At 48.1% G+C, this 140,450-nt stretch overlaps 4 protein-coding genes across 11 annotated transcripts in view; 2 read left to right on the top strand and 2 right to left on the bottom strand.

Annotated features, from left to right (window-relative positions):
* SHROOM3 (shroom family member 3) overlaps nt 1-37,812 on the top strand; it is a 52,177-nt gene extending 14,365 nt beyond the window's left edge. For 3 of the 4 annotated variants that reach the window (XM_055797000.1, XM_055796998.1, XM_055797002.1), the window contains exons 2-10: nt 4,472-4,600; nt 15,133-15,264; nt 18,091-21,349; nt 24,425-24,501; nt 28,199-29,110; nt 30,173-30,691; nt 31,532-31,682; nt 35,921-36,193; nt 36,825-37,812. In XM_055797000.1, the coding sequence (XP_055652975.1) occupies nt 15,206-15,264; nt 18,091-21,349; nt 24,425-24,501; nt 28,199-29,110; nt 30,173-30,691; nt 31,532-31,682; nt 35,921-36,193; nt 36,825-37,184 (5,610 nt within the window). In that variant the 5' untranslated portion in view covers nt 4,472-4,600; nt 15,133-15,205 and the 3' untranslated portion in view covers nt 37,185-37,812. The remainder of the gene's footprint in view (nt 1-4,471; nt 4,601-15,132; nt 15,265-18,090; nt 21,350-24,424; nt 24,502-28,198; nt 29,111-30,172; nt 30,692-31,531; nt 31,683-35,920; nt 36,194-36,824) is intronic. The other variant, XM_055797001.1, reaches the window with a different exon arrangement.
* Nucleotides 37,813-47,708: 9,896 nt separating this feature from the next.
* LOC101919442 (16 kDa beta-galactoside-binding lectin) lies at nt 47,709-50,618 on the bottom strand. Its single transcript, XM_005243149.4, has 4 exons — nt 50,495-50,618; nt 48,942-49,021; nt 48,403-48,574; nt 47,709-47,920 (listed from the first exon to the last, which is right to left on the bottom strand). Exons 1-4 carry the CDS (start codon nt 50,501-50,503, stop codon nt 47,768-47,770), a joined length of 414 nt encoding a protein of 137 aa, XP_005243206.3. The 5' UTR covers nt 50,504-50,618; the 3' UTR covers nt 47,709-47,767.
* Nucleotides 50,619-67,200: 16,582 nt separating this feature from the next.
* Nucleotides 67,201-69,419, bottom strand: SOWAHB (sosondowah ankyrin repeat domain family member B). The gene has a single exon (XM_027794963.2). The coding sequence runs from the start codon at nt 69,417-69,419 to the stop codon at nt 67,242-67,244; it is 2,178 nt and encodes a 725-aa protein (XP_027650764.2). The 3' UTR covers nt 67,201-67,241.
* A 4,889-nt stretch (nt 69,420-74,308) lies between these two features.
* On the top strand, nt 74,309-137,407 carry SEPTIN11 (septin 11). Of its 5 annotated transcripts, none has more exons than XM_055797003.1 (10): nt 74,309-74,500; nt 104,728-104,842; nt 108,584-108,779; nt 113,100-113,286; nt 115,562-115,723; nt 117,493-117,589; nt 119,387-119,555; nt 124,300-124,432; nt 125,467-125,654; nt 137,158-137,407. In XM_055797003.1, exons 1-10 carry the CDS (start codon nt 74,324-74,326, stop codon nt 137,390-137,392), a joined length of 1,659 nt encoding a protein of 552 aa, XP_055652978.1. In that variant the 5' UTR covers nt 74,309-74,323; the 3' UTR covers nt 137,393-137,407. The 5 variants fall into 5 exon arrangements, with proteins under 5 accessions (XP_055652978.1, XP_027650731.2, XP_005243165.3 ...); XM_027794930.2 differs by lacking the exon at nt 137,158-137,407 and adding an exon at nt 134,172-136,140; XM_005243108.4 differs by lacking the exon at nt 137,158-137,407 and adding an exon at nt 129,753-133,778.
* The last annotated feature ends 3,043 nt before the right edge of the window (nt 137,408-140,450 follow it).

Below are 140,450 nucleotides of genomic sequence, written 5' to 3'. Positions count from 1 at the left end.
TGGTTCAAGTATGCAGGTAACAGGAGGTCAGTGGAGGAGGCAGATAAAGCAGCCAGAGGAGGTCAGAGTCATCTATGGTCAGAAGCAGAGGATCTCCCTAAAGCAGCGAGTGAGTTCTTCAGGGATTGTGGCGGCTTGGGATGGACATGAGACATTGGATAGTAGCAACAGCAAACCAGTCTTGTAGGGAGTTGATTCATATAAGGCCACCCATGTTTTCTTGAAGAGCTGTGAAAAGGGTGGTAAAAAAATAGGGAACTCTTTTGCAGATGCCTGCTTCAGAAAAGGCAGAGCTGAACGCGCGGAGGAGGGAGTGCTGCAGGGCCAAGAGGCCACTGCCTTTTGCTTCTGGCGGCTGGTGCTCCCTGCACGAGGCAGGGGCAACCAAGCTGTGGGGCAATGAAACTTCCGAGGAGCAGGCTTTTCTTCAAAAAAGGCTTAAATCTGTCGTACTGTATTATTTCGCTGTTTGTCAAGCAAGCATCAGGAAAAAAATCCTGACAGGCCATATTTTTAGACGATGGAAAAGCTGAGCAGAGTGTCTTTGTATGGCTACTCATTAACATGTGTGGTATTAAATACCAAAGGCGCGATGGAAGCAGCAAGTATAAATAACAATTCATAATTTAACATGAACTTTGCAGAAAAGATTTCAGAGGCAGCTGCCTGCCTCAGGTGGGAGGTAAAGGAGTTTTAAATAGACTGTGCTAGGTTTCCTGTCTCCCACTTGGAGCTTCAGAAACAACATGGTAACAAAAAGACCAACTGCAGGCCACTCCTTGTTAGCTGTGCAATTGTAAGGCACTTTGCAACATCCTGAAGTAAAACGCAGCCCCGACCTTACAGAGCATCCCAGCAGGCTGGGTGCTGTTGCAGAGCCATCACGCCGTGCGGTGCTGGGGGCAGCTGGAGCTTTAGGAGAACGGTCGCTCTAAGGAGAAGATGTGAGTGGTGACAGTCAAGATGCAAGGTAGGCCCTCAATGTCTTTGCCCTAGGGTGGCTGTTCCCATGTTACGGTTGGAGAAGTATCTTTATAGACATCAGCACACTCTTGATCATTAGACTGAGGTGCCTTAGAAAACGCTTTAGAAATGTCTTAGAAAAATCTTACGGAATAAGTAGTCAGGTCACTTGGCTGAGTGTGAGGCAGAAAGCTGCAAGGGGAGGAATGGTCCTGGGTTTGTGAGTCCTGTTTGGGGAAGGTCCCCACCTCTGCAGGTGCAGCCGTGATGCTGGCCTCAGGTGTTTTCCATGCTCAGCCAGCTGGGCTTTGGCTGGCAGCAGCCCCGCATGGGTATCATTTTCTCTGGCAAAGCACCCGGTGGTGGCCGTTGCTGCAGAGCTGCTGTGCTCCATCCCTGACGTGTGTGTACTTCACTGGTGGAAGGATCCTCATCTCTTGTGTTCCCCACAGGGCTTGATTAGTGCTGTTATTTATAGACTGGCTGATTAGTTTTCAATGTCTTATTGAGCCCGATGCTCCACACAGAGCTCAGTAATTATAGTTTTTTAAGAGGCTTGGGAAAAACTCCATTGCATTTCCTTCTTACCCTCAAACAACAACCCCAGAGCCCATGCAGACACTAATTAACGTTTTTTTGTCTCTGTGAGGTAAACCCCAAAGTAATGCGTGCTGGCAAGCACAGGTTTCTCACTGGGCGAGGGGGAACACCCAAGCTGCTTACCCTCCTGCTGCTGGTAGCTGCTGATTGTGAGGGTCAGATCTGTGTGGATCCATATGGGAATGCCTGGAAGTGACTTACTTGGAAAGCTTTGCTCACAGCAGAGTTTGGGGTCTGTGTTGTCTCTTGCTTTCTTCACATGTTTTGAAAGCTTTTTTTTAAAAAAAAAAGAAAGAAAAAGGACCCTAAGCGCTGAAAGATCACTAGGCTGTGGTGACTGAGAAGCTGTAGGCACTTATTTATATCAGTTTCTCAGGCTGCTGAAAACTCTTTTTAATGTATTTGGCACAGAGGCAGTTTCCTAGTCCTAAAGATTGTTACTGGCTACTTCGGAGGTAGCTGACCAGAGAGGAGACAGGAGCAGCTTTACTTACTGCAGGAGTACAGCTGTTGTGTAGCCTGGGAGAGCCAAAGTCCACTCTTTAGGAAACAGGAAAGAAGACTGAGCCCTGCCAGAGTTGTGGTAGGAAAATTTCATTGCTTGTGTGAGGTGTCTCCTGTGAACGTGGCAAAGATCTTCTCCTGTGTCAGTATTTGCTTTCAAACAGGTTGAAACAGCACTCTGAGAATTGTCTCAAAGAAATCACCTTGACTTGCTGTTTTGGAGTTGTGATGAGGGTTATACACCGTGGCAGTTGGCAGCCCTTTGGGGGACATCCACATGCTGTTTCTGAAAGGCTCAGCACCTACATTGCCTCTCAAGATCAGCAGGAGCCACAGGCTTCGGCGCTTCTGCAGATATGGCCAGCCCCTGGTAGTGACCGACCAGTTCTGACGCGTGCAAGGGTTACCCCGAATCCATGAGGTATGGTCACAGCCAAGTGCCTGCTGTCCCCCTTAAACTAAGGTAGCATCACCCCAACATGGTACTGCCTGTGAAGGATCCTCGGGTAAACTGTATCATCCCTTCACAGCCCCATTAGCAAACCAGGGAGGTGAGGGATGGTAGTTCCCTGTGTGGGAAATGAGGCCTGATAGGGAGGTCAGGACTGGCCCCAGAGTTAAGACAAGTGCCTCTGCTGAGATCCTTTCTCCTCTAATGGGATCCTGCCACAGTGCTGTCAGTGAGACACCTCATCAGGCTTCAGCATGACACACGGCAGCCTTGCCACCAATTTCAGCTGTGCGTAAATGCTCCCAGGGGCTTCGTGGGGCCCCTTGCCACAGAGTCTCAGGGGCAGTGCTGCAGGGCAGAAGCGCAGTTCTTTGTGGCTGGGACCATCTCTCCAGTGTGTCCATACAAAGCCTTAAACAGAGGACTTTGTCCTCTAAACACTACGGCTGAGTATGTTTTGCTTACAAAATTGTATACCTATTTGTATATATATATATATATTGTTTAGGTGCAGGCCTTTAAGCCCTCATCTGTAGCAGGCCTTCTGTCCTTTTGCTATCTTGCAGTGAAATCTCTAAAAATTAGTAATTTTTCATGGTAAACTTGGTAAGCAAAGAGCACTGAAGCAGTTAACGGTACTGGTGCTTCAGAGGGCTGCAGTAAAGGGGGTTGTGCTCCTGGTGTATAGCAAGGCTGGTCCGAGGGCAGGGAGGGGAATCTTTCTGTTTGATGAGAGGCTTGACATCATCTCAGAGGAGAGGGGTGGCAGAGACAAAGCGGAATGGGATTTGGCACGCGGAAAGAAAAGGCAGCTAAGGCAGGAGTTGGGGTAAAATTTGGGTGATGATAAGCAGAGCGAGCAAAAAGGCCGTTCCAGATCAGTCACTTCCCCTAATCTGGGTGAAAGTGCTGCTGCGCTTCCCTGGTATATCTCATCTGCAATGTGAGGCTTAACATTCCTGCCTGGCACGTGGGGGCTTGGGGAGGGAGCGTGGGGGAGGACCAAGCCGGACACAAAGACGGCTGGCCTCTCACCGGAATGGCATCCAAGCCATCTCAGCTATCCAAAGCCCCAGATGCCGGCATGTGCGCTCAGCCTGCAGCCCGCTAAGCACACAACAAGAGGCAATTACAGCGGACCTCGGGCCACCAGGGCCTGCGGCAGCCGAGGAACGCATGGAGGGGGTCCTTTCAGGCGCACTTTTATTCAGCGTGGGGGTTCCTTGAGCAAGCAGAAATTTCCAATCTCTCCTGCGTTTCAGTGCTAAAAATGGGAGCGAGTGGGAATACTGGATCGTTTCAGGCTCTCCCGTGCCTGGGGGAAGGAAGGAGCTGACGTGGTGGTTATGCGATGTTTGTGTGACTTCTGCACGCGTGTGATGAAGCAGGGTAAATATTTGTTTGCTAACTTTGTGGAAATATCAGTAGAGGCAGGGAGAGGCTTTTTTTTCTTGCTGTCACTGTGTGGACCTTTCTCTTGGCTTTTGTCTTGGGTGTTCAGTGTTCCCTGAGCTTTCATAAGGTGGTTAAGTGTGGAAAGGGCATATCCCACAGTGGAACCCCTGAACTCCACACTTGGGGATTTAGAGTCCCAAAATGCAGATGTAGGGTAATGAGTTTTGTACCACGTACCGAGAAGCAGTGCCGTGGTATTGTGCAGCTTCTCCAAAATGGTTGTGAGGGGCACTCACAGGGGCTGAGTACTGCCTAGGTATAAAGGAGAGCAAAATTTCACTCTTGTAGCCTGCCTGGGCAATGACATAGAGAACAAAAGGGATACACGTGGCTTTCTGTGATATTTTCTTTGCATTTTTTAAAAACTAGACTGATACACCTGCCTTGCCGCCTGGGTCTGTGTATTGCCTTCTTCCCTAAAATCCTTATAGCATGTAGGATACAAGGGCTCAGCTTTTTGTGTGTCGATGTGTACATGGCCTTGGTTTCTTTTGACAGGGACACACATGCAGCAAAGGGATGCACTGACCTGTCTCCCAACCCACTCAGTCCGGACTGTGTGACCACTGACTTTCAGCCCAGCAAAACCACGTGGTCGGGAGGAGTTAAGTTACGGCTGAAGACCAGGTGAGGATGCATGTGTCTGTGTCCCTATCTGGTGTGTGTGTTTTGTGGATGCTGTTCTTGGAGAGCAGCTGGCAAACTCCACTTCCCTCTGCGGGAGTGAGGGCAGCAGTAATGCTGGAGTGAAGCAGAGCAAATCCCCAACATCTGCAGCATTAGGCAGTGGAAGAGGTTCAGAACGGTTTCTTAAACTCAAGCCCACATTCTCCCAAGGCTTCCTTGCCCTCAGCACAGCAGCAGGGAAATGAATTCACCTTTTGGGCCTTGAGTCAAGCATCACCATTGCTGGATGTCAGTAACATCTACACAGGGCTGGGTGTAAAATCATTACTGCTTTGGCTGCCAGTATGCCTGAGAGTGATTCACTGAGGAGTGCTGGAAGATGTTTCCTTTCTCCTCAAACAGTTCTGTTAATGGTGGTAAAGGTCATCAGAGATGCTGAACCATATTTATGCTGGAGATACTTATCTCCACAAAAGTGGTGTAAGCCTGCTGTGGCTCCCCAGCTTTAAGGGCCTGGCTTTCCAAAACCACCTGGCTTCTTCCGAGTCTGTGAGTTTCAGTGGCAGTTTAGCATTCATGACAAGACTCCTGAGTGCCTAGCTGCATTTTAAAATGATTAAATGTCTTCAGAAGTCAGTTTCCTGAGTTGCTCTGGATCAGCCAGTGTTGTGGCAGAGCCTGGTTTCCTTCCTTTATCCATGCAGTTTAGGACCAAACGCTACAGCATTTACTCAGGCAAAGCTTTTGCTGGCATCAAAGAGCCTCTTGTGTCAGTCAGATGGTAGTCTGGATGACCTCATAGATTTTTGTGTCTCAGTCTCCTGAGATTTGCACTGTGAAGTCAAAGCAGTGACTTTTATTGGCAACATTGCGTTCAGGCCAGACCTTGACTTACTCAAAGTCAAGAAGCTACGCCGATTTCCTATAGCTGGAGGAAATGTGGCCCAGTGCCTGTTAGTGAGAAGCTGAGAAGGGAATGCCACATGTGAAGTCACGTTCTGATCTTATCAGCAAGGATGCACTTTGGAGCAAACTCACTGACCTTAGTGAAGTTGCTCCAGCTTTTAGCCACTGCAAACAGTTATGGATGCTGGCCCTGCACAGCTTGGGTGGCTGCAAAAGAAGGAGGAAAGTCTCAGCTCATCCAGCGGTGTTTGTGTGTATAACCTCACCACATTTGTTTTGCTTTCCTCAAGATGAGGATTTGCACCGTAAGTTATATCTCTCTCAGATAGAGCAGACTTTAGAGGCTGAAAAAGCTCTCCTCAAGCTAGTTTTACCAGGGAGAGATTTATCTCTGACTGGGGTGTGGGATTCTGCAGTTCCTGAGATATGTGACCCACAACAAACTTGGGAAAGGAGCCCCCATAGACCTACCACCTCCCTATAGCAATGAGTTATTCAGCAAATGCCCTCTGTAAATCTTGCTTGCCTGTCGATCTGGTAGCAGATCTTCGCAGAAGCGCCAAAGTTTAGCATTTCACTTCGATTGATTTGTCTTTGGATACAGAGCCAATGTCTTGCTTTACTTTTCCGGCAGTGTTGGAGGCTGTGTCTGCATACCTTGGTGTAACTCAGGCTGAAGCTTTGGTTACAAACAGGAAGTTGCTTTAATGTATAAGAATTTGAGTGTGGGAGGGTATTTCAGATTCAGCAACCTTTGCTTTGGTCCTAACACCGGATGCAATTCCCCTGCATATTTGCTTTCTGCAGACTCTACCCTGGGCGATGAAGACGACAGGCTGTCAGCAGTCCTGAGCGGTTTTGGAAATTTTGGGTGATTAATTAATGTCCTTAGTCAAAGGGGAAATCCAGAGCTCAGGACTGGTTTCTCAGATGTTGCAGTTGAGCATCTATGGAAAGGAGCAGCACAGCACCTGTCTGCAGTTCACCCTCCAGACTGCACACTCAACAATTGCTCACTGAGGCTTGCCTCATTTCCTCCGATGTGCAAAGTAAACAAGGCCAGTGTGGTATTGCAGCCAGTGCAGCCACATTACTGCAGCTCTACCGATCGATCGGTAAAATGCAATCTGAGATGAGAAGGAGGGAAGAATTACATCTAGAAATCCAAATGCAGGGGTGTCTTTCACCAAAAAAATTTGTATTATCAAAGTGATTAAAATTTTCCCTGGTGTCTCCCTCAGGGACAAGTCCGTTAGCTGTTCTGTGGCTTGAACTGTGTTAGATCACTACAGATCTGCTATTTCGCTCACCCCACTGGTGTAAGTCCCAGTGGCCAGCTATCCCACCCACTCCCTGGGGGAACAGTGGGAAGGTGAATTCCCAGCTAGGACTAAATCACCAGTTCACCTGACTAGCTAAAAGTTTAAACTCCCCTTGGTACTCTTTGTCTTTTTTTTTTCTTGCAAGCAGTCTGTTGTGAACAGACACATACACATACACACACACACAAATGTATGCAGATACGTACATTTATTCAGTGCACACACCTAAAGGTGTTCTTCTTCTTTGCCATTTATCATTTCTGTGTTAGCACTTTGGTGTTGAATTTATTGGCATTGCCTGTGATTTGTAGCCCTGTAACTCAGAGGAGAACCCAGCTACTGTCTGAGACGCTTACCCTGAAAATCCCCTTGGTTACCTGCCGTGACTCATTGTCCACGTTACATTTGGATAATCAGGCTCACAGGGCAGCATTTCTGCTGCCAGCCACAGAGTTCCTCCTAAGCACTGAACGAGACTAGGAAAACACATTCCTTCCATTGTTTCTAAGTCTCTCCTGTTGCAAGTTGCTGTGTGTTTGATATCAGGGTGCGAAAGAATCTAAGCTATGCTTGGTTTTCTGTCTTTTTAACTAATTTACTGACTGGGGAAGAATGAGGAAAAATTATTTGAATTAAGCCTGTTGGGCCAATTCATCAATATGGATAAATCAATGCAGCTTTCTGACTTCTGCAAAGCTGCAGGCAGGGAAAGTTGCTGCAGGGTCTGGCGGCTGAGATTTTCTGCTTGTGCTCTGAGAGATGATGGGAATGCCTGGAGAAGACAGGAAATAATAGGGTTCCTCTCAAAGACTCTAAGTCATTCAGCTCTCTTTTCCACATCTGTTCTTTCTTCCTCTTCTTCCAGCAAAGAAAACGGAGTAAAATTGTAGCAGGAAGAGGAAAGTGGCAGAGGATCTTTAATCCAGTGCTCACCAGCTCCTCATTCTAGCTTACACTTGCTCTAAGTACCAGGTAGGAGGCTGTCTTGGCTTCCACGTGTCTAAACTGGAGTCCTGTGTGAACGGTGCAGATGGGCTATCCTGGTGGCAAGTACCTTCTCAAAATAGAGATCTGAAATGCTCTTTATTTTGTAATTTAAATCATACTTATGATGTCAATTGGTAATGCTTTCTTTAAAAAAGAAAGCTGTCAGAAGATCCCAGTAAGACAAAGTCCTTGAATCCAGTAATCAACAAGAATGAAGCTTGTATACATCCCCTCTCACACAACAACCAAAGCTGCACCATTCCTGTTCAAGCCTGTTGTTTGGTTGGTGTCAGGGAATGGCAGTGGGACCCTTTCTTTGTGTAGGGCGAAGTCCTCAATCTAAATATTGCCTGTCAGACATATGCTGGGGCAGAGGGAAGGCGAGGCAGCAGCGCAGGGCCCGGTGCGTAGCACTCTGCGGTAGGCCCGGTGGGTGATTCCCTGTAAGTCACTTCACCTCTCAGGGCCTTTGTTTCCTTTTCTAGAAAATGGATACATTCCCCTTTCTTAGATAAGACAGCCTGGGGGTTACCAAAGAATTGTGATAACACAGAGGTGTGACGTGCAAGACCAATAATCATTAATTACAGTGTTTGACTGTTCCTAAGTTCAACTAAGGAGTGACCGTTGCTCACAGCTGCCATCACCTCCAAGCAATCCCAGCGCTTCCTTCTGCAGCCTGGGGTGGAAAGTTTCTTTCAAGAAAAGCCATCTCTGGTCCTCTACAAACTGGCAAATTTTTCTGCAGCACTGGACGCTTTCATGTATCCTCAGTCGTCCGCACCTTGTCCCTTACTAGAGGCAGCATGATGGCCATTGTTGTGCCCTTGGTCATTCCTATCCGCAGAATAATCTTTCTGCGCTGTTTTCCTCTGCCTACTTTTGCTGCCAGAGAGAGAAGAGGGAGAAGAGGGACAGGCTATTTCCTGCAGGTGGAGTTGAGAAGAATGGTAGAAAAAAATCTGTATGTACATCCACACACGTGGCTGTCATCTCTGCTTTCACACAGGGCTTTTCTTTCCAGTGGTGTGGTGGGGAGTTTTCCCCAAAGAGTCGGTGATGGTAGTGGTAGGAAATCTGAACAGAAACCTCTTATTCTCTGCTTCCTCAGCCCAGAGAGACTTTAGGGAGCTCAATACCTGCCTCCCAGTTCTGACATGGTACTTGGGGCCTGGTCTGATGCAACCCAGACATCCCAAGTGATGCTCATCAAAGGGAAAAACCGAATAGCATCCGACATGTCAACTGGAAACAACATACAGACACAACATCTCCCTGTGCCACTGGGAGAGGGGCTGGAGGGAGAACTGAGGCCAGACTGGCCTGGGGGAGAGCCCTGAACTCAGCTGGGGTGTTTGTCTTACGGTGTTTCCTTTTATTGTTTTGATTTAAGACTGAGACTGTTAAAAAACTGTGAGATACTCTGAAGAGATTCTCTGGGTGGGGAGTTGCTCTTTAGAAGTTGTGAAGATGAACATATTGTAGAAAAGAGGGTTGTGAGAATATTCACACATTTCACCTAAGCGTTTTGAAGTGAGGGTTTTTTCAGTGTGATTTTTACTTAGGGAAGGTTTTAACCTGAGTGTCAAGAGGGGTGCGGGGTGTGACTCTGTTTCCTTTGTAGGTGAGCAGACACTCTTGCCCAAGATCCATGACATAAAATATCAGTTCATATACTTCAGGTCTTTCTCAGGAGTCCTCCTTCTTTTTACTCAAAATTGCGAAGGGACAGAGCTCACTCTGGACCTCTCCTGCCCTAGAATTTACCAGAAGGGCTCTGTGAGCCTAAAAAGACAGATTCAGTGAAAGACACATCAAGCTGATGCCATTATGGTCCGACTTGGCCTCATCTGTTATGCTTATTTTTAGAACCATGACTGAACCTTAATTAAGAGCGACGTTGCTTTGAGTAGATTGTGGCCTCGCTCTGTCAAAATCCTAATAGGCTTCTGAGTGCTTTAGTTTTTCCTTCATCTCCTGCTTAATAGCTAGGCATAGGGACTGCAGCAGTGCCTTAGGATGTCTGCAGAATGTGTCCTCGTTCTGCTAGCACTCCTTTTAGATGTGACCATCTTACAGACAGGACCATACCAGTGAAAATTCAGATTGCAGGTTATGCTTTCTGTCGATGCCGGTACACAGTTGCCCTGGGAGGGTGCACATGAATTGCTGTGATCATGATCTCTCCATATAGAAAGAGCATACTGCACCCTGCAGTGGCGTATGGCTCAGGACATGCTACCTCTGCCAGATACTTTTTGTTAGTTTAGAAATATCACTAGCCTGAATCTTAACCCCTGCAAGGGTGACGTGGTAAGGATGGGCAGCTGCCTTCCTGGCTTTCTCTTTTGTGTCTCAGTGCCTGGGATGGGATCTGAGAGGCACAAGCTTTGCATTTTGTGTTCGAAACTTTCTTCTCTCCTACAGGAGGAGGATCTCTGCTGCACAGCCCTCGTCCCTTCCCACCTCCCAGATGAACAGGCCAAGCTATGGCTATCCCTTCCAGCTCCACCAACCTCCCACACCTGGGCCACATGGCTGCTTGGGAAGAGCACATCCACAGGGACTGTGTTTGCCTGCAATAGCACAGAGCGACCCTCTTGGCCTTAGTTCTCTTCTCTATCTCTTCCCATTTTTCTTTGGCTCATTAACACCAGCAGCTAGTCAAAACCATCCCTGCAGGTCACAGGGAATGTGTCCCAGTGACCACTGCTCCTGCCTGCATCTGCAGGTGGATTCTGCACCTTGGGGAGAGATGCTCTTCTTGAAAGGTTTTGCTGCCTTTACCTTCAGAGTTCCCCATCTCAGCTAAGGAGGATTTTGAAGCTTGCTGGGACAGAGAAAAAATGAGCGCGAGGTCAGTGGTAGAAGAATTGTTCACAAATGGTCTCTATTCAGCCATCTTGGGTGATGTGTTTGACAGATGTGAGACATGAAACTTAACTCCCTGCAAGCTCTGTGGGCGTGTTGCAGTAGGGATAGATCAGTTTAGCGGGGCACTGATGACTCTAGTTGCTAATTGATCAACCACAACATCCCCTCCCTGGCTTTCACTCATGAGCTTTCTAAAAGGCTGAGTTACATCCTGTTACTGTCTGCAAGGATAAAATCCAGCCTGTTTCCTAAGAGAAGGTGCTTTCCTTGTGAAATCCTTCTCTTCTAGCTTCATCAGCTTGCTTTGATACTCTCCCACTAGGTCTAATCTGCACAGCAAGTATGTCCCATGATGTGCCCCAGGATCCTGCTCTGTGAAAGACCAGGATATGGCATGTGAGGGGAGGGAACTGCTTCCTTCCCACTCCTCATCCCAACACAGAAACCGGTCCCATAAACTGGGTATAATGACAGTCCCACTTGCAGTTCTTGTTACGGCAGCAGCACTTGGTATTGCTGTATTGCTGTGCTCCTCGGCGTCAGCCAAAGTGTGCTGCTGGCTGCTGGCAACCTGGAAGCTGCTGTCAGAAAGCTGGCACAGAGTAATCTGCAGGGATTTTTTGAACATCTTTTTCTTTCCCTCTTTTCTCTCCCCCTGAGGGGTGGGGGGGAAGTGCTCTACTTGGAGCTTTAGGGAAAGGAAAACTTTTCTAGGCAAACAGAAAAAATGAAAATGGCAATTTGAAGAACGTAGGTTGTTTGCTTTGGTTAGAGATGGTCCTGTGAGCTCTTGGAGGACACTGGGCTGGAGTACATTTGAATTGCAGAGCGCTCAGGTTCTACATATACTCTGGCATCGGTGAGGAACAGTATGTAAAGATTGGAAATAAGAATGAATACATTGTTCTGGATAGTTTGAGATTGTAACCTTGGAAAAAAGATAAATCAACCTTTCAGTTACACTGTGAATATAGCTTCAGATGGCTCTTCTATAGATGCTGATTCATTTGTAGAGTATAGAGTTATAGAGATAGTTATAAAGATATCTTTATAAAGTTCCATTACTGTTTTGCATACAATCCACAAAAATAATCTACAGAGATTACAGAGAACGCACTCACCTCTTCCTAATAACAGAGAACTACAGATCTAAATGGTAGAGAGCCTCAGAAATGTTAGTATGGTACTTGCAGCCCAGACTGCATCAAGCCTTTGCCAGACTGCATTAGAGGAGGCTGCTAATGGCCAGTCACATTTTTGTCTGAAAATGCTGTGACTAGTATGCCAACAAGGAGCACCCAGATAACAGCAGCTGGACAAGATTAAAGACTATTCTTTTCCTTTTGGTTTTCCAGTTTACAGTGTGAATTTGGCAGTATCTGGTACGTAATCAGTGTTACAGCTGCCATGGAGCCTATTTAAATGCCAATATTGCATCAAGGTCCACTGACTTCTCCAGGTATCTTCGCCCCAAGGCATTTGTCATGATGCCAACCTGACCTGGATGCCCAGGTTATCTGATCACTGGAGGTGTCCACGAGGAACCAGGAGTCTCTTTTCCAGCCTTGGCATTTACAACAGAGGGATCACTTTCTCTGTTATCTGAAGTGGAGAGTTTTTTAGTAATAAGATTGTGCAGATGCTTTCACAAGTATGGTACAGGTGCAGTCCTTGAGGAACTAGTATAGGGATAAGGTGATGAGGTTGTTTTGTTGTTGTTGTTATTACATTTTTAAATCCTACAACCTCCTAGAGCAAAGTGTCAGCTCTTGGTCCTAGTTTTGCTAAACACAACTGAGCTACACCAAATTTATACCAGTTATAGATCTAATAATTTATTTGTCTTCACTCAAGTCAGAATTAGCTGCTGCATTTGCAAGTTTTATCACTTAGCCAATCTGTCTGAGATAATTCAGGTCCTGACATTGTGGACTTTACAAAAGCAGTTCTGCCCCACTTCCCAAAAATAGTTTAATCTTGCGCTGGTTCTTATTGCTTCCTGAAAGTTATGCTCTGCTGTAAAGCAAGTGTAACCAAAAGCTGTTGCAAGATGGGCAACTGTGTTCAGCTCCCTCTCCATCTGTAACGGGAGATAGCTGTTCTCCTTTAAATGCTCTGGTGCTCGCTGTCATATTGCACTGCAGTTCCAGTCCTTTTCCCTAATTAGGCAATAATAATTATAAAATAAGCTTAAGGAAGTAGGGTGAAGCAAGGTGCTATTTTCAGGTGTTACAGAAGGCTGAAGGTAGGAACTTCTTGGTGTTCCCTGAATGCCCACACACAGGCACCGGCAGCACTGGCTGTGCCTTTCTTTACAGCCTCAGAGCGCTGTTTCAAGGAATCTTTCAACTGATTCAGTGGAGACTGGATTGGGCCCCCTGTTCTCTGCCTTTTGGTGCACGTGTGCACAGAGACCCTCCGTACTTCCATCTTGCCACCTCCTTGGAGATCACCTGTGTGAGTCTGCAACATGAGCTGGAGATCATGTGTACTGCAGCGCTTCCTCTCTTGGCTTAAGCTTGGCTAAGATTCAGTTACCCTTAATCCACATTTCCAGGATCAGGTAGGTGTGGAAACAATGCAAGGTTATCCCTCACTGAGCTGGTATGGCATGTCTTCTGACTTAAATTCACAGCTTTGCTGTCCATGTGTTGTATTATTACAAGGATATCCACCAAAAGGGTTTTAAATACCTGTGGCTCAGAAGATGGGCTATGCAGCTCCCTTGCAGCTTTTTACTGGTCAAATCAAGGGGTAACGTGCTTTGCTTGTGTCATTCAGCGTGCTTTCCCAAGCAAAAAAAGATAATACTGGAGGCTCATACTACTTGGTAGTACAAAGAGAATTTTTAAATCTCTGCAACAGAGAAGGCAAGAAAGCGGGTTATTCTTAAGAAACAGTTCTGTCAACTTCCCATCCGGCAGTGTTTAGCCTCCTTGTTTCTCTAGGCAAGGAGCTTAACAAAAGCGCGCTGTTTTAAACGCACCTACACATGTAATGGTAAAGCAGTGCTCAATTCAGCTCACCCTCTGTAAACCTCCAGTTCAGCTTTCCTTAAGACAATTCTGTCACAACAAATGCTAAAAGGAAGGAATACCCCTTTTCTTTCTTCTTTTAGCTGATGATGAGAGAATGACCTGTGCTTCTGCAATCTAAATGGAAAAACTACTGGTGAAATGGCTCTACCTCTCATTTTCTGCATATGCTTTTCCATGTCGTGGAACGTTGGCTGTTGCCAATGTTAACTTGTGCTAGTAGAGGATCTGACCCTAGCAATCTTTTTTTGCCTTGTACATTTCTCTGTATCATTTCTTTTCACAATCTTAGGCCATCCTAGGAGAGTCCTCTTTTGGTGTCTGGTTTACATCTGCATAGGGCATTTTTATCTATTTACTTACTCATTCAGGACACGCTGTACTGTGAGATTTTCAGTGAGACAAACACTTTTAAAGACGTGTCATATCCTTCTCTTGCATTTATGCTTTATAGGTAGTCAAGGTTGTCCCGCAGGCTGTCTTATTTGGGACTTCAGTGGTACACAGGTCCGGTGCTGCTCCTCATTCTCACAGGAAGAGTTAGAAACTGTGGAGATGAGTACTACAGCAGGGGGAGAGATCCCCCATGGAAAGCAGGGGGAGGATGTGGCATGTTGAGGGTACTTGATTGCTAATCTCCTGCTTTGACTTTCCATTGCACCGTTATGTGCTTTAAATAAGGTTGTCGTTTGGTTTTTTTCTCCCAAAAGCTGATGGAGGCAGGTCTTAGCGTAGGTGACTGAAGCAGCCGAAGGGCAGCCGTGCTGTGCTGGGGCTACCGCACCCAAGCTCACAGGGGGGACAGCTGGCAGCCTGCAAGGCCCTGGGAGATGTGCAGGGTGCACATTGCTGGCACTTGGTTGTCATATCTCTCCTGCATTTTTGTCAGCGCTGAGGAGAGATCTAAACAGCATTGTGCGGGCTTCCACCCCCTCATGGTATTTGGTTCTTTAAATGACTTTGCCAGCCGTCACTTTAAAATGAAGGGAAGCTTTTGAGAAAAGTCCATCCGTAAGAATTACATGCAGCTGCCCTGCTTGGTGCATCCTGTGGGAGTCTGCATGCAGCCCAGCCTGTAAATTGATCCCTGGGAATGGGCCCCCAGGCTCGTCCCAGAGGGGTAAGGCTTCTGCTAGGAGGTAGAGGGGAAGACCCCCGCATTCAATGATAACCCGCTTGTCTGCCTGTGCCTGTTGCCTTGCAAAAATGAGGGGGAGCGTGTTGTGTGAATATGTCAGGAACAGTGTGTGATTAGTGCTTGATTCGCTTGGAAGAGACAAGAATGTAGCAGTGAAACAGAAGTGAACACCAGCAATTTTAAATGTGGCCGTCGGTGTTACTTCCCGTTCATCATCCTTGGAAGAGCTGGCCTGTTGCTAATGTGCAAAATCCTTCTGCTTTTACCTAGGCGGAGTGAAACTCCAGGCCGTCCTCACTCCTGGCATTCAACCAAACTTGCAGAGAACCAACCCGATCCCAGCATGATGCAAATATCTCAGGGTATGCTTGGAACCCCTTGGTATCAGTCCTACCACTCCAGGTAAGCACTATACAGCGGTGTTCCTGTGCCGCAAAGGCAGAGATGTAAAGCAGTGTGCATTTTTAATTTAGCATCATTTGCCCTGTTTTCACATATCTCCCACAGGTGTAGAAATCTGGCTCCCAAGCTAGCGTGCCTCTAAACTAGTCCCCCAGTCCTATGTACTTCCTTGTTTCCAGTGTCATGCTGGCTTCAGGGAGGCTCTGCCGCATGTCCAAGGATGTACCCTGATGGTACTGACTACAAGATCAGGGCCTAAATCTAGAGCACAGGAGTGAAAGAAGGGGACAAAACATGTGGTGGAAAAATGTTACCAGTTGCCTCCATACAGCTGGACGGGTTTATAGACAGCCAGGGTTAGGATTAGAGTTAGGAAGGCTTCGGTTCCTGTTTGGTTAGCCAGATAAAGTACATGTGCTTTCCTCCATTAAGTGCTCTCTGAAGTGGCTAACAGCTAGGAAATGAATTGCTTTAAAAATCCCCCTTCCCACCAAGATGGGAGCTCACACTGTCAGGATGTTAGTGCAGCTTTCTGCGGATCTGGATGCAGGAGCTGGAGCCCTGCTCTACATCCTGCGCACTGGCCCCATGTAGAAATGCAGTATGATTGTTTCCCCAGCAAAGAAAAAGAAATCCAAAGTCAAAATTAGCCTATTCAAAAAAAAGGGGGAGGGGAAGAAAAGGGTGTAGGTAGCAGGGCAATGGTGCCCATCAGCATAACTGAGCCACTCTCAGGAGCAGCCGACAGAAGTGCATCACCAGTGATACTCCCAGGGTGAGAAGTTCAGTGAGGGATTTCCTGGGTTTGGCAATCACTTTCTGCAGGGGTCAGCTTTATCATAACTGTATGTGCATGGCTGTTTCTCTTAGAAGTTAGTGCAGTCGTTTATCAGTCCCCAAAAGGCTAAATTAGTAACCTTACTGCTGTTATAAGAAGGTCATATGAGGCACAGCTGGTTTTGGCTGCGTTTTGTAAACTCTCCTTATAGTAAACTATAAGCACCATGTGAGTTTTGTAAACTCTCCTTATAGCCACTGGGATTTAAACATTTCTTCTACAGGCGAGACTGAGCCTCGACAGAGGGGAGAAAACAGAACGTTAAGAAAAGTGAGGAGATGGTTGCAGAAAAAAAACACATTTGTCTCTGGCCTGTAGCACAGATGATGCTGTAGCATATTCAATTTCCACCGAGGGGCTTTGCTTCCCCGCTGCAGCTCCTGGCAGAGCCTTTGGCAGCTCGGCTCTGTCTCCTGGGTGCTTGAAGGGGAGCACGGGGAACATCTAGTGGCCAGCTGGCCAGGGCTGTGCTGGGCATTGCCAGGGAGATATTTATTTGAAACTAAAATAGAGTGGTTCATTTAAATGAGTAAACCAGCTCTATCCTGAGATTTGCCATATCTCTTTCTGCCTGTGTCTGTTCCTCTGCATCTCTCTGCAGAGCTGCTGCTTTTTCCCCTTGCAGGCAGGCTTCCTTCTGCCCTTCCTCATTCGTAGCACCCTCCTTCCACCCTGTCTGTCCCTTGGGCTTGTGGGTGTGAATCCAGCAGGGTGGAAGTGACCACGGCTGGGATACGATCCCAGCAAGCTTTAAGCTCTTCAGCAGGCACTTGTTAGGGAGGGGGTTACCCACAACACCTGCTGCCTCCTTGATTCCCAGGGCTGCCGTGCATCCCCAGCTCCCTCACTGCATGGAGCAGGTTTGGTTTTGTTACCCGGGTGGAGCACAGCATGCAGAAACAGAGTTTGCCTCTCCTTGTGCCAGCTGAGGCTGCAGCTTGCACTCTGGCAAACCCGGGCTCCTCTCTAGTCCTGCTTCCAGCTCTGAGCCTTGCACTGCTGCCCTTCGCGTGGGACAGCAGGCTTTCCTTTCCTGGTGCTTTCCTGTGGCTCTGCCAGGATGGTCCATGTAGTTGCACAAGCAACTAGAGAAAGCGGTATCTAAGGGAGGGGAGCTGGGAACAAAGGGAAGGAAAGTGAAATCCTCAGGCTATGCTCCCCCATCCTCAGTGTACCTGCTTGAATCTGGGAGGAGAGATTAGCCAGGGGAAACTCCACATACATTTGTGATATCCCCTTGTGAGGTGTAAAAAGAACTGTGGGCAGCACAAGGAGCTCCCTTTACGCTGATAAATGTCTGAATATCCTTCATTTTGAGCACATCTCTGGTGGCCACGAGTCCTCTTGACACACATGTATCTCAGAGCAGGTGCCAAGGTGTACCTGCAGCTGCTGTGCTGCATGAGGAGGTGGCTGTGAAGACTTTTTGGGGCATTCTCAATCTGTTTCTGTTGTTGCACCCCCACTTGCCTCCACACACAAACACATGCATCTCTTCTCTGTCTTGTCAGTTTAGTTTTCTCGCAGCAAACAAACTATCCTTGGGGCAGCTGAATGTCCAGGAAGCCTGCCAGGGCATAGCCTTCATCTCCATAAAAAGAAATGAAATGGGGAAAAAAGAAAGAGATTAGATTCCCCCCCCTCCCCAGAATGCCTCTTGTGCTCCTCTCCTCCTCCTCAGTGGCGTCAGCACTCATTCAGCTTTCCAAGTGCTTTGGATAGGTTTGATGGGTGGGATTGATCCTCTCTGGCTCCAGGGATGCACTGTCTTTCCCTCCCACCCTTCTGTGGTAAATAAGAGCCATGTGTTGCAATGTCAAGCAGTTCCTCTTTGTGAACTGGGATGACTGCAAACAGGGGATGGAGCAAGGCCCAAATATGGGTTTTCATCTCAAAACTAAACAACTTCCTTCTGAGCTCACTTTATAAGTTGTTGTGCCTCTCCTCTGCTGACAGTGGGTTTTTACTCTTCTCTCGCTCTTCCCCAGCTCCTCGACCAGTGATCTCTCTGGCTTTGAGCATGGCTACCTGAGGAGAAGTCCTGATCAGTACAGTTCCCGGGGCAGCATGGAGAGCTTGGACCACTCCTCTGCTGGCTACCAGCCTTGTCACTTGTCCCCTGCCAAATCCAGCAACAGCATTGACCAGCTCTCGCACCTCCACAGCAAGAGAGACTCTGCCTACAGCTCCTTCTCCACCAACTCCAGCATCCCTGAGTATCCCACTCCGTTGTTCAGCAAGGAGCACTCCTGCTCCACAGACAGCATGCAGTCCCGAGGTGGCCTGCAAGATGGGATGAGGCAAGCTGACATCAGGTATGTCAAGACAGTCTATGATGCCCAGCAAGGGATCTCCGAGGAGTATGAGGTGAAGTCCTCCGCCTTGCTTCCAAGCTGCGAGGGCCGGGCCTCGCTGGACGGTCGCAGCCATGGCAGACTCCACGGCTTCAGCCGGCACAACGCAGCTCCGTCCTGGGCACAGCCTGGCCAGGGCTCCTTGGACAGCAAGAGCCAGCTGCCCAAGGGACCTCCCTTGCCTCCCACTCGCAGCGACAGCTACGCAGCCATCAGACATCACGAGAGGCCCAGCTCATGCACTGGCCTTGATCTGAACAAGCCTGGTCGCACCCAGCCAAAAGGGACCTGGCCACAGCTTGTCAGCACCCTACCCCAGGGGCCGCTGCTGAAAACCCCCTTTGGAGAAGGACATCTGCACACTGTGGTGGAGAAGAGTCCGGAGAGCAGCCCCACCATGAAGCCCAAACAGAGCTACTCCCAGCCAGCTCAACCAGGGCAGCCCCTGCTGCCTACTGGTGTCTACCCAGTACCTTCCCCAGAGCCGCACTACGCCCAGGTGCCCCAGCCTTCTGCAAGCAATAATGGGACGCTTTATCCAGCTCTGGCCAAAGAAAGTGGGTACCCTCCGCCTCTTCCAGTCTCTTACGACAAGGCCATAACCAGCAGCACCCCCCTGGGCTTTGATGAGAATGGAAACCAAAGCACTACAAACAGAGCAACCATCTTCTACCAGCCCCCAGCAGCTGAGAGAAAGCACGATGCTGCAGCAAAACTTCTCCCACAAAAACCTCCTAGCCTGGCAGGCCCAGAAGTCTGCCTGACCACCTCGAGAAAGGAGGAGTTGTTACCCCCTTACAAGGTAGCACACAGCAACCGAGAGACCGCAAGTACTGTACAGGCCTCCAAACACATTTTTCAAGCTCCGCAGCCCCAGCTGAGGGATGCTAGTGAGAGAAAAACCCATTACCAGCCCAAAGAGGACTGGGCGGCTGAATCCCAGGAGGACAAAAATGGCAATGCACAGATAAATGAGAGAGACACTGCTGCTCACCACCAGTGGGGTCACAGCAAGCCCAAGCAGTATGGCTTCTCTTCCTTGCAGAACATCCCAGAGAGCTCGAGGAGGCAAAGCAGCTCCGAGCTAAAAGAGATGCAACCAGGTGAGGGTTATTCCAGCACCAAACTGTCCTTCTTGAGCAGCAGCAGTAAAGAGAAGGACCACAGGGGACAGGAGCACAAACAGTGGAGTGATGTGGACCCACAGGCCTTTGCGAGGCAGGAGGAGGAGGACACAAGCATCACTCCATTCCATGCTGCCGAGCCAAAGTGTGAAGAGCCCCCTTCTCCGCAGCAGCCAAAGACCTCTGATTTTGGGAGGAGTCGGCTTAGCTCTAGCAGCGCCCAAAGCTTTCCCTACGGCAAACCAGATGCCAGCAAGCCCCGCTGCTCGGTGCTGGAGAAGGTCAGCAAGTTTGAGCAGCGAGAACAAAGCAGTCACCGGCCCCAGAGTGCTGGGATTCCCAGCTTCGGTCAGCACTACGGGCCGAGCAGGACGAGCCAGCCCTCCAGCACAAGGTGCTCTCTGCACAGCCTGGAGGACATGCGGAGCAAGCTCCACGAGCCTGGCCAGCTGCCCAGTGAGCCAGGCAGGGTCTCCAGCCCCTCCATCAGGAATGGGAAGCTGGAAGAGGCTGACTGGCGCCCTGTAGAGCTGCGGATGGCAGCTTCAGTGAAGCAGGCAAGACCTAGCGAATACTACAGCCTGTGTCCTGAAAATGAGGTGCAAATAAAGGCGGCTCAGCTACCGAGAAGTAAAAGCACATTCCAGCTGGGAGGTGAGCCTGAGAAAGAGATCCTCTGGAAGGATAACGTCCAGGATGCCCACGGGTCGCAGCTGGACACACCATTTAACAGGGCCTACAGGAACAGCATTAAAGATGCTCAGTCCAGGGTGCTGAGGGCCACTTCCTTCCGTCGCATCAGCCCCCCGTTCGGGAGTGCACACAAGAGGATGACCCAGAGGCCTGCCTCGGCCCACGTGGGCACGAGGAGCATGGCAGCATCTCCCCACACCCCGAAGGAGAGGCACAGTATCACACCAACAGAAAGCAGCCTCTCTGCTCTGGACTACGCCAAGACACAGCACATCTTGCGCATCGGGGGCCGAAAGCGGCTGACAGCAGAGCAGAAGAAGCGGTCTTACTCAGAGCCAGAGAAGATGAATGAAGTGGGCATCTCTGATGGGGAGCCATCGCCCTTCTCCTTCCAGAAGAAAAGCATCCATTTTGTCTTCCCGGAGAATACAGTGGCTGACCGGCGTAAGATCTTTGAAAGGGACAGCAAAGCTTCTTCTACCGCCAGCCTCTCCAAGCCGGAGCTCAAGCAACTCCAGCAGAATGCCCTCGCCGACTACATCGAGCGCAAGACAGGGAGACGGCCATCCTCACAAGATATTGGACTGCTGAGGGAGCGCTCCCACAGCTCCTACCTACAGGCAGGTGGCCCAGACAGCCAGAGCCTTTCATCTGCCTCCAGCATGAATTCCCTCCAGGACCAGAACCTTTACCGCCGGAGGGAGTCCATAGAGCGGATATCCAGGACGGCGCGGATATCTTCTACCCTTCCTCCTGGGCTGATGGGCTGCTTCGATATGAGTGGAGATGAGAAGACAGGGCACCAGGACAGCTCGGTCATAAGCCGACCAAAACCAGAGAGGTGCCGGGATTACAGAGCCAAAGTGGAGCTCACCAGAGGCACACAGACAGACCCGCTGAGCATGCAGGGCCAGCCTCGCTACAGGAAGCAGGAGCAGGTCTTCGAAACACCCTCCACTGCCAGGAAATCTGGGAAATCAGTGTCTGTAGAAGACTTGCTTGATAGGTACGACAATCAGACAGTCCCTGTGCATGTACGTTCCAGATCATCTCCCACGGCAGATAAGAAACACCAGGTATGTGGAAGCCGGATTGTGTGTGCAGGCCAGCAGGGCTCTCTGAACCAGGGAATGAGGGGGGATGTCGGAGGACAGGCTGATGTTCAGTCACGGCAATTACTCCATTGGTTAGAATGAGGTTAAATGCATGTTGAGATAGAGACAGTTTATTGCATTTAAATTACCAACATGCTGTTTTAAATGCTTGCTGGCAGGGTACCGCTTCTGTTCAGCTTTTTTACTGCTGGGGCTATTTCAGCGATTTCAGTGCATATGCTGGTAGATGTGTGTGTGTTCTTGCTGCTGTGGACATCCCATCTGAGGTGTCCTGTTCTTACCTGTCAGCATCACCTGAGAAGCGCTGAGCACCTTTCTGGTGGGGTGTACCGTTAAGGTAGTGATAAGCTGTAGCTGCTGTTCTGCCTTGGCCCACTTCCCTGGTGCAAAGTAGAGAAGATTAAAGGGTGCTTGAAATTGCCTTGGCTCCCACTGTGACTGACAGTGCCGGGAGATGCTCAGCAGAGGCGCGGCTAAGTAACTGTTACGTTTTGCCTCCGGCCCTGGAAGGAAACATTGCAGGGAAAACTTTGTGGAGACCCTGGCCGCTTTTTCCATGTCCCCTGCTTGGTGGTTGGGAACATTGCACTGATGTCACAAGTGGGGAATTCAACTGACTCTGATGATGGTAAATAGCAGAAACAGGCTAACTTCTTAAAGAACAACTGCCCAGATCAGCTTTTCAGCTGGCTGAAATCTGTTCAGACCTATTTAGGTAACTGCAGCTAATCGAGCTGCACAGATTTACAGCGGCGATGGGTCTGCTGCTGCATCGCTGTTTCCATGCCAGGCTCTATTCGTCACAGGGAGAGAGAGGAAACAACCAAAATGTGTGGACAGGCTCCTCACTGCAAATAGTCTGAGTGTTTGGACAGTCTCACATATTTACAGGGCAGCTGAGATCCAGGACATCTGCTACTCTTGCACTTGCTACCAGCCCAGAACAGATTATCTAGGTGCAACAAAGTGGTACTAAGTACTGTAAAGGAGGGTCTGGGCAACATCTCAGAAACAAGCCCAACTGAGATGTGGGGGAAGGAGCCATCCTCCCAGACTTATTGTGTGCTTCATTCTAAATGTCCTCCCTCAACAGACCTCGGATCCCACGCTACATTTTTAAATAGAGAGAATTAAAAAAGCAGCTTGTGAATATCAAGTGACCAGAATGCATTTCCATAACCACTCCCATCTCATCCCATCATCAGTATTTTTCCACACCAGGCAGGCATCAGACTCATCTGTGCAATTTTTCACACTTGCTGATCATGAAGCCTTGCATTCAGCAAGAGGACAGTCCTTAGAAAGAGTTAGGGTGAGGGCCAAGCTGCGACTCTCTCTGCCTCCTGAAACAGTCAAGGGGCAACAAAACCAGGCATCCAGAAAGAGAAAAATCACCAAAATGTGCTTCTTAGTGACAGGTTGGACGACGAGCAGCCCTAATTCATTTTTACCCAGCCTACTCTCTCGGGCAGGGGACAGATAGGGGACAGCTCTTGAGATCCTAATTTCCCTCTTGCTGGCTCATTTTTAATCTTGCATATGTTCAGCAGCCAAACCAGGGTTTCTGTGTGTTGGAAGCTAACTCGAGGAAGATGATGAACAGCACTGCAGACCCGCTCACAGGGTCTTAGCTCAAGTGCAGAAGAGGGGAGAGAGCCCTTACTGCTGTTTCCCAGAGCAATTTGGCTGTATCCACTTCTGGAATGAGGATTTAGGCCCATAGGCATCAAGGGACTTGTGAAAATCCTGTTCTTACATCCTAATTCAAGAAAGCATGTTTGACTTCCAACATGTACATCAATCCATAAGTGTCTATTTGAAAGGGAAGTATATGTTTAAGAGCTCTTTTAATTACGTTTGTTTCTGATCTGTCTCCAATACAAAACCACAGCTATGAAAGTGTGGGACAAAGCCAAAGCAAAAAGGTGATTTTTAATTTTGTAAAAGTTTTTATTTTTGGCCTTTTTCCCATTTTTTGTAGGTAATGTTTATTTCCAGTTTAGCAGCAAACTTCTCTGCCTCACTGTATGTTTTTCAGGGCCTGGTGTACCGTGTCTAATGTTTCTTTCAGGCTGCATATAAATCACATTGCACTGTCACTGTAGGGATTTGTTCAAAGATATAAAGAATTTGATAGCCATATGGAATTATTAGCGCTCAGTCTTCAGAACACATTCTCAGCCTTCCTTCCTCTCTGCTTTTTAGTCTGTCTTAGCCTGCATATCTCCCAGCTCCCAGGCTCCTAAATCAAGATCTGTGCTTCTCTCCCTCTGCAGCAGCACTGACCAAAAAAGCAAATTACTAAGGGTGTGGGGAAGGGGGCAGTGAAATGCTTTCTGCTGGAGAGATCGTACGGGAGAAAATACCAGCCTCTTCAAAAGCAGGCTGAGCATTTGCTTTCATGTCTCATAATAGCCTGGTGTCCGATGGTGGGAGCTCTAGGGCAAAGAGAGTCAGATTCACAGAGGCATTTCAGCTGCAAAATTTATCTGGTATTAGATGACAGAAATGCCTAAAGAAGAGGTAGTTCCTGCCCTTTGGTTTTCAAAAGAACCAAGTGCCAGACTTTGTGATGGTTTTCAGCACCTCTGCCTGTGGCTGGAGTGTCCAGCTTTTGTGGCATTCAGTATCTCTGCAGCGCTTCAGTCCTGTTTTGGCACAGATTGTTCACTGTTTAGCTTCCCCGGTTAAGGCTGCTTCAGTGATGTCTCAGCTTCTTCTTGCATGTAGAACAGAGGTGAACACCCAGATCCCACTGATAATGTTCAGCATGTTTTTAGAAGAGTCAAGGACTTGCTGAGAGGTTTTAAAAAAACATTTTTCTGAATAAGTCTGCCTGTTGGTCCGCAGTCCATCAGAAAAAGGCAGACAGGTCCTCTAAGCAAGAGGAGGGTGCTGGAGAGCAGTAAGCCATGCTGGAGTATTCCACCCATGTGTATATGGCACAAGCTGTGCTCTCTTCTTTCTAGGAAGCATCAGTGCTTTGTTATTTTGTTTCGCTTTCTGCTCACTGCTAATACTGTCTTTGCCCTCCAGGACCTGCTGAGAAGGGAAAGCAGTGAATTTGGCCCCATGGTGAGAGATCCTTTCTATGTGATCAGCGCAGGAGCCAGGTGGGTATATGTTAATGTCCCCTTTGTCACTGCAGGATCGGCTCTTGCCATCCTGCTGCCAGCAGCAGTTGTCCTGTGTTGTCTATATAAACAGATGGATCATGACAAACTAAAGAAAACATCTGCATGGACACAGTTGTGGGTGTGCTGTGACTGGCAGAGTCAGGAGGAGTAAGTTGCTGTGAACCCTTTTTTTCACGATAGACGTTAATTCACTATCAAGTCCTCCTCGTGTCACTTGGACCATGTTTCTGCAGCAGATTTCCAGTTACTTAACTTCCAAAATGTGTTTGATCTGCTGTTAGAACTCACATCCAGATGCTGTCATAACTGAAGGATTCTAAAGGAAAAATACCTTGATGTCCCGCTCTGGTATTCTCCAGTCCAGGATGCTGCATCCCCAAAAGCAAGCGAACATTTGTGTGGATTAAAACCAGGAGATTTCATTTACCTTGCTGAACTAGGAGCTTGCTTTGAGGCTGTTTTCCTTTAGGTAGACAGGATATTTTGTTCAGCAGCAGGGGAGAGAGGAATGTTTCTTAAAAATAGAAAAGTGTAATCATAAAACTATATTATTAGAACTTATGTAACTATCCACTTAGCAGTGGATTGTTTTGAAGTTAGCTAGAACTGAAGTTGATCTTGCTGTATTTACATCGAAATAATAAATAGATGTTTGCCCTGAGCTCTGAGTGCCCAAACAGCTAACTCATATTACAGTAAAAACCATCAAGAAGGACCGAAAGAATTATTCACAAAGGAGCTCCGTTTCTCACAAACTTGCAGTAGATGTCAGCCCACTCTGTTGTCATAGTGGGAGTTAACAACGCTGTCTCCAAAGGTCTCACCCCTCAGCTCTGGGTCAGGTACTCAGCTAGGAGTAGAGGAAGGCTCCTAGTCTAGCTGGATCTTGGTTCTGGGTGGCTGGCCATTTTTGCCCCTAAGAAGACATAAATGTTGTTTTAGAGAGACTCAGTCTGCCTTCACGCACATCCCTTAATGATTATTTAAAACACACCCGTTTACTTTGATTTGGAATAACTTTTTCCATTTTTTTCCCTAAGAGAACAATACAGCTGGTTTAGTTCATTCTGCCTCCCCATTTCTTCTAGAGATGGCATTTCACCATTCTTCTCAATAACTACTTGAGGCTTTCTTCCCGCCACACACACCACACACACACCCCGGCCCCAACCTATTTTCCAAGTAACAGGATTGAACACCCAAACTGAAGTTTACTGGGGCACGAAATGTAGGTTTCTCATTTTCATGCTTCGAAGATTATTGGTGTTAACAGTTTTATGATGTTTCTGCTGCATACACATCCTGCATGCTCTGTAAACACATTTCTTCTGGGAACGTGAGGTTGCTTTCTTGATCAGAATTGGATTGCCCCAAAAGATAAAACAAAAGGATGGGAGAAGACAGGAAAAAGCCCTGGGCTCTGAGGACACAGGGTCCCACTATACAGACTGCAAATCCTTCCCTACGAGCCTTAGCTGCCAAGTCATTTTTCTTATGTTAGTGTACCTGAAATGACCTGAAAGAGAACAAGTATGGGTTTTGGAAGCTAGAGGGCTATGGTCGTGCGCTGCTGAAGCTGGTAGAAGTTTTACATTTAACTCTCACTGAGAACGGGATCTGAATCTTTCACAGACCGAAAGGGACAGGTAGACCTGGAGCTTACCCATGTGTCAATGAGTCACAGAAGGAGTTCCCCTATTCAGGCACTGTTGAATGTTCCTGGGCCTCAGTGCGAGTATTTCACAGTCTGGTTCATAAGGGATTATTGTCAGGTCTTTAATCCATCCCTTAAGAAATGCAGTCTTTGCTGCCTCCTGTGATTGTCAGCCCAACACAGCTGATTTCTAGCCAGTCCTCTCGCATCTGACCATCACCATCCTCTCGCTGTCTGCAGCGTGCTCCGTGCACAGGCCCTTCAGGGAAGGCAGTAGCAGGCAGTAGGAATTGTGCTTCTAGGCTTCCTTGGGACCCAGCTGCTTAATGTGCTGGAGAGGAGATGGGACCACCCCTGCCACTTCTCTTGCTCAAGGAGGAAAAACGTCAAACGGTGAAGTTACAGAAACCCTGGTCAGCAATCACTTGGTCTGGTTGCATGTGCTCCATGACTTACGCTCTGTGCTCGTGCGCTGCTCCCCAGGTGTCATACAACAGCTGTCTCGTAAGCACTGTTGGGAACGGTTCTTGCTCCACCAGTTTTAGAATCCACAATTCCTTCCACAGTAGGAGAGATCTTTCAATTAGAGAATTACCATCTGGTGTTTCTGACAAACACTGAGCATCTGAAAAGAACACACATTGCTACTGTCCAGGAACCACAGACCATACCAAGAGCAGTCTGTCTGGGAAGTTTCCCCACCCCCAGGCAAAGGCTGCCAAATTCTATTCTCGGTTACACCAGAATAAAGCTGGAACGACCCATGTCTTTGACAGAGTTATACTTACTTTGTACCAGTACATCTGAGAGCAAATTTGCAGCCCAAGTCGCAAACATCACAGATTGGCAGTGTTGGATTATTTGAACAGTGCATCTCAAGAACAGAAAATATATTGGCAGGAGAGCTTTATTGTATTTTATTGTTTTGTGGTATGGGTTCATGTTTTTGGCCATCTTCTCTCACATCTGCTAGTGGTATTATTACTGCTCATTTTGTTTTCCAGCTGAATAGCCATACAGGCAAGTGGGTTTGACTGTATTCTGAGCAGGATCCTCACTTCAAAGGCCAGACACTGTTTCTCAGACTCAATTGAGATGATCTTAGAAGACCTGGAAGGAATAATTTAATCTGCTGGCTTTGCAGCCTTAACATCCATTTGCAGTTGAAGAGTATGGGCTTTGGGTTTTGTAACATCTGCCAATCCAAGAAGAGCTCTTTTTTTCTAACAGGATACCAAGGCTCTAAGAGCTTTTTTAAATTATTTTTCTTCACGGTCAAAATAGTGCATTTTTTTGGCCTTGCTTTGTTCTCAGGGACAGTTGAATCATTTTAATGGCACCTTTCTGAAAGGAGAAGGTAATGTTATGGGAAATTCCAGCCCATTAAACTTTTTTATTAATTCTAAATTTGGCTCTAAGCTTTCAGAGGTCTGAATAAGTTTGTTAAATTTCCTTTACTGAAATCAATTCTCCTTTATTTGGCATCGTTGTGTGATCAGTGGATGGAGGTGTATTGGGATTTAGTGGTGTACAGATACATTCATTAAGCAAAGTGAAGCTAAAATTCTTAAAATTTCCTGCAGTTGAGAATGGACTGATGGTGGATAATGTTAAGTCGTCTATCTTAACAGCAGTTGCTACTAGCCCCATCTGTACAAAAAAAGAAAAATCAAAGCAAGGCTGGAAAGGAAGCCAGGCACTTAGGTTTTCCTAATTTTTTTTCTATTCAGTTATTACTGGGATGCTTGCTATGTGTGTGCACATGTGTGTGTGGTCTAGCACGCACTGAAAATTATGAGAGATGGTGAGGGGGAATGGATCTGGCTCTGTGTCCCTAGCATTAGTAGATGGGATTTTACTACCAGTTTCAAAGCACAATTGCACCTCACCTGGATCAGCAGGCACTGACCCAGGCCTCTGATACGGTTGCATAATTTGCTAATTAAGGAGGTGCACAATAGCTTTTCTTGCTCATTGATTAACTATTAATCTTATCGTGGTCTGTCTCTTGGTATTTAGGTCTTTCAGCAAGAAAGAAAGAAGCCACTCAGAAAAATGGGCGTTCACAAGTTATTATCCCCACCCTCACCACAGCAGCGAGGTTGTCACCGGGTCCGCCACACTGACAGAGAACCACAAGCTCTCAGAACTTTCCAGGCCAGATAGCAGGACTTCTGCGTTTGTCCCATCCCCAACAGAGGCAAGGAGTCACTATCCTGAGCAAAAGCAAGGCTTTAAACCCTTATTCCTTAACCTTACTGCTGGATCTGGCCAGTCCTCCCCTAATACGCCCACCCAGACTCCCTCAGACTTCCAGAGTGTGGGTGATGGCCAGGCTCTGAGACAGCACCATGCCAAACGAGATGCCGCTCCCCCTGAGGGCAATGGTAATATTCAGGCACAGTCTCTGGATGCTGTCCAGGATAGATCCCCTGAGATTCCCGCAGAAGAAATGATGTGGAGAAGGAAAGCTGGGCTACTTCACAGATCCCTCCCACCTAAAGTGATGTGGGCTCATTCAGTCAAGGACAGCTACCCAAGGGCTACGGTGTCTCCTCCAGCAGCTGGGCCAAAGTTCTCCCACAGGTGGCAGTCCCTGCCAACACAGAGCAGCACTTCTTCTGACCCAGAGACTCCTTCTCCCCAGGGAACAACCCATCTCCGCATCTCGGAGTCGGCCCTGCAGCTCACACCCCCGCCATTGCTGCAGGACGATGAAGATGACGAGGTGTTTGTCATGCCTTCCCAGCCGGGTGTAGTTGCTCCACCTTTCTCTCCCCCACTGCCATCCCGTCCTTTTCCTGAGCTGAGCTCTTGCACTTCTGCAAACAGCACGGAGGAATTCCCACCTCCCCCTCCACCGGCGGCGCTTGAGGGGAATGGGACAGCTGGAGACAAATCCACCAGGCTCACAGAGGAGGCCAGAGTGAGGTAAGGGAGGGCTGTAACACAGCATCTCAGGCGCTGTAGGGCCATATACAGTAAGATATGCGGGGCTCCAGACAAATGTGACTGATGGCAGCTCTGCGTGCCATGACGACCTACCCACAGCTGCTAGCTGTGCAGGAAGCTTGCAGAGGAGTGCATGCGTTGTAAGGGGAGAGGGACAGACAGACTCACTGCCACTAGACTTCGCTGGCTGCCACGAGCATTGTCAAACGATGTGGCCAGGTCAGGGCACTAAGCAAGAAGGCAAAAAGCTTTACAGCCCATCAACAGATGCACTGTGGCAGGTGCTTAGCCAGCAAGGCAAAGGGGGCTATGGGTGAGAAACTATGCTGGTCTCCTCCCTGCAGTTACCGTACAGATTTCAGTGGAGTTGCTTCTTACTCGTGCCAGCATGAAGGATTAAAATGGCTGCTGACTCCTTCCAGTTACTGGCTTTTGAGAGAGAGCTATGAAAATCCATTATGGTTTTTCTAAACAGTTAGAATATATTTTAGACCTGGCACAAAATAACGCTGTTATGAAACAGTGACCATCTGCCAAGAAGCAACAACACAAATATGTCACAGTCATACTGTATATTGAATTTTTCCTGAAGGATAGGACTTTGGGCTAGGTGCCCAGCTGGTCTAACACAGCACAGCTTCCCTCACTCCGAGGAGCTGCTCTTATTTCCATCTGGGAAGAATCTGGACAGGGCTGTGGTAGTGGTTGGCTTTTCCAACATTCAGGGGACAAATAAGTATAGGCTGCTCAGGATGGTGAGATGCAACGTCCCCAGCCTTTGAGCAGAAAACAAAGTGACTTGTCACTCACTGGTTCTTTCTGTGTTGGAATAACAAAATGGCAGTGTCCAGGTTGAAGGGACAATATGCTTCTGGTGCCAGTAGCTACATACTGTGGGCCTTTCTGTGTTGAAATGAACAGTAAGATGGAAAAATAAGTGAGAGAGAAGGAAAACCTACTTGTTGTAGGCCTTCACCATGTGTTCACAATGGTCCTGTGTGGTAAATTTATCTTCATCTCACAGAATTTTTCTGTCCATAGCAGCTTCAAAAGCTTTCCCAAAGTCCTGGCTGAAAGGGAGATACCAGGGTTGGGCACCAATACTGGTGAGAATAATTGGCCCCTCTTGCCACCTGCATCAAAGAGGACTAGCTCTCCATCTGCTGTGGATAAGCAGCACCCGTTACCTGCTTCTTCTGAAGGGCCTCAAAGTGCTGATAGACAGGCTGTAACTCAACCTGAAGGCAACCACAGAGAGACAGCAGTCATCACCAGAGAGTCAGAAAATGGCAGCCTGGACTCCGAGATACTCAGCGCAGCACCTCCAGTGAAGACAAAGACAAAGACCCCAGAGGATATTAAGTCAGAGGCTCTAGCAAAAGAAATTGTCCATAAAGACAAGTCTCTGGCTGATATCCTGGATCCGGATTCCAAAATGAAGACAACCATGGACTTAATGGAAGGGCTTTTCCCCAGTGGAACCAGCTTGCTGAAGGAGAACAACATGAAAAGGAAGATGACGCTGAAGAAAGCTAGCAGGACAGCCATTGAAGATGACACGTAAGCGCTGCTTGTTTGAGTTGTGGGCTAATGTTGCAGCAGGATTCGCTGCTTGCTTGCTTATAAGGACAAGCCTGTGCTGGATTTTTTGCATCTGTATAGGTGGATGTTGGCGGAGAGTGAGTTTCTCAATTCCCAGGCGCGAGGACTGGCAGGGCACTTCTGAATGCCCTTTCTCATGAGCTCAGCTGTATATGAGGCCTTTGAGCTCACCTTGCTGGGCTGCGTAGATAGTGATGCAGAGCTTGGTAACAGGCAGAAATGAATCATCTGTGGAGATGTTATTTGATTTTGCTTTCTTAACCTTTGTAATCTGAAGCAAGTCAGTCCAACGCACAGTGACAGAGAGATGAGAGTAAAATCAGGACCAAAACAGTGACAGGCAGAAAGATAATGAGAGGCCAAATTTTGGAAGGAGGGATGAGGGCACCTACTTATTACAGGGGGGTGCAAATATCAGCCCAAGTTCTCTAGTGTGATTCTTTTTTTGAGGTAGAGACTCCCACATGACAGCTGGGCAACCATACAGAAATAAGTTGTAATGCACCAAGCCAGATAAGATGGTCAGGCTAGCCATCACCAGCAGAGCTGTGCTGATTTACCTTCAGCTAGGATCCAGTCCTCTATGGAGTTGTTAACTAGCGGACATGTCCACAGCGTTGGCGCAGGGGAGAGGAAAGCAGCTGACATGCACCCTCTGATGGCAGAAATCGGCCCTTTCCTTGGTGGTTAATAGCGCTGGGAAGGTACCAAAGAGGGAGCGCTGGAAAACCATGAATCTAGGCATGGGTAAAAGTCAGGCTCGGACTCAACTCCTCCTTTTTCTTCGCTGTGATGTAGGAGAGAAGAAAAGGAAGCTCCTGTAACCCTGGTCACCTGTCCTGCTTATTACAACGTTTCAGCACCCAAAGCAGAATTGCTGAATAAAATCAAGGACTTGCCAGAAGAAATAGATGAGGAGGAGGAGCTGCTGGACATCAATGAGAAGAAGGTAAATTCAGCACACACCACCATTTATTTGCTGGTTACATTTCTGACATAAGAATAAGCCCTAAAGTAAAGTGGACTTTAATTTGATATCAGCTTTTGGAGGTCCCAAGTTGCGTGGGGGCTTGGTGCATTTAGGCTACCTGTGAAGCTTTGTTAGGATGACCCAGACTGACCAGAGAGCTAACCTGAGTACTCACTGCAAATCCGAGTACAAATCTTCCACAGCCCCGAGGCGGGTCTATATTATGCCAAATGCTGAGCGTACAGGTTGCAATAGGCAGTCCCTGTCCCATAGCGAGGAAGGAAAAGGGAGAGGTGAAGTGATAAGCAAGGACAGCGCAGGTTAGGAACAGAGTCTAGCTAGTGACGAGGTTTCACCCTAGGATTTTCCTCTTCAGTGAAGCAAATTCACCCAGTTTACCTGCTGTCAGCACTCACTGCCTCCAAAGAAACATTGGTTACTTTTTTCCCCCTACGCCTTACCGTTTCACTGACCTGCTGAAAGCCATGTGCACCTCAGCAGCTCAGTCAGCACAACTTCCACGCAATGACTTGGGTGGGAGGAGAGCAGAGCAGGAGAGGAGGAAACATTTTCCTCTTTTATTGCGGCTACATTTCACCGAGCAATGGCCCCTGCAGTTCTTGCTGTAGGCTTAGGTGCCCTGTCTCCCAGGGCCTTTGCAGGGCCTTCTAATTTGTCCCTGTGGTTGCCTCACATTGGTTACCTGGTAATTACAGACAATGTTGCGAAGCTCACAGATCCCAAGGAGCCACAGGCAGGTAGTTGCCTGTCTGTGCCTCCCTTCACACGCCTCCTACCTTTGTGTCAAAAGCAGCTCTGCCTGCCTGCCTGCCTGCCTGTAAATTAAAAACATCCTACGCTGCGCTGGACAGAGCAGCACAGCCAGCACAGCCCATATTTCATGCTGTTTGTACAACAGCAGAGTTTAAACATACTGAAAGACACAAATATTCGTGCAAGTCCCATAAGCTGTAAAATAGTACTTAATTCTTCCTGCACTGAAATCAGACATGGATTTAAAGAAAGGCTCTCAAACTCAGCCTCTAAGGCAGGGGTCCTCAAACTTTTTAACCAGGGGGCTGGCACGCAGATGAAGTGGCAGGCAGCCATCTGCGGCTGCTTGGTTTCCCCCCCCAACCCCTGGCGGGGAGGGGGGGTCAGGGGGGGTCTGTAAATACCGGGGGCCGGATTGAGGACCCTGGGGGGCCGTATCCGGCCCGCGGGCCGTAGTTTGAGGACCCCTGCTCTAAGTCAAAGTGCAGAGAATGTATGTGTCTCTGGCACAACTACACCTTTTCCCTCTGGGTCTTCATCCCCATGCAAAGTATAAAAAAGCAGAGAGATCTGAGGCTGGGTGATGTTTGCGAGTATGCAGTTTGTCCTGCAGCCCTGATTTGGAGAGCTCAGCTCTCTCTCGTATTGCCTTACTGTTTCTGTTCTCAGCTTTTATCTGAAAAGCAAAATCTGCTCCCTACCAGGCTGTAATACAAGGACAGCTAGAATGCAACCTTCATCAAGATGCTCTGTAACACAAATTATGAGTACCAAGTGAGTAATTAGCCCTATTTTGTGGAGCATTTGAGGTGCAGGTAGGAGCCTGTCAAGTCTTTAGGAGCTGTCGTGCCATGCTATTGGAATGGGTTAGAGATCCTCGCTGTGCCTGCCATCTCTTATTTCTGTGGTCCTACACAGATTCAGGGTGGCAAGTCTACACAGATAGATCATACATGTGTTGCTAATCAAAAGCACTTGCCTAAGGCCTTTGTCTGCTGCTTTAATTGTCTAGCCCAAGACTTCGGTTGTAGAGCACCCAGCTTCAAAGGTAGTCGCAGCTGCTGCCTGTAGCATTTGATCGATTCTTGGGGTGCTGTTCACTTGAAAGCGAGCCGCCTGCTTATACCAATGTGAAAGGTAGGGAGCGATTAAGATGAAGGTGCTGGTCCAAGGAGTCAGTGGACACGCTTCAAGCATCTGACGGGCTTGCAAGTAGATGTGAGCCTGCCATGGAGGACAAGTCCCAGGCCTGAAAGGTTACATTTGCATGGAAAAACAGAAATAGATGGGAGTGACTAGGCCCAGACAGCAAGATCTGCCTGGCATGTTTGTTCACGGTCTGTGTGAAACAACGTTTGCATAGTCATTATCTGAAAAGGCAGCTACTCTGAGAGGTCATTTGGATAAACCAAGCTCATTTCCATTGTAAGTATGCAAAGGAGCTATATTGGTTGGCACTTGGGATTGCAGGAGAGTCCCTGATTAATGAACACAAAGCAAGTATTTTGCAGTCTCCCTCCAGCTCCCATGCCTTCAGAACAAAGGTATGTCACTCCCTACAGTCCCGCAGCATCCGGCTATGGTTGGAGGGCCGGTGTGCACCTTGAGCAAAATTCCTGGAGCAGGGAGGAACAAGTGCCAGTTCCGAGCGGCTCGGTCCTTCTGAAAACCTGTTGAAGTTAATGCCAGACTTTGTGTCCAGCCTATAGGGTCCTGCTATAGAGTTTTCCCCTAGCATCATAATCCTTGAAAAGAGATCCCTTCTTTTGCCCTCAGGGTTTGGTCCAGCAATCAACTGGTGAGGACTCTGGATCTTTCTTTTGAAGGTGGCATTAGCATCATAGGCACAGGGAAGGGCGAGTTTTGGTTCTTGTCTCTGGGTGCTACCTGTTCTACTGAGGGAAGAGTCCAACTAAAGGAGTTTTGGCTGTCCCTTATCCTAGCAGGTGGGATTTAGTACCACCTTTGCTCTCCTCTCCTCCCAGGTAACAAACACCATGATTTAGCAGTCATTCCAGTATAAGCCTGATAGCTGACGTTTGTTTTAACAGAAAATTGCATTTTATTCAGTCCTTGCGTACATGTGGAAGCTGACAGTAGACTGTAGTGCAGCCAGGAAACCATGCACTCCAGAGGACGCATGCAGAGCATACCATCTAGTGGTGTCTGGCTAAACAGTGCTGTTAACTTCCCGGCTGCAAACCCAGCCTTTTAAACCCCACTCTGCCAGGCTACTGCTGGGGATAAGGGCTGGTTCAGAGCAACCCCCAGCCTGACCTGGGTTTGCAGATCCTTTCTTCTTTGAAGTAGACTGCCTTCCTACTTGAAATGACCGTCGGCTTTGACGGAAAGAAGACTTTGAGATAGTATTTTCAGGCAGCCTTGTGATTTACTTCTATTTCATCCTGCGGTGTTTGTATGCAGAGTACATTTACGTACACGTAATGGCGCCTCAGCAGTGCATAAACTGGAAAATACCTAACCCTTGTATGAAAAGCTTTTCCTGCTCTCTGTGCTCTCACTTCTGAGTAAACGGAAGCAAGAATTCCAGGCCCCAGGCCATAGACTTTTGCATGTCTTTTCCCTAAATCCTAACAGAAATCAGGATCTCCAGCACATGTGCAGCACTGCTGTTTCTCGAGTAACTGAACCCTGGGGGCCTCCTTTTCTTCAGCAGTGAAACAGTTGCCAGCATTTTCACAAAATGGGTGTGCGCTCTCCGCGTCTTTGTTCAGTCACTGAGTAAATTTAGAGCATCTTTGGTGTAAATGCTTCTTGATGCCTCTGTGTGTGAGGCAGTGCCTGCACAGGCAGGGAGTTTTGGTCACAGCTGAATTTGAGGCTTGCACCTCAACACTGAGGCAGACAAGTTTGAAGCAGTCGGTAGTTTCAGGGTACTATAGGAGGGGAAAATATGTAGTAATTCCTTTTTTCTTGCTAAGCCATGTGTAACTAGTGAGTGTCAGCTCAGCCTCCTGCCATACCATTCATACAGCTTAAATTCATTTTTCTGCCGGTGGTTTTGTACAGTTCTGGGTCATAAGAAATACAACATCCAAACAAGGCTGGAGCAGGGAGTGGGGAATATGTAGGAGATGTGGCTGTAGCTCTTTTCCCTTAGAGACTTTAAAGAACATACATCTTTCAGGTGTAGGTAGCTGGGTATTAGAATATGGTACATCAAATCAGATGTCTCTTTTCTAAACATTCATTGATAGCAGAACAAATACAGCTTCTTACAATCTGACCGCATATTCAGATTATCACCTAGATGTGGAAGTCCAGAGTTTTCTCTGTTTCCTCCTTAATGTCGTCTTTGTGCACTGTTGCTGGCTTGACCCTGTTCCTCAGGAACTGTAGCCATATCCTCTTGTTGTCATCATGCATGTGACCAAGGTGATCATGGTAATGACTGATGTGGCAATATGTTTCCCTTCTGACAGGCTGAGCTCATCGGGAGCTTGACCCACAAGCTGGAAATCCTGAAGGAAGCCAAGGAGGGTCTGCTTGCAGACATTAAGATGAATAATGCTCTTGGAGAGGAGGTGGAGCTGTTGATCAGCAAGCTATGCAAACCTAATGAGTTTGACAAGTACAAGATGTTCATTGGCGATTTGGATAAGGTGGTGAACCTCTTGCTCTCCCTCTCGGGACGCCTGGCTCGCGTAGAGAACGTTCTGAGTAGTCTGGGGGAAAACGCCAACAGTGAAGAGCGGGTACGTATCTGCACAGCCACAGCCTCTGGGCCTTTTTCAGGGTGCGGGACAACAGCAGTCACAAGAAGGTGCTTTTATAAGCTAGGATCTCCAAAGGTTCACAGGAAGGCAGGTGTCTTAGTGCTTATTTATAAGCAGTGGCAAATGCAGTTCCATCCCAGGGAATCTTGGTCCTGGTTTGTATAAATGTCTTGGATCCTGTGGCTTTTGTCTCAAAACAGAATGGCTGTGTTTGGGACAGCAGGTCTATGACCCGCAGCTGGAGGCAAGGCTGTATGTTGTTGTGCATTGTGGAACAACTCTTTTGCCTTTTGCCTCAGTTGAAGCTGCAATTTAACATTATTTGGGTGGCTGTGAGAAGCAAAGCCAGATTTTCCTGGTAGTTGTTGCTTTCAAGCAAGTTTTACAGATTTTCTTGAAGGGCTTTCTGCCCCCCATTGACTAGAACATTCAGAGTCTGATACAGTGGGGCTCAGTCATCCTCCTCCCCCACGCTTTTGACTGCGTTTCTGGGAGCTTAGCAGCCATCCCACCTCCCCCAGAGGCAGCAAACGGTGTCGGGAGGAAGGAGAGGGGGGAATCAGTGAGTTTGGTGCTGCTGATACTGAAGCGCTCTCTCTGGTGTGTGCAGAGTTCGCTGAACGAGAAGAGGAAACTGCTGGCTGGCCAGCATGAAGATGCCCGGGAACTGAAGGAAAACCTTGACCGCCGAGAACGGGTGGTCTTGGAGATCCTGGGCAACTACCTCTCTGAGGAACAGCTCCAGGATTACCAGCACTTTGTAAAGATGAAGTCCGCGCTCCTCATAGAGCAGCGAGAGCTAGACGATAAAATCAAACTGGGTCAGGAACAGCTCAAGTGCCTGATGGAAAGCCTCCCCACAGACTTCACGCCCAGGGATGCAACAGCAGCAACTGCCCTAGCTGCAGCATTTGCTACCTCCGCCGGGGTCGGTGGTAAAACACCTCCAGCAGTCTCTTCCTCACTCTAACCTTTCCCAGGTGGACCTGGGATACAGTCCTCCTGCTCAAGTCTATTTAATCCAAGTACTGGGCAGATGGTTCTCTACAAAGACAATGAACAGAGACAGGTTTAAAACAAGATTTTAATGAAGGAAAAAAATAGCAATACTAAAGGTTTTATTTTCCTTTCCTTCCACCTCTGCTTCCTGGAAACTTAAATCAATGTGGGGGAAAATCTCCTCCTGCCAGAGATGAGGAAGAGGCTCACGAGAATTAAATGCATTACCTTTAATAAAAAACATGACCTCCTCTCTTCCCTCCCTTTCCTGCCTACCTGGCGCCTCATTAAATAATGAAGGATCTAAAAGAATGAAGCCTTAAAAATAAAACCAACCCATTCTACTGAACACTATTGATATTTATATTTTTTAAAAACAAGACAGAATGTGTAAGGTTTTGTACATACTCTAATCAGTTACTTGATTCTACTTTGTTCTGTATGTAGAAAAGACATTTAATTTTGTATTTTATGAAAACCTTAACAAAAAGAGGGAACCCCAAAGATAGTCATGCATTAGCTTGGAACATCTCTTCGTGGTTTTGTTGCTGTTGTTGTTGTTTTTTAATATAATAAAGGGCTACCAGAAGAAGCTTCAACCTGTTTCAACACATGTTAAATATACCTTCAGTGGCCTTGTGAAGGAGATTTTGACCAGGAAAATACAATCTGTCCTCTTCTGGATCTTGTGATTCTCTGATTCTGGAGTTTAAATATGCGTTTATGAGAACCTGCATCTCAGGAGTCCACATTAGCGTGAAGCAACAAACTCGGGTCTGGACTGACTGTGGGAGCGTGGCACAGAGTCTGTCATTGTTTTGAATAATCTAACTCGTGGTCTGTGTTATTGTTGCAGCCTGAATGCATTTCCGTGAACTGTGAGAGGGATAGCTGATGACATTATTTCTAGGCCTGTTTTTGTGAAGGGATGATGTGGAATAGGACTTTTTTCATACAGCAATACCTCATTTGTCTGACCCCACTTCATCAGAAATTATTTTACAAGCTAGAAGAGGCATTAACTCGAAATCCAATATTCTCTTCCTACCCACAGAAATCATGCACATGTGATGATAATGTGCACCCTGGTTAGACAAGACCCTACCATAAAGACTATTGGATTATTTCCTAGTCAGGGCAGCCTGGGGTAACTAAATTTGCCTGACTGAACTTTACTGTATCGACTTAACCAAGTGCTGGAGAATTGCTGCCCATTTGCAGTCAGCAAAGCACATTGGGGCAAACCCCCTTTTCTGTATGGAACGTGCTTTCCTCTCTAACAAGCTGCATCACTGTCTGAATGAAATGGCTAGAAGCTGCACGAACAGATGACCACTGTGGCTGATGAGCCACATTCAGGTTGCCTCTCTTCTAACCTTGCAGGGATTTCCTGCTGCAGCCACAGTTCAGGTTTATCCTTTCTCCAGGGTGTTGCATTGTGCATCCCATCCTATCTTGCCACCAGGACCAGAGCAGGGATTTCACTTAAGTGGCTTTTCGAATTTCAACTCTAGTATGTGACTGAAAATTGCAACATTCATTGCTTTCAGCACTGGTTTTAAATCCCCTTGGTTTTTTAATAGCTCACATCACAGCTCTTCCACGAGCAGCTTGGCAGACTAAAGAAAGTGCCAATGCCCTTCTGTCATACCAAGCATCGGTTCTCCAACAGCCAAAAGAAAATCTACCTGGTTATGGAATGGCTCAAGAAGCAGCGAGGCAATTACCTGTGTTGACAACAAACATCCTTTTCATTACTTCTGAACTTGAATGCTGTTCAGGGTCCTACAGCGTTTCATGAGAATCCTAAGCAGGGGACCTGATTTTTATGCTTAATAGCTGAATCGAAAACAAAATTGGAGGGAAAAGTATTTTTGGGGTGACTCAAGAATAATTATTTATTTGAATGGAGTTTCAGAAAGACAGTGAGGGGAGCTGTTTCAAGCCAATCAAAACATTCAGTTTTTCCTAAAAAACATCCATCCTACACAGTACTTCAGTTTATTATATTTATAAGTTGTTTTAATACTGATTTTTTTTTTTTGCAGCCACCTCTCCATCCCATGCTTAAAACAAATCAAAAAGACGTGGCAAATCTGGCAGGCCTTTGTGAACAGCCTGAGACCAGCCAGGAGGGCATTTTCCATTTAGTAAGTTCTTTCCTGAAAAAGAAAGTCATGCAGCCTACCCTCAGGTCAGGAAGAGCCTCCCGTCCAAACAGGGCCTGCCTGTGTGCTCCGGGAACCAGCACAGACTTCAGGGGGAGCACCTTGGGCTGCGCACGCTGCGAGGTCCAGCCACCTTTTCCCACACGGGATGCATGATTGATGGCAATCGTCACTCTGCATGCTGGCATTACGCTACGAGGCAAGTGTTTCCAAGTGGCAGGCAGTTGGCCAGCTTTGTGGTGGTGGTATATAAGGCTTTACTAAATAGTGTGTAAAATGGTTTCTTTTGTTGGGTTTCCAGCCAAAAATTTGGAGGTTAAGAGTTCACGGTGGTTTACAGGAAATTCAGACGTTTGGCATGACTCTGTGGTCCAGCACATTTGGGGGCTGATGATGAACGTCCTACACATGATCCCACTGTACACACAAGCATCAACTAATGGGGCAAGTGATAGTTACTTACATTTTTATAACAGCTTAGGTGTCCAGGTGAAAAATGAGTTTTAAAGCCCGTATTTCTGTTCAAAGTGCTGGGAAGTTTATCATTAGGGAAACTGTCTTCACACAACTAACTTTGTTCAAAAATTGCTCTCCTGACTGCAGGGTTTGCTGAGTTTGGTAGAAGCACATCTTAACATGTATTTAAAGGTAATTAAATATTAGCCAAACCAACAGATTTACTTCTCAGCACCTTTGGCAAAAAGGGCATCCTATTCATTGCTCCTTATCCCACCTTGCTTTTCCCTTGTGTTTTAAAAACCAGAGTATAATGGAAACTCATTTCCCGAAGTGGTGACATGATTTCATGGGCCAGGAATACCATGGGCAGCATTTTACACTTACTGTCTAGTCCTTGTAAACTTACTGAAACAAATCTGAATTTTGGGTCCGGCTACATGAGATTTTTACATCTGTACCTGTAGTGATGTGGCCGCTGTGGAGAAAGCCAGTAAGCTAAGTACAGCGAGCATGATTTGCATTGCTACCCATTCCCCAAAATGCAGTCTTGTGCATCCCAGAGCTGGGGTATTTCCCCTTGCAACTGCAGCAGAGGCTAGGCATTAAAGCATGTTAAAAACAAATTATTCAAAACACATCTCGCAACAAACGGTGGTTCTCAACAGGTGAGAATTTTTGCTAAAAATTAGTCTTATTTTTAGAATGGAAACATCTGTTTGGGATATCGCAATGGAATACCCTAGCTCCCACCCTGCCACAGGGACAGCTGCACTGGCTGAGTTTGCTGGCCAGCCTGTGTGGCTTCCCTCCATAGGTGACCAGTGGATGAGACTCCCAAGTCAGTTCAGATTACCTGAGTCAAGCGCCTTCTCCAAAGCTGTCTCTGGAGCATTCCGACGACTGTTGAAGGATCCTGCAACAGCTACCTGGCTCCTTCAGCTGGCTACAGTCGATGCCTTCAGCACAGGGTGAAGCACACAGTCTCACTGCACTAGTTTGAGGAAAAATCCTAGTAAGGACAAAGCAGTTACACTTTTGACATATGTTGCCAGTTCAAAGTAAAAGCTAGTTATGCAAAAGCAAGGCGGTACCCCATTGCCCGTTATGTTACGTTGCATTTGCACATCATGGTTAGGAACATAGCATTTTTCCTGAGTCAGAATTCCTTAAATTATTACCTTCAACTTCCAGCCGGTTTCTGAGGGACCTTTCAGGAAAAAGGCAGATACAAATCATCATTCCACAGCCTCCCGCTCAGGCTGTCGCCTTGGCACTAGAGAGCTGGAGTGCACTTTTCCTGGGCTTTGGGCACAATCAGACTGCGTTGCTGTCATAGCACCCAGACCCAGCACAGGGGAACAGGAAAAGATGAGGTATGCACTTGCATGGTGATGCTGTCTGTTGCGCTGGATATTGAAGCAGGTCTTTTAAGCCTTGCTCTCTGTAAGTCCTCACATGATCACAGCAATACACTGTGCCTACAGTCTGCTCTGCCACATGCTGTGCCACGTGATACAAGCACCGTGAAAATCTAGTCATCTGGCTTACAATTTGCTTTTTTTCTATCTGAGCCCTTGAGCAATTGAGGGTCACAAAGTATTCATGTCAGATGCTTTCCTTAAGACTAAATCTAGTGAAGAGTGTTTACATGCTAAGGTCTGTTGCTTGTAAGTTTATACATCAAAATCTTTTGTGAAGGTTACCTAACAAAAAGGTCAAAACACACAGCCCCAGAACAGTTTGTTTGTCAGGCCTGATTCATCATCTCTACAACTCTGCTGCTGTCGTGGTTGTTTAGACCAGTAAACAAGAGAAGCAAGTAAACCAAACTGGACAGCATTTCATACTCACTCCACGCAAATCCTGAATATTAACATGAACAGTGACTTGTCATTTGCAAAATGTGAAACAGAGCAAGCTTTTCATTGGAGAGCCTATGCTTTACAGCAGTATGAGCAAACTAGGGGTGTTATCTAGAGACCTGATCCCCAGGTTTCTCCATGCCTTATTCAGCCATCCACCAGGCCAGTGTTTACGTCTGGCCTTGATTCACCTAAGAGCTGTTTCTTCCTTTATATCCCTTCCAGAGGGGATGCATGCTGACTGTGGTGTAGCGTTATGGTTTGGCTGTGTTCCTACAGGACTATTGCTTGTGCCTTTGCATGTAAGCTAAGCATCGTACACCTCTCATGTATTACAGGGGTTTTCTAGCAATACATTACTGAACAAACATCGTTCGTGTTGTGCAACTGAATTTATTTATGTGGCCAGAGTGGTCTCAGTCTAGGAGACAGTCCTTTCCTGCCTGGCTTGGCCAGACTCTGCTGTCCCTCTGCAATACAAGCTGCAGAAATAGGTTGCATTCGGGGTGTCAGGTAGTCGGAAGGGTGCGTGCCAGATGCTTATGCACATGCATGTTATGCTGTTGCTTATGTGCATACAGTAACACAGCCTCTCCAACTGCAGCTGTGGCCTTTGTGCTGCTTGCTGCACGTTAGTGCTAAAAATCCTTGCAAAAATCTGCTTTCTTGTTGCCCATTGCGAGATGGTGGGGAGCTGGAGCCAGCCAGGCTCATCACCCTCAGCTGGGTTTGTAGGGGTGTCAGTGGAGCCTTGCATGGATTGGGATTTGGGATTAGGAAAAAGGGCTCATTTTCTGCTACACTGTAAAGAAAATATGGTACCTGTGAGCCGGGCAGCTTTTTCCTCTGTGATTTGCAGCTTGAGACCATGTCTTTCTGCTCTGTGAGCAGATAGCCTTCAAATTAAACAAGGAAAGCCAGCAGTACTTCTGTTCATGTTTGTTTTAGCACTGAGTGAATTTTTAGGACGAAAATGAAAAAATAAATAATAATAAAAACCCCCACATAGTTCAGCTGGGGAGAATAAAAGCTGGTCAAGGCATGACCAAATTCTGAGGAAACCGCTCACCAGGGGCCCGCTTTTGCAGAGCTTGTCGTGCCACAGGTGTTTTGCTGAGCTAAAATAAGGCTGTGTCTAAAAAAAGGATCCAGGCAAGACTAGAAAGGATGGCTTTTGAAAATTAGAAGCTACTGCAGGAGGTTTTGGAGGAGAAAGTAGCTTTATGCAGAGGTTTCTTCTGGCTCCCCCAGCTGGTTTTGTGGCGGGCGCCATTTTACCTCACGAAGGAGCCATTTTACATCATACTGCTGGAGGGAGCTCTGCGCAGCAGAGGGAACACCAGGGGACACACATCCCAGCACCCAACCCTCACCAAAACCGCTAAAAATTATAGCAGGGCTTGCTGCCCCCCCTCCAGGTGTGTTTTATACAGCTAGCACCTGTGTAGTCATCAGGGCTAAGGAGGGACAGCCGGCCAGGAGGACCCACACCTCAGCCTGAAGCCTGCTGAGAAAATGTGAGTAGATCAGATATTTTTATACTTTTTTTTTTCCCTCACGTAGGAAGGCTTTTCAGCCTGGGTCTCCTGTGGAGCAGCCGGGTTGGGGTTGAGGGGGAAGAACATCCCAGTTTTTCTTGGAAAGCAGGTGCATTGGGGGGTTGGTTTCCACAGGGATGTCCTCAGAGGGAGGGCCCCAGCGTGTGTGAGCATGGTGGTGCACACATCCGGGGGATCTCAGTATGGCTTGCAGGCCCAGTGGTGTCCCCAGCTGCGTGACAGGACTTGCCCTCATCCCCTGGCTTCTGCTCACAGACAGCTCATCACAGTCTGTACTAGGAGCCTGAGCCAGCAGCACCCAGCCTCCCTCATGCTACAGCAAAGGGGAATTGCGTGGTTAAGGTTTTCCATGCTCTGCACCAGAAGGTGAGGTGGGGTGGGGGGGGGCAGCAGTTATTAGATAATGCAGCTTATGGTTTGAAGCTGGCTTTCTGAAAGTAAGCAACAGAAGTTCCCTTTGGTTTGTAAATGTTGAAGCTGAGACCAAGGAGTGGGAGGTGAGGAGACAAACGAAGACAACTACCAGCACAGAGAGCTCTTGCAAAGCTGGCTGGTGATCACCTTTTCATTTTGTACAACAGATGTCAGTTAGTCTCTTATATCCATTGTTCAGAATAAGTTGTCTTGCACCATTTTGCTTGTAAATTCCAGTGGTAAGTGACCCAGCCGGCTTCCCATGCTCCACCACTGTCTGGATTGCCCGTCAGCTTCCCTAGCACTCTCCTACATGCTGCACATACACCATGCACAGTTTCTAGGTGCACAGTGTCCTGCAACTGTCTTTTGAGACTGTGCTGAACAGTGTGGCATGCTTGTGTTGCTACAGAGTCATTTGGATGGCCTATTTCTGTCAAGTGAAGTTAATGTGAATTGCTTAGGGAGAAGTTATTTTTTGAGGAGACAAAGCTGCTGGTCTGTCTTAGCCATCACTGTTCTTCTAGGTCTTGCATGAGATTTTAATTCCTGTCACATCTACTGTTTCCAAATTAATCTCTTCTTCAACTGGGTATTTGTTCTACTCTTCCTAGACATGAGGTGTTAACATACATCACTTAATTTGTGTTCATAGAATCATTTAGGTTGGAAAAGACCCTTAAGATCATTGAGTCCAACCATTATCCTAATATTACTAACTCGACCCCATGTCCCCAAGTTCCACATGTACACATCTTCTAAATACCTCCAGGGATGGTGACTCAACCACATCCCTGGGCAGCCTGTTCTAGTGCTTGACCACCCTGAAGAAATTTTTCTTAGTACCCAATCTAAATCTCCATGTTGTAACACAAAGGCTTGCAGCTATTTTGCAGGGTTTTCAAGGTCCAATTTTCCCTGCCATGACCCTGTAAGGAAATCAAGTGGTAGAGCTTTGATTCCTCGTGAATAGCCAGGGATGGAGGCAGAGTACAGATCAGCAGACTTGCAGGATTTAGCAAATGCATCCCTCTCAACAGGGATCAGTATTGTTTCCTCCACCACCACTTCAGTCTCAGTGTTCGGGCAACCAAGGGGCAGATTCTTCCTGTAGGCTGTCGGCTCCTGTCAGGATGTGTTGCTGCACTGCAAGACTGACTACACATGATGCAGGATTTAAATAAATAAAAAATAAACCCCACACTGTTAGGTCATGCTGTGGTGCTTTCTGCTCCTCCCCAAAGCAAGCAGGGCTCAGGGTCTTCACAGAGGTACTGACAAGCTGAGTTCACTTTGCACTTCCAGGAAAGCATACACGGCAGGGACAAGCCCTGCTTTTACATTCACTGTGACCCTCTGCCTGCAGCAGGGCATAGCATTCTTGCTTTCCCGATTGCTCTAGCCAAAGTCTTGTCATCAGTCTAGGAGCCAGCCAGGGTACTTCGCATTTACTCTGCCTGTTTACCGGTCTTACTTATAGGAACAGGATTATTTATGGCTCTGGGACACGGGAGAACAAAACTGAAGAGGCAGGAAGAGCTGGCAAAGGCATGCTTCCTTCCTACCCTTTCTCCTGTTTTGTGGTCTCCTTAGTGGGAGCTGCCAGCATTAGAAAGCAGAATAAGCCAAAATTAACTCTTGTGGAAAGTACGAGAAAGGGGTAGCCCCCAGGAAGGCACTGTTTGTAGCCTGAGCATAGCAGTCAGGGACACTTGTAGCTAACCTACCTAGAAATCAGGACTGCCAGCTTAACAGGCAAAAACGACATCAGCATTGTTTTTGTCAGTGCCGAGAGACATAAAGCTCATTTAATCAGGGCAGCCAGGAACAGGGACAGCAAAGGGACCAGCTGTAAGCTCTCCTGTGCCTCTGCAACATAAAGTCTCGTTTAACTTTAAAGCACTTGTATGCTTCATCACTTAGCTTACCTTCAGGCAGCTAATGTAACACAGGGATAGAGGGGAAAACAAGACAAAGGCCATCCCCTTTTCCCCAACCCCCCACCCCAAGTACCAACAGCCTTCAAAAAAAAAAAAAAAAAATAAAAAATCAAGACTTACTTGATGAGGCAAAGCATCAGCAAGACTGGTCTTATCCTTTGCCTAGTAAAAACATCCTATACTGTAAATAACACAGTATATGCAGAACAGGAATTATAAGCACTATTATCTGTGCCCTTGTTGGTGTCAAATGAGATGGTCCTGCAGCCAGCCCCCTGCCATGCAGGGCGCATCTGTCCTTCTCCCACACAGGAGGTAGGTTGCAGCAACCCCTTGCCCACCCTTCTAGTAGGTGCAGAGCAGAAACTTTTGCTGAACACTGGTACTGCAGCAGAGCCCTTTGGTGTGTTCCCCAGACACACACACACCCCTCCCCAGCAGGGCAGGTGCCCAGAAAGCCTCCTGCTTATTTGCACACCAGGTCCCTTACTGTCATTAGCTGCATCAGCTTGGGAGAGCAAAGAGGAAGAGCCCTGACTATCCACAGTCACCATGTCTGTGCCCAAAGGCTGCCTGGCAAGACACAGCTGCAACTCATGCCCTTCTGGCAGAGCTGCAAGGCCTCCATAATGAGGGTTATCAAACAGCAGAGAGAAAAGGACATCAGTAGAACAAGAGGGTCTGCCCTCCAAAGAAAATCCACCCCCCATCACTCACGGGCATACCCAGCCCTCCGGCACCTGCTGCAGTACAGATCTGAACAGTATTACAGCTGTGCACCAATCGTGCTGGCCAGAAGGCAACAGGCTTGCAGCCTGTCAGCTTCTCCATAAAAATCTTCAAATGGCCGAGGTACTGTGCAGAGTGGTATTGCCACTACCCAAGCAGCTGGCCCAACTGCTCAGCTGTTCAAAGGTGCAGCAAATGCAGCCCTAGTCTAGAACAGCCCTTCTGAGAGAGATAAGCCAACAGGAGTCAAATTCCACCACTTCAGCAGCACCGGCTAAGGGAAGACCTCACTAGCAGTCAGTTACCAGCTGAACTGCTCTGGGGCAGCACTGCTGTAGCTTCAGCAGTCACAGAGCCAGCACCCTAACCTGGGCAGCCTGCCCAGGCTCCCAACTCTCCACAGCAGGCAGGACTTCTTTACCTTTTATCAGATCCTGAAATGCTGCAGCAGCCCCACCTCCAGCCCTGTCATGGGTAGGCATGGCTAGCAGGCAGCTGGGGAATAGCAGTAGCAGACACACTCCAAGGCATTGCACAAGCAGAGCAAAGAGGTTGTAAGCAGAGGAGACTGCTAAGCTTTTTTCTTTTTTGTCTGCCTAAGTGCAACTAGTTGTGCTTGGTGCACTCAGGAGTTAATACCTCTAGTAGCCTTGTTGAATACAGCCCTCAGCTGGAGCTTAGCAGCCAGGTGTTGGGCTACTACCTGGCTCATCACCTATACCTGAGATGTTGCTAAGCCACCAGCTCCATGGTACAAAATGATACCGGGTCTCTGACAGCATCAAAACATCAGTTCGTGAAGCAGCACAGACTGACTGGATCATCAAAGACCTCACACCTAAGCACTGACAGGCTTCACCTTCCAGTCTTTTCCCCTGGCAAGTACAGTTAGTCTGACTTGCCTGCTCTACTCCTTTTTGTGCCAGCCTACACCACACTCAACTGCCGAGCATGTTCTTGGAAAGCAAAGCTGTTTGCAAGAGCACAAGCTATGCCCTGTTCCCTGTCAGTCCCTCACCCTCAGCAAGGGGATGCGATCAGCACTTTTTGGTCAGAGATGGCACAACAGGTGCCCAGCATACACTTATTTGAGTTTTATTCCCCAGCTGGGACTAGTCCCAGAGTTTAGAAACCAAATAGCCAGTGACCACTCACTGCAGCAAACAGGGTCAAGGGAGCAATTACTGCTACAGTAGCTTTACTCACAGTAAATCATGCTTTGCCTGGCACATGGTCTAACTCTGTACCAGCTGCAAGGCTGCAGTGTAAGTAGGCACACAGATTGACACACAACCCTTCCCATGCCCACCCCTGTAGCGCACACAGGAGCAAGCAGATTAGAGCAGAAAACAGCAGAGGAAGCAGCCATTGCAAGTTTGGGTTTATTTCACTAAGCACAGGGGAGAACACAAAACAAACCAAGCTATAGCTCATTGCTGAACTTAATGGCTTTAACTTTAAAGTCACCCTCCACAGCCAGGTATTCAATTTTCTCCATGCCCAGCCGATTAGGAAACTGGAACTCTGCCTCGGGCACCTTCACCGTTGCTTCCGTTTCATTGTAGGAAATGCAAATCTGTGGAGAGCCAGAAGAAGGAAGGCTAACACATCACAGCTCACAAGCCTCCCTCCCCACTACCTCCAGTCTGGGTGTGGTACAGGTGAAATGGCTGCTGGTGTCAAGGCCATGCTCACTAGCTCAGTCTCCTCCCTGCCCAGCAAAGCCACAGAGGGGAGGAAGCTCCTTTGTGATGTCCCAAGGCCAGCTCCAAGCTTCTGCAACAAAGGGATGAGGCAGACCTGGTCCGAATCTCGGGTCAGCATTTTAATTGCTCATACTTGTTGGCTTGCAAAGGAAGGCCAGAGCAGAGCACTTAACACATCTGAGCTGTTGGTCATTGACTTGAGCAGAGCAGGTCTAGACAGCTGGTTTTAGTTGTGAGACTCTTCCCCTATTGATTATTCCTGTTTCCACACCTGCTCCTTCACCACAGATGTACAAGGCAGCATTATAAAGCCGTACCCTGGGCCCCTTGGTGCTCTGTACCAGGACCTCACCTCGATTTTGTCACCTTGCTGGAAGGGAAAGTCAGCCTTCCTGTCCTCTTCACCCCAGGTGCCATCCTCCTTAGAATTGCATACAACGGTGTTGACATCCCCGTGGCAGTTGAAGCGAGGGTTGAAATGCAGCATGAGGGTGCTGCTGTCCTTTCCCACGTTCACAGCAAACCTGGGGAAACAGAGAGGCAGTGCTGGTGCAGGAGCCTCAGCTACCCAGTGCTGACAAGCTGAATACAGCAGGAGCTCAGGCTATCCAGTGCCAAGCCAGTTCCAACTGCTTAGTAACAACCAAGCGCTACCAAAGGTTCAGGTTGCCATACGTAGCAAGTCTTCCACTGGGTAAAGGAGAATTAGTTCATCTCACAAGCAAGAAACCACACATAGGCTCACCCAGGGCAGGAAACAGCCGTTCCCACTGCAACCAGTGTCAAGGTTTCTTTTTTCTCATTTTCTTTTGCATAGCATCAAGTTCGCAAAGGCCAAAAAGCCACGTATTTGGCTTCAAGTATCAATCCATCCACCATCCCCTTACTCACCCTTTAGCATCAGACAGGATCTTCCCTTTGACCTTGATGCACTCCCCGGGCTGGATGTCCAGCTGAGTAACGACCAGTCCCTGCAGGGCCAAACCGCAGGAGTTAGTCCCTCCCAAGGCAAGCCTAGCACTCTGCTCGGGCTACGGCACAGACCAGCTCTGGAAGACTCAAACATGTTGGTGGCTTCATGCTAGAGGAAGGGCTGAGTCAGGCCAGCTGCCTGTCCCAACCCTCTGCCAGAGAATCCTAGGCCACAGCTGCCACCTCACTGGCATCTCCCACCCACTATGGAACGTAAGCTGACAATGAGGCGATTTGAGCCAGTGTAACAAGAGCAAGGTACAGGTACTGATTAATCAGCTGCCACAGAAGGCACCCTTGCAGGCCAGCTCGCATCTGCCAATCAGCCATTACCATAGGCTTGTTAGTCACAAAGCTTTTTTCTTTTTTAACACTAGGTCTCCCCCCTTCCCTAGGTAGGACTCCAAGTAACAGGAGCCACCAAAAAGGTTTCTTGTCTCAAAGCAGGCTACGCAGACAGACAAGGCTCAGAGAAGCCTACTTCTGGCTGCAGCCCGTTAAAGCAGAACACACAGCGCCTCCCAGGGAAACTCCACTGAGAGAGGGGGGCTTGACCCTTTCCTCAGAACCAACTTACTCCCACTGCCACACAGCCCCAAAGCAGCACTAACGTCACTAGCCTCCCACAGCTAAGAGGAAGATGTTGTTTAGTGAGGTCAGGTGTACCTCAAATCATGCTTTGCTGCCTGTCCTCCAGGCCCAAGCGCAGCAACACTGAGCTCCACTCTGAACCATGTGCCAGATGAAGCAGGGAGACTAATTTCAAATTACTTATGTTGTTTAATTGGGGTGGTTCTTACCTGGCTTGTGCAGGCCCATGCCCAGCACCTGCAGGCTGCTGCGGAGCCCAGTACCCCCTAGGTCTGCCGGCCTGCCCCAGTGGTACCTGTCCTCATGCCTGCTCCCTGCTCTGCCAAGGCACAGACTGCTGAGGTCAGATTTCCCCCGGTCACTAAACCGCTTATTGTTGCGACACCAGCCTTGCCTTCTGGCTCTGCTTCTGCTGGGGCACAGCCTAGAACAATCTCAGTGCCCAGGTGGTCTTTCAAGAAGTCAGGGGTCTGGGACAGGTTACAATAGAACACCAGCCTGCTTCCCTCTGCTGTCCCATTAAGAGTTAGCCCAGCCCTGTACCCAAAAGGCACTTTTCCAGAAGGGAAATACAAAGTTTCAGGAAAAAAAGGTATAAAGGTTATTCAAACTGTTGCAAATAGTCCCAGACGTTTGGAATACTCGAGGATATACACATGCATTAGAACAACTTCCCCACTCGGGTAACAGGCTAGAGAAGAGGAGGAGACAAAAAACGGGTGGTCAGCCCTCACTATTCCTCCCCCAACCACGTATAAATCTAGCGCTTCCTCCCAGCTAATCCTTTTCTCCTCCTACCTCTGGCACCAAGCCCAAACCCCACACCCAGCCAAACCCTAGTCCTGCTTGGCACACCAGTCCAGTTTGAAGAAGGCACTCACTTGCTCCATGCTGCTGCCACCAGCCCCACCGGGCAGGACACCCCTGAGCCCCTGTTCCACAAACCGGAGTGACTCAGCGCTGAGCTCCCGCAGCTTAAATCACTTGGGCAGGACCATCACATGACGGAGGGGGGTGAAGAAGGGGATCAATTGCAGCTGTTCGGGGCTGGAGCTTTCCCAGCCATTTAAAGTGGGAAGCGGGAGATCTCTACTGATATTGTTCTTTGCAGGCAGTATGTGTATGATTTTAAAAGCTAGTGATTGTTTGCTTCTGCGTAATCCTAGAAATCCTTACTGTAAGCTCTTCTAGCCGCTACGCAGTGTATGTTGGCTCTTATCCCGGGAGCTCAAGTGTGGCTCTGTGCCTGCAGCGAGGTGGCTGCTTTTTGTTAAGTGATCCCTGCCTAAAATCAGGGTTGGAGTCCTCATGTTACTGCTGCCTCTGAAAAAATGTGTGTACACATCCTCCCAGCCCAGCCTCACGTCTGCAAGGAGCCTGGACTGATGGGAGCCCCTGGGTACAAATCGTCGCTACTTGCCGTTAAATGAAACCCACGGATTTGTTATATTCTACACCAGCATTTAGAAAGTGCCTGAAAGTTAAGGTTGGTTGTGTGGGGCACTACTAGACGTGTGAATTCAGGCTGCAGCTTTTGAAAAGTAGCGTGATCTGGCTGGTTCTATTCCCGTTGCAAAAGACTCCAGAGGGAAAAGAGAAATGCTTTGTTAGCGGAGGAAGGGGCTGAGCAGGGCTGCGCCCAGCCGGCAAGAAAGAGGTTGCTTTCCCAGCTAGTCCCTAACGCCTGCTTTTCCCCTTTACTACATCCTTTAAAAACACACAGCATGACTTCCCCAAGGGTCTCCGCAAGGCAGCGAGGCCAAGGTGGGAGCTGCTTCGTGGGTCTGTGTGACTGGATCAGCTGGGTGCCGCTTTGGATTGGCTTTAGCAGGGGCCTCAGACCTCCGTGCCTCAGTTTCCCTCATACATGAAGTGATGTTAAGGACATGCAGCTTCACAATCCCACTTGTAAAGCTTCAGTCAGAGCTGCTATGTAAATGCAGCATGCTACTTGTTGGTTAAGCCGTGACTAGTCTGTGAGATACCTCTCCGGAGATAACCTTAGAAAGGGCTGCACAGGACAGCTTACGAAACAGTGCAGGTATTTATGGCTAGGTAGCAGGAGGAGACATGCTGCCACACAGGTGGCTGCTGGAAGTTCATGAGAGCGTGCTGGCTGTTATATGAACAGCATCCCGACTCATCCCAGATATCCCCCACACCCGCTTCTGAACCTTCACATAGCATTTCAGCAGTCTGTATGACACTGGGTCAATCAAAGCTAAGCTGCGTTTGAACTAGAAAGTCACAAGCCTGAATTGGAGCCCTGCGACTGTATAAAAGAGGGCAAAATGCTGACTGAAAGTACTGTAGGGAAAATCCTGCACACGCTTTCGCCTCCGACTAAGTCCCCGGCTGTCCTACACATATGGAAGAGCCATGCTGAGGTCGGGAGTTAACTGCAGGAGCGGAGCTGCAGATAGCAAATGCCACTGAGGGTAGGCCCCCTCCAGGGACAGTTTGGAGAAACCCCAAGTAATTCCACCTTAAGCCTGCCCCAGTGTCTAGCATGATGTTAGCTGAGATCACGTGTTATAGATAGGCTTTACGTGCCTGCTTTCTGTGGCCTGAGTTACTGTTCAGTTGTTCCCCTGGTCGCTGCCTCGTGTGAGAGGTTGATCAAATTCTGTTTGGTCGGTTGGGTTTTTGTATTTGTTTTCCATTCAGCTCTGTGAAATCCCTGGAGATTTCTCTCCTCCTTTCAGTGCTGCAGGGTTCCCGGAGAAAGAGCTGCTGGCGAGGGGAATCATGGTGCTGGGGCGGTGCAGTGCCATACTGTTGGCTACTCCGACTCCCCTTCTGAAATGTGTGTTTCTTGTGAGCTGCTTTTCTGGCCTGAAGCCTCCTCCTCTGACCCTTCTGTGGAGACTGCACTGTTTGTTTTCCTCAAGTGCTCTACACTTGCAGCCTAGTTGGTTTAGCAACAAACCCTTTGGTCTTGCCCCTGATTTAAAGTCTCCTGGTCTTAAGCCCTGTGAAATCAGTGAGGTACCTATTCTCAGACTACAGTGCTGACATGCCCAACTGCCCTCCGTTTTTGCCAGGGATTAAAGCCAATGGTGGGGAGGCAGAAGAAAGAACATCTTCCCTTTTGCAGCCTGCTGTGGGAAACAGTGGGAGAAAATTCCCCAGTGGGTCTCCTTCCCTTTCAGAGGGTTTATAAAGGGAGACAGGCTGCAAAGCAAGGGCACGAGCCTCTCTGCACAACATGAGGGAGAGGACACCTTGCGCTGCCCACAGAGAAAGGGCTCAGCCCCAACGCATTCTCCTTCCCAGGATGGGAGGTTTGTGGCTAGAGAAAAAAAATTTAAAGCTCACAGCAGGCTGGCAGAAGGGTAAGGTGTGCTTCCAGCAGGCAGAACGCAGACAAGAGCCCAAGTTAGCTTTATCTGGATCGTAGCAAGGGATTGCAATATCTACAGGCCCTGAGGGAGACAGTAGTTGGGGTACATACAGTGTATGCGTTCCCGTTTCCAGGACTTACTTTCACATGTAAGAGTGTTGCACCCACCAGGCAGCTCTGGCGGAAGCAGGAAGAGAATAGTCATCTCCTGCTCATCTAGAAGGTGATGCCCAGAGGAATTTTGCCCTGTAGGGAAAATTAAGGGTGCCCTCCCAGCACCTGGCCTTGCAAGCTCGCTTGAGGGCACAGGGCCCTGCCTGGCACCAGGTTCCCAGCCCAAACTGTTAATTAATATCTTGATTTACCCAGGCTGAAGCCAGACAACTGGCCAGTCTTATTTGCTTGTCTCTCTCTAGAAATACCCCAGTTTTGCTTGAGAAAAATGTAAATACCAAAAGGATGTAGCACACCGCTTGTTACTCTTTTTAATCTTCTGCAAGAGAAAATACACCCTTGCCCTTGGCAAGTCATATCCCTGGCTAATCGCTCCTATCCTCAGAAATGGCTTACCCCTGTTTTTAAAAGGTCTAAGACCACATCAGTGCTGCTGGCTGACTCCGGGACTATGGCATCTTCTCTAGCTACATGACACGGGGTGCAGCAGCCAGTGTTGCTGGCTCTTCGGTGTCTGTGCCTGGTTTGTCTTGCACTGAACCCGCTCACACTGTAGTTGTTGATGCTACATATCCTAAGTTACTCATTGCTGTAGCTGAGAAAGAGGCGCCATTTCTTGCTGAAAGAGCGAACAGTAGCTTTCTCCTTTGGAGATGGCATCTGGCCCCAGCTCCAGCACAGCAGTACTGTACACATGCCTCCCTGGGAGGTGTCATGGTTTAACCCCAGCAGGCAGCTCAGCCCTGCACAGCCGCTCGCTCACACCCTCCCAGGGGGATGGGGGAAGGGATCGGAAGGGTAAATGTGAGAAAACTCAGGAGGTGACATAAAGACAGTTTAATAGATAAAGCCACACATGCAAGCAAAGCAAAACAAGGGATTCATTCACCGCTTCCCATCAGCTGGCAGGTGCTCAGCCATCCCCAGGAAAGCAGGGCTCCATCACACATGATGGGGACTTGGGAAGACAATGCCACCACTCTAAATGTGCTCCCCTTCCTTCTTCCCCCAGCTTTATATGAGGAGCATGACTTCATATGGTATGGACTATCCCTTCGATCAGCGGGGATCAGCTGTCCCAGCTGTGACCCCTCCCAGCTCCTTGTGCACCCCCAGCCTACTCACTGGTGGGGTGGGGAGCAGGAAAGGCCTTGGCTCTGTGTAAGCACTGCTCAGCAGAAACTAAAACATCTGTGCTATCCAAACACAGCACTATACCAGCTACTAGGAAGAAATTTAACTCTATCGCAGCCAAAATCAGGACAAAGGGCGCCACAGCTTCAATCATTGCACCAGTGGGAACACACCCCTGAATCACTTAGGCTGGCCAGGGGAGGGAGAGAAACTGCTCCAATTCATTTTCACCAGTGCAAGGATCATGCTGGTAAAATAACGACAAGAAAAAACTCACCCTTTTCTCGTGTGAGCTAAAGCTTACAGTTTGCTTGGAGTTCAGGGTGTTTATTGCACTTTCTTTACAGAAGATTTGTTCTTGTCTCTAAGTTCATTCAGCAAAGACAGCATCTTTCTCTTGCACTGTCTTTAGGGAATATTTGTGTCAATACTGTCTGAGTGGGATCCTGGTCTCAGCAATAGCCTCTGGTTAGTCTTGCAACCTAAAAATTATGCTGTTATGGCATAATAGATATACAAATTTTATATATATATATACACACACACACACAGAGCTGTTTTCTACCTCTTAAAGTATCTGGGCACTTTAACTTAAACAATCCTTTGCTACTGCTGTTGAATTATCTTGTTCTTCCTGTTTCTCCCATAGCATAGTTTGTCTCATCTGAAAGGTTTCTGCCTTTTTGCTTGAGTAGTTATAACCCCCTGAAGGGTTAGTTTTGTTGCACACAGTTTCTCTGGACCCTTCTGCACCAAAGGTCCCTCACATGGATAACCAAAACAGTGCTCTCACCACTATGGTATCTTCCAGTCCTATGCTTTCCATGGGGGAAACTTCAGGGTTAGTCTGGAGACTGCAGGAGAATAGAGCTGGACTCACAGGAAAAATCTTTAGCCTGCTCTTGAAAGACAAAGGATGACTCTGAAGCCACAGTCCAATTTGGCAGGAGGTTGAGAGGCCCTCCCAAAGCCTGCAGGCGCTGAGCCTCCCAAAGCACTGCTTTGGAGGGAAGTTTGTGCCAGGAGGAAGGGCTGGAGGTCCAGCCCAGCCTGGATGCCAGCTGGGGTTGCATGGCCACATGTCACTAAAGCATTTTTATCCCAGAGGGTTTCCTGATTTCAGCTTTCCCTACATTAAAAGGGAAGCACCTCTATTCCAAGTTAATTATAAATTAAGTTAATTATGAAGAACTTCTTAAACTATCTCAAAGTGATGAAAGGAGTTTGCTGATCCCATCAGTTGGGTTTAAAGTATGTCTCATCATTCTATTTCCCTCATTAACACCGACCCAAGCTGACAAGCCCTGTGCTTCTCTCATCTCTCAGCGGATTAGATTTAACTAGAGCAAATTGTTAACTAGCCAGGAGAACTGGGGCTTTGTTATTTTGGACTCATTCCACTTCATAACCTCCCCTCATACCTTTTAAGTTGGCAGGTGGCAAACACATCTCCTCGGAGTTTATTGCCTCATCTCAAAAGGAGCTGTTTGCATTTGTTCCTCATTGGAGGTCCCCACTGCTCTAAACTTAGGAATTCAGGTACATCTTTCCTTCCTCTTTGCAGCTCACCAGGCAGCAGGAAGATTCATCTCTCCTCCAGACTTGCCATGCTTGCAAGAAAGCAGTAAAAAGCAGCGTGCTGCCCCACCGCTGCACACTGCCAGGCTGCACTTCCACCTGCCAGGCACTCTTCACCCATTTCTTATCAAACTAGAGCTCAGGACCCATGTCACTTGGGACAGACCTGCCCTTGTTCCCCTGTGACACCATGCCCCAAAGAAAGAGACCTTGCCCTGCAGCCGGAGGCTATAGCAGCTATTGCAGTGTGAATGTGTAGCGGAGCCCACAGGCTGCTGACCCTTCAAGTGCATGTTTTCTGGAGGTTTGTCAACTCTGTCAGTTTTAAGTACTTATTTGTCTTAACAACATTGTTGTTTACTTTATATCTATGACCACATTGCAGACTTCTGCAACAGGGAACAGACCCCAGAATGCTTTTCACTGGGATATCACAGTAGGATAGCAGCACTTCCCAAGCCTTATATATTTGTGTGGTCTAGCTCCAGACAAGCTGGGTTTGATTTGTTAGTCATGATCAGCTGCAAGGGGACTTGGCGGGGTCAAGAGAAGATGAGGAACTGTGCCTTTTGCTATCCTTAACCAGCTGAACAAAATCTGTACAGGCCTTGAATTTGTCTACGTGGTGTGCAAGAGATGAGAAAAGATCAAAGGGAGTTCAACTGCATTGCCCTCCCCAAGGTACGCAGGCAGGGAAGCTGGTTAGCTGGGTATGGACCCTACATGACCGGAGCAAGAGGAGAAAGACCACAAGCAGCATAGCCTGTTGTGGTTAAAAATAAAAGGAGGGGTGCCTATGGAGAAGGATAATCACCAGAGCATGCCTTCTATATTGCTTTCATCTTGAGCTATGGTGGTGGCACATGGGTTGGGGGTCTAGCCTTTGTTTTATTTCCTGCTCACAAATCAGTTTTACTCATCTAGTGCCATCCATAAAGTTAAAGCTCCTGGGTTTTGCCAAGAAACCTGGGATGCTCTTCTGAAAGATTGTCCCGTTCCAGGCCAAAGGACTGGATCTGCATTGTCACAGTAGACACATCAGGAAGCATTACTTCCTCCATTATTGTCTGACACAGGAGTGGCTTCAGCAGGGCTGGGAGGCAGAGGCAGCAGTGCAGTGCTCAGGTTGAAATGCCTTACTTAGCCCTGCTGAAGTCAGGAGAAGGGAATGTAGGAGCTGGAGGTCCCTGGAGCAGATCTGGCACCTTCCAAGGCATCTGCAAATGCCAAAGCCATCTTTAGAAGAAGTGCATTCCCCAACTTCTTCCCTGGTGCATCATCATCTGCAGAGGCCAGCATCACTCACCTGCTCTGCAACAGCAAGATGTGCTGTGCTCAAAGCTGAAGAGCTGTCTGCTCTGCCAGTGTGGCTAGCCACAGGCCCATTCGTGGTACAGTGACGCTGCCAGGACTGCACATCCTCATGTCATGAGATCTGCAAGGCATAGTTTGGCAAGCATAACCTGGGTTGCTGATAAGAAATCAGCAGTAGTCAAGTCATCCTTTCCACCTTCTTCATATATCAGACGTGCAGAGGGCACTGGCTATGGGTTCCTATCCCCATTCCCAGCAGCTGACAGAAATAGTATCTGTTGGTCCTTTTATATTTTCTTCTTATGACTTCAAAGCTTGATTTTTCTTATGTCACTAATTATGCAGAACCTGCAAGGCAGAGGTCTCCCTTGTACCGAAGGACTGTAGCTTCTTGTTTTGGACCTTTGGCAGAATCAGTGGGGGAAAATACCTCATAATGACTTTGAACAGGGTGGGACCAAGCCTTTTGCCTCAACCCAGTGTCCACAAAAGCATTCCAGCAACCTTAAGCTGGATTGATTTAGAAGAGCTCTCTTCTAGCCTGACATATAGCACATACAACGTGCCAGGATGGTTTAGAAACTCAAGCCATCTGGAGTGCTTTCCCACAAAAACATGTGTGTGCCAGAATTCATCTCCTTTGAGCCACCCACAGTGAGAAGGGATTGTATTAAATCTGGCTTAAGTTCCTCAAATTCAATTTTAAGCAAAAGAAAATTGTCAGTAAGTATTCGGAAAATGACTTGGAAAGAACAAGCTGATTAAAAATGTAACAACAAACGTTGAAGAAACATTAACACTGTCCATTCTGAGCCTCTGGATACTGAAGGGCCTTCAAAATGATGCTGCTTGGGGTTCATTTCCTTCCCCTTCCTGCCACCTTCTCCCTCAGTATTTTATCAGCCAGATTTAGGGTTTACCTGAAATGAGTCCTAGGTCATGAGGGCTCCCATGCTTCAGAAACAAGCTCTGATCTTCTCTGGCTGTGAAGTGCAATGAAGACACACTCAGGTTTAAGACTGATGTTGCTAGATCCCTTCCACATAGCAGCTGCATAGCAGTATCAAATGCAGGCACATCATTTGATTGTCTCCCCCATTATTGATGACAGGCCGTTTCTCAGGTGGCTGGAAGGTGACATCTCAGCTGACGGCTAAAGAAAGCCAGTTAGAAATACGCGCATACACACATATTGAGAAATACACTTACAACTGGCAGTTCAGTAAGTTCTGCTCGGAAGCACGATCATCATTACCAAGCACTGTGGGCAGATCAGAAACCCTGCTCCCAAATCCCCTGAAGGCTGTGGTGATCTAACTTGCAGCTCTTGAGTGGGTCCATAAAAAGATTCTGGCCACAGCATGGTGAAATGAGGCAGTGGTGGGGAGCGCTGGGCACTGCAGGACACAAGGGAAAAGGAAGGCAGACAGGATTTCTCACACGGACAAGAAGCATCATACCAAAAGCCTCAGCCATGACTCGTGACATGGGTTGCATGCCCCCGAGTCCCATGGAGAGCACAAACACAACTGGTTACCTTAATGCAGCTGCCACTACAGCAGTCAGCAAAAGGTGGCAGACTCCACCGAGGCATACTGTAGGGCACTGCCCTCCCATGGTAAATGAGAGGCTGCAGCAAGGTGTGCTCAGCACCAGAAAGGAAGCAGCTGTCTGACAGAGCTTGACAGCACACAGTCCCACAGCACCTTTGGAAGCCTCAGCCCAAGGACAGACAAGTGGCACACCTGCCAAAGTCCACAAGATACAAGCTGAAGGGAAGCACCACTCCATCTGCCCTCCCCTTTGATCCCAGGCAGGAGGAATAGGACTTTCCAGAAGCTATGTCTGTACGCATGGGTGCACAGATCCATGACTGACTGCCGCTCATCTCCAGCACAGACCACCCAGCAGCTAAAAAGCCATCCAACGCTAAATCAATAGGCAAGCACTACGAGGAACAGCAACCCTGGGCTGTCGTGAGACAGCAACGAGAAACCAAGGAGAGGGAAGAGTTGCAAGATGTTTGCTTAAATCATCTATTCAGTATTTATAAAGCAAAGAGACAAAAACTCCAAATCAGATGCAAATAAGTCCTGAACTGAAAGATGTGCATTTCCTTGAGCATTCCATTCAGCAGATGACTAAACCAGTTCTATTGTTTATGCAAAGGAAAATGTGCGACTTCCCTTGACTATGCCCATCTGTGCATCTTAACCTGGAGGCAAGACTGCCAGGCTTACTGACCTCCTGTAGATGGTATTTATTAAAGCCACTTGCCTGGAAGCTGTCCTGCTTTGGCAAGAGCATTTTATTGCTTCCCCCCCCCCCCCCCCCCCCCCAAAACTCTTAAGCCACATCTAGTTAAGAGATGTACAACTTTGTATGGTGCCATGCAGTGGCCTATCTTTTTCTGGAAACAGATGTGTTTTGACATATACATACTATGTGTTATAAAAAAACATTGCTCATCCCCCCACTTTCCAGAAAAGAGGCTTTATATATAGGGATTTCTGATAGGTTTTGTCAGCTTCTGTGCTTGCTGTGAGCTAGTGTCTCCTACTGCTGTGGTACCTTCTTGCCTTTGCCTGTGGACTGCAGTGACCAGGACTCAGATGGGGAGAACAAATACAAGTTAATAGGCTTGTGGCTTATAAACCTCCAGAAAAAAACAAAAAACAAACAAAAACAAAAACAAAAAAAACCCAAAACACTAGAACAAGATTTAGGCTTTACCTTCTTTGTCACTGATGTTATGACTCACAGAGCTAGAAACTCAGCTGATGAGCTATTTCAGTACAAGAAGCTATCCAGGAAAGAAAAGAGCAAGATTATTTCCTAACAGAGTTGGACTGTTTCAGACATGTTTTCTTATACAAGAGTTAATCCCTCCCAGTGTTTGCATGGATTTGCATTTTACACTCTTCAATAATATCCAGCACGTGCCTAGCAAAGGTCTTCCTGCCTTTGGGGTGATTTGATGCTGCTTGGCACAAGCAACAGCGCCAGGTAAGGGACACGGCCTCACTCAGACACAGAATGTAGTGCAATTTTAGAGGTCAAGTCCAGGTCACAGCACAGGGTCCCACCTTCGTTGCCCAGTTTGTGTACATGGATGCATGTGTGGGCTGTACTAGAGGCGATGGCATAGCCAGGCAGGGATATGAAGCAATCCGCAGTGACAGGCAGGCTTTCCCTTGGGTACAGTTGCGGCAAGACTGAAGCTGCAGGAGAGGAAGCGATGGCACAGGGGAGGGGGACTGTCACTGCCCCCAAGGTTTGCAAAGCCTCCACCAAAGCCCTTCAAGCTGCAAGTGAGCAGCAGCGTTTGCTTCTCCCTCTTCTGCTCTGGAGCCCCACTGCCTCCCCTAGCTGCTAGCAGGCTTGCAAACCACCTGACTCTGAGGACAAACCCTGCCCTCATCCTTATCAGCTCCCTATTTTGTTCCAGGGCCAGGAGAAGAAACAAGCCACAGCTCTAAGGGCTGGCTCCTGGTGCCCAAGGACAGGGTGCCAAACCAGCAAGGCTGCTGTCAGCCCCTTAAACAAAGGCTGCAGCCCCATGCACTCATTAACCTCCGATAAGAGAGCAGCCCAAATCCTTGCACTTCAGATACCATCACCAGGCAGTGGAGAAGTGCTAGGGAGATAAGGAGGGCAAAGTGCTTATTATCAGAGGGAGCAGAGCTCTGTGTCCCTGTAGCAATAACACTCATGTTAAGGCGTGAGAAGTATTTCTTGTCCTCTCTGTAAGCAACACTCAACAGATTCCCGTTTCCCCTAAGCAATATCTTCTATTTACCGGTGGCACACAGCAGCCATGTGGACTTTGGACAACCTGTGATGACGCCTGCTCCGTGCCTGGCTGGGCAAAGCTATTTGTTCCCTGCTGAGTTATCACAGGACTCCAGGCCTGAGACACACACTAATGCAAGTTCTTCTAATTCCCACTTTCACTAGACTGTTCCGGGCTACATTCAGGTCCATAAAACACCTCTTCTGGTGTCAGATTCATCGGAACATTCCTCAGATCTAGAGCTGTGTCTCAGGAAAACTAAAAGACTGAAGCCAACACCTTTTTTTGACAAAGGCCCAGCAGCAAGGGGGAGATTTGGTGACACATCCTGAAGGGGTTTGGTCGTTGCTTCCCAAGGTAGCATTAGAAATGCAGACTGAGGCCAGTCCCCGCAGACTGATACGCTTGCGTGGAGGAACTTGTGAATAGTTCTGATGGGCATTTCATTCACAACAGAAACAATGACTTCTCTAAAAAAATCATTGCAAATAGCTTGTGGCCTTTAAACACATAGAGTACATTTCCCTAGGAAACACATAGAGACAAAAGCGTCAGAAATCTTTATCGCACCAATCAAGCCTGAGCAGTCTTGTGCTTTCCTTCAGTGCCATCAGAGCTAATAAAACTAATTGCAAGGTAAAGGGATGTTCCACAAATACAGGTTTTGTTTTGCTTATATTTATGAACAGGCTGTACAGTAGGGAAGTCCTGGCAGACATTAGGAATTTAAGTATCCTGACTTTGCCAAAATCCAATACAGATTTCAAGTACTATGAGCCTTAGACTAAGTATGTCTTTGCCTTAGACTTGAGCCTAGACTATGAGGCCTAGAGTAAACCATCCAGAAAGAAGTTTGCTCTGCCAGGTCAAGTTGACTAATGAAAAAAGCCTAACCTATACAAGATCATCTGTGACTTTACAGACCAGCTATTGCACTGGAATTTGCTGCGCTTAGTTAGGTGTTTAATACAAGGGTGCCTCGGCACCAAGCCTCCTACCCAGAGCACTCTGGTGTACCAGACCACTAACCTGCATAAGGCTGCAGCACTTCCCCCAGAGTCAGCCAAAACCAACCCTCAGGTTGTACAAGGAACTGCACCGCTTTTTCCTTATTCACCACCTCCTAAAAAAAAGTTATTTTTTGCTTCTGATTTTCTGTCATTTGTAATACCTTCTTTTACTTGCTCCCTTTCTAGTTTTTGAACCCTTCCTCTGGTTTTCACCATTTTTTAACAGCCAACAATTAAATGCTTTACACGAAAAGTTTCCTGCCCCTATATTTATCCTTTAAAAGCTTTCCCTTAAAGTAAGGTAAAAATCTGTTAACTAAAACATTACCTCAGTCACAAAACAATACCCTGAAAGTTACTTAACTTTTCTTTCCCCCCGCTTCTTACTTTGCTGTCTTACTGCTCTTTAGGCAAGGTCCAACAAGAATAATCTCTGAAGAAAACAACTACAGAACAAAGCCTTTCCCAGCCTCGTTTTAAGCAGGTCTTGCCCAGTACTAAGGCTATATAAGGGTATAGGTCCTATTGTTTTCTTTGGGTGAGGGGGTTATACTTCTGATTGGGGATGCATAGGCGAGGCAAGAGTGTTTTTTAGGTACTCTTAGAAGTGTTTGAAGTGCGAATATTGTTTGTTTCAATGGTTTTTCTTTTTGAAAGCAGACAATAAATATTTTTTCATGTATGTTAAAAAAATAATGTTTTGGTAGCTTGCTTTGATAAGTTGTCATTAAATATTTTTGCTAGAATAGTGTAAGTTCATATCATAAAATACTTTTGTTTCTCTTTATTAATAGTAAAACGAGTTTTGTTTGCTTAAATAGCATCATGTTGGGGATGAGGGATATTGATTTAGTTAAACTGAGAATTCAGCTTTCAGTGCTTTTTAGTGTGACCCAGGTTCTAAAGATAATATTTTTTTTTCCTCTGAAGGGCTAACAAATCTCACTTTAATGGGGGAAAGTTAAGCTGGAGAAAATTGTACAGTTAATTTGGGTTTTTATTCTTGTAAAACCCACTCCTCTAACCTGCCATCTGGTACTACTTGCAGTAAATGCAGTCATGAGAAATTCTAGCTTTAACATGATTTAGTGGTAATTAGGGTTGTCTCATTACTTGTTAAGTGTGCAAGACATTCTTCTCACTGTGGAGTTGTATATAATCAAAGTCAAATGGCATTTGTCACAGCAGAAAAAAAGTGCATTTTGTGTGATGGACTTCTCAGTGTGGGTTTTTTTTTTTTTCAATCCTACAAGTTCTCTTTCTCACTGCCTCAGAAAGTGCTGTGATCGAAAGGATGTGCTGGCCATTAGCTTAAGTTAGCAATGTTCTGCTGTATTGCTCATCTGCTTTGCCCAAGAACACTTTTTTAATTGCATGGAAGTCTCTTGGGTTGTTTGAGCTGGGGTCCCACCATTGCTCTAGCATTTGGTCTTTGTCTAGAGGCTTGTAAAAAACAAAACTGAGGCATGGCAACCTGTTACTAGCTTGCTGCGCTCAGATTGGGAAACAGTGTATGTTTGGTGTGTTTGTAGATAGGAGGGTCCTCTGGGATGGCAAACTTTGATTTGCTGAGTGGGAGGAGCTTTGTATCTGCAAAAAATAGCTCTGCCACAAAACACACCTCACACTGACACTCCCCGTTCTGTGCTGCGTTTACTCCAGTCAGCATAAATGATTGCTGGCTTAAGCACTGGTCTTGCAAACTCGTATGGTTTAAAAATCCATTTTATTGGGCTTAAGTGACAAAGACATTACAGGCAAAGGACAGTTGGTGACTAACAAGGAAACTTTGTTAATTGCAGTAGACTGCCAGCTCACCTGTGCAACTACTGTTGGTAAAGGCTGCAGCATGGGTCTGACCAAAGCCACAATCTGGGAACATAATCGAGACCTTTACAGAAGCCACATGACTCAAGCTCAATGTCCAGATCTGCTGGGCTGTCTGCTTTTTAGCAATCTAGTGAGTGGGTGCGGAAGCATGTGTCCCAGGAGCAGGGAGGTGGTAAGAAGGGGGTACTGTCTTTTCACGGTTACCTTTACTATAGCTTTGTAAGGCTCGGAGTTCACAGGCTTGAGAATATGTGACAGACAGAGGGTACTGTGTGAAAAAATACTCCCCTACTTCAAGGATGTGGCTTTCAGAGTACAAAGCAGTTTGTTAGAGACAAGCATTGGAAAGCAGAGGGGTGGACTTTGTCATCAGCAGCCGTCAAGTGGGAAGTGTGTTTTCAAAAGCAAGGAGAAGATAGGGCAGAGTCCTGCTATGCATTAATCCATGACATGTCCTGTGTTTCAGGGCGGTGCAAAATCAGATGCCTGGATAGGGTGTGAGGCAAGGCGCCACGTCCACCTGTAATGAGGAAACAGCGGCATGCAGGGGTGTGGAAGGGGCCAGGCAGGCTGACAAGTAAGTAGTAAGGAGGTCAGGAATGCTTTGAAACAGAGATGCTCAGGCTACAGGTGTGTGTTTCTGGGGGTGGATTATTCCTGGGGGGCTGGACCTATGATGCCTGCATCACTCTGCCTGTGTGATGCTCCAGGGTGGCAGTGTGATTCCCACAGGCATGACTGATGAAAGATCTGGCCCTGCCTTCCACAGTGGACTGGAGATGGCTTTTACCCTGTCTGTCACTTATTCCACCAGCAGAAAACTTGGAGGATGAGGCTTTCTGTAGGTTAAGAGAGTGGTTATTCCCACAAGCAGTGACTGACTGCTTTTAAAAAGTGTGGTGTAGGAGCTGTGCAGTATTATCAATATTAGCAGTCCAAGAACTCCTCAGTAATCCCAGGATGATAAACCAGAGTGAATGTACACTGGATCCAGTAGGGAAAGGGGTTTTGCCACTTCAAACTTCCTAAGAGTTGCTTTATAATTTAAAAATTGGAGAATGCAGCTTGTCTGTGTCGTCTCAACAGGCGAGCAAACAGTGGTCACAAAATCTTTCACAACTTGTTGGACTGCTGAAACACATACTACCAGGGAGAGAAAACTGCTCTGAAGATGACAGACAAGGTCTGCTACAGCGTGCAGAAAAAAAAAAAAAAAAAGCAAGCACTACTTGGATTTGCGTCATGGAGAAAGGTCATGGAAAGGCTGTAAAATGAGAATCCCAAGGTAGCACTGTCCTTCTCAGTCTTTGTCTTGGCAACACTGGAGATAGTAAGGGGAAAACCTTTTTCTTTGGAAGCTGCAGAGGGCTGTGGAGCTGAAGTATGCTCCCTGCCAGACAGCTCTAGTCAGCTCACAGACTTCTTTCATTTCGGGTTTCTTCCCTGAAGCTTGCTGTATGCAAAGGCTCTGGTGGCATCCCTGATAACCCTGTCAACAGGTTGCTTTTAAGAGCTTCTAGCTGAGGGTCGTGGAAGGCTTTAGCGAGCCATTTCCCAAGGGAGCCTGGTGCATGATGTGGATTGTGCCAATGGCTCTGAATGTGGTGGAAGACTTCAGCGTTTTACCAGGCAACAGCCACTTTGCATGCTGGTGCTGATCTAGGCTACAACCCCTAGCTGGACCTAAGAGGAAGGAAGATAATTAGGATTCCTCCTGCTGTGAGGGAGTCCTGGAAGGCCCTCCAGGTGTCCATGCCAATGGCTCTGAGGCTGCACTGGAGTAACTTGTGTTGTCCTCTCAGAGTGGAATGAGCATTTACAGGACACTGCCTTGGTTTACTGAGTTCTTTCCCCTGTGAAAGGAGAAAACCAGGTTGGGAAAAGGCTGCAATATTTTGTGGCCACAGAGTCAGGCAGAGTAGCTTCGCTTCTGCAGGACAGTTTCTCCCTCAAATAAACCCCAAGCAAAGTGGAGAGCTCAATTAGTGCTTGAGCAAGGGCTCGAGGCATTCCCCAGCATGCCTGTTATGCAAGGGTCTGGTTCTGCTGCCCTGATTCCCATTCCTCCCTGAAACTGCAGGCATTTAGCCACATGCCTCAAATACATGAGCCATCCCACCCACTGCACTCGTCTGCCCCAAAGCATCTCGCTGAAGCAGAGCCAGCAGCCCTAGTTTCACAAACACTGATGCCCACTGGTCCTATATCTGGGGTGACCCAGCCACGGGTGAATCAACCAGGCAGTGATGTACCCCTGTCACATGTATCTTAGCTCTCTTCCTGCCTTCATAAAGGATCTATAGGAAACCCAGATTAGGTGCAAAATTAACCTGTTGCATTTTTTGACTGTTTAGAAGCTCACCCATGCTAAGCCAGAGAGCAGAGTACATTATAGGACCCACGTAATCCAGTGAGATTCCTAAAGCCAGCTTTTTATTTGTAAGCTCTCAGGAATGATTGCACTGGACACCTCTTCCCTGCACCTGGACCCCCAATCCCACCCGCTCCCATCATGTAAACACCTAATAAGTAATTCAGAGCTAAAGCCTCCGCGCAAATGCAGCTCTGGCTATGAAACTGCCTTCCCCTTACAAGCTTGGACCTGTACCCACAGCACAGCTCCTTTTCTGCCCAATGCAGGTTCATGCAGCAATGCTCTCCAGCTGCAGGTGTGGGAACAGGGCTCTAGCCGCAGTGCGGGTACCACTTCCTAGTCCTGCGGTGTGAGGAAAGGGACTGGAGGTGCAGGAAGGAGGGGGCGGTATCGGTGCTGCCGGGCTGCCCCACATTCCTTTCTGCATGGGCTGGTGGGCAAGGCTTGCTGAGAAATGGGGTGGGTGTGTTACACCCTCCTCTACTCAGGACTCTCCAGCTGCTGTGCTCTGCCACAGCCAGTCACTCTTTGAGGACTCTTGCTGGAAGGCTGCACCTTGATCAGCTGAGTTTTTAAAAGTGGGACTCATCCTTAATCTGCTGGGATTAGAAAGGGACGCAGTTTTAGCTACTCCCCAGAATTTAGGTGGTGCAAACAAGTGTTTTGCAAACACCAGGACCAATGACACTCTGTCACTGTAAGCAACAGCAAGCACTCCACCCTGGTTGGCACCAGGCTGTGAGCTTCACACCAGAGTTTGAGACCCCAAACCCATGGTCCTGCTAATGCTGGTGATTGTGGCTGCACCAGCAGCTGGTGCCAGCCCTGTGGCGTGCATAGGACTTGCCCACCAAGGGTTCTGCCGGTTTCCAGCAAAGTCGTTGCTTCCTCTCACTGGTAGGCAAGAAATGGGAGGGAGGGCAGAAAGGCTCAGACAACAGTTCATTGGATTAATTTAAGTACATTCTTTGATAGGTTCAGTCTGTTTCACAGCTTTTTTCTGCCTGCGTGGCTTCCTCTTGCAGGATGGCCACAGAGGTCCCATCTCCACTGGCAGGTGATGCTGGGGAGCTGTCTTTCAGTCACTCTCACTGCCGGTTTGGTGGGATGCTGCCCCCCGGCCATGCTGCGGCCTGAGGCAGGCAGGCAGTGCTGCCTTGCCAGCAGACAGTGAGACCTTGCTGACAGAGGACACACTGCGAGCCAGGGGCTGTGTGGGGAACATAACTGTGCCGCGGGGTGCCCCCAGGAGCTGCCAGATCTCCCCCGAGGTAGAGCTGCCCAGGTACTCCCAGGGCTGGCGCCCGCTGCTGTCCCGCACCTGCACCTGGCACCCCAGCTGCAGCACCAGCACCTTGATGATGGGCTGGTGGCCATGTATGGCAGCCAGGTGCAGCGGAGTGTACCCGCAGCCTGAGCGGACATCCACGTCCAGGGCCAGCCCAACGCGCTGCGCTGCCGCTGCCAGCTCCTGCAGGCCTGGCCCATCACCGTGCTTGGCCAGCCAGTGAAGGACTGTGAAACCTGACATGAAGTCCCGCTGCAGGGCCAGCTCCGGCTCTTCCAGGAAGAGCCCCCGCACCTGAGCCCAGCGCCCCGCTGACACCGCCACCAGCCAGGCATGCTCCCGCTGCCCCAGTGGCACCAACAGCCCCCGGGTTGGGACATTCCTCAGGGAGCTCTTGGAGACCACGGTGCGGGGCTGCCGCCCACAGTTGTCTGGCAGCGATGGGGGGATGCCCTGCACCTCCAGCAAAGCAAGTTGGCACCTGATGCTCCTGAAGACAGGCAGCGGTTCCGGGGAGCTGCTCTCTGGGGTTTGGGACCCTGCAGGGCCCTGTGCTGGCAGCAAGGACTGGGGTGGATGGGGCCTGGCAGGGGGTGGCTGCACAGGTGGGGATGGGGTTGGAAGGGTGGGGGACAGTGGTGGGGATAAGGAGGGGGGTGGCCTGGCGCAGGGCAGCACCCCAGGAGCTGGCGGCAGCGGCAGGGTTCGGCACGGGTACAGCAGCAGGGCTTGAGATTGGGTTGGTCCCTTGGAGGTCAGCACCTTGGGTCCCCTTGGCGGGGACAGGGGTGGCCTGGTGGGGAGCTGCTGCAGGGACCTGGACTGCGATGGGGGCAGCCTGGTGGAGGGGAGCGCACCCGGGCCCGAGAGGCGCGGGGGGGATGCGGGGGGGCTGGCGGGGAGCGCCTGCAGGGACCGGGACAGGGGTGACACCCCGGGGATGGACCGCAACGGCAGGGACCGGGACAGGAGAGGCTCAGCCAGCGGTGGCTGTGGGGACCGTCTTGGGGACAGCAGCCTGGGACACGATGACAGCGGTGGGGACCGGGATGGGCCGGTGGGGGCGCGCCCCCCTGGGCCTGCTGAGGGCGGTGGGGCCTTCAGTAAGGGCATCCCGGGGGCGGGCTGAGGCAGCCTGCCGGGGGGCAGCGCCCCGGGGCCCGATGGCAGTGGCAGGGACTGCGTTGGGGGCGCTCCTCGAGGGCGCGGTGGCGGCAGGGACCCGCGCGGGGCTGAGCCGGTGGGAGGCAGCACCCCGGGCCCCGGCGGCAGCGGCGGAGACCGGGACCGGCACAGGGGCGGCTCGCCGAGAGGCGATCGGGCCCGGGGCGGCACAGCGGGGGTCAGCGCCCCAGGGTCCGGCGGCAGCGCCGAGGGCCGGGAGCAGGGTGGCCCGTTGGGGTGAAGCGCCCAGAGGGCCGAGGACAGCGGCCGGGTGCGGTACGGGGGCGGCTGGGCGGGGGGCGGCGGCCCGGGGTCCGGCGGGGGGGCGGCGGCGGCGCGGCGTGCCCGGCGGCACTCGCAGCAGGGGCGGCCGCGGCTCCGGGCGGCACAGCCCCCCGCGCCAGCGACCCCCGGGGGCTGCCCCCCGCCAGGCCGCCCCTCCGCCGCTGCCTCCCCTGGGGCGCCGCGCCGCCCGTCGGGGTCGCGTCGGGGCGGCGGCGGCTCCTTCTCCTCCTCCCGTTGCTCCTCCGGCGGCGGCGGCGGCAGCTCCTCATCGAGGAGGTCGCGGTACCTGCGGCGGAGGACGATGTCCTTGGAGGCGCCGGGGACGGCGGCTGGGTGGACGGTGGCCAGGGAATTGACGAGGCTCTTGAAGTACTCGCGGCGCTCCCGCCGCTGCTGCTCCGTCAGCGCCGGGTCGCGGAGGAAGCGCTGGAAGTGGCGGAGCAGCGCGGTGTTGGGGGCCCGGCCCCCCGCCGCCCAGAGGAAGTCCAGCACGGCCTCCTGGCTCAGCTCCCGCGCCATGCTGCGGGGCTGCCGCTCCCGGTGCGCGGGGCTGCCGCTCCCGGTGCGCGGGGCTGCCGCCAGGTGCGCGGGGCTGCTGCGGCGGGGAGGCCCGCCTCCTGTCGCGCCTCCTCCTCCTCCTCCTCCTCCTTCCTCCCAGCCCGGCCGCCACCCCCCGGTTGCCTTTGCCCGGGGTGGCGGCCCCTGGGGGTACGCGGCTGGGGTGACAGCGGTGAGGAACAGCGGCGACGAAGGGGGGCAACAGGGCAGAGGGGCTGAAGGAGCCTTGCTCGCGCTCTGAGAAGTGCGAGGCTAACTGCTGGCGTGCAGCGAGGAGAAAGCGTGCTTCATCAGTCCTCGTGTCGCTGAGGGGACAGGAGAGATGGGCACCAACTGAAATGCAAGGAATTCTGTTTGTGTGTGAGATGAAAGGCTTTTACAGTGAGGGTGTTCAAGTGCTGGAGCAAGTTGCCTGGAGAGGTTGTGGTCTTCATCCTCAGGGACATTCAAAGCTCCACGGGACACAATCTTGCTCCGTGTGACCCTGCTTGAGCAGGGCATCTCCAGAGGTGCCCTCCAACCTGAACCGCCCTGTGATTCTGTGACTTACAAGAACTGGCCATAAAGATACACGGATGTGATGTGGTTCAGGATAGCTGTTACAAGCGTGTGGGATCATACCCATGTAGAAGAACCACACACAGATACCAAGAGTGCCCGAAGTCAAACTATATCTCATACCATCTTTGTACTCATTGCGTGGCTACCTCAGGTAGGATAGGTGTCAGGTTGGACACACCACTGTACTGGAGCAGGGATCTAACGTGGTTCTAGATTGCTAATACTGTTATCATGAGTGTGGTGCATTACAGCTGAGAGGAATGGATAAGGTCAGTGCCCCAGTGGGCAATATGCCCTGTATACACCAAAGAAATGACACCTCTTGCCCCAAGGAGTTTGGGGTGGGAATAGTGGGTGGAAAGTGTGGGAAAGAGGGTGTGCTGGTTTTTCTGTCTTACACTCAGCCAACAGAAGCATGGAGGGACCAAGCTCAGTATAGTTTTGCTGACTTTAAAGAGGTTTGGATCAGGCCCTAAGTCACGCTCTATAAATCATCCCTACTGCAGGCACCCAGGTATCCATAAATATTTTTAGCTGCTTGTCATCTAGGCAGCTGGAATATCCTTCAGCCCACTGCAAACCCAGAAGTGTATGCAACCTTCACAAACTCCGGGCAGAGATTGCAATAGATGGTGTGTACAGGCTTGCGATTTCTGCTTCAGTAACACAAACCCTTAGGATAACTTGTCAGGTTCAGACCCTGCAAACACATGCGGCGGAGTTGCTGTCAAGTAAGCAAGCTGCCAGGGTCTGTGCTTGTAGATTGCTGACCAGTGGGTTTCTGCCGTAGGACGCTATCAGGCTGGTTTGCAGGGTAAATTGCCCTGTGGAGCTGCAGGACTGCTGAACTGTAACTTCTGGAGTGGTGGGAGCAGCCCTAAAAGGAACTTGGAAGATTCTAAGTTAGAGGTTACAGTTTAGGCAATGTATCTGAAAGAGTCTTCCCGTGTGCCAAGATTTGTGTTGCTTGGGTGGCACAGCAAGAGGAACTGCACTTACGTGCTCTGCCGCATCTTGCTTTTGCTTTTCCCCATGGCATATATTGTAGGAGAATGCGGCCACATCCCATCAGCGGTGTTCATCTGAGTAGGGTGCAGGTGCTGGGAAGAGGGTAAGGAGCATGTTAATATTTTATCATTTTGCACATGCCTTTGGTACAGTTCTTCAAGGCACAATAAATACCTTTCGCCTTCTTCTGATGAGACCTCAATTGCAGTCACAGCTGTGATAGCAGCATGCTCTCAGCAGAAGTGGTTGAAGTGGAATTAATGGAGCATAATGATATAATTGTGATCACAAATAAGAGAGAAGGGTAGATTGTGAAGAAAAAAACCCCAAGTAAATAACAGTGGCAAATGACAACACTACTATGAAACTGTTGTTTTGGCTTAATGGATTAAGACATAAGCAAGAGGCTTTCCATGATACCACAATTTCATTTCAACACCCATTTTAATTAAAAAAATGAATCTAAATTATTCATTTAAATTAATTAAAAAAATAATTTTAAATATTTAAAAAAATAAAAAAATATTTATTATTATAATAACAATTATTATTATAATAAATAAACAAAACACCATTTAAACGTGGAGGTATTGCCTTGCTTACTATAAGTTTAGCTTTGACTAAAAAGACAGAGGTTTTTCTAGTGAGAAATATCAGCACTCATTTTGTAAACTTTTTTCTTGAAGTTAGTAATACACAGTCAGGTGGCATTAAGTGACTGCTGAAGTACCTGCAGGACTGAGACCAACACTGAATGCTGATGCTTTTGCATCACTGGGGTTAGAAAAGCTTTACCAAGCTTGTTCAAGTGAAATGGGTTAAACTAACACGTCTCACTTGACAGTCACTACTGGCTGGGAGCCTGTTGCTTACCTGACAGCTCAGATGATGGAGAATAATACGGCAGTTGGTTGTAACTCTTTGGTTACAACTGTCTGTGGGATACCCTTTGTAGGCACATACACAAGTCTGCTGAAAGAGCAGCTCATGTTGATTCAGAGACAGACCAAAGGCTGGCACACATCTTCCCCCTTACAGCCTGAGCTGCAAATCACATTTTGGGATTAAGGGGGTATAATGCTGCACGAAGGCAGTGAGAAATGCAGCCCTGCTACCCGGAGTTCCTTCATTGCCTGCTTCGCACTAAGAGGTTTAAAGAGACCCTTGTTTCCCCTTATGTTCTAATGATTTACCCTGTCTGCAAATTGGTCACTTACGGTTGAGGGTAGGAGTTTTCAGAATGGCTGAATTTACCCCAGCCTCGCTCTCTTTGGGAGTTTTGGACTTAGCAAGTCTCTTGATTATTTGAGTGAAAGTGGAGTAAGTTGTGAGTAGTGCTAACCACAAAATGGAGGCAGGATCAAGCATTACTTCAACATTAAAAAACAAACAAGCCCACCGCTTAGTCCTGTAGCTTCCTATTGTTGTGCAAGAAGATGTTGCCTTTAGGGAGCTATATACCTGCATTTGTTTTTAAACAGGAGGTAAATTAACCAGAGTTCTGTGTCTACTTGTGTATTTTCTCATCCCATGTAAACTGACAAATTGCCCCACAGCTGACGCAAAAAGTTGTTAAAGCATTGATGTGCCATATCTGCAAAATGATGCAAAACAGCTTTGGAAAAATGGAAACAGTTGCCACAGGGTCCCTAGAATGAGGGACTGGCAATTCCCTCCTCACGGGTACTGATTTGTTAGCAGCAGTTATGAAACTTTCAGGAGCGAGGGGTCTGCTTCTTCCCACTGAACACTAGGAATGCAAGGAACTATGCTAGCTGAGATCTGGAAAGATTGCAGAACATTTTTTTGCCTTGATGTGTTGTTTTTCCCTCTACTCTTTCAGCATGAACAGCCATATCCAGGAAGGTCTGTATGCATGAGTATCAAGGAGAAAACTCAGCCACAGCTCTCCCAGCTTTGGGCCAAGGAATGACACGGTGAGTCACATTAGGGATTTGCAAACACCAAAGATCTTTTCATCCCAGCCGAAATCAGGACAGTTAGTTAAGTTACGCTGATGCAGGAGAATCGTGCATGCCTCTAATTCAGACAAGGGGAAGCTGTGTCTGCCTCACCCTCAGGTGCAACGAGGGAACTCTTTAGATATGATCATCAGGTTTCTTTCCACTAGAGGCTGCACTGGTTTGAGCACATTTCCCAGTACAGGCATGCTCAGCACCTCTGCACCGGGAGCCGTGCATGCAGGAGGAATTTGCTACAAGAGCAATAACATGAGTCTAACATAGCAGCCTCCCTAGGATATTAGCAGTAACGCCTAACAAGCTAGTATAATAAATGCACAGCAACAACTACGCTTGCAAAAATGTACTGGTAGAAACCCCATTAGCATTTTTTGGTGTAGCAGCTTTGCTAATGATGGCTGGAGCTGTACCCAGTTAAGGGCTGCTGCCCCAGGTGAGGAGCAGTGCCAGGTAGTGCTCGTGCACTTCCTTGGGTTCCTGTTCTGTCTGGCAGCTGTGGGAGCAGGAATGGGTGACAGCTTTCAAGTACCAGCTCCTGTGTCCTTCAAAACACAATAAAAAGAACAGCAGGAATAAAGTGCCTGGATTTTGTAGCCCTCTACAACCAGCTGCATGTTTCTGCATAGTGGTACAAAAATGGCTTCTGGAGTGAAATGTAAACGCTTTAGGTTGAAGGGTGTACAAACAGTAAGTGTACTGCTGAGGTCTATTTACTTACTACCCCGGGTCATTTATTTGTAGGAGCTGCTCTTAGCTTTTTTTGTTTTGATTCTGTGGATGCTCACCTAAGGGAGTAGCTCTGATCTGTCTGTAACTCGATGTGTTCTTCACATGTGTGGTGAACTGGGTCTTTGTCTTTTGTAGCTTTTTGGGGTTTTATGCCTTGCAAGACACTGCGGGACCTGACCCAGCAGGGCCCTTCCTTCGTTGCTGCCTCAGTTGAAGACTTGCAAGCAAACATGTTGAATTTAGCTGTAAAACTCCTACCTTTGCAGGTAAAGGAGTGTCATGCTTCACATCAGGGTGTTAAGCATTTTGCCAGTTGGAGCAGCAGGAGCCAGCTGTGCTTCACTTCATTCCTGGAAATCATTTACCAGAGTGGGAGAGTAACTGGCCACCACGGCTGACGTACCCGGTTTCTTTAAAAGCAAAGTATGGGTGTGTTTGGCAGGAGGGGAGAGCTCAGAGAAAGAAGAGGAACGAGCTGCCCGGTTTTGCCCTCTGTGTCATTACACGAGGGCATTGCACGCTCCTGTCGGCAGGCAGCCCAGCCGCGGGAGCTCCTGCCTGACTCCCCATCACAAATGCCTCTTCATGGCATCCCTGTTCCTTCTTAACCAAACCGCTGGTGGGAGGACCTCGCCATTCGCTTGCTCAGCCGCCTCTTTTTTGCGCGGACCCGTGGAGCAGAGGGTCTCTCGGCTTTCAGCTGTCCCCCATCCCCCCCATCGCTGTGGGGCTGCCGGAGCCGGGGCGAAGGGACCCTTTCAGGTGAAGGGGTCGGGTACCAGCGGGCAGGGCGTAGGCCGAGCCCCCCCTCCCCGGGCCAGTCGGACTGTGGTGCAGAGTAGCGCGGCCCCTGCCCGGAGGGCTCGCCGAGAGAGGGGCTAATTGCCATTACGGCTGGGGTATGACGGCGGTCCTGCTACAGCCCACCGAGCCTCCAGCCCGCTTTCGGGGTCCCCCGGGCGGTCGCGATGCCGCAGCCGCCCGGGGCGGTGCCGCCCGTTCGCCCGCGCTCCGCGGCGGCCCCGGGGGAGGGCCGGGGGGGGTCCCGCCTCGCCGCCCGGCCCCTTTGCATTGCGCATGGGCCCTCCCCGCCGGGTGGCCATGTTGCAGTCCTAGCAGGCGGCGCGGAGGCGGCGGGTCGGGGAGCGCAGCGCACTGCACCGCGATGGCCGTGGCCGTGGGGAGACCGGCGGTGGGTGCGGCGGCGGGGCGGGGGGCGCGGTGCCGGGGGTGAACTGCCCGAGTGCAGCGGCGTGTGGGGCCGGCGGGTGCGGGGATGCGGCGCCGGGGGTCGTAGGGGTGCAGCGCCCAGCGTGTAGCGCGGCGGGCTGCGGGGGTGCCATGCCGGAGAGGACGGCGGGCGTGCCGGGGCGCCGCCGGCCGTGCCCGGGACCGGGGGGTGGGGTGGGTGTCGGGGTCCGCGCAAAACTTTTTCGCCCCGGTTTGGGGCCGCGACTCTTTGTTGCAGCGGGCCGGGCCGGGCGGCAGCTCCGCCGGGAGCCCTTCGCTCTGCGCCGGGCAGGGGGAGCAGCGCGGTGGCCGCGCGTGTTTCTGCCCCGCCGGTTCCCACGGGTGGAAGCGCCAGGGAGTGGGGAGGGCTGGGGGCTTTGGGCGCTCGGCTGCGGCGGGCAGGAGTGGTGGGAACCCCGGCGTGGAAGTCTCCAGAGGGGCACGCGTGTTTTGCATCTTCCAGCGTGAGCGTTATGCTGGGGATGTGGGGGCCGGGAGTTCTTTACATCCATGTGGAGAAAGACAAAAGATTTCCCCTTTCTTTCTGTAAAAGAAGGAAGAAACCCAAACCCAAACAACCCAACCCAGCCCCACAAAAACTAACAGATGCTCTTTCCCGGGAAGGGGGAGGGGGGAAAAAGGTCTCTCTTGCATCCAGCTTGCAGAAACGTGAATGAAACTCCACCGTGACCGGACTGAATGCACTTTTGTGCATCGTCGGCCGAGGGAGGGAGGGAGCTTGCCTGACTTCCCCGTAACTTTGCCAGTGCTTGCGAGTAAAACAGATGCTGCCCATGAGCGGAGGACTTGAATGTGGCTCCATCTCGAAATAAGAAAATGGTCTGTGTTCAAGATGTGACCAGGACGAGAAGGTTTCTGTTAGCATTTATTCCACGCTTATGGGTCTGTGGGGCTGTACAGTTCCTCTGATGTGGCAAAGCAAATGTATGAAGATGGGGTTAATGGTGTTACTGGAGGTGGGGAAGTTATGCTACTGAGCAAAATAAAAGCTGACGTTTGTTAACAGAATACCTGTAAATTATACAAGCTGTTTGTAAAGCTTCTTCCGAAATTATTCTTTGATCTTAAAATCTCAAGCGTGCTTGGAAATTGAAGTTTGTCTTTCATTGTAAGACAACACATTGAAATCACTACTTCAGCTCGTTTTTAGAGCAGGCTGAAGGGTATTGCTAAGCAGAGCCGTTTTGCTTTGGGGAGGGTACAGCCTCGCAATGTGAGTAGGCTCGGGAATGTGGTTTATTGTGAAACAAGATTGCTGTTTGTTCTTGCATATGTGTTTTGCTATATTTCTCTGTCATTATATTAAACTGATGCGACCACTCAGCTTCTCACATTTTTGGTAACCGAAGTCCATGAGCAATCCCAAAACAGCATGCATGGGGGTTTTTGCACCAGTTCAACTCAATTCCTATCTGTGTGCTGCTGAGTCCAGTCCAGTGGGACTGACTGCAGAATAAAGCATCCTGCAGCTCAAGAAGCATGTGCTTGTGGGAGAGGGAAGGATGAGGGCACTCGGCTTCCTCGTAAGTGGTTGGTGGGCTGACCCTTCATCCCCCCGAATTAGTCCTTTTTGGAGAAGAGAGTTGTTTTATCTTGGGGTGATAAGAGAAGAAAGGACAGTGGGCTGGTATTCAGTAGATGTCAGGGGTGTTTCTGTTTTGTCTTGTATTCCACCTTATCTAATCCTCTCTGCTACTGCTTTGCATGCTGCTGTTGTGTTGCTGGCAGGGTGGTAGGGAGTTTGAAGAAATGGTTAATTATACGTTAGTGCAAGGCGAGACTGATGAACGTTTGCCTCTCAAGCTTTCAATGTAATAACCGTGTTTTATAAGGACCCCAATGGTATACGTCTTGTTGGAGGGAGCACGGGGGTAGAATTAAGGAAGGGGGAAAGAAAAGGAATGAAATGAAAAGCGAGTCAGTTTGACTTAAAACTATGATAACGTTCCTGAGTCACAACCTTTTACGTCCTGGCAGGATATGACACCATGTTAATTGTAAAAGCATGCATAAAATATAACTTCAGTGAACTGCTCTGAAGTGTCTGTGTTTAATTGTAGCAGAGCAGGGCGTGTTTTCTAGGATGGGCGGCTTTCATTTTAAGGTCCTGATCCGCAGATGTGAAGGCACATGTGTAATGCACTGCCAGTAATTTCATTTGACTTAATAGACTGATCTCAGTATGTAAATGTAAAAGCATGCATAAGTAAAATTTTGGCAGGATTGGTGCTGGGAGCTGCCACGGGACCTCTCAGCTGATGAAAGCCATGCGTTTCCTTAAACATACATCAGGGTGGAAGGATGCATATGGTCATCTGGGCTCAGTGTGAGATAAGCCACTTGTAGTCTGGAAACTGTTGAGATGTGCTAGACAGGGGACCCCGTTCCTCTTCCTGGGTTAATTCACAGTATCTTGACCACTGCTGGATGGTTTCTCAGTAGTTCAGAGCATGGAAGAGGGTTCTGGCCTCCCTACCCTGCGTTTTATTTGTTTATACAGTTACACGTTTACAGAGTTATAGTGGTCTAGTTAAAGGTGCAAAACTAAGGTTTACTTATATGCATATACTAATGTAGACTCCTTTCCAAGTCAAACAAAACCTGATGGAAAATATGAATTTTACATGGTTCCCATGTAAAACGTTATCTGAGAGATTAAAGCAGCGCAGTGTATTCTTCCATCTGTTTTAAAAATATTTGGTAATGAGAGACTGCCAGTTTCCATGGAGGGGGAGCTAATAAAAGAGAGAAACAAGAAGGTAGAGCAGGGTTAACGGAGCTGAAAACTCTTTGTGCTTTGTCTTTCTCTGAGCAGCAGGTCTACCAAAAACCCGCTGGGGTCTGTGAGAGCTGTGGGGCAGTGCCTTTGGAAAGCCCCATCCATGTGTGTTGGTAGGTGGAGCAGGGCCACCGTGACCACTGATTTTAGGCAATGAGATAAGCACTGAGAAGGAGGATAGACACCTGTCTCTTGTGCTTTTGCTAGCTGAGTGTTTGGTCCTTTTCATTGACAAAGGTACGACTGGGTGAGAGAAGAGCTATTGCAGGTAGAGAGCTGAGACTGAGAGAGGTCGGGGGATGAGGTGGGTTGGGGCTGGACCCCAGGGCAGGGAGTGGGCTGTCATGCTCCAGGCACAGGTCACCAGTGTTCCAGCTAGTTGGAAGCTTGGCGCTTTCCAACTTAATGGCAAGGCTGAACTGTCCTTGTGGTCAAGTATCCTCCACAGAGCATCACAGGGCTGTGGACTCTCCTCGCATTGAACGTGGCAGTGTTGTGGGCTTGGGTGGTGCTGCTGAGATGGCTAGGGGCATGAGTTTTGGTTTCTGTGCCTGCTTTTGGCTGTGAAGTGTGGCTTTTGGGCACCTGGCCTGGCTCAGCTGCCTGTACTGGGAAAGCAGACCTGGGCGGTGTGCATAGGACTGTATTTTAGTTTGTGAACTCTTCATTTCCTTTATTCACCTCGGCGCCTTGTTTGCAGTAGGAAATTCTTTCAGACAATTCTTGTTGCTCCTGTTGATGTTAACAATGGTGGGAACCTGCCTCCTTCTTGCCTTGTTTTCGGCACAGCCTCAGTTGTGGAGCAGGTTATGTGTCCAGCCCGCCCCAAGCTCAGCCTCTAGGTTTTCCAGCATGAAGTGAGCTGACCTGGAGTCAGGATCTGATGGAGATACTTGGAAAATTCCTTATTTTGTGTAAATGAGATCATGAGGAATCAATTTTTGTGTCTGAGTAGGGCCTCTGAAAAAATGATGGGGATTGATTAAGTAAGCAGCATGAATCTGAGAAGTAAAATATTTACTCAGAGCTGAGGCATGTTTTATATGTCCCCTTCCCACCCCTGCAGCCCCCAAGAGAGATGGCTTTACTGGCTGGCTGCCCACTCTGGAGCAATGTGAAGTTTGTCGCTTCTTTTTTTTGCCTTTGGTATGCCTCTTCCTCTCAACGTAATGCCAAGAGTGCGGGCATGAGACAAGCCACAAGCTACTGAGTGGCTTTGCAGGAGAAATGCCAAAGGGACAGGGTCTTCTACTGGCTTGGCAAATGCTTCTGCCTTGTCCAATCTCTTTGTTGGCTTGGTTTGGCTCTAGGTTCCAGTCCTGTAAGCTATAGTGACTCTTGCAGGAAAAGATAGCAAAGCAGCTTCAGCTTAGAACAGTTGGGTGCAACCAGGTGATATAAAAAGAAAGCAAAAAAAAGCCCCACAGTAGTACTGTAAGCTTTTTTTTTTTTTAGGTACGTTGTCTAGCTGCCTTCACTTCTAGCTCTGTGAACAGCTCTTCAGCCTACTGTAATAAGTGATGCGTAATAATGGTTCAGACAAACACCACGGTGCTGCTAGCATTCAGCGTTAATGCTGGTGGAGAATGCTCCAGATCAGACTGAAAACCACATTCAGGGTCTTGCTGTCTTAGCTAAGAGCGGCAGTAACAGAAATTTACCACAAATGCTCTTCTTTCTCCCTGTAAGTGCTAGTTTGCATACTGCTACATGATGCCTTTGGTGAGATGAGAATGAGAGATGCTTTTTCTTGGCTGCTTCATTACCTCCGGATGCTTTTCCCCCTTCTCTACGCCATGGTGCCTGGTTTAGACTTACGTAGGCCAGGACTTGCAGGAGTCACCAGAGCTGTTTTCATCCACAGTTCAGGCAGGTGTGCTTAATGCAGGCATAGGCAAGGCCCGCTTGGCCTGGCGTGTGGCAGTGGAGGAAGAGCCACGAGAAGGAGGAAAAGCTCTCTGTGGTTTTCCATTAGCAATACCCAGCCCTTCTGCAAGCTTTCTCCTGTGGCTGTGTTCTCTGCTCATCCAGTATAAGCGATACCTGCTGTTGGCATGAAATGTGGTCCGAAGGCTATTACTGCCTTTTCATTAGTAGTACAATTATTTTTCCGAGCTCTGCAATTTGTAAGTCTTGAGCTAGCTTTGGGACTCCTTACTTAAAAATACAGGCTGCGCCTGTGTTCAGGAAGATGGCTGAGTAGTCTTAGGATCTGAATTTGCAATTAGAGCTTTTAAAGTTGCTGAAAATATGGAGGAGCTGAATATTTTTCTTGCAGGCTTGGGCTTTTTGTTTTCTTCGGTAGCATCTCCCATAAGGTGATGGCAAAGAGCAGACTACTGCTGGTTTTGGGGTTTTTTTTCTTCCATCTCAGCTTATAGCTTTTTTAGATCTTCTATTATCGAATTGGATTTTCTGTTAACATTTCTGCATCCCAGATTTATTTTCAGATGGGATCTAGCTGCTGGCAATATGTTATTGAAGTACTGTAATTGCAGGTTATTTCTTTACCAGATCTGGTCACGAATATTTGGTGCAAGCTAATGGAAAAAGCCTTGTTTTAGAAACATTTTGGTTTTGCCACAGATGTTGCCTGCTTTGCCAGCAGCTCCTGGGAACTGATCGCAGTGCACAGCAGTAGTTCGAATATGAATTGCTTCTGGAAATCTGCATGCATCTCATGTATTTAATTCAGAAATTATATTAAACTCTCTCACATGATGGGAACGGAAGGGGAAAAATAGTGTTTTGAATCCTGAGGGGGATCTTTGTAAATGACTTGCAGGACTGTTTGGGGCTGTCTGTGGATCTGAAAGTGTTCTGCAAAGTCTGAGTGTTTCGTGGTGGGTTAACTGGGTGTAAAGTGAAGTACAACGTCCTGTGTAAGCAAGAGACTCAACAGAATCTATTTGCCAGATATGTTGAATGCACCAAGTGTGCAAAATGCTTTGCTTAAGCACATTAACATGGCTTGAATTAAGTTTCTGACAGTCTGGTAGTGGCTGCCTCTGTTTTTGTCTGTAAAGAAAATTATGGTGGCAGAGGAGCGAGCTGGGTAGATGGCTTGCTTGGTGACAGCGCGAGCTTGTATTGCCCTCTTCCGCAGGGTAGCACAGTGACTGATTTGCAGTGAAGTACGAGAGCTCAAACTGCAGCAGATTGAATTGCAAGTCTGCTTTTATTCTTTGATATAGAGGTTCCCACTTGTAGCCACAGCCAGATCTTTGCGTTTTGAAGCACAGAAATCATCTCCTTTCAGCCCCTGTGAAAACCCATCTCCTCCAATCTGAGTCAGCCTAGGAACTTTTGGCAGCTTTCAGATGAATGAAGAATAGCAGGGTGATGGTCTTGGTTTAATTTTTCTGGGATAAAATTTGGCAGGCAGTAGCCTAGCTTGGAAATAAGAAATTTGCAACCTGGAAAGGTGAAGGTATCTGGTTATCATTGACACTCGTTCTTGGCATCTCTGCAGTAACATGGATTACCCCACATCCTCCAGATGTGTGTAGGAAATGTACAGAGTTGCCAATAAAGAGAATGTGCATAAATGTAGTTGGATTTTCCTTTTCTTCTTCATATGATTAAAGATTTTTCTTTTCTCTGTTGCCTTTTTTGATTTTTTTTTTTTGCCTTTTGTTTTAATTGGTAGAATTAAATTTTTTGGATATCAGCAGAATGAACTTGGAAACAGCATGGCTGATGATATCCCAATAGTCATTGGTTTTGTTTTGTTCCTAGTTTGAGATGTCAAGACTGATATTTTCAGAAATTGCTGAATTAAATAGCTGGAAACAGTTCTCACTTATTCTCCGCTCTTACAGCTAAAAGATTAGGTCGTCATACTGTGAGCAGGTTTATTGCTAGCTGTAAATGCTAACGGTGATTATAAGGCTTAACACAGCCATCTGGGACTGAACATATGCACAGTCCTCAAATCTTCATGTCAAGACCCCAAGAGGAGCAGGGATTTTGCTAGGTCGTCTGGTGACTTGCTGTAGTGGTAAATCATACCACTTAACCACCACATCACTTGGCTGCTGCTTTTTCCACCCCAAAACCTGTTTTGTGTCCGGATTGAGCTATGGCAGGTCTCATTGTGCCTTTTTTTCTTCTTGGTCGGTCAGTTCTACACTGAAATATTTTGCCCGTGTGTAAGCGCAAGGGTGTAGACAACTGGGGTGGGGGAAGTGTAATTTTTCAAATTCTGTGTCAGGAATTTTATCTGTAAAGCTTTCCCTAGTTGTGGACAGGTAACTCAACTTGCTGCTGTTGTTGTTTTTAACAGAAGAAACAATGAATCAATGATTATGCCTTCGCTAGCTTAGAGAATTAGAAGATTAAGTTGTTTTAATTACATTTGAAAATGGTTTCATTCATTTCCTGTATAGTATGTGTAATTTTCAAGCCAAGAAACATCCTTAATGCTTATAAATGAATGCTTTTCTGCCCCAAAGTATTTTTTATCACAGAAAATGCCAACCTAACCTCATTCTTTTTCATCTGTCTCATTAATATTGAATACATGGCACTTTAATATGGCAGCCAAAGCAAAGCAGAGAATAGGAGCTAATATCTGACAATGGCAAGCTGAGATTAAATGACATCCTAGTGCAATCTGCTATATATAAAGTAATTGGTATTTTCCAGGAGCATTTGACCCAATTTATGTGATTTTTATGGTGTTTTTTTTTATCCCCCTGCCCCCTCAAATCTGTCTTCAGAGGTTGGTTAGTCATCAGGATTTCTGAGCCTTCAGCCTGCTTTTGAGAAGATGCTGGGTGCCAGTCAGTTCTCTGAACGTCCTGGGGAGGTGAGAGATGCTAAGCATCTTTGGGGAGTGGGTTGTCAGGGGCCTGAGGGTGCTCCCTTGGTCACTGTCAAGGCTGATGGGTGAGGGGTCCCCACAGGGATGTGCCATGAGAAGGGTCGGAGGATGCTGCCTCTGCACCTGGAAGATCTGTTTCCACTGTGCCAGACCGATTTTGGAAGTCATGAAACGAGCCCCTGGCCAGAGTCAGGAGGCAGCCCTCCTTCCTGGCTTTGAGTGAGCTCTTGCAGAGTGCTCCTGTCTTTCTCACAGGCTTGGCTCAGCTGTATGGGGAAGGAAGGGAGGGTTTGGTGATTGCAGCACAGGTCCAAGTCCCTGGTGTCCGGTGGAAGTAGTGGAGGTGGACAGTGGCACCAGATACTAGGAGCTGCTTTGTGCTGGGGAGAACCTGCGTGGAAATCTGTGCTTTGGCCCTGGGTCAGCTCTTCATCGAGGCAGCGGTAAACCCTTCCTGATGCTCTTGAGTTATAAAGAAAGAACTTCTCAAAGAAGCCCCTTCTGGGATGCGCAGTTGATGGTCACTGAACATTTAGAACAATTTAGTTTGGCTTCTGATATATAATTGCCAAAAAGCAGTAGTGTCAGGGGACCTTCGGGTTTGTGTTTCCAGGTAGCTGAATATTCATCCTGCTGGAAATTGCCTTTGCTGTTTAGCATTTGGAGTTATGCAATTATTAATTATTAGAGCATTAATTACAAGACCCACTTGGGATTAAGGCTTGAACGGCTGGCACGCTGCAAGTGTTTCAGCTCCTGATTTGCTGGGTGGTCTTGGGCAGATACCTTCATTTTGGTATGTCTTTGTTTTCTCCATGTGTAAAGCAGATGAGAATTCCCTTCTTTGTTTTGTAAGGGGCAAAGCTGTGAACAATGAGTTAGTAGCACGGGCATAGTTACCTTTACAAACCTAGCCCTATTGCGCAAATCTAGTGAGATCTTGTGGCACAGAAGTGTTAGCAGACCAATGCTTTTAATTAAAAACACTTTAAAGAAAATAACTATTCAAATACAGTAATGCGCAAGTTATGTTTTCAAGGAGATTTAACAAGTAATTTCAGTAAGTAGGCCTTAAAAGTGAGCAGCATGAGCAACTCCGCTGACCTTGTTTCTCTGGGTTTACGTAAATGCAATTGAGGGCAATTTTCACATAGAGCATTCCTAAGAGATGGCGAGTTTCTCTGTGGTAGGCCAGAACCACTTAAACATCAAAGTCAGAGGTGGTTTGGGTTTGTTGTTTAAACAAAAGCATTATTTGAAATTGTAGTCTGATGTGTGACTACAGTCTGTTCCTGAACACAGCTACATTTCCCCCAGGTTTGGCCTCACCAGGAGTGGAGCTCAGAGAAGCATTTTTTCCATGGCATGTGTGCTACTTGGTTTTGATATAACCTAAGGAAAGCAGTATTTTTTTATAGCCTAACCGAACAACCTGATGATTCCTTCAAGTGGGATGAGCCAGAAAGCTAGAAGTATAAATCCAGGCAGGCTAGCTGTGATACGGTTTACATGCAATGAAGGGAAGTATAAAGTTCAGACAGGCTAAAAAATGGTCGATGTTTCTGGTGTGAAGGAGGTGGTTGGTCCGCATGTAAAACACTCATGGAGACTAAGGAGTCCCAAGAGAAGAGTGTGCACGTGCTGTCCCCATCCACGCTAACTGTGGTAAACAGGTCTTTTTCTGGACTGTGTGCCCTGAAATACCTTGGCAATTGAAAGCTGTTCAGGGCAGGGGACTTGGTGTGTCGGGTCGGATGCAGTGCCTTGCAGAGGAGGGTCGTGGCCCAGCATCTCTGGTTTGGTGGTGCTGAACGCTAGGAAGGAGGGTGGAGATGGCTGGATGGGTGCTGTCCTCCTGGCTTCTATGCAAGTAGGAGAGCTGTACAGGTCTGCTCTTGAGGTTTATGCTCCAGCTGGCACCTTTGGGAGCTCCTGAGTGTCCCAAGGAGATGTGAGTAAAAACGTCATGCACCCAAGGGTGGGCTGCTCTCCTGGGGTCAGCATGTGTTGGCCTGCCGCAGGACCAGGCGCTTGGTGCTGTGTTGGTACTGTGGCATGCAGAGTGGGAGCTTAACACTGCATGTACAAACCCAGCTCTTTCTCCTGGACGGTTGTGGGAGGAAGAGCTGGGTGTTAGCCTTTGTCCTTGAAGGCTTACCAAGTTCCTGGACTGGTTATTTACCTGTCGGACCCCAGCTGCTCTGGGCTATAAGCAGCCCATGCAGTGCTGCTTGTGGCTTCGTGCATTACCTACTTCTCTGAGCGATGTGGAGGTGGAGACTGCTGCATTTCCAGCCTTTGCAGTGTTAATAAGGAATATGCAGCGATCACTTGCTTTGGTATCTCATTAAATAACTCAAGCCAAGGGCAAAAACGTGCACCACGCATGGGAATTGTGCCCCACTTTTAGGAGAGGGAGGTCTGCAGCGCTTGGAGTTGCAAAGCATGTCAGAGCTCCTTCATGTGAACTAATCTTGCCTAGTCCTCTGCAGGAAACACTCGCTTGGAGCAGCTGAATTTGCCTTTGGGTATGTTTGTCTTCCCCAGTCCTTCGGTTTGGCTGTGTACATTTGTGACAGGATTTACCTGCTCTGTCAGGTCTTTAAAGCCTTGCTGCTGTGGAGAGATGAAGCACAGTGCAGCGGAGCCTGTTCTCTCAGCAGCACCCCTGCTCATCTGTCAGTCGTTCTTGCTCTGTGGTCAACTTCTGCTCAGCTGTTACGTGGTATGTGCTGGCATAGTTAGTCGGCCAAGCTAAACAGTTCGGTTCTTTGCTTACAGATGGATACCTGATGTGCCCTGCTGCCTATCCTGGTGCTTCCAGGAAAAAAAAAGGAATTGAGGTCGAGCCTAGAAAAATGGGGTCTAGTATGGGCAGCCTGTAACCTGTGTGGGACCCTAGCCAACGGGGCTGTGTGCTGGCCCGGCAGCCTGCCTTTGCAAATGTTGCTGCAGGAGAGCAGCCTGTCGTGAGCTGCCTCTGTGCTCTCCTGCCAAGGCAGCAGGACGGGAGGTGGCTGGCACACCTTGGCACCAGATCACACTTCTTTGGAGCGACACCTCTTAGGGGGAAAAGAGGATGAGGAAGCAGAGTATAGCGTGGCTATACAAAGCTACAGCACAAAAGTAACTGCAGGAGATGCAAGCTAATGGCAAGTCCTCCTGCTTATTATTGTCATTTGGAGAAACTGCCTTGCAAAATCTTCCATTCTTCCCTTCCAAAAATTGTCCTTGAGCTATGTATTTCAACAAAGCAGAGTGCAATATGTATTGTCTGTACTCATAAGATTGCAAGACTTTGAATTCTACCAGGTATATGTTTAGTTTAACTGGGAAAAGTCTGAGCAGCTGGACTGTTCAGGTGAGTAGTATGTTAGCTAATTTGTTCTGTTCATTTTTGGGGTGTATCAAGGAATAAGTTTGAAAGCGTGGGTTTAATTTTTTGCTGGTCTGTTACAAGCAGTGGCATGGATTGCTCCAGCACAAGTCTTGACAGGAGGTCAGAAATTAAAAGTAAGTCGGGATCAGGCTGCTTTTGCTTTCCTTTAAAGCACAAACATGACTGGAGTAGACAACCAAAGCAGAATGTGGTGGCCAACATTAATTCATCTGTGGGGGTGGATACTTGCTCCAGTTTAACCTTGTAGCTGGGGTCCGTTGACAGCTAATGGATGTTGCAGGAGCCTGTGTATGGAATAATTTATGAATTTGGAAGAACGTGATTCCAGCAAGCACATGGGTGAATGCCAGTGGTTCACAAACCTCTGCCTATGGTCTTGTGAGCAGCAGCCTGCTGCAGGAAAAATAACATTGGATTAGCTCAGGACAATGTTGGGAAGTGTCACGCTTAGTTCCTAAAGACTGGCCCTTCTGCAGAGCGGCACTGGACTCTAGGCAGGATATTCTGAAGTAAGCAGAAATATATCAGATATGAGTATTCTTCATGCATCAAACAAAAAGTGGGAAGCAACAGGGAGTTGTTCTTAGCTACCAGCTTTTCCCAGGCAGCCTTTGCAGTATCTCTGTCATTTGGGAAGGCAATTCCCTTGTTTCAGGTACTTGAGCTGTCTGAGCAAATGCCAGGTTGCTTGATCTTACAGCTCCGAGGCAGCTTGGTGCCATGACAGGCCTGTTACCTGGCTCGGCAGTTTGGTGTTGGGTGCCTTTTCTGCAGCTGAAGAAATGGAAGTCTTACCTTGGCACCAAACTCAAGAGCCAGATGTGAACCCATCAGCGCTCCCTTGCCTGTTTCCAGCTATTCAGCCTCCTGCTTTTAATTAAACTGTCGCGCCACTGCAGGCGAAGCAAGACCAAGGTACCAGAAGCCAAAGGTCCAGCTCACAAAGGCATTTGGGAGCCTTGGTATGTGAATGGGAACCCTTTGACAGCATGTAGGGCAGGGTCAGTGGCTGCCTCCCACTGACTGTGGTTTGTTTGCTCTCTGCTCATCTGGCTGCTCTGTGGCGGGGCTGAAAACACTGTTGGAGGCTGGCGTTTTCTCTTCATGTTGGTTTTAACAACAAAGTGTATCCTCACACCTGAGGAGCACTTTCAATAATGGTTAACCCATTGCAAGTGCCCTCAGAGCATCTCACTGTCTTTCTTTGCAGAAGTTCATGTGCACTGTTTGGTTGTTAGAATCTCTGCTTTGAGAATAATTTCAGAAGGCTACAAGGAGACTTGCTGCAGTTAATTTGTGTTGCCTGGTGTATCTTTGCACCTTATGCCTTCAGATGTGGTCACACGATAGAGCAGTGCTTGCATCTGAGCAGCTGGAGTGGTTGCTTTCTGCAGGGGTATTGGCAGTGGGGTTAGAGCCCAGAAACATTTTGTGTTTCATCACCTGAGCTACTGGATGGAGAAGGCATGGCCTTTAGACAGGAGGGTGGAACTCCTGTGTCAGGTTTGTTTGTGGAGGTTGGGCGGTTGGGTCAGATAGGGAAACAAGCCAAGCAGAAACTCCTCAAAGACCCACAGGGGCTGGCAGGTTGTTAATCCCTGAGAGGGGGCAATTTTGTAGCCCAGCGTGTAGTTGTCACCTGTAGGGAAGTGGCGAGGGCAGAGTGCTGCCCGCCTTACCCTGGGGCTGCTGGAGCTCTGCGGAGGCTGTGCCGGTGGTGTGAGCTTGCTGCTGAAGCAGTGGGAACCTCTGCATTGCCTGTATGGGAGGTCAGTGACCAGCTCAAATACAAGTTCACTGTTCTCTCGTTAAAGACCCCACGTTCCCATAAAGCATGTAATCCTTGAAATAAATGTTGGCTGTAACGTACAGGATCTTCTCTTTCTTTTGAAAGAGACTGATAACCAAACCACGTTTTTACTGCAGGCCTTTTCCTGGCAGAGCCATGGTGCTGGGAAGCACGATGAAGTGTTTATGGCTAGCAGAGCACTGCCAGTAAATGTCACATTTCATAGGAAGAAAAATGATGTTTGCAGCTACCCCCATAGTTTTGGCTAAGTAAGCTGGCTCCACGGTCGGTGTGCTCAGCGAGGAGCACTGCTTCTCCCAGCTGTGGGTACCGGGGGCTGTACGGACCTGGCTGTGCTGGCAGCTGCTGCTTTCAGAAGCCTTGGATAACTTGTTTGCTTATCCCTTTGCCTGCCCTGACAGCATCTCCCCTGTCATTTCCAGGCCAAGTCTTGCTCCTACTATGTGTGTCAATGACTGCCTCTCTTGTTACAAATGTCGAGCTTTCTAGCAGACAGGTTGAAATGTAATTCTCAAATGTTCTGTAGCTTTGACATATACCGTAAGATCACTGAACGCACAGCTCTGCCAAGGACCGTGGTGGGACAGAGAGCTTTTTTAAAAATAGCTGTAGGAAGGCTGTTAGTGGAACCCTTGTGGGGGGACGGGGACACATGACAGTGGAGAACAATGACAACACGTACAGGATGGTGGGATCAAACACAAAATGCCCTTACTGATAGTAGATGTGGGGAAAAAAAATCCCATGACTGGAAAGTAAGTTTTCTTTGCTCTAGAGACGCAACTCTTCATACTTGATCAGGTCAAAAGGCATAAAGCTGTATGTTGTTATATTGTAACAGATTCTAAGGGGACTTATGTCTGATGTCCAGAGCTCAGAGAGGTACAAAATGAGAACTGTGTCTGCTAATTTACGTTGCTGCTGAGTGCTGGCCAGAGGCCGTCAGACCCCCTTCCTCTTAAGCACCTGGAAAATGACAAATGACCAGTATAGCTGATAGGATTACAGGCCTTGATGATGGACCTGCTGCCAAGTTATGGATGTGCATTGTTTTATCAGAGGGATCTTATAATAGTCATGGGAAACCATGCAGAGCATAGCTGTATCTATTAGACAGTTATTCATAATTAAGTGAATTAATTTGATTAAGTGTATATGATGGTGTTAATGCATGACTGCTTCGTGCCCTGAGTTTATAAATCAGTTTGCTCTTCTATGCTGTTAAATATGTGACTGCAGTGTCTTTGATCAGCTTACTGCACAGGTGATACTGGGCACATTCTTGGAGTGCACAGCAGGGGCTGGTTCTCCTTGCTGACATGAGAGGAAATTCGAGAATTAAGCCCACAAAAGACAGAGCTGTTTCCTTTCCTGCCAGCGTGCCCTGGGACTGCTTTCTGAGAGCAGGCTTGCTGACCACGGCACTCTTAGTACTGGAAAACCTTTGCATGTGTTGTCAGGTTAGTGTGCAATATGCTTCCTGAGGTTTTAGGGGATTTTGTTTGTTTGTTTTTGTTTTCCTGGTGCAGTAAACTTTGTATGTCTGGAGCTTTGGGCCCTCCAAAGTTGATAGTAGGTTTTGGATCAAGGTCTCTGAATTACTTCTAAGAAAGAATAGGATTTTACTGTTACCAGATGTGTTTAATTAGTGTCTAGAATTTAGCCACTAATGTAAGTTTGTTTATAGACATACTGTTAGTATTTTCATTTAGAAAATTGTTGTCTACATGCAGTTGTTCAAAACAGTACTTAATGTTAATAAATCTAGCAACAGATTTAAAAAAATATTTTTCTCTTATTTCCTTATCCTGTGCGTTTATACGCTGTTTCTGTTGGGCTTTTTAGTTTGTGGGTATGTATGTCGCTTTTTCTAGAGCAAAAATTGAAGTTGTTCACCAAGAAGAGCTAAGCTTACAAAAACATACCAGTTGGCTGACAGTTCAGGGGCTGGTAGCATCTGAACCTACTTGCATGAGGGGAAGTGTGGGACCTTGAGTATTTATTTGTTTTTCATTTTGTGTTGGACAGTCTTGAAGAAATTTCCCCCTTCCCAGCCCCAGGACTTTAATGTGGTGATTTTTCTTTTTGTGACTGCTGATGCATAACTGGCGTTTGTGGGAAGTTGAACGTGGAATTAGTCTCATCTCTTAAAGAATGAGCTTCCTCCCCTAGGAAGCGGGACTTCTAGTCCTACCTAGGACATCTAGATACATGCTTCTTAGAAACTTGCTGAGGGTATTCACTAGCACTACTGAGCCTGAGATGTGCAGGCTGTAAAATACGAACCTGCCCGGAGCAAGCGCAGCCTCTGATGGTAGCTGGTGTCTATCAGACCTGTAGCAATGCTGTAGTGCTGCACTTCACACCTGGAGGACCTGAGCCTCCTGGGTGTTCAGCTGCGGCAAGGAGTGATATTTGGCCTTGAGCAAGCAGCTGCTTGGGCTGTGAGAGGCTTTTCTCCCTCCTTGCGTATGCCAGCCCCCCTCTAAATCCTTTAGCTGACAGTAATCAGCATCCCTGCTTTTGACTTTGTGAGCAGGATCCTAAACAGTGGTAGTCTGACCTCAGCGAGTGGGGTGAGAAAAAGAGAAATGGAGTGTGACTTGGGTGTATCACTTGAGCCTCCATAGCCCTTGCTGTTCACAGGAGGACTTGCAGCCTCTCTGTTGGGAGTTGAATTTGAGGAGGGAAGAAGCTCTAACACCTGAAGGTATATCCCTACATGCAAATGTTGAGTTTGGTCTCCAGTGTTAGGGCATCCAACTAGATACAAGTGCAGAAGCACTGTTACTGGGAGAGAAACTGATTACTGAAATGGCCCCTGTGCCAGCCGTGTCCCCCCATGCACACCCAGCCTGGTAGCACCAAGCTGGCTCAGTTGCTGGAGGATGGGGAAGGAGGAAAAAGGTAACTGTACAGGCTTGTCCTTTATTATGAGAGATTCATGAAGGGGGGGATCACGGGCAAGTTTTTCCACATGTAATGACCTAGGCCAGTTTTGCATCTGGCTTTATTTGCATTATTAGGATTAAACTAATCTGCTTGAAATCCTTGATGATGGGAAATTGCTGTTTGCCAGTGCTGTATTGCTGAGGAAAGTCTTTCTCCAAGCTGTGTGTCTGGTTTGGACGCCAGGTTGTTAAGTTTGTACCGTACTGTACTCATGCCCAGTCGTTCTTTTCCTAGTGGGTTATCACTGGTGACTTAGCCTTTTTTTATTAAGCCTGACATTAGCCTTTATTACAGGCTTTAAAGATTTCTGTAGTACAGTGCTTGGTATAAAATGGGTGGTTGTTGGGGAGGTTGCATAGGTTTCAGTAAGAAGTTGCTCTGTTGGCTTGCATTTGTGTATGCACAATTGTATTTATGGTGTTGAGCTTAACCTCACGGGGAAGGCAGATTCTTGTTCTCTTGGTTTCAGGGGCACTGGGGAAGTGCTGATCTCAAAGCTGCCCTTGAACCATGCGTGACTACGTGATTGCTTGGCTCTTGCCGGTGCTTGGGAACCTGGCCAAGTGAACACTCCTCCACATGCACCCTCTTGAGTTGTCTTCCCCACAGACCGAGGCAGTGTGCAGGAGAGAGCAGTGGGTTTCTGGTTAAAGTACCGTCACTGAAGAGCACTGCTCATCTGTCTGTCTTTCAGACACGTGCTGTTACGTGGCTTTTTTCTTTTAAGTGACAGCTGACAGGCACTTCTCGGATGTCCAGAACTGTGCATGTGTTCGCTTGGAGACCACTGAAGTGGAGGACATGCAGTAGGTTCTGTTCTGAGCCTGGCAGCTTAGAAATTGTTGGTGTCTTGGTGGAAAACCTGGTAGCGAGTACGAGCCCTGGCAAAGGAGGAGAGAAGACAGAGGCAGTGAGAAGGAGCTTTAGCTGAGGCCACAGTAGTATTAGTTCATGATACCAGACCTCTTAGTCATGGCCAGGCCTGCTTATAGCACTCAAGTCAGTTGGGTGTGTAGCCACAGCAGTTTTAATATGACAGATTCGTCTGCGCTCATGCGTTTTGCTGAGGAGTTAAGGCCTGGATTTCCCCCACCTCAGGCAGACTTTATTTCAGTTGCCTCAGTAGCTGTTCTGCCTGACTACGGGTAAAGGTGCAAGAAAATAAAGGCAAACTGTGTGGCTGTTTCTTATTCTGAATGCCATGGATTTATCTGCTTTTCCAGGTCCTTTCTCCTTTGCAGCATTTTCCTTCTAGACATCTCTCACACAGGCAATGTTGCAGCTTTTACTCAAGGTGATAAAACTGTAGCCTTCAGAAATCACAGTCTGTGGCTAGGCTAAAACATGTCCTTTCCTGCTAAGGAGCACCTCACTGAAGTAAGCTGCATTAAGGAAATCATCACAACTTGTCTAAAAAGAGTAAGGAAGGCTGGGGTGACTGCTGGAATTGAAGTTCCTGGTGTGATCTGGTGGGAAAACTTGCCCAGCCTTTTGGAGGCTGAGAGCTGCAAGCTAAAATACAGCTAGGAGCTGTGCAAGTGCTGCGTGCATTGGGGAAGGGGGCACCTGGCGGAGCTCAGAGGCTCTGCCAGGAACATGCCGTGTGCTGGGGCTGGGCGCAGGGCAGGAATTGGGGGTCTGGTGCTGACCCTCCCTTCCTGTTATGTTTCTTGGCAAGCTGGGGGTTGCACGTAAGCCCTCTACCCTCAGTGCTGGCACAGACCTGCTGCCTCTTGCCAGGATCCAGCCCTGGGGTGGAAGCTGGGTTCAAACAGCTCAGGAGCCTGGTGCATCCAATGAGCTGTGATGTGGCCTCATTGCCTTGATAATATATTCCCAATTGTACCAATGAAACTATTTATTTTATTCCCCAGGAGCTCCTGCCTCGGTAAAAAAAAATAGGTCCTTGCAAAAGGAACTTGTTGGGCAAGCCTAACATTAGGTGTCATTGCCTGTAGTTGGGGGAAGGATCTCTCCCTGCTGCGCCCAGCTCCCAGGATAGTCTCCTGCGGGAAAACTCTGACTCTTGTTTTAGGGTGATGATGTCTGCCTGAGCCACCTTTGGAGGTGAGAGCACTTGGAGGGTCCCGAGAAGGGAGGCAACAGTGTTGCTGTCTGCCTGCTTTGTGAGTGGTGTAAGGTGTTTCTATGAAAAAGTCTCCACTTTTCCAGTGTCTTCAGAGGTGTTTGGCCTCGCTAGCAACCTGCTCCTTTTTATTCCTGCCTGTGGGTGACCTGCAGCCAGTGAAGCATGAGGTGAGAATGGTCAGGGCTGCAGGAGTCTCCTGCTGATGCTGGTTGGCAACACCATCAAGATCCCCTTGAATTACTGTGCTGTGGCACGGCACAGGGCAGGGAGGCAGCGCGAGGTTTCTCTGCCTTGGCTGTAGTGTCTGCAAAACCTCATTCTGGCTGACTTGTTCCAGATGGTAGGTAGCCGGCTTAATTTGGGCTGTCTTCACTTGCTTGCTGACACGGGCTCCTCCTGAGTTAATTAGCAGATGAAGTTGATGGTACCCATGCTTGGCTGTCTGCAGTCATGGAAGTCTGATGTATGGGTGCTTGGGGGGACAGGGAGGAAAAAATTATATTTTTTTTTCTACTTTGGTGCTGGCTGGGGCTGCCCAGGCTGGCTGCAGCAGGAGATGCAATTTCGAGTCTCTCACTTCCCTCTTGGAGACATCTGCTTGGTGGAATGTCTCTGTGACTTCATGGATAGTTCCTCTGGCCCAGGCAAAAAAAAAAATCATGCGAGTTGGATTTCCTTGCTGGTCTGTTTGCAGCGGTGGCTGAGGACGTGTTTTGGAGAGGACGGAAGTGTTCCGTCCTCAGAAGGGAGTTTGGCTGTGCTGCGGTGAGGGCTCGCAGTTCTGTAGCATCTTCCACGTGGTGTTACTTGTAGTTAGTTGTGAACAGCTGGAGTGCAAGGAGAGCCTTTTCCCTTTTCAGCGTGTGGGGAGGAATAGCTCAACATGAACTCCAGTGCAGAAAATAGGTGTGGGGCAGAGGGGGACTTTCCACATTTGTAGGGATTGGGATAAAAGGCTTATCTCTGCCACAATCAAAAACTGGAGCTGTAAAGCTCATCCTTGGGTTCCTTGTGACTAGAGAGTTAATCCTTTCTTCTTGTGCTGTAAATGTTTATTTAGCTGTCTCTCTTCTGCATTTATGGAGTTCAAACATTTTGGAGTGTATGTTGGGCAGTTGCTGGTGTCCTGTCCAGGGATTCTTTATGACTTGGAGCATCACCAGGATTGTAGTGTTCATCAAATGCCTTGGCCATCCTGCCCCTTTGCAAGTGATGGATGTGGAGAGGACTGTGGGAACATTCCTGTCTGTGGGCTGCATGCGAGAAAAATGTTTTGTCTTGCATTGCCTATCGAGTCCAGAAGCGTTAAGTCTTTGGAGCAGTCTATCAGTGCAGCAAAACACCAGGCGGGTAAAAAGCCTCGTGTGGAATGGCCTTCTAGTCCCATCTTCTCCTAATGATACCAGTGTCATGACTGTGCTGCAGACCTAGATCAGATGTGCTTTCCTCTGGAACAACTCTGACGATATTTTTGGAAAGACGAAACACAGTGTTTCAAGGCAACGTCAAAAATTTGGAATTAATGAGGTGGAGGGAAGGAAGTACTTCAGCTAAAATGGGGACTTGCTCCTTGAAGCTATGTACTATTTATGAAAATTTTTATGTAGCCTTTCCCTGTTAAAGGCAGGAAAACGAAGACTGGCTGAAGGCAAGCGAGGAGTTGCTGTTGAGTCAGCTGAGAGCTTGAAGTCTACAGACTAACGTTTTGAAACTGTCACCTAAATAATTCAATAAACCTTGACCTTTTCCTCTGCACACAGATTCAGTTCAACTTAATTCCACTTCCGCTCCTGCTGAAGAGAGAAAACTGCACGCTAAGACAAACAATGTTATTTGTAATCCTCTGTATTCTTTGCTATCCTTTTATTATTAATGGTGAATGACTTCACTGGCACCGTAGAAGAGCTTCATGTACCGTAAGAGGCTATGCACATCCAGTTTTCCTTTTCTAAGCAGATGCAAGGGCTATGGCCTAACACTCAGAAAATTAGACCATGCTGTAAATGCATTAAAATCTGTTTTTTCTCCTTTGTTATCTGCATTACTTTGTCAGAACCACACTCAAGGGAACATTTGCTAGTGAGAGTAAAAGCACTGGAATTGTCTAAATCCAAAATGTTTTCTCTAGCCTTTTATTTGATATCCTTAGTGTCATATATGCATGTGCATGTTGCATATGAATTTCAGAAGAGCTGGTCTGAGACAGCTCTTTCAATCCAGTTGATACTGGATTGACACTTCCTTGGTGGTACTGGACCAGTAAAGTTTCCCTAAGGAATTCCATTGTGTGTCTAGCACTTGCCGGGACCCTAAAAGTCCTGGTAGGGCTTTCCCAAAGAGTACATTTATCTGCTTCATTTAGGTCCTCCAGTAACTCCAAGCCCCAGACGAGTTGCCAGTGCACTGACCATGTCAAATCACATGGCTGAATGATGATTTTTTTTTTTTTTAAGTCAAAACCTGTTTGTATTTGCTGCTGTGGTACCAGAGCATTGTAGAAACCATGTCTGTATATCAGCATTGTCTTAAGATTTTGATATGAAGACAATTACTGTGATAAATCTGTACTCTTTAGTCTAGACTCAGAAGAACTGGTAAATAAATTATCTGAAGCTATATGCCTTTATATATGCAGCTGTGTGTGTTACTTGGAGATTGGGTTTGTGCAGACAACCATAGCATGTCTGTGTGCAGGGTAGCACTGTGCCATGTTATCCCCCACCAGCCTCTGAGCAAGCTGCAGGACACTGTATCGGTGCAGATCCTAATCTGCAGATTGTTGCAGGACTAATTAATTATCCAGAGCATGATTTGGGGCACCTTTCAGTCCTGGAGCTTGCTGAATAGGAGCTGACAAATTCTGCCCTTGATTTGCGGCTACAGTTTTTCAGGAAAGAAAACACAGGGTTAAGGAACTACAAGCCAGTCCTACTTGGCTGTGCCTGCACCATCTAGCAGGGAAAGCTGTGGCTTTTTATGTTTGGAGTGGCCCTTAATTTGATTCAGGTATTGGAACAGTGCTGCCTTGTTACAGTTTTATAAGCAAGCCCTGTGGGCTGCTTTGCTTTCCAAAGATCTCTGTATTTTGCTCTGGTTGTGTTCACACCCTTAACTGGACTGGAGTTTGGTGGAAACCTGGGGAAGGTTTGAAGAAAACTTGGCAATGGGATCAGATGCTCTGTTCCCAGGTTTGTGTTAATTCTACCTTCTTGTGCCCAGGAGCCTCGCTGAGTTCATGTATCACACTTTCTTCGGTGTCGAGTCCCGTACTGCGCTGTGCCTCCAACTAAAGACTTGTAGCAAAGTATAAATCCACTTAATGGCCTGCGATGCAGCTGTTTGAGGGCTGTTTTAAGTGCATGACAGTGGAATACAGAAGGAAATGGCTGTTGCTGGTTTTTTCCTCCCTGCTGTCTTGCTGGACTATATCTGTATGTGTGATGGTGTGGGAGTGTGTAGCCAGAAAGGCTGGAAAAGGGGTGAAAGAACTGGGACAGTGGTGGTGGGAGCAGAAAAAGCATTTCTAACGTCCATGTAGAGACGTGTCTTCCTGCCATCTCCCAGTTAGCTTCTGCCCGGCTGATCAGAGTTGCTTTTAACTCTTCAGATTACACGTTCTCAAGTCTAACAAATATTCAGCCTTCTATACTTGCTGGTGTAAACTGGCGTAGTGGTACAGGCTGATTCATGTGCTGTATTGCCGTGCAGCAGCCGGTGGTCTGTTGGGCCATGGTCCCCATCAAAAACATCTCATTTGGTGCTGGTGTAAAGGATTCTTCAACTTCCTCCATGGTGCCTGGCTGAGAGGGGATGGCTAGGGATGTTAAAAGGGATATATTTGCCTTTCACTGCATGTGGCACCTCAGAAGACAAAAGGTGGGGAGATTGCAATAAATCACACACCATTTTTTGGAATGGGAGGAGTGGAGCATTTCAACCTGGGGAGCCTGGTACTGAATAACTCCTGTTTTATTTCATAAACCTCATACCAGCAGTCAAAGAGGCAGTTAGTTGCATGTTGTCCTCCTGTCAGGAGAGAGATGGGCCAGAGAAGCACAGAGCATCTGGTTCTCATTGGGCTCTGCCTTTGGATGGACTTCTTTCTTGTTTTGTCACATTAAATCTCTGCCCCCACCCCCTTCCTCCTTCCTCTCTCCTTTTTTTTCTTTTCTTTTTTTTCCTTCCCTTCAGTGAGTTTACAAGCCTTGCTGGAATGCACATGTGGTCCTTATCATCCGCAAAGTCCAGGGTTTTTTTTTTTCTTTGCTGGTTAGCAGTTTGTGACATCAGGGGCTGTTAGAAGCATTAGTCACTTTTACTGCAAATAGAAAGGTCCGTGGTTTTTGGAAACCTATGGAGGAAAATGTCTTTTATGTCAGTTCTTGGCATAAATGGAACTGTTAGTGCTCTGAGCTTGTGCTGACCTTTAGCCAAACATTTTGCCTGGAAGACAAATGTTCATTCCCACTCTCTACAGCCACTTCTGAATTGTCAGATTTTGCTGACTTCCTTCTTCCCAGAAGAATGCGACTGTATCCTTTTTCTCCATCCTCCTGCTGAGTTGCTGCAGCTTGCCAATGTAAGCAGTTCCCCTCGCCTCCCTGCCAGCGTGCCTTGGAGGCGCCGGAACAGCAGCGCTCGATGGGCTGATGGGCCGCAGGGAGCGTGTCCTTGCTGCGTGGCAGGGACTGCAAACTGCTGGAAACCAGGATATTTGGTGCTGGATGTCAGGGAGATGGGCCTTGGGCTTCCCACCTCACACTGCATCTGTGCTGGGGGATCTGGGACTGGGGCAGCGGATTTTCCACCGGCAGGCACAGCCTGGGTGGGCTGCACCTGGGCAGGGGCCGGCTTGTGATACCTGCTTGCTGTCCTCCTGCAGTGTCATCCTGGATTGGTTTAGAGAGCCAGCCTTCGGGAGAGGATTGCTTCTGCGTGTAGCTGCTAATGTCACATGTCCAGCATCACCCAGTCTCTGAGGGTGTCTCCTCAGGGGAACCCCTTGCTTTGTCTTGCTGGCAGCCTCCTTTGACTGGTGATTCCCTGGGTAAAATCTCATGTATTTGTAGAGCAATATTCTGTGCAAGGAGGGGCAGCACAAGACCCATGCCTACACTTCTCAGTCTGCTGCTGCCGGCTGCTTTGGCCAAGTTGCTTCCAGCCTTCCTCCCATAAAATAACCTTTTCTGCTATCCCAGTTCTCTGGGATTAAAGGGAAAAACCAGCACGTTCAAGGAGAGCCTTTTTGTGTTCCCTGTGACCTCTGTGGTGACTGAGCCAAGGGAGCCAACTGCGACATAACACTTTGTGGATGGCATTTCTTGTTACTGGGGGTAGGGAGACCTGGCTCCTTGTTGTTTTCGATGTTGCTAGAGGGCTGCTGCAAGGGACTTAACTGAATGAAGCACACACACTATTGAGAAGCTGTGTGACTCTAAGCAGCTACAGCTGGTGCCAGCTTTTATTCTGGAAGAGCAAGATAGTATAAGGATGTCCAGCCCTTGGGGGCAATACCTGCAGCAGTGAGTCACTTGGTGGGTTGATGGCAAGGCAGGAGACGTTAGCCGTCAGGCTTGCCCACCTCTGATGCATCTTCATGGCTTGTTGACACAATCTACAGAATGAGAATTTGTCTTCCAAAGGGGTGTGCTTTCCCTGTTGAGAGAGAAGGGAAGAAAAGAAAGGGGGAAAGAAAAAAGACTTCCCAGACACCAGTAGCTTGTGGAGGCATCTGCCCAGGCCTGTGGCTGGTCAGCAGCAGAAGCGGAGACAGGAACTCCCCCTCCTCTGCTAGTGACACTGATGGTTATCCTGGCCTCAAACAACAACAAAGTCCTTCCTTCCGTGATTAATTGAGTGATTGCTATGGGCTGTTTTCTTGTGGCATGACTGCACTAGCCATGGCAAGGAGGGGAAAGGAGTTGTTCTTTCTTGTCATGTTTCCCCCCCCCGCTTGAGTTCCTTTGTCCAAGAATTAAGGGTTTAGCCATCACTGAAGTCTGTATAAGGAAAGGGATGGGGGTTGTGGGTGCTGTTTCAGGGAACTTAACAGTGAGCTTGGCTCTGGCATAGGCATTGGGAATACTTTGTGCCCTGCCGACAGGGAACCCCAGCTGTCAGGTTTAACACAGGGAGAGGGGACAATAGACCCATCTCTTGCTGACTCCTCTTTGCTTCTGTGCTCTCTGCTCTTTCTGGAGCCACCTTTTTGTCTAGGCAGATTAAAGTATCTCTGAGGTCCCTGGCTTTGGATGCAGCATCTAAGGTTACTTCAGAAACACGGGAACGCGCGCATAGTAATGGGGCAAAAATGTAGCTGGCCTGAGCTGCTGACAATAAAAGCTTTTAGGATTTCTTAAAGGTGCCTGCTAAATTCTGTGGCCTCAAATAACTAAACACTTGCTTCATATTTGTGGTTGAGCTCAATATTTTGCATACCAGCGTTTTTCCCTCTTGAATTTGAGGCTCATTTTTGTTTTCTTTAACTCTTCAGAGGCCATGTGAAACTGACCCCCGGCTGCCAGGAGCAGTGGGCCAGGAGGGGCTGAAGGGGAATATTTTGCTGGCAGCCTTAAAGCAGAAGGGTCTCAGCCAGGAGCTTGCTTGGGTTCAGGGAACAGCTGTCATCATGGTTAATTCCTAAGTGGGGAGAGCAGACCGGGGCAACAAATGCAGGTGTCCTTGTGAACCCTCCTCTTTCTTAGGCCTTTTGGGAGTGACACTCTTCTACCCAGGCAAAGAGTAACTTTGCCTTATCTCAGGTCAGCTACCAGACACCTTCTGAAGTGTAAGGATATGGCTCTGCTTTGTGCTGCCTCTGGAGAAGTGATGTGTTTCTGAAGATGGTACCCACCTTGATATCCACTTCCCCATCTGCGCGGAGGCATACTGTTGCTGACTCCAATCAGGAAAATAAGTTTTCCCTTATTCCTGCTGGCTCTGCCAAGCCACTGTGGCTTAGGAAGAATGAGCTGATTCTCTCCTTGCACATGCCCCATCAGCCAAATGGTTTTATAAAGCTTCACTGAATTACATCCAGGCAAACCCGCTGTTTGCCACAGAGCATCCGTTACAGCATTGCTTGACCTATAAAACCTTTGCCACCAGGAGCTATGTATGAAGAAAACCAGATCTGAATTGGACCTGACAGGGCTCCGAGATTGCAAACCTGTTCTTGTTGTTTTGCAAGACGTTTTTTCCCCCCTTAAAATTAAGAGCACTAGGATGTAGGGTCCTGGCAATTAATCTCTTCACAGCAACGGCAGTAGTAGACGCTGTGCCTCTGGAGACCTGTCTGTGCTTTACTTACCCCTTTCCTTACCCATCTAGAGTTAAAACCAGCAGCTGTGATAACAGCATCTGAAAGATTGTTGTTGACCCGAGAAATACCAACTGTGGGATGCCTTGTAGGTCGCTCTGCAAAGAAAAGTGATCAGCATCTTTCTCAGTAAACAAGCATTTATTTCTTCATGCTGCTCTGTAGTTTTTGTAGGGGTTAGCGTACAGCTCTGGAGGTTCAGAATTGCTTTCTGCTCATGCAGATGGGACGCGAAGAGGGAGGGAAGATTTGCCCTATAATAAGGGATTCAGTAAAGGAGGCATGACTATCTTAAAGAAGAGTTTGAAAATTAAGACTGCTTTTGGAATGTCTTAAGCTCTCTGACATATGAGAACATCCGGACCCCCAAGTCTGGCAGTGTATCTGGTGCAAATTTGCCATCTGAACTGCAGTCTGTGGAGCTGCAGTTCTATCCATGCTTATCTTGTCCATCACTCCTGAAGCTGCAAGCAAGGTGAGGTGCTTGGCAAACAGTTATTCTTCTAGCACGCTTGTAAGAGGTCAGCAGTTCCAGATACAGCGACTTGTCTGTGTGTTAAGAAGGCGTCCTGTAGGCCTATGTTACTGTGGGAGCCAGCTGAGGAGTTGTGTGAGTCCAGGAGTGTATTTAGGTGTACTGGGGAAAGAGAGGAGTTGTTCTGAGCTCTGCTCATCTGCTGAGGAAAAATGAGGAATACCCTTGGGAAGAAGCTGGTGAAGCAGGGTGATGGTATGCTTTTCCACTTGGGGTGAAGTGCCCGGGCAGCACTTCTGCCTTGCTCTGGGAGAAGAGCCCCGTGGCAGGAGGAATAAATGAATGCTTGTAGCATTGCTGCCCTGGCTTGTTGGGTGCACGTGGAGGCTCTGGGCTTGTCTCTGTTGGGCAGGAGCCTTTGCCCATATCAGTCTGTGACCACACTTCAGCTGGAGATGCCCAGCTGGCAGTGGGATGACTCAGCTGAGATCAAAACTCAGCCCACTGACTCTTCTCAGGAGCTTGTCGCAGTGATTCACAGCCAGAGCAGCGCGGCCATCTGACTTAGCATCCCGTTGTTTTTTAAATACTTCTGTTTTGCCAGACTGAAAGCGTGAATCACTCGCCTGTTTTGCTAATTATACACTGAGCAATCATGCTTGTTGCTCTCCAGAAAAGGCTTCCTTTCCATGTGGATAAAACCTGAGCTCTTGAGCAGCTCTTGAGTTTGCACTGGTTTCACTCCTTACCCCTTCCTCAGGCAGCCCAAGGGCTGAAGGCTGCAGCAGTGTTGAGCTAGTAAATCCAGAACTGCCCAGTCCAATGTATTTGGGCTAATTGGTAAGATTGTCCACTGTGGTTTTGCAGCTTGGCATCGTTGGCAGACCTATGCCTTGGCTGAAGGGGCCACAGAGCCTTGTGGAAGGTGCTGCAGCTTCCAGCCTGCCATCTAAACCTCTGCTGTGGGGAGAGCAGAGAAGGGGGGGCAGGGTTCTTCTCCTTGTGTCAGCATCCCTGTAGTTACAAAGCAGGAGTTAAGCTATCCCCTTGACAAGGGTGAAAGTGAGAGCAGAGGCCTGGCTGCAGTGGTAAGAGGTTACACAGTGTGCACATCTCCCTTTTAAATCCATCCTCCCAGGAGCAGCCTGTGTTTCCCCCCAGAACGTACCAGCTCTCCAAGTCCACCTGCATGCACTGGAGTGGCAGTTCTGTTGCACAATGCTTTTGTTTGTGCGTGGAGGGAGATACTTAGAAATTCTAGTCCCTTTGGCTCTCCTGCCTTGTCCAAAATGTCTGTGTGTGCTGCACTTGCAGAAATGCACATATTTTCTGTGCCTGCCCTACTCAGCAAGATGTGCTGCAGTCTGGGGAGTGCTGGGGGAGGTGGAGACTTGGGTTTGCATTGCATCTCTGTTTGTGCCTTGGGCCTCTGAGCTTTTTATGAGTGTTTTGGTGTTTTGGGCAGATACCAGGCTACACTTCTGTCTCCCGTTATGCAGCACAGCTTCTGAAAAAGGCTTGGTATTGAAAAGCATAGAGATAGCTTTTGGGTTTTTTCCACTGTTAATGTTTGCCACTTGCAGGGAAAAAAACAGAAAGGGGAGGGTACTAAACCAAGGAAGGTATGCCACAAAAAATAACTGACACAGATGCAAGAGATGAGTCTCTTGCTTCTGTTCCTGCTGAGTAACTGATGATGAGGCAGTACTTGCTTTCCCAAAATATATCAGGGAAAGAGATATTGGTGCTGTGCTGAGAGATGTTCAACACCCACCACTTTCTGTGAAGCCTGTGAGTCACGGGTACCTATTGCTTTCTGGGCTCTGCTTCTAGCTCCCTTCACTCAATCATAAACCCAAGCCTACTGGCATTTTAAAAATACTAACGTTAGAAATATTTAACCCATTATCATTATGCCTAAATCCCAGCATCTCATTCCATTGCTTGGGACTTTTCCAGGGAAATCACTGTCGTGGGTAAATGAGGTGATGGTCTCTTCTGTGTTGGTTTTGTTTTGGTGGGTTTTTTAACCCAGTCTGAGTGAAGGAGGTGGCATCTCTTAATCACCTTAGGCTTTTGTGGTACGGTGCAGGTGAATAGCCGCCCAGTATATGGAGGGACGGAGGTGAATTGGTGTATTGGCATTAAGCCTGCAGACAAGCTTGGTTCAGATGTTAAGAGAAGGCTTATGTATCTAGTGCAGGTGTCAAGCTGCACGTGCCAGCATGGCAAAAAGGAGCCTTTTGCCCCTTTGTGCTCTGTGCTGATGGCACAGACCTAGATGTTTTTACTTTGAGATGTTGCCTTTCTCGGTGAATTTTTGTATGTGCGTTTATTTTTTTTTAAGTCTGAATGGTATTTTCATCAGCACTCAGCCCAGATGTAGCTTATTTCTTCCTGCATTTGATGGCTGGTCTGTATGTTTTGAGGAGGGAAGTGGAGATGCTGAGAAATTGTGCAGAGAGTGGGAAGTCCTCCTCCGCTTTTGATTCTTCTTTTAACAACCAAAGAGTGTCTTTCTCCATGTCTGGTGCAAAGCCCACTGATTTTGTGGAAAAGAAGCTGGTGCTTCCAGCGTCTCTAAACCAGGCTGAGACTGCCCACACTGTAATTTAGCTCAACAGTATGGCCTCAGCGGAGTGACTCTGCTGGAAATGTCTGGAGAAAGGTTAGTATCTTCAGTTAAGGATCTTGAGTTAGTATCTTCAGGACAAGGAACTTAGGAGAAAAACGTGTGAAATAACAGTAGAACTGCTCTAAGTCTGCTGAGTTGGTGGTTTTTTTGGTTTGTGTTTTGTTTTGTCTGTGCTCAGGATGTTGGCATAACAGCGATTTGCCAGGGAAGAGATAACTGGGCTGGCTTCTTATTCCAAGCCTCTCTGTGAATTACTGTACAGCTGTTGTGGAAAAGTCCTAAATATAATCATGGAGTTGTTTCCAACCTGCCTCGTGCAAGGTCTGTGCTGCCCCATTACCCACTTTAAAAACTGCCTTGCGGTGTTTGACGTCACCAGCTCAGGCGCCCAGGCAGCTGGGGGAGCAGAGCGGGTCCCCAGGGTGCCTTGCATCTCTGGGGTGCCTGGCCTGGCTGCTTCTCCTGCTGAAGGCATGGAGGGGCAGCACCGTGGGCTTTGTAGGTCATGCAGGAAACACTGGCAACAGTGCCCTGGTTTCTCACCTCGTGTTGGAGGAGGTTATTTGTAAACCAAGGCATCCGCAGAGCAGCATGCCTGCTTTTTTGCTTTTTTCCCTTCCGGCCAAGGCCTGTAAAAGCTGGAAAGAGATTTAGCTGGCTTTAGAGGCAGTATTGCTATCTAAGCTATGTCCTGCTGTGGCCATGCCGGAGGGTTGCAGCAGAAGTGTTGGTGTTTCCCTCGTACTGCTGGGAAGAGGGAGCAAGTCTGAGAGAGCTGCTCCTTCCCTTTGGCAGACTGAGCTGAGGAGAGCATGAGCTTCCTCTCTGCTTGTCTACACAGGTTTCTATCAGGACTAGGTTTTGGAGTTGCAGCCAGGACCACATCACAACCTGTGTCCCTCTTTCACGTGCTCTTTGGGAGAGCTGGCCTCACTGGGTGGTTTGGGGACCTCGAAAGGTTCCAGCCCTTGGAGTTGGCTGGTTTCTGGTGCAGAGCTGTACAGTGGGCACAAAGGAGGCAGATGCAGATGCTTCACCAATTTAAACAGGAATTGGTCTCATTGCAGCTACAACAGTGTTTCACCGTGTGTCTTCCAGGTATCTGCCTAAATAACCTGTGGGTAACTGTAGGAGTATGTGATGCTGAGGCTTCAGAAGCAATGTTTGGGTGTTGCAGATCGGTACAGAATCATGGTTTATTAGCCTCAGGCATGGAGAAACAGTCTGGTTGTGCTTGCATCCCTTGGGATTGGGGACGTTTCAGTTTGAGCCCCACAGTGGAGAGCTGGATAGAAGTAAAAGGACAGTATATTTGGGAGGCAAACCTGAGACACAAAGATCCTGTGTCCCAGAAACTTCTGTGTCATTACACAGTTCTGATGGGACTAGGCACAGACTTCTTCCCTCACAGGGGTGTTGCAACCCTGGTAAATGCCTCTCTTCTTGGTCTTACAGAGTGATGACCTTAGGAACTTGTCCCTCTCCGGCCACGTGGGCTTCGACAGCCTCCCTGATCAGCTGGTCAACAAGTCAACATCTCAGGGCTTCTGCTTCAATATCCTCTGTGTGGGTAAGTCATCCTGTGTCGCTGGGCCGTCAGCTCGTGCCAAGGGGGAGCACACGTAGCCACAAATTAGCACTTTCTCCTTCCTGCGAAGGCCAAGATCTGAGCCAGTGGGGACCAGAGTGGCAGGGAAGTTTCTTCCCAGAGCTGCTCCAGGGTAAAATTTAGTATCCTTCTTTTCCTTTTCTCTCCCCTGTCCCCTGAGCCAAAACATGGGAATCTCTAGCTGTTAAAATCTACCCTTTGATCTTCCTGTGGCTCCGCTTTCCCCAAGGGCTGCCCATAAGGAAACTGAGCCAACTTGGAAAGTAAATTAATTTTTTAAAAAATGTTAACTTAAATCTGCCTTTTTCTGGATAGGGTACAGAGTTTCTCAATAATTTGCATTCCTTCCCTTCCAGGCTTTGCCTGCCTGTCTCATTATATTCTTAGTTTCTCCAGTTGGAAATTATGCCACTTTTAGTCTCCAAATGATGCACTTGAGAACAAAGCCTGTCACCTGTTCTCTGCTGTATTTACTCTGGGTGCTGCAAGTTAGTTTTATAGCCTGAGTTACTGTGTTACATTTCCCAAATTGTTCAGAGGATGAAATATGGGGAGGTAACTTCTTCCCTTGGCTACAGAGAGATACCTCCTGTCTTGGCACTCTGTGGATACTATGCAATTGGAAATCCATTGCTTGACCCTGAGGAGCTGTGTGCCAAAAGAGCTTTGACCTATTGGTGGACCTCTTCAAGGTGCCCTCACAATGCAGTTCTGTAAATTGACAAAAACGGTGAGTTTTACTCCTAGTTTGGCAGAGCAGTCTGCAAACATCATCTTTCCATTCATTGTTCATTTAAGCCTGCAAGAAGGAGGAAGTATTGTCCCTTCTAATTAGTTACACTAATTAGCTGGAAAAAGAATCCACAACCCTCTGAATGTAATTTTTCTATAGCAAACAGGATTTATGTCTGCAGTGCAGGGTGAGCAGTCTGAAAAGAAATCTGGCAAACAAACTAGACTCCTCTCTAGCTTTGTATGTTGAAGAAGGAGATAAGAGAATAGTTCTACTTCTGCACACTCCAGCTACCAACTCTCACGTGACTCTCCTAGCAGCACGAATCCTTTTAAAATTCAGCAGGGAACAGCCCGATTAGCAGGCAGCTCTTTGATCAAAATGGCATAAATGAATTGCCTTTTTCTCTTGCAGTAAATATTCCTCCTTAGCATGACTTGATATGTCTCCATTAACATAGCAATTTGGTCCAACTGATTTTTTTTTCTTCCTTGTAAAATGTGGTGAGCAACCATTTTTTGCCCCATACGAGAATTTCACACAAATTGCTGCAGTTGTCCAAGGAACAGACATCCCCCCCTTTAAAAAAAAAAAAAAATCATGTTTTGAGAAAGAACACAAGTAACTTTGGCTTTGTAATGTGATACTTTTAATTGCGGTGTGCGTTGATAAAAGGCTGCAAAGCCCATCTAGCACAGCATGCAGCATCACTGCATTCACATCAGGAGCTCACTAAAACACGTCGCTTCAGAGATTAACAGTCTGTGCCATCAGTTTAGGACTGATCTTTTCATGTGGGTTGAGCTCTATGTGAGCCTAGGTTTTGAGCTATAATGCCATGTATACTTTCTGTCTTCCCCCTTCTTTCGTTTGTTCATTCTTTTTTAAAAGTTTGCTTTATGACCTGCAGCTTCCTAGGCTAGGAATGCTGCTACAAGCATCTCTGCTCGATTATTTTACTGGGCTGCAAGTAATTGCTTACATTCCTGAGCCTAGCGTGAAAACGGTCAGAGTCAGAGCCAGAAAAATGAGCCGTCAGGTATCACAGAACAACAGGCAGTTGCTGAGTAGCAGTGCTTGTTTCTGCGGACAGAAGTATTATATGGACGTCTGAGATCTTCTAAGTTGGGGGGTTGCATATTTTGAGAGATTTTGATGCTAGGAGGGCTGCGTACAGCACAGAGAGATGGTTGAAGGTAATCCCAGATGCAGGCTTTCCCACCTGATTTTTTGCATTGCTTTTTTGTTAATCACTTAAGATTTTGGGGGGGGTTAAGAGGTTGGAATAGGACCCCCTCACAAACCCAACCTGCAAATGCCAGAGCTGCGCACTGCAGACCCAGGAGGTCTGTCCCAAATCCCATCATCTCTCAGCTGGAGCAGCTTGAGGACGTTACCTCAGCACACCCCCTGCTCACAGCATGGCTAGGAGTAGCAGTTTGAGAGTGTAATTGCTAAGCAAACACTTTTGACTTAGAAATGGGATTTAGGCTAATGCTTTCATCCATGCTGTTAATTGCACTGGGGATTAGTGAACCTGTAATAGTTTTAGAAGGTGGTATTTAAGCACTGTGCTATTTAGATTTTTAAAAACTTTTTATGGATTTCTCAGTCTCAGATTTTCATTGACCCCATTGGACTATGGGGTTTTTGTGGCCCTCTTGAAAAAGGAACAGAAACTGAGCTGGAGGGGGAAAAATGCATAAAAACATGTACAGAATCAGATCTCTCCTTGGGTATCAAACTTGTAGTTGAGAGAATTTACATCTTGCTTCTGTAAAGAAAGTTATATCAGAACTAGGACTTAGCCTAAAGTGTTAAAAACAGAATTAAGTATTTCTCAAATAAGGACGGCTTCTTGCTGTCCTGAATACTGATGTTGCTTGCAAGGTGGGGAGGCTGGGGCTCTTCATGCCATCAAGCAGGAGGGAGCCTGCATCACCAGTCAGATCATAGCAATGTAAAAACCACAGGCAACAGCTGAAGACTGCTGGAAGCAAATGCTTTTATGAGAAAGGAATGATTATTTGTGTCTCTTGCATTGCCAGTGTAGCAAGTCCAATAACGGGGTTCTAGCAGCAGCAGGCATTTATGGATCTGTTATGGAAGGAGTCCTTTCCCTTCCCCAAGGAGTGGGGGGCGCTCACTTAGCAGATATCTAAGTAACTTATTAAAACTATCTAGGTTTCCTTTTTAATTTTTTTTAATTTGTTTTTCCCTCTTCCTTCCAATTTAGTACCTTCTCTTCAGAGAGTCTTACAAGCCTCAGCCTGTATTCTCCAATTCCTCTGTTTCCCATGGGAAATGTTAACAGTAGTATTACTGGAAAAGACTGTGTGCCTCTGTGTGCGTGTGAAATAAGCCCCTTTTCGTCCCAAAAATAATGAAAAATCCCTGAGGTCAGTGGTGCTGATGCATCATGTCTGGTGATGCCCCTTTCGGTGTCCTTGCCTGCAATTGTGGTACACCTCCCTTGAATACCCAGCCCTCAAATCTCCCTTGCCATTCCCAGCGCAGCAGCCTAGTTGTTCACCTGTGGGTGATGACTTCACTCTGAGGGCATTTGGTTTATCTTGGTGTCTGTCTGTGTAGCAGCTTTTGTGTAGCAGCGGCCCTTTCCAGATTCACATCCCCAGCGTGTGGTGCTTTGATGGGGTGTGCTGCAGAGACCCAGGCGGTGTGACCTGCAGGGAAAATTAGTCAGAGTCCAGCAGCAGAAGCCAGAGCTGCTGTCACTTCCCAATGTCCACAAAGTCCTTGCTTCAGTCCTGGGGGATTGGTAAAGGTGGGGACTGTCTCAAAAGACATCTGTTCCTGAAGGGATTATATTGCTTAGCCATGTGCACGTAGCTTAATTCCACTGCTGCCCAAGTGGGGTAACTCCTTAGCCTGGTGAACATGCCTGGGAGGAGGAAATGAGAGGGGGAAAAAGCAATCAGACCATACTAACATTGCCTTTGTCTGCTCAGGTGAAACTGGCATCGGCAAGTCAACGTTGATGGACACTCTCTTCAATACCAAGTTTGAAAGTGAACCTGCGACGCACAACGAGCCTGGTGTGAGGTTGAAAGCCAGGAGTTACGAGCTCCAGGAGAGTAATGTCCGTCTGAAGCTGACTATTGTTGACACAGTTGGATTTGGTGATCAGATTAATAAAGATGACAGGTAAATTTATTTCTGTCAGGAGAAGGAATGCTTGTGCTGACGTGCTCTGAGATCTGGAGGGCCCGAGCCTCTGTGGGGAGCAGGTCACTCACTGTGCCTGGTGGTGGTTCCTGATCATGGCACCGCTCACCCCATGAGACAGGTAGAAGTAAGGAGAAACTGAGGTGAAGAATAATCAGATCAACTAGACTGCAGAACTGAAACTGTGTTTCTGCCCTCCTTGGCTCTGTGCAGCTCAGTCCAAGTTCTCTGCTTGCATTGCAACATGTAAATACTGGAAAGCATGAGGTCAAATTGCAATTATGTTGTATCTTTTAGGGAGCTGGAACTCAGATCATAGTTCCTGTTCACACCATCCTGTGGTGACGCAAGTTGAGGCAGACTGAAAAGAAACACTATGTCTGCATGGCTGGGTTCAGACAAAATGGCCTTTATTGTTTATACAAACTATTTATGTATCTTAGACAGTGCAGGTGTCAGACCCTGAGAGGTTTTTGTGGCGTCCTTCTTGCTTGCTGTTTGCTGTTGGTGTAGGTGCCCATATGCTGCGGTTCTAAGTTCTGATTCTTCACACCCTGTTTACATACCTGATAATTTGTGGCTGTCTTAAAGGTACACGGTTAAGTCTTTGAAGTCAACTAACTTGTCTGCAGACCCGCTGCAGACCCCAACAATTCCCCCTTTTTGTTTTTTGAACAGCTAGTACCAGGTTTGTCATGTTCTGCAGGGCCCTTGCAAACATGACGGCAACCAAGGCAATAGCAAACACAATACTGCCAATTGAGTGAATGGATGCCAAAAAGGCTGAAATTTTCTCAGATTTTGGTAACATGTTGCTGCAATGGGGTGCCTAAAATCCATGCAGCACATACCATCAAAATCCTCACAGCCATGTTCTTGAGCCAACAACAAAAAGCTAATAGTTGCTCTGTTTTGTATGTAATGGTGGCAAATTTGACTCACATTCTTAACTGCCTAACAAACAAGGTGATTTAACTTTTTAATGCTTTCCCTGCTGTTACTTCGAATAAGAGAAGAACCACGTTCCCATCAGTTGCATAAATCAACTACATCATTACCATGTGTTGATTTATGCAGGTGTCATGGTCCCATCATAGCCTTTCACTACATTAGCATCTACATAAACACAACTATTGACGTTCAAAGTGCAAACAGTATTGACTTCTTTTGGGTTAACATTATACAGAGGTAATCAATTATCGAAAATATCACGACTTTCAGTGAGATTCTTCATTCCCCGCATACATTCACTTTTTTGCAACAATGTCTGCCAGTCCGTTTCAAGGAAGGGCACACCAAACAAGGACTGGTTCAGTAAGGAGGCCACACAGTTGTTGGGTTGACTGGCGGCAGCAGCGCTCCCACGATCCGGCACGCTAAGCTCAGGCCGCACACAGCGAGCAGGTATCCATCGCGGACCTTCATCTGTAGAAACACAAGCGTAACCTCTCCCCCAAGTTAACAATTCATCCGGTCCCGACCGATGCCCGGTACGAGGGTCTTCGTGCATACTAAGACACCTTCATGCTTTTGCTGCTTGTCACCAATTGACACAAAATGTCGCACAATGGGAGGCACCGCATGGTCGGCAGAGATTTTCAGAAAGTTCAAAACATAACATGCGTTCTCTAATCGTGCCTCTGGGGTCATTCCCTTTGTTCCCCCCCCTTTTTTTTTAAAAAAAAAAAAAAAAAAAGTTAGTGCCACTTTATTAATAGACTCACACCAATTTATACCCCCAGCTAAAAATACACACGCTACGCAGGCTTTGTTATTTAAAAAGTAATAGGTTAAAACTACTCGTTCACACACTTCCATCTCCCCTATGATTGGTCCCGGTGTGGTGCCCACACGCTGCTCCCCCCTTGTGCAGGCATCCTGTTTTTTCTCATCTTTCTGTCCAATTCTCCTGTCTCGCTGCGAATACAGTTTCTCTGTCTCCCTTGGCCTTGCATATGTCCTTCACAACACTTGCAGCTTGTTACAGTTTTGGCCTGCTCGGCCTGCTATTACAACAAAGTGGTCTGGATTGCTCGTAATATGTCCGTTGTCTTCCAGCCATTCCACAAATCCCCCTTTTTGTTTTTGAGCGATCCAGACCCCTTTTATTATTCTGTTCATAATTCTCATAAAGCAATTCCACACACAGATCAATATCATTAAAAAGATTACAGTGGCAATTAATACCGTTGTCCTGTGCAGAAACAAATCTTTTAACCATCCAGTAATTCCTAAACTCTGTAGCCAGTCCATTAACCCGTTCTCAGTCTTTATAGCCTGTATATTTTTTCTTAACTCAGCAAGCTGCTTATGAATAATTTGAGTGATCAAGTTCATACAACACTTCCCATAGCGCTGTTCACTATAGGCTACTCTCTACTGTTCATGCTGTTTCCTTATCTTCTAGAGGTGAGATCACATTCCTCCTTTGTTTCTGTCTCATCCTAGTTTCTTCTCATACTCCCTTAAAGTTATTTAACTCTTTGCTGCAGGATCTCAGCTGCACATCGTCAAAGCAAGGCCAAAGCTGCACGTTATCAATGTCAAAACAACCCACTGTCTCTTTTCCGTTGTTCCGTACAATTCTACAATTCCTTTTTTTTTTTTTTTTTTTTTTTGAGGGGTGGTGGTGGGTTTTTTTGTTTGGTTGTTTTGTTTTGTTGGTTTTTTTTTGTTTTAACAGCAAAAGATCAAGCCCCTGCTTTGCTGCTCCTGCTCCTAACTAAGGGTGCGGAGCCAGAGCTGTGAGGGGCACGTGCTGGCTGGAGGGAGGAGAGCTCTGCGCGTCAGACGCTGCCATATGCTCTCGGGCGAGAACAAAAGCTGCTCAGCGGAGGAGCAGGTGCTGAGAGCAGGGATGCTCGGCAGCTTGTTACCGCCGGGTCGCTTTGTATTTGCTTCATTCGGCAGACAAGAGGAGCCAGCAGTACTGGTGGTGAAGCTCCTCCAGATTCCCTATCGGGCAGTTGGAGAGGGGGCACTCGCAGGGCAGAAGGGCTTGGGGAGAGCTTTTGTTCTCCTGCTGTGTCCCGACACATACAGCTGCAGTGGGTGGGATTTTCTCCCAGTTTGAGTCCTTCCAGTCCTTATTTTGCTCTGCTTTTTTATGGCGTTTTCTCAAAAGTGATCTCCCAATGTAAGGCCTTACTGTTTTCTTTGCAACACACCTCTGTCTGAGGTTTTTGGGGTCTCATGGTCAGAGACAGAATTTCTAAAAGCAAAGAAACCAGAGCAGCAGAAACCCACTTGGTGAGATTCCTGAGACCCTCTGTGCCTGCAAAATAACAAAGAGCGCCCGGTGCTGTCTGCTGGGTGGCTGCTGCTGGCAGCCCTCACACAGCACTGGCTGTCTCTTGCTATAGTTCTCAGCGGGTAAATTGAGCAGGAGTCCGCTCCGCTTCACCAAGCGTTTGGAGCAGCTGCTCAAGGAGCTGCACTGGCATCGGGAGCAGAGGGGCCAGACCGGAGCCTTGCTGGCTGCCTGTCGGAAGGGTGTTTCGGGAGGACCTGACAACTCCTGATGGTCTGTTTATTTCTCAGATTGGAGAGGCTTTTGAGGGAGGGTATTGAGCTCTCAATTCATAGCAGTGTTAAGGCAGTGTTGTCTTGGTGCCTTGCTCTCAGTGCCCTCCTTCGAAATCTTCCTTGGGCTGCAGGTCCTGCGGCTGCCCTTGGTGGAGGGGGGAACAAACTGAGCAGTTTCCTTTCCAGAAGCACAATTGGTTAGTCGGATCAGGGCACATTACACTGCACCAGCTTGTTTTTCCTCCAACAAAATGGTCCCCTCAAAGGACACAAACAGTGCAGTTGTCTCTTGAGCTTTGCTCACAGGCTTCAATCCTGAAAAGTTCCTTTTATCCCCTTGTGAATCTCCCTTCCCTCGTTTAAGAGCACAAACAAGCTTTTGGACAAGCTAGGGTAGGTGGGAGCTTCATGTTTAAATTATCCTGTATTGGATGATTCTTGGTGACACTGGCAGAGCAGCAGCTCAGACTTTAATTGGAGAGACTGCAAAATACTTTATTTTCAGGGTAGCAGTCTTGTGTGGTTTCCATGCCCCTAAAGTCTGGGGTCTCTGCTACTTTGTCTTGCTAATGTGTCCGTGGTACTCGCCCTGTGCACCGAGTGGAAACACACGCTTGCTGAGGAGGGACTGTAGGTTGGGCAGGGAGGGTCCTACCAGCAGCACTTGTCTTGTAATGTACACAGCACCCGTGAAGCTTCCCGAGCATTGATCAGTGACCCGTGTTGTCCCAGCAGTGAATGCTGTTTTCTCTGTGCCCTGTTTTCTCTCTCTAGCTACAAGCCTATCGTAGAATATATCGATGCGCAGTTTGAAGCTTACTTGCAAGAAGAGCTGAAGATCAAACGATCCCTGTTCAATTACCACGACACCAGAATTCACGCCTGCCTGTATTTCATTGCGCCCACTGGACACTCATTGAAGTCCCTAGACTTGGTCACCATGAAGAAGCTCGACAGTAAGGTACTTACTGCTCGTGTTGAGACCCTCGCATGGCCCTACTAGTGTTTTTATGATCTTGCCACAGGCTTAGTTAAACCTGCTCTGAAAAATCCTGGTTTTGGCAGCAGGGAGTTGCAGAGGTGCCGTGTGAAATCTTTACCTTGGGCTGGCTGCGAGAGTGGGTCATTGTTCATTGATTCATATGTTGCAGGGATTTATTAAGAGTTTGGGCTCCAACCCTCTTCCACTCCCATCTCGAGGTGGGAAACTTGGCCGTTTGCTCCCCAGCTGTGCTATAAGGTTAGCGATCTGGGGGCAGGAAACTGTATTTATCAGGGTGCATTAGGAGGCCGCCGTTCTTTTTGCTTTCCTGCGTTAATTCAGCCAAGTTTAGTGACAGGTTTGTTCACAACTGAAAGATCAGCTGGCTGTTGAAAGAGAACAGTGAGTTTTCCTCCTTAAATGAGTTGTTTTTTTTAAAAAAAGAGGTTGAAATTGAACTCTGGTTGTTCTAGTACTCAGCGACATAGTTGCCATCTCTATTTCACTTTGTCCAAGAAATTAATTAGGCTCTTGTACAAAACCTGGTTTGGTGTGTATGAGATGAGAAGTACATCTAAAACACTTTAGGTCATCTTCCTAATCAATGGTAAACAAATCAAAATGCTGTGTCTGTGTGCTCTGACTGCATCCAGCTAGATACAAACAGTGATTTGATCTTCTATGGCAAATGTAGTGTTGTTCTAACTGTAATCTGATAAACAAGAAGAATCTGAATAAATGTTACTCAGCACATACTTTTTCAGTTACCCTCACAACTAGCAAGAATGAGAACCAAGCTTGGTTTAAACCATGGTGTTTTTTACTAGATACTTGGAAGAAGATTTAATCTTTTTTCTTCTAGGGAAGTTAGCTGAGGTACAAATGTAGAACCTGAGTATTTAAACTGAGCTTTCTCTGTGCTTTTTTTACATCATGATTAAGCAATTTAAGTCAGTCCACCTTGCACCTTTGGCTGAGTGAATCCTGATTCTGCAGAAGATAAATGATGGCAACGATTCTTTATTTCCTAGAGTGGCCTCTTGATTGGGTTTTATGCAGTGATGCAGAAGGGTCCCTGCCCTATTCAACTTAAAATAGGGTTATGGAGATTAACCCAAAGTGAGCTAATTGGCATTCACGTTCTATCTTTTGGCAAAGGGGGATTTAATAACTCCAGGCCATCTTCCGAACAGAATTAAATGATGTAATATAAGAGGATTTTCAAGTGCTGTAGTTAAAATCCCTTCATATAGGTCAATATCAACGTCTTCCTCACTACAGTGTCTGTCTGCTGATGCAGGGAAAAGCAAATCCTGCAAGATCAAAAGCAGAAGTTGCCCATCTGGAGGGAGTGGAAAGGGAAAGAAAGCAGGATTCCTTGTCCTAATGCATTCTTGCTTTCTCCCAGCAAAGCAGATGCCTGTGTGGTGCTTGCTATGTGTTGATCCCTTCAGCCACGCTGAGGGACTTTGCTGTCTCCCCTTGGCTCGTTGATGGTGTTGCTGTTTGCCATCCTGCTGCCTGTGTTGCAAACAGCCTGTCTAGGGAAGAGAGTCAGTAACTTACCTTCCATTTCTGTGTTAACCCCATCATGCGGTTCTCTAGGATGATGATTGTAGAGCTCTGCAGGGAGAAATCAGTCCTGCAGTTCAGCGGTGTGTGGGAGCATGTGAGGGCATGCAGGTGGAGGAAGCGTGCCTCGGTGTTACTGCCAGCCCCCACCCTGCAGGTCGTGTCACTGGGTATGGACCATCTGCTTCCACCTCCAGTGGGGTAACAGCAGCGCTGCTGCCCACCCAGGTGTCCCCAGTTAACAACACCGCAGCAAATGCCCACGAGGGGCTGTTGTTTTGAGTGTCTCTCTTGTAGGAGTCCAGCCTGCTGCAGTGTGTAGAAGTGTCTAGATGGTGATTTCCTTTTTTTTTTCTTTTTTTTTTTTTTCTTTTGGAACAGCTTGTAATAATCTGTGACAGCATTTCCTGTCCAGCCAATTCGGATGAGGAGAGGAATACAACAGGACAGGAAATAACATGTTGCCAAATTGCATTTGACTTCTTTTTAAGGCCATCACCACTGCTGCCTGAAAATCCTGTGTAAGGCAGTGGTGCTATCTGAGCAGCCCCGGGGAAGGTCTCCTGCTGTGGGTGCCGTGGCCTGTGGCATTTACAGGGCCATTGCTGCAGGATGCATGCTGCTCTCCTGGTGATGCAACATGTGCGGTCCTGTACGTAGAGGTGCTATCTTTGTCTTGCAGGTGAACATCATCCCCATCATTGCCAAGGCTGACACCATTGCAAAAAACGAGTTGCACAAGTTCAAGAGTAAAATCATGAGTGAGCTGGTCAGCAACGGTGTCCAGATCTACCAGTTCCCAACGGATGAAGAGACGGTGGCTGAGATAAATGCCACGATGAGTGTATGTTTTTTGGGGGGAGGGTTTGCTTGCCTTGGTTTGCGTGGGCCCATCCTTGATGGTAGGGCCTATTGTACCATGTTTCTTCTGGCTTTAAAGCTCCAGTCTAAGCACAGATATCAGGCTGGCCAGAAGGCTTTTGGAGCTGGAGGTACCTGTCACACATGGGCTGCTTGGCCTTCAGTATGCTCCATTGTCTGACAAACGATTCTCCTCTGAGCGTTTTTTTCATATCCTTCCCCTATCGCGGTATTCCCATCTCAGGAAAGGAAGAGGATGGGAGGCAGGGCCCCGAATCAGTCAGGGCAAAGGGCTGGGGTTTGGGTTTCCTGTCCCAAACCACCACTTGGTGCTTGGTGGGGGGTGATTCACGTCTGCCTTTGTTTCGCTTTCCGGTGAGAGCAGGGGCACAGTCAGTGATGTTCCAGCTCTCGGCAGGGCCGGTGGCCATCAGCGGCCCGGGCTCTGGCTTTCATCTCCTTCCCCTTCCTCTAATGATAGGGGTGGGATCTGAGTGCAAACAGGGCTGGGGTAGAACAAACCTTTTAGTGGGGTTTACAGAGGGAAACAGTTGTTTCTCATGGGCCTGACTTGGAGTGCAAGGAGAAGAGCCTGATGCTCAGTGAGGTGCATCACAGCAGTGCCGACAGAGCCCTTCGGTGGCTTTAGCAGGGGCACATAACGCCCAAGAGGATGTGTCAACCCCAAAGCAAGCGTACTCAAAAGCAAGTGCAAGGACGAGGCTGAGTTACCAGTTTTTACAGGGAACGGAGGCATTGAGATTAAGCCATTTCCTTGCAACTTGAAGGCTTTTGTGAGATTCCCCGCACAACTGCTTGTAGATGGGCAATTGTCGCATCGAGCTGGATATCAGACCCTCTCCAAACATCTGTATTGCCTCTTTTCCCTGTCTATGTTTTGTTCTCAGCAGGCATAAGCTGGGACAGAGAAGGATGTGGCTTGTGTTTTGCCTTCCCCTGGTGCAGCCTGGCTGCTGGGAAACTCCTTTGCCAGTTAATCATGTCTCCTCTGCCACCTGGCTTCTTCCTCTCCCACCCAGTCTGTGACCACAGCTTGGCCAACATGGCACCCACTCCCAGAGCTTGTGGCCAGTCCTTTTGGGTGCCGTTAAGGCAGGGATAGCACCACGGGGGTGAGCTGGCAGCAGCAGCGAGTTCACTTCTGGCAGCAGCAGCCACACTTCTGGGAGTAGATCCCAGACTGTTGCCACCACACCCTTGGAGAGACTGGGACGGAGCAGAGCTTGGTGACTCAGACGTGTCAGCCCAGGGCTGGGTCAACTCCGCTCTTCCCCTTGCTCACAGCTTTGCCCTTTTTAAGAGGAAGCATTAGCGGTTATTTCTAGCAGCAGAAACCCCCTGAATTTTTCGCCTACCTTCCTTGGGAGGATGTACTTTCTTTTCTTTTCTTTTCTTATTGTTTAACAGTTCTTTTTTTCTCAGTGTTCAAATTCATTTCCAGTTTGTAAGACTACTTCTGTGCTTAAGGTAGTTGTGCTTTGTAATTACATGAAAAATATGTATATGTACATCTCTTGCCTTTTTAGGACTTCAGAATTTTGGACTTTAAGTCTGAGCAGGTTTCTCATCCAGATTGTCCTGTTGCTCTTTCTAAAACACCAGATGAATTGCAAAGGCATTTAAGCGATTGAAATGTAGCACAGCTGGCACAGTAAATGTCTTTCTTCAGAAACAATCCCTGGCAAGGCAACAAAGGAAATCCCTAACCTAATTGTCCCTTTCCTTTTCTAGGTCCACCTTCCTTTTGCTGTAGTTGGCAGCACTGAAGAAGTGAAGATTGGGAATAAGATGGCAAAAGCCAGGCAGTACCCCTGGGGTGTTGTGCAGGGTATGTTACCAAAAGCACAAAGAAGATCTTGTCATCCTGTCTTGTTCTGATGAAAGATGCATTCATCTCTGGATCGTCCTTATCAAAATCTGTCTCGAAAAAGCAAGATCACAGCTCTTAAGATTTCTCCTTAAAATCAGGGCTTTGCAGCCTAGATCCATGGAGGGGATTTGCCAGTGGGGTGACGACTGCTGGCTTTTGAGAGAGCAGGGTAGCATTACTAGGGGATGCTAAATAACTAGCTTGAGAAATGAAAACCTGCCGTTTTCTGTTCCTTAATGCTTTTCTGCCAGCAAAAAAGCATGAGCAATGGGGAAGGCTTAGGCAGCTGAGTGGTTCAATTTGGACCTTGCATGCAAGCCTGAATGCAAATGTGTAGCTGGGGGATTATCCAGGGAGGTCAGCAGGTGCTCTGGCCTCTCAGCTTGAAGTGGGAGCAGAACTAATTCAGCACTGACTGCTTGGTACTTCTTGTCCTGGTATCCTAAACAGTGGACATGCAGCTTAAGTGTGCAGTCCCCCATAAAGTCAACGAGAGAAGCTCCTTTCTGTTGCAGAGCGGAGTCTGGCTAGGGCTGTGCTTGCAGCCCAGGCTGTACTGAAGCTGCCAAAGGCAGGGCTGGTACTTGCTTTCCCAACCAGCGCTGAGAAGTACAGAGTTGAGACGGTGGTGGTCTGCTTGTGGCTTCAGCTGTGTATCCAGTTGGAGAATGGTCCAGCAAACTGCAGGGGAACATTCACAGGACAATTTTAAGAAACTCACAAGTTTTTCTCAATAATACCATCTGACCCTTGAAGCAGCTTCAGATTACTGTCCTCAGCTGTGTATACCGCAGGATAATGCTGGGAATAACTCACAATTGGGAAAGGAGTTTGTATGTTTGGGAAGTCTTGGACTTGACACGTATCCTGCTGGGTTCTTGCTGTTCCCAGGAAACTATGAGCAGCTAGTCAAGGAGATTTAGTTGGATACCAGAGAGACTTTGAAAATCCGGCTCTGAACTGCCCCTTTCCAGAGACAGCTGCTCTGCTCTGAAGGATGTGGGTCCCTGGAGGCACGCTGCAGGGAGAGTTGTCTGTTAACAGCACAGGTGCCTGCTGCTTGCTGTTGCATCCTAAAGAGAGAACTTCTACCCGTTGTCTTTAAGCACAGCCAAAGTGTTTGCCCGCGCGGAAGCGTGCAGCCCTCTGGCCATGGGCCCTTCGCCGGCTGAACAGCTTGCTCGCCCAGGGGCTGACGGTGCCACACCAGACCCCGCTCGGAATAGAAGTTGCTGTGGGAAGGCACGTTATACTGTGTGTGCTGCCTCCCTTCAGTGGCAGGAGCAGGGTGTTTAGGGCTCTGTCGTAAGGGTAGCTGGCATGGGAAGGGTGCAGCGTCTCTGGTGGGGTCTTCTCATAACCTTTCCTTTCACCACTGCTGCAAACTGAGACTTTGTTGCCTACCTGGGCTCCTGTGGGTGACTTGGATTTAAAGTGATAAGTGAAATCCTGCGAGCAAATGGATCGTCACCTTGCTGGTGCAGAAATGCATGGAGAGGCGGGAGGTATGTGACAGCAGGGCAGCACAGAGGTCTTGCAAATCCAGTGAAAGGCCTTGAACTGGTGCCTGTGTGTTGGTGTGGGATGGTTTCACCCCCAGTTCAGCAAGGTGTTTTGGTGCAGGCTGACGTGGCGTTCTGCTCGTGTGCCTGAAGAACTCTTGGGCTTGCTAGACCACGGCCCAGGTCTGGGGAAAGAGGGGACCTGGTGCCTGGGTTTAACGTTCTCCCGGTGGATGGTCTGTCTTTTTTGCAGTTGAAAATGAAAATCATTGTGACTTTGTGAAGCTGCGTGAGATGCTGATCCGAGTGAACATGGAGGACTTGAGAGAGCAGACGCACACCCGACACTACGAGCTGTATCGGCGCTGCAAACTGGAAGAGATGGGATTCAAGGACACAGATCCAGACAGCAAGCCTTTCAGGTAGGACAGCGTAACTTGGGCCTTGTACAAACAGAGGTTGGAGGTTTGGGGGCTGCTGATGTTTGCAGAAACCAGGGAGGGAGTAGCTGTGGTCACTTAGAGCAGCTGAGGGCTAAAGTGTGGCTGAGGAGGAAAACCTTTGCAGTGCAGCCTTGCCCTCAGGGCATGGGATGTGTGCAGGAGAAGCACAGGAAGAGCCTGGGTGGCTGAGAAAGCCAATTCTTGCCTTAACATTTTGAAAATGTCTGCAACCCTGCAGCAGGGCCCTGCAGGCTTTCTAGAGCCTGTAAATGTCACCAGGGTGCTTGAAGGTGATGTGTTTTGAGGGCTGAACATGACCCATTTCAGATCAACCTGGAAGGATTAGGAGGAAGAGGCGCATGTCCGTGGATCTCTCTGCACCCTGTTTCTGAAGTTCTGTCTGTATTCTTCGTGCCCTTCTCTAAGCACCCCTTGCTCTGCCGTGTCAGATATAAGCTGCTGGCTCGTATCACCCACAAGTGTGTGCCTTTCAGTCTGTCTCCTACCTGTCACTTGCCAGCCAGTACTAAAAAGCGTTGAAAGAATTGTTTTCGAAATGCTCCTCCTGTCACAGTGCGGAGAGCAGTTCTCCACTGGACTCTTCAAAGTGATTTAGCTGTCCACATTTGAAACTGCCCGTTGCTCTACGTGGCTGAGAGGCTGCTGTAATGCAGAGCCTGCAGTGAGGATCACTACTGTCTCCTGGTATCTTCGTGTTCTCAGCACCATGGAAGGGGGCATGCCTTTGTAAGGTGTGGTGAGAGTGTTGGTGGTAGTATGCAGTCAGGGCTTGTAGGCATGTCTGCCTGGGAACAGTTAACAGCAGTTAACTTTGTATTGTAGGCTTGTCATTTTTTCAGGCTGGGACAATCTCATTTTGGAGTTTGGAAGCTGTTTGTGGTTGGTTTTTTTCAAAATTATTTTACCCCTTCCACCCTTGCTCTTGCTTTCCTAAAACCTATGAACTGTCCAGTCTTACGTGAAGCTTGTGCTCATCTTCCTACTGGCAATACCATGAGTCTTGAGTGAATCTTTTGGATAGTGAGTTTGTTAATCACTTCAGAAACTCCTCCTGACACTTTTTGCCCTTGGAGGAGGGCAGGTTTTGAAATGTTCAGATGATAGATTAGTGCCCTCTTTCCTCCACTGCCGACGCAACTGTGTTTTGCAGGCAGCTTGCTCTGCTGCAGGTCAGGACTGCAGGCAATTGCTGTGCTTGAAAAGTGCAGCTGTGACAGTGCTGAGACAAAGGTGAATCATGTGTTGAGGTATAACTGGTTACCAAAGGGGAATTCCTGGGATAAATGTTCTTGTTGACCCTCCTAGGGTTTGTCACAGCTGGTCCAAGGTGCGCTATGAAGAGTTGCCAAGGGCTAATGCTTGAGGTTTGGTTTATTCCTAAATGCACAGTTTATGCTGTCAGACAGCTTTATTGGTCTGAAGCCCAAGTCATTAGCCAGGGACAACAGCTGTGTGGGAATTTGGGAGGGAGTGTTTGTTTTCTCCTTGCATTTCCTGTTTCCCATTCCTCCCCAACTTTTCCCCAATAATTGCACCCACTGCCTTAGCAGCGTCCCACGCTCCTCTGTGCCCCAGGCAAAGGCAGTCAGAAGTAAACGTGCATCGATGTGGGTTTACCCCCATAACATATGTGCACATTGGGAATTGGCATACCAGTCCCTGAGAGGGCAGCCCTGCAGCTGGCTTGCATGGATAACCATGGACATGGTTCATCCCAGCTCCTCAACAGGGGAAAGCCAGGCGTGGTCCAGAGCAGAATGCAGAGTTGGGAGCCTTGTGTTCATGTTTCTAGAAAACAGTGCTCGGTGGTAAGCTGAGCAAGGTCTGTGCTACAACATGGAGTTTGCATCAGTTCAGGGTTTGATTTGTGACTCGCTGAGCTTATGCAGCTGCATCTCTTCTGCAGCGCAGAAACTCTGCTGGAATCAGTCAAACCCAGTTCTGTTACTAAGCCCAAGCGTGAAGCTTTGTTGGATTTCCTATCTGGAGAGCAATGGTTTAAGATGGGCTCAGCCCTTCCTTTTGAGGAATCTGAGGAATTTCCATTGCTTCCTGTATATGAGGCCTCTTTTGACCAAGCTATAAGAAGAAAGGAAATGAAAATGTACAGAATTTCTCCATCGGTTACATGCTAGTTCAGAACAGTTCGCGCTGGGTGCCTCCTCCCTCTGATAAACAAAAAAACCCCATGATCCCGAGCTGTTTAGCGAAGGCTGATATATATCTGAAATGAGGAAAACGGCAGGTTCTTCCTTCTGAGACCAGGCATCAAAAGCATGCCTTTCCCCCGGGTCTGGGCCCTGGGAGCTGCAGGGACCGACACTTCAGCCAGTTTACATCAGCCAGGAGCAGGGAGCCTTTTGTAACCCTTGGGGTCAACAGGGCAGAAGACCCCAGCAAACCGTTGGTGCTGTGTAGGCGCTTGTGGGAATGTGAAAAAGGGAGGCTGGTGGTGTTCATGAGCCCCATCGTGCTGGCAGAACCCCCGCTGCTTGTCCAAGCTGCATGAGGTGAGGAGGGAGCACCCATGCCCCTGTAGGCATCTGCTCGGTGAAATGGGGACCCTTCTGCTGTCCTGCGTCTGTTGTGGGCTGGTTTCTCTGCTGCTCTAGTTAATTTTCTGAAACCACTTTTGAAAAAAGAATATTATTTGCAAGGGCATCATTCAGTGTGTGGGTGTGCGTTGGGGAATCAAGTTACTCTGGTAATCTAGGTTCATATGTTTATATACTTAAAAGGTGAATTCCCTTGTCATCTTTGTCTGTGAGAAGCTGCAGGGATCCCAGCTGGTTTGGACTGTTACTCCTTAGGGCTGTAAGTGGGTTTTTCATATGCAGGCTGGAGTTGCCAGGCCAGTTTCTCAGAGAAATTTCCTTCTGTAGAAGTCGGAGTCGTTTCAGTAGAGAATTAAATTGGCTGGCTTTAGGTTAGTGGTACGTTTTTTAAGCTTGAAGCTGGGATTAGCATTGAATCTGGGAGAATTTAACAGCAAGCCCCTGCTGCCCTCACTTCTGCCAGCTTTCTTCTGCTAGCCTATCACCTGGTGTTGTGTTTTTGGAAACAAGCTTTGCAATTAATTGTTTGCAATACTGGATATGAATAGCAGCATGCAGAGTTTTCCATTTCAGTCTGTAAGGCTCTGCTGCTCCCTAGTATAGTGTGTCACTAATTGCAGATTCAATTTTTGCTCGCTGAGCAGTGAAGGCTAATCTGCCTTCAGGGTTTTCCTAGGCTCTAGCCAGACCCTTCAGAAGGGTTTATGAATTTAAGTTTCAGTGTCCAAAGTCAGAGGATTAAATTCAAGACTGCGTTTTAGGGTGGCTTTGATTGGAGTCTCCTCATCTCTTATCTGCTGTGCCTCATTTGGCTCTTGATTTAGTTAAGAATCCAACAATGCCTCTTGCCCTGTTCTCCCATGAAAAGATTTTTGTCATTTTTTAGAATCAGCATTTTTGCTTCAGTATGTGGGAAGCTGGTGTGGTCAGCTGGAATCGTGTGATTCTTCCAGGGCGGCCAGTGCTGTGCAAGAGCAGCTCTGGGCATCCTGTCTGTGGAGTATTTTAGGAGGCAGCTGAAGTGCCCAGCAATTAGCTGTGTTAAACCTAAGTGTTGGGTTGAATCTGTCAGGTTTTGTTTCCCAGTTCAACACCCACAGCCCCTCAAAAAACCCAACAACCTAAACAACAAAAGCAAGCAACAAAAAAGCCACCAAACCCCCACCACGTGCCAGGAAAGGCAAAAGCTTGGCTTTAATGGGATTAAGATGTTCCACTAGCCCAGTGGTTAATGTTTTCCTTAGGTGCATGGATGCAACACATCTGTATGATATCAGTGGAGTTTTTGTTGAAAAAAATGCATTTTCAGAAAAGCATCTTGGGGGAAATAGTTATCATTCCCACACTATCATTATGGCTGGAATATCCAGATCCATTTAAGGAATAAAATGAAGAGGTATTTGGCATCCAGAATTCCTAAGAGGCTCTGAAAATCTCAGAGGTGCATGGACAACGTATTTTTGTGTCCCAAATCTTTGCTGTGGTATCTCAGTGCTGGGGAAATAAAGGAATGACAAGAAGCAGAGGGGGAATAAAGGAATGAAGGAATCCAGTAATGTGGTTATTTGGAGGAGGAACGCTGCTGCTCATTTGCAAAGGCTTAGCCTCCCTTGACAGCTAAAGGAGAGAAATGTCTCCCAAGGTAGCTTTATCTAAATGAAGCCCCTGATCTGAATCCATTAGCAATGAGTAGTGCAAATTAGGTTTGCTCTGTCAGTGTCATGCTTACAAACTACTTAAAGCTAGATCTTGCACTCTGATATGCCCGAGTCTGTTCCACAAATCTTGCACTTGGCAATGAAGAGGTTCAGGACAAAAGGTGGGAGAACCGAGGAGGTGTGACTCAAACAGATCACAAGCCATGTGAGCATCAAGGGGTTGCTTATGTAGTGGCTCTTTATTTTCGCGGACGGTCATCCTGCCTGCAAAGTGTTTTACAGGATCCTGAGCGGTGTGCTTGTGTTTTGCCTTGCCAGTTGGTCTCCCATTGCTGCCACCTAGGTTCGGTGGAGGTGATCGTGCCTTTGTTGCAGTCGGGGACCTCTGACAAAGTTTTGTGAGGAGACGAGGCGGTAAGATCACCAAAGGCTGGAAACTCATGACTGTGCTTGAAACGCAGCTCTGACTGTTTTTGCTGTTTTTAACAGCCTCCAAGAGACTTACGAAGCAAAGAGGAACGAATTCCTGGGTGAGCTCCAGAAGAAGGAGGATGAAATGAGGCAGATGTTTGTCATGCGAGTGAAGGAGAAGGAAGCAGAGTTGAAGGAAGCGGAGAAAGATGTGAGTATATTGTAACACAGAGGACTTCCTGTAAAGATTTAGGCTGGGGCTTTTCCAAAAGAGCCCTTAGAAGGTGAGCATCCAGACTCCAACACCAAGCCTGCAAAGGTGCCTGCTGCGCATAAGCAGTCTCGAGAAGCAGATACGAGCTCAGTTCCCGGTCCTGCTGTGGATGTGTGGTGTGGCCCCATCACACAAGTCCTTTGCCACTTTTCTGTGCTTGTAAAATGGAGCAGGAGTATTCCCCGGATTTGGGCAGCTGAAGGAGGACATATGGAAGAAGTGGGAGGTGCCGCAGCGTGACAGTTAACAGAAATGCCAGCCTTGCTGTGCTGTGGCAGTCCTCTGCTCTCTCACCTTTTCAGTCCCACCCAAAGAAGGGAGTATATTTGCTGCTCAGAGTAACGTTGATTTGCAGTGGATCTTCAGCCGTGGTGCAGCCAGCGCTGCCCTCGAGCAGGCACACCTTTCTGGAGGCTGTCAGTAAGTCACTAGGGACTTTTGGGAGAGCAGTAGGTCCTGCTCGGCATGGCTGTGACAGAGCTCTTTGGGAGCTGCCCTGCTGTCATTTGCTCCGTGGGTGTGTAGGTCAGCACCGGTTCCTGTGGGACAGAGAGGGTGTAGGTGTCCTGCTAGGGGAGGGAGCTGGTTCTTGGGCCTCACGGAGGGGCGTGTACTTCTGCAGAGGTGCAGAGAAGAGTATTGCCCTGAATGGCCGCGTTTTCTGGCTTAGCACAGGCACGAGAGAGTCTGCTCGGTACACAGCAATGAGGGATGGGAAACATGGGGGTCTGGAAATGTCCAGAGACTTGGCATATTCCTGCAGCGCCTTAAATTCCCACCATCTGTGTGCAAGTGTGTATTAATTGCAGGGCTTTTCTCACGAAGTCAGACGTGCTTGGGACAGGCCAATGACTTGTTGTTAATGTAGTGAGGCCTCGGTGCCAGCAGAACTGCTTCAGGCGTCGTTACCAGTAATCGGGGTGAAACGTTCTTCTCTTCCCATCCAATTCTCGTTGTCTCTGTCCTGGCAGCTTCATGAAAAGTTTGACCATCTAAAGAGGACTCACCAAGAAGAGAAGAAAAAAGTGGAAGACAAAAAGAAGGAACTTGAGGAAGAGCTGAACAGCTTTCAAAAGAAGAAGGCAGCAGCTCAGCTATTACAGTCACAGGCCCAGCAGGCGGGTTCTCAACAAACCAAGAAAGACAAGGACAAGAAAAAGTAAGCGGATGTCACCCACATCCTTTGTAGGGTTTGTTACAGTTTGGGAGGTTGTTTTTTCTTTCTCGCTGCATGTCTGTATTTGCTTTTTCCCATTACCAGACTGGAAACTGGGCTTTTATCAGCCTGATCAAATAAAATATTTTTTTCTAAAGGGTGGGCCAGGGACATGATCTTAATTTTTCTCTAGAAGAGTACCTTCAAGTTTTATGTCGAAGTCTGACTGGTATGGGAGAGCAATCGGATGGTGGAGGTTTGGCCTGTGATCTGTCCAGCAGCATCTGGAACAGCTCTGGGATGTTCTGGAGTCAGGTTTATCTGTCTGAGCCAAATTTGTTAAGGGGGTCTCTACCCGTCCTTTCTTTCATGCAACAGTAGTCTCCAGTTCCCATTCCTTAAGGCTATAGTTGTAAGTAGACATAGATTAGAAACCAAACCCACCATGTTATTTTTACATGGGAAATGCTAGTGCCAAAAGTGAATACTTGGAAGCTTGCTTTGAAGACATGAAGGTTTGGTTTTGTTTTTTTAAATAACAAACTACTATGGTACCGTAATTGCAGGTCAATGGCTTTTGTGGTTGTATCGACTTGACTTAATAAGCTAAGAAACCCATACCTTTTAGTGAAGATAATGGCACTGTTTTCTACTATTTTATATTTGTATGGTAGGAGTGTAATCCTATACCCTCCAGTACTCTGAGCAACTTAGTGGGCACCAAGCCTATCTGTGGGCAGAGCCTGTCCCACGGTTGATATTTGGAGGTGAGGTTTTCCGATGTGCTCAGTTTGGACCTAACTCTGCTTCCATTGAAACTGGAGGAACGTTGCCATTGACTTGGGCTCAGTTAGGTCACTGCAGAGCTCCGCTGAAAACCTTGAGCTCTAAATTGATCCAAATTGACATAATCTCCTTCTGGCAGCCTGTGCTCAGAGATGGCTGGGTTTAGCTTGCTGTTAGTGCAAGAGACCCCTGTATATGACATGATACTGGCTACTTCACTGGGCTTGAAAAACCAGAACACACGGTCCACGTAGATGGGATATATACAGTGAAGCCAGCTAGACCTTGCAGAGGTGAAGCAGACTGTGCCTGGCTTGTTTGGATAGTGCAGCAAGTCAGGTTACTGTAACACAGGCTGCTCTGAGGCCTCCTGTCCTAATTCTGGTTTTTCCGTACCTAGCAAGGGGATACTTGTGCGAGTCCCTTCTGGGTCACCTGTGATAATGGCACTAGTTGATAACTGCAATCAGGAAAGCTGTATAGATGGTGATGCAGCAGATCTCACTGGAAAATGCTTCTTTAACCCCCACACAAAAATGACGGTTCCACACTTCTCTTAATAGCTGGTAGTGAAGGGGTGCATTCCTTGGCAGACCCTGGCAGAGTAACCTACTCGATTAACACTAAGCTGTCACTGTTGAAAGAACCAAAATGCCAGTAGGAATGTGGTATAGACACTTTCTCTCCCTTGCTAACCTGTGAACTGAAGTCAGGTCTTAGCTGTCTTGCAGCGTGAGCCCACGAGATTCTGTTGTATTGCATATATACTAGTATATTTTTATACTTTGGGAAATTAGGCTGACACTCGCTGCATGTCCCCTGTCCCTACTGCTGGTTTGGTGCCTGTCGTTTGTTGCTTCTGCCCCTGGCTTCCCTGGGGAAGGTGGGGAGGGCCTAGGGCTACTTCCTCAGCTGATGTCAATTGATGTAGCTCCTATGGAGCCTTGCTGCTTTGTGCTGAGAACCTGGCCTTCGGCACCCGCTGAAATACATCGAGTGCTTGCGTGCTGCATGCTCTGCGTGGGTAGAAAATCATTACAGGCGGATCAGTGTCATGCTGAACTTAGAAACAGCGTGTTGGCAGCTAACGTCCAAGCATGCTGAAATACCGTTCTGCAACGACGCCTGTAAACGGGATAGGCTGAAACACTGGTGTTCTCTCATGTGAGAGTGCAGATGTGGTGACCTATTTCCTAAAAAGAATGGAAAATTTTGAGGACTCTTTATCTTATTTCTTAAACAGAGTTGGTAGCTTAATATTTGTAAGAACTCTGCAGTCAGTTTTTTCACCTCTTCGATACGAGACCAGTGCAGTATATTAATATTTGTAAGAACTCTGCAGTCAGTTTTTTCACCTCTTCGATACGAGACCAGTGCAGTATATTAATATTTGTAAGAACTCTGCAGTCAGTTTTTTCACCTCTTCGATACGAGACCAGTGCAGTATATTAATATTTGTAAGAACTCTGCAGTCAGTTTTTTCACCTCTTCGATAGGAGACCAGTGCAGTATGCAATAGTCCGGGACGTTTTGTAACTTCTGGTCATCAGTGTTAGCTACTATTTGCTTCTGTGAAGTTGGCTGGCACATGCACAGTGTTGTGGGTGTGATCCATGGATGTTTCTAGCCACTGTGACAAACACAGTTTCTGCTTTGCTGATGCATTCACAGAAATCCAGTCATGAGGAACATGCACGTGTTTTAGTGTGTCCTTTCAGTGTCGTTCCACACCAGGTGCCGTAACTCCTTTGATTGTTCTTTAGTGTCTGAATTACTAACAGAGGCTTTAAAGGGAAATGCTGATGCTTCTGCCTTGTAGCATACCTTGTTTTTTCTAAAGGCTTTAAGTTTCTCCTTGCACTCTACTGAACAGCTGCAGTTTGTATAGGTAAGGCTTTCCACCTTTCTTTGTGCTGACATGGACTGTGGTGGTTCTTGTGCAGTTGCCAGAGGAAATCCTTGCCATGCACGATCATTGTAGCCTCCCCAGAAAGTCATTCACGGGAATGCTTTTTTTCTCGAGGTGGGATTAGAGTTCTCCAGCTTGGACAGCAGACTTTCCACTGTGCTGTACAAGCCAGAGGGAAGGTTCAGGGTGAAATCTGCTGCTGGCCTAACTCCATGAGGGAGAGTGTGGCCTGCTTGATTTCCAGACTATTCCTGTAGGAACAGCTTGGGGGTTTAATACCTTTTTAAAAAATTAGTAATCCATTTCTCAGATTCCTGTAGCTGAGGTAAAGTTGTTGCAGCTCAGGCCTGATGACAGAAGTGTGCTGTTTGCAGGAGAGCACATCGATGTACCTCAGGCAGTTGTGTGACTGTAGAATAGACACGTACTGAAGTGCTTCCCTGAACATGGGACTGGGCGTACTTACCAAGGCCCTGCTGAAATTTTGGGATGGGACTGTGCTTTAAACCTGAACAATCTGGAGATGGTTCCTGGCAATGGACTTGGCAAAACCAAATAGGAGCAGCAAATAGCCTTCTGGTGCTTGCCTGTTGTTTGGTAGATGGCCACATGCATGCCTCAACATGTGCTGTTGTGTTACGTGCTCATCCTCAACCCCCCCAGGAGCTGGGACCATCTGTTTGGGCTCTGTTTCTGTTTATTTCAAGCTACTTCTGAAAATTAGATTAAAAACTTTTTTCCAGTTTCCTTTCTACACAATAATTTCCAGCCCGATGTGACTGGTCTGGCCGTCAACGAGTCATGCTTAGCCCCAAAGCAGTCCCCAAGATGTGACACTCAGCTATAACCTGAGCTGCGACAAGTGTCAGGGCCTGGCCCAACGCCCTGTAAAAAGAGGGGTTTGTTGGTGTCTGAAGGACCTGACTTGGTGTCCGAATGCTGATGTGCCAAAGTGCTGGGAGACATCATGGTGCCCAGTCCTGAGACACCTGCGTTTGGGTGAGGCTACACACAGAGCCTTCCGTGAGAGCACCCCGTAACGTGACCCAAACAGGACACCTGCAACTGTACGCCCCGGCCATGCACGTTCTGAAAAAATGAAGCTTAAAGACACCAGCCGCTGTGTGGTTACCGCCTGTAACCTTGACTACCTGATGTGTTTGGTGGTTCAGGTAGTCCTGCCCCTTGGTTTTTCTTTTTGCTTTTGCTTGTCATAGGCTGGAGTAGGGCCCAGCCTCAGGGTTTAATTTCTTTATAGTTCCATAATCCATCTGCATGCCCATCCACTAGAGCGGGTTGCTGGTGTTGGCTCTCCCGGCTTTCTTTGATTTTGATTTTTTTTTTTCCATTTTGAGTTCAATTATTGCTAACTTTTTTGTTTTTTTGTTCTTTTTTTTAACTTGCAGTGCAAGCTTCACATAAAGCCTGTCAAGCCAAGGATGTTCCTGCATTCACCTGCTTTTGCAGTAATGTGTCTCTGCCATCTGTTTTCTTTCTTTTATCTTTTTTCTTTTTTTTTTTCTTCATTTTTTAACATGAATAACTATTAACTCATCTAATAACATAGTGGGAACAAGAAGGAAGAAGGATTGGGTACAGGACTGTATGCAACTGGATGTTCAGGTGTGGGTGGAGGGGCAAAGTAACGATACCATATATTCTTCTTGTCAAAACCAGCAGCAGCAAATCATTCTTGGCCCCAAATTGGAACTGAGAGTCAGGGCTGGACATCAGCAGCTCAGGTGATCATCACTGACTGGGTCAGGTCCTCAGTGTTGCTGGCATACCCGGCTCTTGGAGGGCTGGCTGCAGCAGCCCTGGGCTGAAGGGGGTCCCTGGCTCTGCAGAAACCAGCCGCAGGGAATTACTGGCTCATAGCCCTGTCCCTGGTGTGGCTAAACCCTGAAGTTTAGTCCGACCCTATTCCTTCAATAGCTAATGTGTCACAGCAATTATGAGTCCCGCTGTTGGGGGAGAGGGAGGGGGGGGTATGTGTGTGTAGATAACCAAAGTTTAACTGACCTTGCATGCCATTACATTTGCATGATTTTTTTTTATTAGTTCCTGTTTTTGTTGTCTGACTTGATCATAGTAGTTGGCTTGGATTTATTGTCATGTGCTGGCATATTTTCACAGCCACCCTTCCAGTTCAGTGTAGTAGCTACCTGCTGAATGCTGCGGTGGGAACCGAGCGGCACTGCAGGTGCCTGGGAGGACCGTACCTTATTACTGCTTTCCATGGGTTACTTGCCTGACCGTAACCTTTGAAACCTCACTTCAAATAGTACCTGGTTTCCAATGCGTGTGATCTTAGGAAGACTTAGCAGTCCTTGTGGAATCAAATGCCTGGGTAAGGGGGAAGGCATAGCCTTCAGCATCCTCTTAGAGCCTTCAGGAGGGACACGGTTTAGTGATGGCAGTGCTGGGTTAACGGTTGGACTTGGTGATCTTAAAGGTCTTTTCCAACCTAAATGATTCTATGATTCTAGAAGGATTCCTGCATGCACTTAAATACAGACTTGCAAAGCTGTGGGATCCAGAATTTCATGTCACGGGAGAGAAGGTGCCTAGACGTACATTCCCTACACTCCCCACCAGCCCTCCTGCGCCAGGGACAACGTCCCATTCAGATGTCCCTTGAATGTGCAAAGGGGACTTACCATCAGCTAGGCCTCGCTGCGTGGCCAGCACGGGTGAATATTGGTCTGTTTAATGTGTATTTTCTATGCTATTGCTTTTCGGACAGGCTCTTTCCCTTCCTTCCCAAGAAGTGGCGAGCCATGCTTACTCTATGACTTCTGGATTTCTTTCTCTTCTGCTGATGTACAGCCAGCATTTCCACTGCTCCTAGCTAGGTAGTCTCCTGTTTCTTTCCTTAAAGCACTCTTAAACTCTTTCCACTTAAGTCTTGCACACTGCAGTTCTTTGCTTGTTTCTGGGATGGAATTTCTTGCCTCTCTGGGAGGGGAAAAAAAAAAAAGGCAGAATTACCACCTTTTTTGGAGTGCTGGACTGTGAAATGTGTTTGGAGGTTGGCCTTTGGGTTGTTTTGCTTTTTAACCTTCACTGCTTAAACATGGCTTTGGGAAGAGGACATCTAAATACAGTGTCTTAGACAGACAGCAAAAATTGATTGAAGATGAATAAGCTGGAAATGAAACAGTTGAGACTTTTCCTTTTTCTCTTCTGTTTTTTTTTTTTTTTTCATGTGTTTGTTTTTTGGGTGTGGTTTTGGGGTGTGGTTTTTTTACCTGGTCTTATTAATCATGATGCATTTTTTGTCAAGTTCAATAGGTTTGCTAGGGAGTTGTTTGGAAAAATGAAACTATGGTTCTGTGTCTTCTGGCAAATCAAGCTTTAAAATCTTGAGTTATCAAGGAATAAGTTTGGATTTTGTCAGGTTTTTTTACAGTGGCATCATATGCACATCACTGAATACCTGTGTTGGTATGCTGTGCTTCAGCTGTCTCTGTGCATGTCCTCTTTTTAATTACCGACATTTTGTGCCAAGTAGAAAACTAATTTTAACGTTTATTTGTCCTGCTTCATTTAACAGCCCTTCAAGGGACGTTTGGCAGGGGAAATCAGCTATGTCTAGCTATACATATTTTTTATTATTATTTTTTTAACAGAAAGCTGTGGCCAAGTGTGTTAATGTATTTTTGGTTGAGTTTCTTTCTCCAGCCAAAAGTAAGCTGTTTTGGAGAAACTGGGAATAAACTGTGAACTTGCAGAAGTTAAAGGTACTGGTTTGGGTTTTTTGCCAAGGAGATGTTAATGACTTTTTTTTTTTTTTTTTTCCCCTTAAACTCCCAGGCCATGTTTAGCTTGTTACTGCTGCACTTCTTTCTTTACTTATGCCTTTTTTCACAGTAGCACCTGATTCTGCATGGAGCAAATCATACACTCACATCTAGTTGGATGTGCTTTTACCTTTGCATGTAAGTACAGGAGTAAAAGACTCACCCTTTCTGCTTCACTACTGATATGAAACCAGGTGTGTTTTTTCTAGGGGGTGTGTCTTTAAGTCCGCTTCCTTACAAGTGGCATGGTTAAAACTACTTTAAAACTTTCTGCAATAATCTGCTTTTGCCAAGATGTTGGAAAGAAGCCGTAGGGAACATGCCTTCCAGCTTCTGTTGGATGCCTAAAGCAATGCTGCGCAGCTTCTCTGCGTGCTTGAAGCTACCAGGCCAGCTGGTGGAACTGTGGGAGGCAGTTGCATGGGCAGGAGCCTGGCTTGAGAGGCACTGCAGCCTTTAATGTGCATTAGGCAGTGATGGTAACTAGCTGATAATGCCGAATGTTCCTGACAAGGGGATTTCAAACCTTAGGATAATAAAAAGGACCAGGAAAGCACACTAAAATGTGTGTTTCTGGGATGATGGTGTTCCCAGGGCATGGAGCGAACCCTCAGAATGGGAAAACATGCAAAATCCAGGTCGCTGAGAGGGGCCGCGATAGCTCTGTAGAGGTGGGCACGCGTGTGTCTGGCAGTCGGCCAAAAAGGCAGAGGTGAACAAGGGTTTGCTCCCCTAAAACCTCACTGGGGTTGCACTGTTCCTGTCCAGGAGGGCAGTAAGTAGGAAGGTGCCCTTTGAGCTCACAGGCGTTCCATGCACCATCACCTTGCATCTCCTGCAGCGTGTGGTGCTGCCAGGGAGGGGGGGAACAGTGACGGACACCCACCCTGGGCTCCCCGCCAGCCCGAAAACTGCAGCTGGTGTCACCCCCTCTGTGTGCTTTTGACAGCTTGACATCCTGTCGAGGAGATTTGGATTTCTGTGTCTCTCTTCCAGCGTGTCTTTATTTAACATGACCAGTGTTTCTCCAGGTAGCTCTCATTCAGCTTCTCCTAAAACGTCCAAGTGAAAATGGAAATGTCTTTTTGTTTGTGATCATATCAGATAATGTCCATTTGAATCCAGTTACCGTTTGCCCTTCTAAGGTGTTAGAAGAGCCGCGTGTTTGTCTCTTCTCCAAGGACCCTGGTTGCATTTGCAGTGTATAATATCCATGATGCTCTCATCAGCCTGTATCAGCATGGAACTATACAAATATGAAGGGGTTTTTTTAATTAACAGAAAATAAAGCTGTGAACAGCGGTAGAAATATTGTATTTGTATACATTTTTAATATCCCGATTGCCTTAAACTATAGATGTAGAACTTTATTACCTTGCTATTTGAAAATAACCTGTGTTTGTAACTAAATAATTGTTTAACCTACATACAGTGTTAATGCAAATTATATGTATGCATCTGTTAGATATTGTCACTTTATTTGATGTTAAAATATTTCAGTTTTTGAACTACAAATTGAATAATAACCTTGTAGCTAAACTCAGTCGTTTCTTGTATATGCTTTAGGTTATATACGCAAATAGTGCCAACACTTGAAGTGGGGAGAGGAAATATATTTTTACCCAAATGCCTTGGTCTTTGCGTGGCCTTTGTGACTTTGTTTTGCTGTTGCCATTTTGTAACTGTGTGAAAGGAGAGGCCGAGGCAGCGCGAAGTTTCCCAGCAGCTGGGTTGTGTTTTGGAGATGCCTCCGTAGGTTTGTGCTAGTGTTTGTCAGTCGCTTTTTGTGGCGGTTGTGAGCTTGTTCTCCAGATCAGCTGGTGTCTTGGAGAGGTCCAGGCCTCCCCGGTATAGTTGGTTTGTATGACACCTCCCTGGCGCATTCCTTCCTTCATGGCTTACTTCCTTTAAAATGTTGTTCCTCCTTTTTTTTTTTTTCCTCTCTCTCTTCTCTCTCCCACTTTTTCATTTCAATTCTGAATCTCTGTTTCTTTTCTTTTCTGTTTTTCTCTTTTTCTGTAGCTTCTTCTTTATGTAAACGTCATCTTGCCAAAGCCCCCACACCCTCTCTCCCAGTGGACAGTAGGGCACTGGAAGAGCCTGCAGCTACGGGCACCAGGAGAAGAGCCATCTCATTCTTCCATCACGTCTGCCCTTCTCTCCTTCCCTTTTTGTTTTTCACCTGTGCGTCTGAGGGTGCACTGTGCTGTGTGTCTCTGTGCGGGATCTGTCTGCTCCCAGCGTGTCTCCGACAGAATTGAGGCTTCCAAAAATGACAGAGGTAACGGCTGAAGGAGAGAGCTTGGCCATGATGTGACATACTGCACCGGGTTAGTTTTGTGGGTTTTCTTTTCTCCCCCCTCCCATTTTCTTTCCTTTTGCCATAATACACACGTGTTGCTGATGACAAATAGAATGACGGACTGTGAATGAGGGTGAGTGTGTAGAGCTGGAGTATTTCATTTCTGCCTCTAAAGAACACGTCTGGCTGCTTTGGACACCACAGCTTCATCACAAGTACGTCCTGTGCTCCTCCGACACGTGCTGAAAATAAGTCCTTAGACCTGGGTGACTTCTTGTTTTCAGTCCGCAGCCGCACGAGGCGGGGATGGCTGTCGCACACCATGTGCTGATGGAGCCTGTTCTGGGCAGCCAAGGCCTTACTGTTTTCTGGCTGATCTGCCTGCGTATGAGCAAAGTAGGTATCTCTTCTTGTACAACTGAGCTGCACGGACTTGTACTTCGCTTGAGGGCTTCATTTTGTTTTCATGAAGCCTAATTAGTGATAATTTTTTTTTTACCAATCCTGAACATGGGATAGCTGTTCAACTTTCTAACTTGTTTACTTTGGAAGTGAATTCAGTCAAAAAGCTTGAGAAGTGCCAAAGGATTGTTTGAAGGTAAAAACAAAGCTCGTAAACTTGGTGTGTAGTGACCTCTAGCTGGGTTGGGGTGGATGGAAGGGGACAGCCTGATGATCCTCTCTGGATATTTTTTCATGTGGGGTGATGCACTTTTTTTTTTTTTTTTTTCCTTTAACCGAATACTAGTGATTTATTCTTCTCATCTGTGACCCTTAATCAAGGAATTCACCTCCTTTAACCTGCCGTGGAAAAGATGCTATTAAATCATCCAGGGTTTGCCTCCTCAATCTGTGTGCGAAGCGCAAGCTGCCACGGGTCTCTGCTGAAACCTGCTGGGTTTTTTTAAAGAAGCACAATATTTTTCAGCACTCTTCAGTGACAAGGGTTAGACACTCCCGCCAGCCTGGTGGTATTTTTCTAAAGTGGCAGAAGAACTGTTTATCCTGGAAAACCTTTGCAGCCAACTAAGTGACTTTATAGATACAATCGGGAAGATTATTAAATACTGGCCTTGCGCGTATGCTGTAATGATTTACCTGGTATGTAAATGGAATTGCTGACCGTTGCTCAAGTTGAAGGGATAGGGATATTAGCACAAATGTAGCTTAGGACAGATTTTGCATTGATACTGACAACGGGGCCTGCCCCACTCCTTAGCCTTCAGCACTCTCAGGTGAGGGTCTGCACTCCAGCCACTGGTGCTTACCAGGAGAGCCAGATCTAGAAAACATTTCACATCCAGCCTTTGGAAGATGAAACAGAGTCCCTACTGCCGCACAGGCTGAGGCCTTGAGGGTGTTGTTGGATTAAACCTTGCCTGTGTCAAGTCCTTTCTTACTCTGCAAAACTGCAGGTGCTTTGCTAACTGGGAGCAGGTTGCAGGAGGGAAGCCTTCTTGTTTTGACAGGGCTTAGGCAGCAGCTCTGCATGCACCAGGCCAGCCATACCTAGCAAAAAGTGACGGGCCGAGCCACACGTTATCTGAAGTGAATCGGTAACCCTGCAGCCAAGGGCTGCTGCGGGACTGGGGCTGCTGGTCCTTGAGCCACGCCTGTGCCTCATCCAGGGCGACTCACCTCTGGCCTGGGGTTCTCTGCACATGAAGGCGGTTGCTGTTTACTGAGAAAATGTCTTGCCCATTAAAACACCCCATTTACAAGTGCTGTGTCTCTCTTTTTTCAGTGTTGGCACCTAGGCCAGTCTGCAGTGTCAGGGACCACCCAGGGGCCTTGTCGTGGCTTGTCTTTGCAACCCCCTCCATGGTGGTAGCCTCCAACTTGCCAAAATACCTGTTGGTTACTTGCCCAGAGGCCACCCCACCTGTGGGATGGCCCCTGCAGCACCCTGGGCAGTGAGACCCTCCCCAGTGCCCCTGTTTTGGGGAGGGAATCCTCTTCTTATGTTTCTCATGTTCCTTGGACTTTTTTTTTTTGCCTTCATTTAAAAATTGTGGTGTGGGTTTATCTGGTGGTAGGCGTCTAGCCTATAAAATCCCACCGCTGTGCTATAGCCCTCTCATGAAATAGTCACTTACGTATTTAGTTCATGGTCTTGGATGGGCACAGAGCTATTCTGCTGGGCTCTACCTTGTGTCAGCTCACCCATGTTGGGATGGTTTGGGACCCAGGGTTGGTCATGGGTGGCTGGGCATCATTTACTGCAAGTAAGAAGAAAAAAATTAGGTGGTGGTGTGTTGTTTGGGTTTTTTTTTCCTGTACCTAAAGAGAGGAATCTTAGCCATGTAGCTGTGCCTTGTGACTCTGAAATCTTGTGTGTCAGTAGGAAGTCATGACCAAATTTGCAGGCTGGCAACACTGAAGGAGTATCCCGATGGATTCCCGTCTGCCGGGTCAGCCCTGGGCTTTGCCAGGAGCTCTGCAGACCTTGACTTCTAGGGCACTTGTGCCCTTTGCAAGTGCAGGGCTGTACTGGAGGAGGTGGTTTCTCAGCAGCTGGAGGGGCTCAGGGCTAGGTGACCCACCAGTAGTGCTCCTCTGTCAAGAAGGTTCGAAGAAGGGCAAAACCCTTTTGCTGGTTGACTTCTAAATCCAGATAGAATTTTTTTTTAAAAAGCTTTATATAAAAAGAAGCAGGTAAGTGCAAACCAAATGCCAACACTTACATGACCTGCCTTTATTTTGCAGCTGTAGAGTTTTGCTGTGCTGGTGCCTTGAGTCCTGCATGCGCCTCTGGACTTCATGTCTCCAGAAGGACGTAGTGGAGTTAGAGAAGGGCACTAATGACAAAATGGGATGGAGCAGCAGCCTGCCAGGTGAGACTGCAAAGGCTTGGAGGCCTCAGTTTGGAGAGAGAAAGGCTGAGATGAGAGGGAGGATCAGCCCTGCTGTGAGCTTGGAGGTTGCAGCAGGTGTCCTCTAGAGGTCCCTTGCAGCCTAAATTTATTTAGCCTGATTCTGTGTTACAAAGTCCGCTAAGTTATGATGATGGTGGTGGGTGCTGACCTGCTAGTTACCCCGCTGTCCGACTAGAACCAGAGAGCACGTAGCTAAAAGGAAATCAGCTCAAAACACAGAGTAACGTTCTTACAGAGCAGGCAGTACCCTTCTGGAACTTGTTGCCCCAGGTTGTTGTGGCGGATGGTATCTGCAGAAGGTTTTGGGGTTTGGGCTTTTTTGGTTCGTTGGTTTTGTTTTCTATTTTTAAAGGTAAATTCATAGGGAACAGAGGCACAAGGAACTTTAAGAGGGGGGAACGAGTTGAAACATCTGACATCCACCAGTCTGGTGGTGGTGGATGCTGGGGCAGAGGGAGGGGAACGGAAAGCATGTGTGGGCGCTGCAGGCGGTGTTTGCAGCGAGATGTGTGTTGGACAGGGCTGAGCTGCAGGAGCGCTGCCAAGGCTTCCCCCGCACCTCTGTGCTGGGCAGAGGGGCTGGTGCTGTGCCTTTGGCTCGCTCCTCCATGGCACGCAGCTCCTGGGGGAAGAGGTGTCAGCGTGGGGAGGTAATTGCAGTGTGAAACCCGTTGTTGGACAGCCCAGAGGGGTTATTTGTCGCTTGGTGTCATCAGATGCCCCCAGCAGAGCTGGGAAAGCCACTTCATCCACAGGAGTAAGCTAGTTTAAAATCGTTTGTGGGCTTAACCCTCCTGTTGCTGCTGGGGAGTAAAAGAGCTTTAAGGAGCTCCCAAAGTGCAGAGCTAGGAGCAGCTTCCAGGTTGGACGTGCCCCATGGCAGCAGCCGGCGGGGCGCAGTGCCATGTGGCTGCGGGCTGGGTGGCAGCGTGCCTGCCAGAGGGGACCGAGGTATCCACCTACCAGCTGCTTGAGGAACGAGCATCTCCCCCATGCTCACTATCTGCAGGTCTTGTGTAAGAGAGAAATACTTTATGAATGATCCCCCCGGGCTAACTGGGACGAAGGAGGTGAATCGGTATCTCTCTGAGGCAGTGTTGTGGAGAAAATTGCAGAGAGGTTACTGCTATCAGGTCTTCAAAGCAAACCCCTGTGAGATGTTGAGGGAAGATGGGGTGTTGCAGAGAGTAACAGCTGCGCGGCACATAAAGGTGAGCTGGGAGTATTGCTAGGCGGCTTTGAAACAAGTAGCAGTGCTCTGCCGAAACACGGCTGCCACGCGCCCGGGTGCTCCCTGGGGTTTGGGGCACTGTGCTGAGCAGCGGCGTGCATGGGTTTGTGCATGGAATGGGTTTATCCCGTTGCCCCAGAGGGAGGTGAGGCAGCACTGAACTGAGCCTGCAGTTTACAACTGGTTTCCCTCCAGCTGGCCGTTCACCTGACCCCTGTGCTCAGCGGCACTCCTGCCATTGCTGCTCTGGGCCTCTGCTACACCAGGCAGACCCAGTGCTCGCCATCTTCGCTAGGTCCGCGGCATGAAGCATTGGGGTGCTGTGAAGTTTGGGGGAAGGCCACATGAATATGAGAAGTCACGGGCATCAGGGGATATTCTCCTCTGTGTAACAGGCAGCCCTGGCAGCGCTCCAGGATGGTCCTGTGTTTTGACAGTGGGAACAACATACAAGTCAGCCCGCTACTGGAGTGGCGAGGCGATGGGTGAGGGCTGCATTCGGGCTGTGTCGTTGCCTGGTGGTTGGTTGGTTTGTTTTTTTTGTGGGGAGGAAATGTGAGAAGTGGGAAATGTATTTTCTCTCTGGCAATGCAGGTTGTTTCCAAATCAGCTGGACCTTGCTATGTGGGGGAGCTGATCGGGCTGGGATGTGGCTCATTTTGAAAGGCAAGCCTGTCTTTGAACATCACCTTTTTAGCTGCAAAACACTGCAAATCTGTCCACCAGTGCAGCCAGCAATGCAGACCTGCATTCCATGGGCTCCTTGCTGGCCCTAGCTGGCCTGGGACATGGGTGCCTGCTGCACAAGCAGCAGGAGGAGATCTGCAGAGCTGAAGAGCACCTTGTGACATTGCTGCAGTCCCCTGTGGAGGCTTGTGTGCCAGCCCTGGCCTCCGAGACCCAGGGTGGCCGGTCCCTAAAGTACAGCTCAGCCACCCAGGTCAGCACCAGGACAGGAGGGCTAAGCTGGCGCTCCGAGTCCGGTTATGTTTTGCCCCTGGCTCACAGCAGAGCTCAGGGCCTGCACCTGGGGCACGAGTAGTTTTGCAGGTGAATCCTCTGTACCCCACTGCATCTGTACGCCTCGATGGTGCAGCCGGGCTCTCGGGTGTATCAAGGTACCACAGGCACAACCGGGCATTCCCTCAGTGGATGCGTTCCATACGTGCTGGTGGGTTGAAAGGGTGCGTTGAAATCTAGTGTGCTCACAGGAAAAGCAGAGAGGAAGGAGATGACCTCAGGCGGTGCATTCCCAGTGGCAGAGACGGGAGTTTTCCTTTTGCATCCAGAAGAGCAAAAGGCAACAGGATGCTGCTGGGCAGCGCAGCTAGGAACTGGCCCACAAGTGTCCTAGTGCCTGCACTAAGACAGCCAGGCAGCGGCCTCAGCCAGGCCCTGCAGGGGGGCATCTGCCCAACTGGGGACAAGCTTTGCCTGTCCCAGCCTTGTTTGCATTGGAGCTGCCTGTAGCCAGGCGAAAGACAAGCAGCGCGGACTTGTGCATAGCGCCAACAAAATAAAAAGGTGCCTCCTTCTGCGATCTGCTCCGGGGCTGGGGGAGTGCTTGGGTGCTGGGGGCTCGGGGGTGTGAGGGCTGCCTTGGCAGCAGGGGAGGTTTTGAGCCCTGCCTCTTCAGGCGGGTGCCTCAGGTGCACTCCGGGTTGGTGCAGCGCAGGGGGGCTGGGAAGGTTCCTGGGCCCTGACCCTTTCCAGCGTGGTGCTTAATACCTGCAGAGCCAGAAGTAACGCTGCCTTTAGCGAGTGCAGTTTTGAGGGCAGCTGGTGGTACCGTAAAAGTAATTTTGTGACTCTCAAAAGCTGCTTCTCGCTAGAGGCATCTCCCTGCCCCTTGGCTGCAAACAACAAAGTTGTTGCTTTTCCTCAAAGCAACA

Source organism: Falco peregrinus, chromosome 2 (genome assembly GCF_023634155.1).
Source record: "Falco peregrinus isolate bFalPer1 chromosome 2, bFalPer1.pri, whole genome shotgun sequence".
In the NCBI taxonomy this organism is placed as follows: Eukaryota; Metazoa; Chordata; class Aves; order Falconiformes; family Falconidae; genus Falco; species Falco peregrinus.
Note: the sequence above shows the minus strand (reverse complement) of the source record. Positions and strands in the feature narration are given on the sequence as shown.

What these genes read in the sequence shown, in the direction of transcription:
- LOC101919442 (XM_005243149.4), bottom strand. An exon ending in ATCCTGTCTGATGCTAAAGG is followed by an intron (nt 48,575 to 48,941) that starts GTGAGTAAGGGG and finishes CTGTTTCCCCAG; the next exon opens with GTTTGCTGTGAACGTGGGAA. An exon ending in AGCAAGGTGACAAAATCGAG is followed by an intron (nt 47,921 to 48,402) that starts GTGAGGTCCTGG and finishes GGCTCTCCACAG; the next exon opens with ATTTGCATTTCCTACAATGA.
- SOWAHB (XM_027794963.2), bottom strand. Translation starts at nt 69,419, where the DNA reads ATGGCGCGGGAGCTGAGCCAGGAGGCCGTGCTGGACTTCCTCTGGGCG.
- SEPTIN11 (XM_055797003.1), top strand. Translation starts at nt 74,324, where the DNA reads ATGGCATCCCTGTTCCTTCTTAACCAAACCGCTGGTGGGAGGACCTCG. An exon ending in CAGATTAATAAAGATGACAG is followed by an intron (nt 108,780 to 113,099) that starts GTAAATTTATTT and finishes TTCTCTCTCTAG; the next exon opens with CTACAAGCCTATCGTAGAAT. An exon ending in AGATAAATGCCACGATGAGT is followed by an intron (nt 115,724 to 117,492) that starts GTATGTTTTTTG and finishes TTCCTTTTCTAG; the next exon opens with GTCCACCTTCCTTTTGCTGT.